The following is a 109,689-nucleotide window of genomic DNA, read 5'->3' as shown; positions in this document are numbered from 1 at the left end:
TTTGCACATACACATTTTCACAAGGGTATATACAAACACGTAGAAGATACACATCTGCTCCGTCTTTGTTCCCATATTACAGTCGTGAAAATGTCAGCATTGAGAAACTCTTTCCTCCAAACAGACATGCTCGGTGCCGCCGCTGCTCTGTAATCATCCACACAATGACTGTGTGAGCGTACGCAAAGTGTCATCCTGGTTAACGTTTGCTGTCTGGACAAACAGCCAGTTTGTTCCTGTGTCTCAGACATGCATCCCCCCCCCCCCCCCCCCCCCCCCCCCCGACAATGCTTCATGTTTGCCTTTCAGTTAGGGAAAAAACAGGGTTATTATCTGAATTAGAGGAGAATTGGGTAAATATCTGTTCCGATGTGTGAATTTGTTTGGAGACTGATTGCCTTGAAAACTGAGGAAAGCCAAACTTTCAATGCATCGCATTCCTGCCTCCCAGCATTCAAAGGAAAAGAGTTTTGCCAGATGCGTCAGATTGTTTCAGGGCTGTGAGGCGCCGCACATTTTTGCAAAAATTCTCTGTGAAATAGAACAGAAAACTATTCGGAACTGTTAGGAATTAATGACTTGTTTACAGCTTGTGTGTGAAACTTTTTCCAGCTGGCTGGCTTTGTGACATTCCTCCTACAGAGCGCATTCTCTCTATTTCATGTGATTTCATAGAGGTGATGAGTCTAATAAGGGACAAGCCTGCCACACTCCATCACGTATCAGACAAAGCACTCAGCCCTCAGCCCTGCAGGCAGTGTCAATTTGCACTGGTTGCTGTCAGCTCTTGTGCCTTGTTGGAGGTGAACATTTGTTACAGTACTTTTGCAGCATTTCCTTGGTGGAAATCGCTATATAGACAGACCCGAGATGAATCAGAAGAGAAGAGAAGAGATTTTTGCTTCTTAACACATTTTGAATACATCTCTTTATATTGTTTTCTATTTTTTATTAGAATCTTAAAGAGGTTAAGCACAGATAAGACCAGAAGGCTTAAATAAAACACTTTGAATTTCATTCAGCATATTCACACTTACTGTGCAATTTTGCTGTGTGAGTAACATATAAATATTCTGTGAATGTGTTACATATTTCAAGTTTTCTTTCACAGTTTGACTTAAAGATTTTCAATAGTGAGAAAAAAAAACGGAAACATTATGGCTCTCTGTAAAAAAAAAAAAAAAGAGAGAGAGAATTAAATAGATATATGATTAAACCCTTAATGGGGTTTTTTTTTCTGAACAACCAACTGTGGCGATTGAAGAGATATTTTTTTAATAGGATACTGCCCTCTGCTGGTGAAAAGTGGCACAGCACTGAAGGATGGCAAAGTGCTGATATGATCAAGCGTTGACATTCATTAGATCTCACTGACAAAAACATTGAGGAAGATCAATGTCTTTGGTGATTTCGGGACTATCCAGGTTTTGCCAGTGTCGTGTTGTTGTGATTTACTTCCATCGATTCCATCAGAGCTTTTGTGTGGCTTTGGGCTGAGACTTGCCCGACAGAATCAGACATACTAAATCATCTGAAGGGTATTAAGAAAGATATCCGGTTTAGAGACATCAAAGACCTCAGCTGATAAGCAAGAAAAAAAAAAAATCCATGATTCACTTGGGAGGTAGCCTCAGTGAGGGCGTCCTCGCTCACACGTCCGACGCTGGAATGCAGCCGTTCGCCTGATCACTGTGTTTTGTCCGGCCTGCGGAGACAAACTCTCCACAGAAAGTGTGAGAAAGCGACTCTGTTAAAGGCAGCTTTAACGACAACAAAAACACAGTCGCAGCACCTAATTACAAAGTTTCGGCAGCGCTGGCTGAAGCCGCAGTCGGCAGCTGGTTTTGAAGGTCAACAGGCCCTTGCGAGGCTCTCTCTCCCCTGACTCCACATCTCTTCTTCCCTTTGTTCCACTGAGCTGTTCCTTGCCCACGAACACTTGTTGTACACTCTCCACAGTCTCCCTGACATTTAATATCGGCGCCTCTTTGAGATCTCCGTTTCTGAGGGAAGACTGCCCAGGGCAGGAACTCCAATGCTTTTATCTCATCAGCAGTCACAGTGGATGTCACTGGCACCGGGTGACAAACACGCTGTGACGCGTGGAAGTTGAAGTACTTATGGGTGCAGTGTGGTCAAGAAATGAGACACAGAAATATCTTGGTGTGTTTTCATGAAACGTTGATGGCTAAAGTGTGTTTTCACCGTTGAATAGAAGCTAGCGGCCTGTTTGTGTTTCCTAAATGTCCGATTCTTTTAATCCTCCACTCACTCAGTGTGATGCAGGCTCTCTGTTCAAAATACACCTCTCAAGTCGGAGCTCTGATAACCCTTGTGGCTCCCTGCAGGGTTATTTTGTCCCATTTCAGAGATCTTACTCCATAACCAGGGATAATGTAGTTTTTTACAGACTGAATGATAGTGTTCACACTTACTGCTTACTTCAGTTAACAGACGCAGCCAGAAATGAGTTTTATAGATGTGAAAAGCTACATCATAATGATTTTTTTTTTAATGTATTTTTTTGGGTGGGTGTGCTGGAGGCAATCTTAAAATGTGAGCTGCAGTTTTGCTGTGCTGAACCAGTACTGAGTACTTGACGTTTGTGTCAAATTATTCATGAGGTTCCTTGTTCGTTTGCTAAATTGCACCAGTTGCACAGAGGAAACATTCTGAACTCACATGTCGCTGTCATTAGCAGCGGTGTTAATGGCTCATGCACCAAAACGACAGACCAATGAATAATTTCTCTCCTCTCAGGGTTCGACAGCAGCAGCGGAATGAGCCGACCGACACCTGTACAGTACATACCTGCATCCTCACAATTAAAGCACATGTTCATCAAGTGAATATGTCCAGTTTAACAACAAGTTCTTCAACACTTGTCGATACATTTCAAACGTAGCGCTCAGAGAAAAGCAATGGTAAGGCCGAGGGATTCATAATCCAGGCATCACCACTGCTGAATTTCCTGGAAAGTCGAAATGAGCCGCTGTTGGAGAAGCAGACTGATATGACTTTGCTTCCTCTGTGTTGACCAAGCAGCATGGATACGGCTCACACACAACACAGCCTGTGGCTGTTGTGTCCTCAAAACACACTCTCAAAGCGATTTATTAATACTCCCACAAGCCCTTAATACACATTGGTGCAGAAAGTTTGTGAGGAGAGAGAAGAGATACACAGAACGAGCGGATTATAAAAGATTAGCTGCAGGACTGCCTCAACAGATTTTACACACCATTTAACTCAAAGACTGTTTAGCAGAGCGACTTTCAAATGTTTTCACAACTTGTGCTGCTTCTGTTTGACATCTGAGAAACAATAAGAGGAAAATCTCACCACACGCAGATCGAAGTGCATCATGCTCATGGAGATTTTCAGGTTTCTTGTTGGTTAATTATTAATAAGTTTCAGGTTATTGGGTGACTTTTTGAATTCCAGATGAATAAGATGTAATCAAATGAAATCACTCACACAGATATAATAGAAAAGCTGCTCTTTGCCTCAGAAATTACACACTTTAACTATTGCATGAAGAAATTAGATGTATTTTATTATGGAAAACCCAAAACACAATCACACCATGTTCCAAAAAGAAAAAACACACATTATCCATCACACTGCAGCCTGAGGGATGGCAGCAGATGCTCAAATTAGAAAAAAAAAAAAAAAAAAGAAGAAGAAGGGGGTGTGTGTGGTGTGTGTGGTGCCTGTACACGCTGGGTGCTTAAATATCTGGACTCCGTGGAGAGTAATTGCTAAACGTTTGCCAGAGGAAGATAGCATTCTGGGATGTTTACGCTCCTCCATGGAGTTCTCCACCAGCTGCCATACTGAATTTATGACAGAAGGGGGCACAATCAGGGCGTTCAGATAATTAAATAATCTCTATGTGAGCTTCAAATAGCCCATTTATATATTTATTTTCAGCATCCAAAGTGTGGAACTGCTCGAATGCGTGTAGTGGATTGAGATCCGTCCTCATCCGGGGCCCTGCTTGTCCACACGGCGGGGCGTTACACACTCACAACGAGGCCGAGGCATGTTTGAGTGACTGGTGTGCGAGCGTGAAAATGAGTTGGAAAAGGCTGTCAGAGAAAGCCGTGTTCCCTTTCACCCGGCTCCCCCGTTTCTTTATCTGGCTCGCTGACCTGTGGCCGAAGTGACGGTCTTATCTACTCTGAGTCTGAGAGAGATCGCCAGATCTCATTTTAGATTGCCCGTCTTTAATGGGGAGGCCTGGGTGCAGCTCCACGTGTCATTTATGAAGCAGTGGGGGGACTAAAAGAAAAAAAAAAATACACAGGAGTTCATGATGAAAAGAAGCATTTAAAAAAAAAAATCACATCAACTTGCTCTTCCCAGTCATCCTCACTCACACACACACACACATCTGTCAATACCACCCTTTGATGCAGCCCGTCGGCGGCCTCTTCCCAGTGTGTCTCCGTGGCCGCCGTCTTCAATCCAAGACCCCGCTGGAGACCTCCAACTGTTCTCTATTTCCCTTCAAGATAAATCAATCAATTGATATGACAGGTTTGCTGTCTGTGGATAAGCAAAAAAAAAAAAAAAAAAAAAAAAAGGAACGCTCTCCATGTGCCGTCAATCAAAAACACACTTCTCCTTCATTTCAAAAAGTAGAGATTCAGCAACACACTTCTTTCCACATTGCCTTGGCCTGTTCTTTCTTTTCTTTTTTTAACGTTTACAAAATGTGTGGAATACTTTCTTTAATCATTCAGAGCCACAAATTCTCCTCTAATCAATACAGATGTGACGCATCTCATATTAAAAAGCAGTATGTTACACGGCGCTGATAACTCATGTTCCTGCTCTGTACTCAACACTTTTTCAGGTTCAAATTCAAATTTGAGTTTTTGTCGTGAACGTGTAAGCACTTCTAAAATAAAGCTACCATGTTTTAGTAAAACAAAGCAGTATATTCATTTTTATTTGATTCATTTGATTCAAGGACAGCGGAAAGGTGATATTTCCAATCTTCCTGCAGGCTGAACAATGTTCTGCTCCACTCCAGACACTGGCGGTGTTGCTGGTTGTTTTTCTTGTATTGCTTTCTATTTTTCTGTCTGTTCCTTATCTCTATTATTCTGCTCCACTACAGTGTTTTGCTATCTTTGTCTTTTCTGTCTTGTGTATGTGGCTATTGTCAACAGACCCCACACGGTGTTCCTTTTTTTTGTTTGTTTGTTTTGTTTAGTTGGTGGCCTTTACCGAAGTAAATATGTCTGATCATATTGAATAAATCAATGTAAGTTCGATAAAACACTGAGAACTCAGTGAAACATACAGCATATTGAGTAGTCAAGGCTCTGATGGGTCAATCCATTTAATGCCACTAAAAGCATTTGTTCAAAAAAAAAGGTTCTTCATCTACATACATCCACTCATTTTCATCTTTTAGCCTCATAAATTACAAATCAACACACACACTTTTCTCTGTTACATGATCTAATGTATTTAAATCATCTGTCGGCTTCAGAGGAAGCAGAACACTGTTTACCTTAAGCTTAAAAGATTGATTTTTGAACTGTTGCTTGTTGTTTTCAGTAATTCGAGGCTGGCTGTGGAGTCCCCACACCCAGCAGCAGGCAGCTCACAGCCGAGAAAGGAGATGAAAAAAAGTTATTTCTCATGAATATTACATTGTTGTTATCAATTTTGCATGATTTTTTAATTTCAGCCCTCAAGAGTGTGACAATTTCCAAATGTAAATACGTTTGTGTTGTCTTTTCTTCAGAGTTTCATCAGCCTCCATTTACCACACCGCTCCATCTGTTTTGAGCAGATCATTGCTGTGGATGGGTAAGAAACACACACAGCTATGCGAAGGTTTGAGATACTAATAAACTTTCACTCTTATCATCATGCAAACATAAACATTCACCTATTTGATGAGTCAAAATGAGAAAGCAGACATTGAGATTGTTTTCCGCCGGGTGCCTTTATCCGGCATGTAAACAAAGATTATCTTTCTAACACTCGCAGTAATTAAACAATTTGTGGCGGGCCAAACAACCGCTGCGACAGTGTGATGGATCACATCTGTGACATTTGGGGCATTCGGTCGTCTTTTTTTTTTTTTTTTTTTTTATATTTGGGAAATAAATTTCTGGTGAATGTGCCGAGCAGTGACTATGATTAAAATAAATGAGAAAACCCATTTGTGACAGTCTCCCTCTTCCTCCTCCCCATCTGCATCCTAATGACATAACCGTGAGCCTTCTCTCGCCTTACAGCACCAACAATCCATTATCCTCTGGAGCCGATTTCTCTTCAGCAGGCCGGCCTTTCCTGGGTGGAGAGAGGGAACCAATTTGGGAACAAATGAGTCAGACCTTCTCAGATGATAATGATTAATGTAGAGGAGAGAATAAACTGCTTCCTCACATTAATCAGAGAAACAATTGAGCATTCTCCAGAACAAACTGCCGGTCCATTCAACCCGTTTCACTTTCTCCAGATGAGTAGAGTTTATACAGAATAAACAACAGGAGAAACGACTGCAAACATTCAACATTTATTTCATGGATGAAAATCAACTCCTTCGTGTTTTACTTTTCGGTGTGTGTGCGTCAACACTCGCCTGTCAGTTCTAATTACTCCAGCAATGAGCGTACAGCATCCACAAAACTGGCCGATTTCATGCATTTACCATGTGGAAAAGCATAAATGCTTCTTATGGGACACAAACCAAAGCATGAGGCGCAGACTGATGTTGAAATGTGTCTTGACAGAGGGCAGCAAAGAGCCGTACGTCTTCGAATAGCATTACGCTTATATCTGAAGGTCATACTCAGAGGAGAATCTGGTCCACAAGCTGAAGTTAAAAGCAGAGTCAGTGATGTTGTGGTTGAGAAACACAACATGTGCCTGAACAATTAAAGAAAATGGGCAAAAGAGAGAAAAACACTTCATCAGCATTTCTTCTTCATCAGGTAACAATGGCTTCTGACAGCATGTTCAACATACATTTGTAAAAAAAAAAAAAAAGGAAAAAAATAACAGCATTGCTTTCCAGATGCATGCAAACTGCAGAGAATTCAAAATTAAACATTGCAGAAGAGGCATTAACTGTGAGTCATAGAGGAATTTTATTGTCATTTATAATGATACAAAAGATCTCATTAAGTTAGTTGTTTTGGTGGAAATCTTCACCAGGATGAGGCTGCTGCGTTTTTTTTTTTTTGTTTTTTTTTTTTTTACAGTAATTAATCAGCATAGTGTCTCTTGATGGTACTCCAAACTTTTGCAATTGACTGAAAATGAAGGGGGGGAACAAATGCAAATATGTGGTTGCCCTTCATCAATACTGTAAGTTTAAATAGATGTATTCTCATGTGAGTCACTGTCAGTTGTGGGCCAGAAAAGAAAAATATGACACACGCTGAGGAGTTCCCTGGATCTCAAGTGTTACATGATTCTCCTGCGTGAGTCATTATGCCGTCGACGAGGAAGAGCGGCATCAGTCTCCCTGTCCTCCCACTCTGTCTCTGGGAATGAGGCGAAGCTCTGATCCGTGCTTTAGAAACACATTGCCTGCAACACAGGACAGAGCGCCCAAGTTTAGATCCCACGCACTTTATTAAGAGCATTTATTGTCTCGAAAGCTGCCAGAAACACGTCAACTGCCCAACTTTTCAGCTTCAGTGCAGCTTAAAAAACTGCAGGTTTATTAGAACAAATCATGAAGTCAACCGGCACAAACGCCGAAACCGAACATGCAAAAAGTCCCTCTAACAGGTATTGTGATGCTACAGAAACATGTGAAGAAAACAAGACTGTAAAATTACATCAGATCAATTCCCATCATGTACTCAATTCTGAGAACAAGCGGCAGAGTGGCTGCGGTGGGCGAGAAAGGGAATCTGACAGAGGTGTCTGAACTGAGGCTATTCTTGGCGGCACCCAGCATGAGTGTAGCGCAGATAAAAAGGTGTTGTGAATGCCCACCACACCACTATCTCCTTTTCTTTGCAGAAAAAGACTCAATTTTGCCTGCGGTCAAAGCAGGCATTACCTTCCCTCTGCGTCCATGCAGAAAAGCCAGTCAGCCGTTGCCTCCTGTGAGGAGAGCCGCGGCTTACATAAGGCGGGCTGGGACGCACGTCGAGCATGAACCTCGGGGAAACGGGCCGACGCAGGGAGGAAGCGGCTCGCCGGGGCTCAGACAAAAACCGCAAGAACCTGAAGTCAAGTGAGGTCTGGCGTCGGCCTCGGCTCTTGTCAGAAGCAATTTCTTAAATTGACTTGAAGTGTAATTACCACTTCTTTTCCTTTCATATTCACAAATGAGTCGACTCCACAGAAATACAGACGTCGTCCTGTGGCTTTTGGAACATTTCAGCATGTCAGGCTCATTTGATTGGATTTTGAATCAGATTTAATTTTTTCTCGTCTGTGGGTTGAAATTGGCTCAAGACCAAACTCGACACACACCAATGTATATGTGGCGAGACAATGATGAAACCCTCTGTCAAAGGCTGGGATTAAGGCTCCTGTGGGTATAAGAGCGGATGGGTGTGGTGAGATTTCCTAAACTTTAATCCATCCAAAAAAAAATTGATAAAACTTTAGCAGTTAGCCGATTTTCATTAAAGCTCTGCTCAGACTTGAGTGTATTTTCTGCCAGGCTGAAAACGTTACTGATAACTGTTTGACCATGTTTCTTGGAGATAATACAGATTCTTCTTCTACACCCCTATCTTTTTTTCGTTTCACAAATCGAAACCTTTTCTCCAGATCAACACATTAACAAGTTTTTATTCACAACAAACATTACAAGAAAAAGTCCAAATTTCTTCTGGACTACATGTCAATTCCAATCACACAACGACAAATAATTAAAAGTTGAATTCAGCTCTGGATTACCTGGAACAGCTTGTAACCAATGTGGTTTATTCTATTTATTAAGTTTAATCGCTTGCCTGTCTTTGCAGAACCACCCACAGAGACGCTGCCTCCGGAGACATTATCAGACTAATATTTCACATTATTAAACCGAAGCCTGCGAGTGTTACCAAAGTGCATTACGAAAGCCGCGTCTTCAAGTTCTGCGGTAATGCGTGGGGTTATTAATGCTCTGATGGAAGCAAAGCGACGGACAGCAAAGAGCTCGGAGGAGAGACGGGGGTTGATTAGGCTTCTAATGAAAGTGAACGGAGGGAGAAACGTCGCCACACATCACTTAAAGAATGCCAAGGCATTTTTTTTTTCTTTGAAAAAGGTGCTTTTAAAGATTATTTAATAGCATTGGCAGCAAAACATAAAGGCTCACCTGCAGTCTGGGCAGGGTTGATTCCTATTCCATCTGCAAACACAAAGTCAATGAATGCACAGTCAGGAAAACGTGAAGCAAATGAGCAAAGAAAAAAAGAAAAGAAAGAGAAACTATCAAATGAACTGAATGTATTCAGAGCAGACCAGGAGGATTAGCGAGCGTAAGACAGCAGCAGTGACTAATTCCCCTCAGCTTCATAATGACGTCCTCCTTTTATAACATAATGAATACACAGGTAAAAAAAACCAGCGGGCGGCCTGTATGTTACTGTCTCCTCTCGCAGCAGAGGTAAACAAAACATCTGTTTTTCAGTTTCTTTCTGCTGTTTAATTGATTTGTAACAATGAATGTGCCAGCAATTTTCCGTCCAACACCCACAAAGACAATTTGCATGCACATGCTGGACAGGTAGCACAAATTCATTTGACTACGCTTATCTTACATCTTTGTTTGAATTTTGGCCAATCAGGCACTTTTCAGTTTTCTCATGAACATTCAAACTGGTGGATCACTTAGAGGTCAGTGAGTGTTCCGGTTCGCAGAGTCGACTAATAAGAGCGCCAAAAAAGTGTATCAGTTTTAGTTATCAAGCGTCACATTAATGGCAAAAAAAGCAGCAATTTAGTCCTTTCAAGCCTTGAAAGTTTGGCTCGGGTTTGCCATCCAATACACAGGTTTTACAGTCAATATCACAGTGTTGAAGATAAAACTTGCAGTTTCCTCTCTGGGATTGTACCAAAGGGACGTTACATGTGAGGTACAGGAAACGTGTTAATTAAAAACATGTAAATCATATCACATCCACACAGAGTACACACCAGGCTTATCTCTGCACTGTGGGCTTAAATAGAGAATACATTTTTTATTTTCTAAAAAGAAGCAGAACTATTCAGACTCTTCTTTTCAATTCTTCAGCGTGTTAAAATGTTCCGCTTCCATAGAAATACATTGCTATAAACTTCATTATTTCCATTTCTAATAAATCCTTTTTGGGTGGAAGCAGCTTTCTTGAGCAGCTGAACATTTTGTTTCTTATCAAACCCGTGAATAGCAGACGTTTTTAAACCGCTACAATGTTCCACCGAAATGCTTTTGGCTATAATTTTCAATTAGCGGGTAGAAGGCTGACTGATTGTATGGAAACTGTGCCACTTGAGTAACGTGGCTGCAGCGCTGTGAGCAGCTCGACGGCTGCCAACAAAAAGAAAAAACCTGCTGCAAGGTAGAAAGAAACAGTTTCAGCTGCGGTCACACAAAGATAAAGAGCCGCAGGGGCTCGACAACAGTTTGGTGTTTTGTTTCCGAACTGCTGAGTAAAGTACAGAGCATTAGCCCTGAAGCTAACACTGGCTTCAGACAAGCAGAGGAGGATAAAATCTTGAGCTGAAGCCGGATTCTGAAGGGACATTTATAGCTCATGAGGCTGACAGTCTCTTAAAGAACATTATTTTGACTTGGATGTTGAAGGGATCATGTATTTCTAAACTGTTGCCCGTCATTTTAATTTTAGCCGCGCGAAATAAAAGATTACAACAGTTTGAAGTGACAATTTAGGCCTGCTCTCTCTGATCATTGTATACCATTATGCGGCTTGACAGTATTTTGAAGCATCGGTTTATTTCAGGCATCAGACTGCAGTTCAAAGATTACAGTGAGCGCGTCCGGGTTTATTGAGGCGCTGTCAGATCGTGCCGCTTTGCTGTTTGAAAGTTTCAAAACGCTTCTGTCAAAACACTCACTCGGTGAGAGAATGAGATTCTCTTTGTGGAACAGTGAGACGGCTCCTAATCACTACCAAGCTGCTAAACACTTCACTTTCGCTCTTGAAGTAGTTTTGCGAAGAGCTCAAAGAAAAACAAAACAAAAGACAGAGAGAGAGAGAGAGAGAGAGAGAGAGAGAAAATCATGAGGTGAAAGTTTTCTGGCCAAACTCACCGTTTGTAATTATTGCGCTGGTTGCTGATGGTACTTTGAACTGAAACAGATTGAAGCAGAAATAGGAAATCACATTGGAATTCTTATAAAAGAGTCAAAAAAACAGATTAACATTTGGATACTGGAAATTTTAACAGCAACGAAAGAATTTTTGGCTAAATGCTCGAAGGAAATGTTGCTACAAAATTACACTTGGCTTGAAGACAGAAAGAGGAGGAGAAAAAAAAAATCATCATTACACACATTATCATCCAATAAGTGAATGTTTTGACTTCAGAATCAGAGCTGCAAACACATTTCCAGAAGCAAACTTGATGAAAGGAGAAGCTGTGCTGTGTGTTTTTCTGTTCAGCCTTTTGTCCGCCAACTTTCGCGGCTGTCAGACGCACCAGTTCTCACACATTTCACCCAAAGTCACATCTGCACACGTGCGCTCGCGCACAGAAACACTGCGCCCGAGGCGGAGGGGTCCACGGCTGAATTTCTGGAAGAAGATCACTCGGCACGGCCACAATACATGTCCCACTTCATTGCTGAGGATGTGGGCTAGTGCGATTTGTAGCAAAAGGATGGGGGGGGGGGGGGGGCAGTCTGTCGCCGGGCAGATAAGGTTAGCGAGAAGCTGCCTGGCGAAGCGCCATCAGGTAGCAGAAGCTCCACATGTGGAATATAAACTAAAACATTAATGAATGGAAGATTGTAGAAAATACTGCTATGTGTAGCCAAAAAAACATATGATGTGTGTGTGTGTGTGTGTGTGTGTGTGTGTGTGTGTGTGTGTGTGTGTGTGTGAGACATGTAGAAGCTTCACACAGTACATGGAATCAAAACTATTCCTTACGAAGTGCTCGGGTAAGAAAATATAACCTAATACTCTGTATGCTTCAAACACATATAGTACAGAGCATTATTTGAGTTTGGGAAGAGTAATATTGATACTAGACTGATCTAATCATAAAGCTTTGTGAAGCATAAGCCTTCACTTCTCTGTGTGAAGCACAAACGGCTGTAATATCTGCCCGATGTGATAGCTGCTGGCTGTTAAGAACATTACAGATATTTTACTAAATTAGTTTCTCTCATCTTTTTTTTTCCCCCATCATAGAGCAACGCCACATAAACAGAAAAGGCGTTTTCCGCTATTTGCATATACATGAGTTAAAATGAGTTGCTGTCAGGCAAAATACGGTACTGATGCAGTGCTATTCGAAGATAATAGAAAATGGGATTGGCCGATTGACCCGATACAACCTCAAGCTCATGTTCGATCTTGGCATCGATCGGGATCTGACAGTAAATGATAACGTCAACTTTTCTCAGCCTCAGACAGGTTAGTTGACATACAGAAGCAGCTTGTCGCTGTGCGGTGCAACCCATTTTAATAAAAAGCTTGAAAATCATGCACAAACTGAACAAGTATGTCTCCGTCTTGGTCTTAAAATCCTCCAGAGAGGCGTCTGATATCTACAAGTAGACAAATCCAAAGCAGGACGCCTGCTAACGTATCGGCTTTTCTTTGTCACATTTGTGACACTTTAAAGACCAAAACACCGACAGCTCAAAACGATTTCACACCCAACAGTGAAAAGATCAGCCAGATGACACGGTGCAATCTGCTTCACTATTTGAAGTCGGTCCTGCTTTCCTCTTATAATTTCACCTTTGTGAATCAAACAATGAATCTGTTACTGATGGTAACTGACTTTGTTGATACTGTCATGAATGCAATAAAATTTGTTTATTTTAACACAACAATATCATTTAGTTTGCAGCAGACAGATACTTTTTTTTCCCCTCAGTATTCAATAAGATTTTATTACTCATGTATGGATTTGTTGTGAGCTCACCTCCTCGGCGGCAAACTTCAAAACAGCTGTGAACGGCGTGCTCTCAGGAACACTTAGTCTGCAAAAAAATGAAACAAGATCCTTAAAACACCAAATACAAAAAAATAATGTATGCAAATTAGCTATAAATGTCACTCATAAAGCAAAAATACCACATAATTGAATATGATCTTCATTCATAGTGATCCATTGTTAATTGACAGACTGCTTTAGTGTTTCGGTCATGTTCCATTTTAACAGGATAGAAGCACATATCTGAGGCAAGAAATTTATTTTGACTTCCATGAAAAAGCAACAACAACAGCAACAAAAAAAAAAAAGCTGAAGGCGAGCTGAGTGTAACATTACTTTTGTCAGACCTATTTCTGTTGGAGGTCCTGAAACTATATAAGGCATAAGTAGTTAGACGCAATAGACTTCCAGTGTGATGTTCCTCCAATGATTTGAGCAGAGCAGTTTTCGGGAGCGCAGCGGAGACCTCCCAGGGCAAAACAAAACACAAACCAAAAGGAGTATTTCGCTGAGATGGGAGATAAAACATACAAAAGAAAAATCACAAGCCTTGAAATGCAATCGCCAAGTAAGGCAATGCAGAGGGAGCCGAGGTGGTGGAGGGCAATATCAATCAGCTCAGGCAGAAGCAGAGAGAGCAGCAGAGCGAGAGCGGAAGCTTCAGCATTGTGTGGAAGTGTAAACTTGTCAGACTATAAAGTCCAGAAAACTACAAATCTCAGAAAATTTTCTCCTTTAAAGAAAAAAAAAAAGAAAAGAAAGATTGATGACCCACTCAACAGCAGCTCTGTGACGGAGGTAAAGTGATACTTCATTATCATTATCATCCCTCTGTTCACTAACGGCCCCGCTGTGGTCTTGTCTGACCTCATTAGACGAACATCTCCGTCTACGGGTTAAGGTTAAGATAGTCTGCATAGATTCAGCTAATTGCCTGAAAGTGCTCAGTTGCTCTCGGGGACACTTTGATTGGGTATAATGTGGCAGAAATGGATGCAAAAACAAGACACACACACTCATTCAGGAGCAATAAAACACTTCAACCACAGCACATACTGTGGCTTTGTGCAACAATTTTACTGCCTCAATCACTATATTTACAAAGCAAATGATAAAAATTTCAAAATATGTGATGTATTTTGTCTACATGTTTAAACTGATGTTACGTTTACATTAATCCCTATCAAACGTTTCATACATTTGTTTTAATGTGTTTAAAACAAAGTAATAATATAAACCAGGGGTGTCAGACCCATTGAGGTCACATGCAGTCCAATTCAATCCAGAATGAGCCACAGTAATAAAATGGAGCATTATTAGACATCTTGCATGAACATTTTTACAAATCAATCCATTTTGGCTTTGATACTGATCTATCAACTCTGGAGTATTTTACTAGGTCTGCTGCAACCCTCTAATCATGAGTTTCTAAGGTGACAATTGCTTTTATAGAGAACATTACAGTCTTATGCTATTGTTCTTATGTTAACACCGTTCTATGTCACTCTGTAGCTAAATTGGATTGGGCTGGTATTGTCCCACAGAGGGCATGTTTTACACAGCTGATACAAACACTAACACACTTACACACTCCAGAGACAGCATTGATTCTTATACATTATTCATACTAAAGCACTCACAAGTCTTATGAAAAAAACAAGGAACTTTGATTTCATTGTGCAAACAGTAGCTTTTGTTCAATTTTAAAGATTTTTGTAATGTACTTAATTTAAAATGACTTTAAAAGGTTTGTAAAACTCTTCAACCCTGTTTTGTGCATGAAGTCCATCATAAGAACGCAGATATTATGCTACTATCACATCAATATAAAAATGATTACTCTGTTTAACACTGCCAGTCCAACATAATCCCCTATAAATTGCTGAAAACATGAATATTTTTAAATGCGCAGTACCATAGACAAATGTTTGCGCAAATAACGGATCCATTATTTGCACAACACAACCGGTACATCGTGCAAATTGCCTCATGCTTTACATAAATACTGACTTTCGAGTTACTGCAAATCCTTATTATTGTTTACATTTGCTAGTTAATTCCCAATATTGATTTTTATCCTTTATCAATATCTTATGTACAGAGTGGAGCTGCTGTGATAACTGGATGTAAATTCCTGTTAAATCTGTCTATTGAGATATCAGCTTGTAGCATAGATGTGACAATAATATATATCGAAGTGACAGTTTATAGGCTGTAATCCACTGGCAAAGGGACTTTTAACAAATATAAGGACAAACGTGCAGCTGATATGCCAACATGTGAATCACAGCTACATGAAAACAGATGTTGTCCTGCTGAACATGTGTAACGTGGTTTACAAAAACGTTCCAACAGGTCGACACGGCGATCCTCGAAAAAACAAGGCGATAGCGGTGAAATATCAGAATTATTTTCTTCACATATTGTAAATAAATGAGAAATGTCTGCTGAGCTGTCAGTACTCACACTTTGTATGGAAGCCGGGGGTCCGACGTCAGGGTGATTTTAAATGTCACTTTAGACCTAACGGGCAGGAAAAAGAGAGCGTCGTTAGGACAGCGATGTTTTCTGAAAAACGTGAGACATATTACAGACAAAATGCTCATATAAAACAGCAGAAACTTACATCTTTTGGGCGAGGCGGCTTCGTTTGCAAACAAGCTATCCACACCCGGAAGCTGGAAGGACCCAAACATACACGTCATCCATCCAGTGCCGATTTGATCTATATTTTGTTATTTTTACCCTTCAAAAAAAGAGATCACATGTTTTATGAAATAGAGTATTTTTAATTGAAAGGTGACAATGTGTTGAACAAAATTTAGGGCATTATTCGATGCAATAAACGTCAGGCATCCCTACCGACTACCTAACTTTTACCGTAACTATGAACAGAACAACGCAGAAGGATTTTCATTTTCAATGCGCGTTTAAAAAAAATCAGTGAACGTGAATCAGTGTTGTTCCTGCTCAGCACGCGCCAACTGAACACTTAAAGACACACCTGAATAAGGTAACTCATTTATTTTATATACATAACAATGCAATTCCCCAGTTTAAAAGCTTGGTTTGTTTGTTTGTGTGTAGACAGCTGTTGAAATTATTGCTTTAATGACTTAGAAATAATGAGAAGGATTTACTTCACTGAAATAATTTTTCACGAGTTTAATATAATCCCACAATTTTTTCGAACATAAATTTCGATCTAATTTTCAATGTTCACTGCATATCAGCCAGTTATTAGTTGTTGGACGCTGTATCTGTATGTAGCACAACAATGCATTCCAACTTTTAAACCAGACTGAACTCAAACTACCATTATCATGACTTTATCACTTTACAATCATATGCTATGATATGATATATCATATCACCATATGCTCGTTTTTAATAAGAGTGGTGGACATAAAATAACCTAAATGGTGGCTGTTTACCTCATGCATTTCCTTGGCATCAAAGCAACACTGTGAGGGGTGAATTTGTGTAAACACACGCTGAAAGCAGCAAAGGTTGTAAGTGACATGATTTTGACTAGAGGAAGAAAAACACTGTGACAAAGAGGTTTCCACTTTTTTTAAAAGTCATTAATTAAAACAGAAATCAGAAGCTACAAATACAGGACATAGTTTTTCATATTCTGTTGTGTTTTGCACAAGAAGACATTGTTTGGGAAAAGAAAAAAAAGTGGGCTTAAAAGATGTAAAAACAAGTAATTCAGGTATATATAGAGATATTTAATCAAATATTTTTTATGACATACTTGTCCCCCATTACACAAAAACTAAGGAAGACATCTGGAAATATAAGTATCTGGAATTTCATATATTTTATTATTTGATGATAGGGTCTATTAATGTTCAACCTGGGACCCTGAACTAAAATTACTTTGACAGCTACAGTATGTGTTGAATAAATCTAATTCCAGCCAATTTAGAGTCACAGATTAACCTCACTCATGTTTTGCACAGTGACTAAATTAATAAGCCAGGTTAATTCTGAATTAGCAGCAGTGAGTGTGTCAGCCTGCATAAAGCTCAGCTGTTTCTCCGCTGTGGCAGCATTTTAGCATTGTGCCATTGAGGCAGAGTCATTTTCAGAGGCATCTTTTTTTCATGAACGTGTGAAATTGTTGACTATCAAGGTCAGCCACGTCAAGCTGCTCACTGTTTCATCACTCCAAACAGAAAGCGTGAACCAGCACAAAAGATCAGTGGAGTTTCACAACCGTATCAACATGTGAACTGAAAAAAAGACAGTGATTCTCATCAGAGAGATGAAAAAAAGGTACAAGATGTAAAACAATAGGTTAACAGTCTGAAGATAAACAGACTCGGATGTTGTTTTTTTTAAAAAATGTATTTTATTTAGAAAGCAAAAGGAAGATATTGACTCAGAAATAAATTAGATTTTAGGATGGATCACAGACTTATTTAAAGCACAATGCCTTTGACAGGTGATTTTAATTAGGTGGTTCTTTTTGTGTGGCTTTTCATTATTAAAACATTTCTGCTTTTATCCTGCTGGGTTAAACATTGATCCTACCTATCCAAGCATAATTTCATGGTGTGTGATTTAAAAGCAGGAATATCAGTGGGACTCCCATATGTGATACGATCCAGTGGTCCAGTGAAAGGACTGGGAGGAGGTAAAAGGTCATCAAGCAGGGCTCAGTCGACCAGCAGAGAAGGATCAAAGCAGATATTATGACTGAAGTTCCACACATAGAGCACTGAGCCACTTCTATGTGCTGAAGAAGCCAACTGAGTGAAAACCTCAGATATATGATAACCGGGTCTTTTAGCTCAGATTTTACATATATGCAATGCTCTACTTTTCCATATAGCGAAACATATTTCAAGAAAAAACCACTATGGTGCATAATTCCGTTTTCATTTTGAATTACAGACTGTCATCATTAAATGATAATAACCTATCCATTCATTTGCACTTGGCCAATCACAGCCAGCTGCAGTCAATGCCTTTGCTATTTAGTAAATCTAATGTGTCTCAGGGGAGGAATCATGTGATTGTCTGTCTCTCGATATCTCCAGCGTAAACTCTACCTTTTGGACTGCTGTTAGCAGGGTTTGCCTCCATGCAGCGCCGGAGCTCCTGAGCTGGATCAAGAGGCCATAATGCATAAATCAATAGATTTTAATGGATCGACTTATGGAGGGTTTGAGGAGACTCATTTATAGGAGAGAACAGCAATGATAGAACAATATGAATAAGAATGGTTGTCTCTCTGGTTGTCAAACCAAAAGCCCAGTCACTCTTGTTCCATATCATTGAAAAAAAAAAGCCATTGACTTGTTTTTTTAAAATTACTGTATGTTTCAAAAGCCTCAGGAAGCAATTATCTGATAATTCTCCCAAAATGTGCCAGGTGGGACAATAACACTGAGACCAGACTGCTTGGTGAATCAAAATAATTGAAATCGAATGTCTTTTTTTTTTCTTTTATATTGTTCATCAAAGTGTTTTTCCTTTTGTACTTTTACCAGAAAAAGTTTAAAGAAGCTTCTGTACCGCATTATAGGGACTGGTAAATCTCACCAGATGAGACTGTGCCAGGTTTATTCATTTATTTATTTATTTATTTATTTAAAGCTGCACATTGCTGACGCTCACAGTTTGTGCAGTTTCACTTCCACGTCTCTGCTGGAGCACTTGTTATCAGCGAGGCCCCGATGTTTCTGCTGACCGTTTGGGATATCCATCACACCACTACAGGCCAAACCTGTGGCGCTGCCTGTGCTCCTCTTCTTCTTCCTTTTTTTGTAGCCCACTCACACCTGTTCATGCAGACTAAACTGTTTACTCCTGCGTTGTTCTGTTCCAGGATTTCTTGATAAATGGTTGTCAGTTGTTTCATAATAATCTGATAATCACTTGTTGCTCTGAGATGAAAAAAACAATTGACATATCTTTAAAAAGAATTATTCAAATTGTCAAACAAATAAGACGAATAAAAATATCACTTTGTAAAACAAAACATTTTGAAAACAGAGTGGGTGTAGATTCAAACTTATTAATCCTCACACTAATAATTCTGTTTTCAAATGTTTTACAACAGAGAAGATGATTTTCTATGCAGTATGTGCCGTCCTTGTGCAACATATTTGTACTTTCATTCAGGAAAATGTGTCAGAAATACAGAATAATAACCCATTCCATTATATAAATCATCCGATGCCACCTCATACCACAATGACTGCAAACAGTAAGTAACTGTGTTATGAATCATTAGTTTTTTTTTCTCTTTTAACAACAGCAACTGCAACCAAACCTTCATCCCAGAGCTCTACGCCCACATTTTACTTTCATATAAATCTTATCTCCTGGCTTCACTTAATATTGAGAGTTCTTGTTCTTTTACATTCCAGATGTATTTCTTTTTACTGAGTCTTTTTTAAACCGTAAGACTCCACGTTTCATTGCAGCGCTGTGGAAAGAAAGCGGGGGGGGGGATGAAGAGCAGCCGGTGCAGTGACAACTGGCAGAGATAATGGGAGCAGACTTTATGATGACTCAGATTTACAGTGCAGATAGTCAGACACACGGCTCTGGATCTTCAGACGTGAGACTTTCCTGGAAGAAAGAAAAAAATAAGGCGGAAGATATGGATAAAGAACAAAAGACATGAAAGAATAAAGAGTAACTGGTGAGTCAGTATAAACATGTATGTATAAAACAGCATTCATACTTATTGGAAGTTTTTTTTTTTTTTTTTTATTTGACATTACAGTAAAAGTATTGACTCAACTCAGCTTCTTCAGGACTGGGCTTTAATGAAGCCATCTCATGAGATTTCTTGCCAGAGCCCATGGCTTCTTCATCACGACGAAAACTGCAAAATCAGAATAAGTCCCGTAGAGAAGGAAATGTTTCAGGCTCTGTCTCGCATTATCACTTCGGTGGCGAGGAAACGTTTGCCTCCAGTGTGACGGCTGTCCACCATCTTCACGGATTTAGCCTGAGTGTTCCTTTAAAATGCAAACCGCAGCGACCGCATTGTGGAGCCTCCTCTGAACAAACTCATTAACATAGTAAAAGGAAGTCCCCCGGGCCGAGAGGGGAAGCTGCCGATGCCAATTACCTGCCATAATATAACAGTAATCAGTGGTAATGCTGCAGCTCATGCATGCGAGCATATGCAGACAAGCGCGAGCAAACAGACAAGCACAGAATGGTACAGGACATGCATAATGTATTGTTATTTCTGAATGCGTCACACAGTCTTCTCTTCAGTAAATCTGAAGGTCGCTGAAGTGTGTCGACCTTTTTTATCGGATCGGCAGATTCGCGTTAGGCGGTCACTCTCCGGAAAAAGTCATTCAAATGAAGAGCAAAGCAGGATGGGCAGCAGTATTGCGCAAGTAACTGGAAATGATTACACAGCATTATCATAACGTGATCACGTGTTTGGGTTTTTTTGAAGTAGTGGAGTTACTGAGGATTTTAATTAAGTAGTTAATTAAACAGTGATTACATTTTATTGAGCCTGTTTTGATAATGAGCTCGTAGATGTAAAATTGAACTGTTGAGTTGTCAGAACACTAATTCCCTCTTTAAGTTTAGTTGAAATTAGATCTAAAAGCTGAGCATACGAACCACCGAGCGCCTCCTACAGTACACTGGAGTTTATTGAAACAGTAACTGTTAAAGGGACATCTTCACTCATGCTGAACTAGCAGGTAAATTTGACAGGAAATGAAGAGGCGGCACCTGTACAGCTGTTTTCGTGTGTGAGCAAGATAATTGAGTTATACAGTCGTGCTCTAACTTGACTCAATAACAACTGAAAAGATGAACTTAGAATAAAATGGATTCATACCTAGAAAGTCAAACTGTTTTTTTAAACCTGATTTATTTTACTGGTTTAAATTCATAAAGAGTGCAGGATATGGTATACTTGAAATGTTATTCAAGAAAAAAAGCAGAAGTGAGTTCACAGACAGAGCAGTCTGCCTCATGAAAAGGAGCTAGTCCATAATTAATGCCCTAATAAAGATTCCCTACCCTCTTCGCACCGCGCTATTTTTAACTAAGTGCTCAAGTTAAGACCAGATTTAAAGACTGGGCTTTGCTTATCAAACATTACCTGTAACTTAAGAGCTAAATGTTGTCAGTTCAGTAGCCAGGAGCAGCCTATTTCACAGTTCATAACCCGGGGATGTCACACGTGAAATCAGAGTGTTTCATCAGGTTGAAGAAAGACTCGCCGTTTTCTTACCATAGGCAGTGAGCTGGTACGCAAACCTGCAGGATTATTATTCATAAAGAGTACAACCACATTAAAATATGGCATCACAAGTGTCTCTCTCTATATGTGTGTGCATTTCTCTCTGTCTTACTCTCTTTTTGCATTAATATAATGTGGAGTATATCATTAACCTAAGCCAAATATTATGTTTGGCCTCCAGGAAGCAACAGCTAGCTAAAGGTTACTCTCACAGAAGACACAGAAAAACGGACGACAGTAACATTTCATGTTTCAGTTCCTTGTTATCCTTGCTCCTGATGCTGGACTCTGTTCGCTGCAGCTTTTAACTGTTTCCAGAAACCGACATCATGGTAGAAAAGATGTTTTCAACAAGTGAAATTTTGCACTGATGATTTGTCTATTCTTCAAATATCGTCCACAATCATATCCCGAGTGAATCATCTTCTGAGAGTTGTTGTAACTCCCAATATGCTGCTAATCATACAGTTTGCGTTTGATCTCAGTTAAAGCATTAACCGTGTTTTAGTTTTTCCCCTGAAAAGCCTCAAAACAGTAAAAACAAGTAATTGTACTTTATGTGGAAAAAAAAAACCCAGAGGAGATAAACCCCATGTCACTCTTCTAATGTTTACTTGCTTTGCATAATCCCCAGCACTCTGAGCTGTAATTAAATTTGATTTTGGGAATAAGTTGCCAGGGTTGTGTTAACATTGGGAGGGCTTGATAAGCAAAGTACCAAATCAGCTTTTCTAGAACATGTTCAGATGCCTCTGATGAGAATATTTGACACTAACACAGTAATAACAAACATATTCCACAGTGTGCCACAGTCCCCAACATGTATTAATGTTATTGATGGATCCATTTAATCTTCATTTTTTTGAATGCATGCTGCAGGAGTCATGACATTATCTTGAAATGGAGAGCGTGAAAACTAAATGCATCACCAATATAAATGTATACATCATTTAAACATACTCTTGCAATGTTTCTTATACTCTCACTATCATAAATTTACAAACATTTAATGATCCTTGACATAATCATTTAGCTGAAGGCATGCACTGTGGGTTTAGTGAATAAAAGACAACGGGGAAAAATCAGGCTTCTATTGATTTATGATTTTTATTCAAACACTGGTTTATATTATACTGTATTTCCCTTGACAGTTGACAATTCTACCTCAGTAAAATATATATTTATGTAATTTCTCAGCCTTTCTTTGCTTGCGCGGTGCACATTTTCATTCCGCAGTCGGCAGCGTATCATTCCAGTGGACGGACCTCTGCTCAGGTAGCAGGCGAGTGAAGGAGTGTCAAAGTGATGTCAAGATAGAAATGCATTAAAGGGCAACAGCCAAGAGCAGACAAGCATCCATTTTAATTACACGCTTCATTCAGAGTGGATCAGATTTTTCCAGTGGTGGAAAGGCTGCCAGAATACCTGAAAGGGAGGTAAAAAAAAAACCAAAAAAAAAACCAGATAGAAGATGATTTGGATCTTTATGCAGTGCAAATGGGAAAAAGGTGTTGTGGCAGAAGCAGAAGCTTAAAAGAGAAAACAGTCATGAAACATCTAAAGAGTGGTGAAAAAGTAGGAAAGTTGTCATGTGTGGGTGTGGTGACAAATCTACACATCCTGGTGAGAAGTCAGCATGTCAGGCAAATCACTAGCAGCAGTCTCTATTTTTATTTCATGCGTTTTACAGAATGCATGAATGTTGGACGCCGCAGGGTGAACGGTTAATGAAGATAACGCTCTTCAATTGCTTGACTTCATGTATACAGAGATACGGCCACTAAACGTAATTATATTGTTCATTGTGTTTGAAACTAAGATTCGAAAAGGCTCTTTGGTATTATGAACTGATCTCCTAACTGACTTTCCAAACATGGTGATTGCGCTTCCTGCTCTCACACTGAGCATCTGATAGCTATGCTAATGCTTATAGGAGTTGTAGCACTTCCATTTTACAATTTCCGGGTTTGCAGCTAAGAATTAAATGCATTGATAATGCTCCACATCACAACAATGAAATAGAAACTGAGTTATGGTGCATTCCTGGTTAGAAAAATGTGGTCAAACTGAGAACTTACTGAGGAAACAGGAGACTATGGGTTGAACGTTCCTGAAAATGACAAAGGTTTCAATCAAAACCAACAAACGTTCAAGCGCCGTGCACAAATGAGTTTTTCATCTTATTTTCACTCCTTTCGCTCGTTGCAGTATTTGACCTTTGCAGCTACAAAGCGTCATGGCAATGGTCTTAATGATTTCTAGATATGTTGAAAATAAAATGATGGCTGTGTGTCGGATGTGCACGAACGTTGATCAAAAAAGAATCATCCCCAATGAGATTTATTTTGTCTCTCTCCTCTTTTAAACATGGCAACCTTATTTCACTTTAGTCGGTATCTGGATAGCAGGCAGACCAGCTCCCAGCTGCATGATCGCAACATTATGTTTGATTTTCTTTTTTAACTTTCAAAACCATTTTCAGTGCCTTGTATTGGCCTTGTCCTATCTTCGCTTCTGAGCCACTCAGCTCTTCTCTCAAATACAGAAAAATTTTTTTTTTGAGTGGCTTACTCCCAAAGGTCAAAGAGAAGAACAGACAATTGGTGAATCGATGCAAACAGGACCGTTACATAAAGCACATAGGTCTTCGGAGGAATACCGTCTACTCGCAAAAGTATCATTATCAGTGTCTGCCTTTTGAACTCCTGCGGTTATAGACTTTCGTGGAGTTTCTATCCCTTCATGATTATTCCACAGAAGCACGCACAGAGATAATATGTGTTTGTCAGCATGAGTGGTGCTGCTGTTTGTGCCACAGTCACAGAAAGTGAGACGTAGAGCTCTAATTAGTCTTTACTTACAGCTCCTTCATATTCATTAATAGATGTATCCTTACAGAAGGAAAATCAGCGTTTCTGTCGGAACAGATACGTCTTAAAATAAATGTGAGACGTGCATGAGTGACATCTCTAATGAGGTTTGCAGGTATTCCAGGTTTTCTTTGTGAGTGTTGCATTCTACACAGCATCCATGAGCACAAAGGTTGCAGGATCTGAGCCGTTCACAGCCATTTACCCAGTCAATTTATGTCAAAAGAAAGAAAAAGAAAAGAAAATCATTAGAATAGCTAAGTTTATACCACCAGGGATTTTGTGCTTGACTGTCTCTGTCTATTAGATGAATCTATCAGCGGATAGCCTTTGTAAAAATCAATACTAACCTGTTTAGTTGGTATCATCCGTTCTGCTGCAGCAGAGCTTTTTAAGCGTTCTGGTTCGCTGCCGCACTCATCAATATCACTAACCTCGCTAAATATGCTCAGCCATATTAATTTTTAATTACCCAAGTAACTTCAGATGTAAAGGAGAGGGGCAGCCTGCTCTGCAGGGTGTCACTGACATTTAGGTGAGAACACTGACAAATTAACTGCAGCCCTTTTCAATGAATCTGCCCGTTTAAACGTCGTGGGACATTTTACTCATCACGCCCTCATGAATAAATCCCTCAACTCTGAATCCTGTTGTGATGAAATAGAAAAAAAAACACATACTGCACCACCACTGTGGGTAGTTGGGAATAGAATTGGATTTGGACAGTGTTATATACATTGATTTTGTTTATTGCAGTACTACAGCTTGCGTACATCTTCTGCAGACTACTTTGCAAGCTCTGGTTGTCATTGTGACGGCAAGAACCCAGAGATCAATCCACACTGTATAAATGAAATGTCGTGGTGAGGGATTATATAAGAGTACTGCAGCTGCACAAAATAGGATAAAAATACAACACCCCTAGAAAATATTAATTTAAAAAAAGGAAACCAAGACACATTTTGTGTGACACATTTGTTATAAAAAATTATTACAAATGTTGGAAATATCTGAATGCAGAAAGAGCTCACTTGTACTCCGGCATTCCTTTAGAATGACCAAGTGGTCATTTACCATAATGCATTTTTTTCTTTTTCTTTTTATAATGATGTGGTCTCAACCCTGGGAAAGTCATGCGGAAATGTAAATATACAGCAAATGTTTGTGTCACAGTGATAAAATGTGGGGTAATATTTGCAAATGGGTTCTAAATCACGCGTCGCCACACAGCAGGAAAATGATGAACAAGTCATGAGCTTACCGTCAGATGAACATTTGTCTTATCTGGTGGTGATGAACTGGTCACACCGACTTACGGCTAAGTGTCTGCGTTTAGCGCTAATCCGTCTGGCACTGGCGTACCTGCGCCTTTGCCACGCTCGCACCAGCCAGTCGCTGCAGATGGTCAATATCTCGTCTCGCACTCCAGATCGCTCACTCAGACACACAGCTCTACACGCACACATGCTTTCCTGCCACTCATTAGCCCGTGAATTATTTCCACGCTGCTGTCACGCTCGTAATGAATTTTATGGATTGTCATTCCGTTCTGCTGACCGCCTGTCACACTCGGCTGCGGAACGACAACAGCCTCAACACGTGGTCTCCATGTTTTATCGCGCACACTTATTGAAAACTCAATTTCAGTATAATATGTTCAGCCACATGTCAATTTCTATGTTTTCAAAGCTGGATTTTCCTTTGTTTTCATTCTGCCATGTGGTTCACTGATATGCAGTGAAGACAGTTCACTGCACATTCAGTCTATCAGATGTGTAAGGTAATAAGATTCTTGTAGGATTTCCAAGCGCCAAATTAAGAGATGGGGGAAGGGCCTTCTCAGAACGGCCTGTCATCAAATCAGATACTTGACAATCCTCAGAGTCTGCTGGCAGGAAATTTCCCATTTGAAAAAAGCTCAAACTGAAACACTACTGGAGACCCTGAAGAGGTGTAGCTGTGGTTTCGTGTTCCTCCTCAACCTGCACATAATTACCTGTGGTGCAAGAGGGCCACTGGACGTGATGGTTGAAGTGTTTCCACGTTGAATTTTTAATTGAAGTGACATAATTAGACGCATATAACAGCTCTGCAACATGCTATAGTCGATATTAGGGACGAAACACAGCTGAAAGACTAAGCTGAGCATGCAGCACAGTAGTGTTCATCAAAACTCTGTTGTTCAAATTGTCACTAAATACGCCAAGAACAGAAAATGGGATAAATGCTGAACTGTTTCATGCCTGTGCTCTGTCATTGCTCTGCAGTGTCTTTTATTTGTCACCAAATACATTTAAACCTAGAGAATAGCCGACAAAAATAGCATGCGCTGAGTAATAATTACCATTATTAATTACCATAATTTAATACTTAATTTGAGAATTAAATTGGTTGCGCAGGAAAATTAAACATTTCCAGCGTTAGACTATTTTACACTGCCCATCTGTGCAGTAAACACAGTCTCTCTCCACGGCTTTAAAGGAATTTGGCTCTCAGAGATAACCTCTTTTCTTTTAAAATGCACACATATTTCACTCAGAGGCAAGCTGATTAAGTGTGATTAGTAACAACTAAAGATAGAAGGATGTTGATGCAGTTAGCTATAAATCACTTGGAGTTTCTTTTTTTGAAATATACCTTTAGTTTTGAAAGATGAGGGGTGAGGAGATGGGGACATCACTAAGTAGAAACAGCCAAATGGCGACCCTATAGTTCACATTTTATATCTCACATGTTTTGGCCTCATAGTGAGGCAGGTTCTAAGGTGCCTCAGAGGACCCATTAAGTTGTATGGAGTTTGCATCTGTGTATTTTCTCTGGATGCTGCGGGTCCCTGGCACAGTCCGTAAACATTCATTTGTCAAACTGTTGACTCTAAAAATTGTGTGTAAGTGTGACAGACTCGCTCTCTCAAGAAAAATACTTCAACTGTTTTTCTCTGCAAAACAGTATCCATGATCGTCACTGTTTCCTACTAATTAAACAGCCGTGCTTCCAGCTGTGCTCATGTGTGTACCTAACAGCTTTAGCATAAATCAGTTTTCATGCTTCGCACTGGCTTTGTGTGTCCCTCTGGGTGCGTATTAAGGCGTGACTCCGTGCTGTACGAGAATGTTTATTCCAAAATTCGTCCTCAGTAACGAGCTGCAGAGGAAGACTCTCTGCAAATTGAGACAACAGTCAAAACTGTGAAGTTGGTGGAGGCCAGGCTGCTGTTTCTGGCACCGCGGTGTCGGTACAGAGTGTACCCTGGGCCTATTTCAGCAATCAGAGTCTTAATGGATGACTGGCCTGAGAAACTGCAGGCGCTACACTGAGGTGATGGAGTACTGACGCAGGAAGTGGCGCTCTCTCTCTCTCTCTCCCCCTCTCTCTCTGTCTTTCTCTCTCTCTCTCTCTCTCTTTCTCTCATGCACACTTATTCTTGGGGGTAGCAGGATTTCACAGCTTTGGTCCTGAGAGGAAATTCTGATCTTTTACACACAATGGGGCTTAGGTTTTTTTTGCAGAGCACATGGTGCGTGGCCACATTTAGCACTAAAGAAGTGACATTTGGGTTGGATACACACACTGGCAGTCAATGATTTGTGCTCGCAACGCCCACCTGCTCTCTGAGATCTGCGCCTTCTCATTAGGCTTCAGACTCCAAGCACATCTCGCCAGATATTGTTTAAATTCTTACCAGTAATTTGTGCTCAAAGCAGCATTTGCACTGCCGGGGTTTGATGTCGCGGTACGGAGATGCGTTAACTGCAGAGCAAAAACGTCACGCGCCGTGTTTGGCCGCGGCTCAGACAGACGACGGCGAAGAGTGCCGCCGCTTTGTCGTTGTCAAAGACGACAGCAGAGGCGTTATTATTGAAACAAAGCTGCCACTGCAGTCCACCACAGCATCTGTTTGCTTCTAATATAAATGAACCGTTTCTTATTCCGGGCAACTGTTCTCCTAGGAGCGAAGTAAACAAATGGGTTAGCCTATCTCTCCCTCAACTAATTTAATTTCAGCCGCCGCATGTTAGCTGGTGGTGTTTCTGCTCATTTAGCGGAGGATATCAGTTATCTCCTGGGAGCGCGCTTTGGTGACAGGATCTTCCCCTTTTAAAGCCCTCCGCTGAAGGGAAATGGGTAATTTGCCGTCATGAGTAGAAGAACCCTTGACTCACCTAAAAATGTATTCTCTCCCATTTTCTTCCAATTGTTGCGAGAACACATTCTTTAATATTTGAAAGATTTTTTTCAATATTTGAAAGGCTTTATAAAGAATTTACTGAGAGTTTGCCTTGAACAATTTACCAATGATTTTACACAAGAAGTCTTGACAATTACATGATTTTTTTAGACTTTAGCCCTTCAGTGCACCGGATGTTTTGTAGGTAACTTAATTGTTTAAAGCTGCAGTAAATGATTACAATAAAGACACTTAAATGATTACCGATTCTTTGTGAGTAGTGGTAAATTTGTTAAACAAAATCTATAAAATGAATAAACTGAAGAGGCTGTGATGATCTTATTTTAGCTGCTGGGTCAAAGGCATGTAAAGACAGAGGAACATCTGTGTCTGTGCAGCATCTGTCGGAGTCACATCCTCTGTATTTGTGGATGTTAGGTTTGGTAACTGGCTGCGTTCCGACAAGCGTGTCTACTTGTTGGTCCGGAGTTCATCAGCACAGAAGTGGCGAGGAAGTTTGGAGACGCTGTGTTTGTTTTATAGCAGCTCTTGGCACTGCCGTTTATATCCAGCTATGCTAATTGTCGTCATCTTGTTGGCATCTGCTCTTTTTGTCCCTGTTTCAGCCTCCGTTTCAGGCTGTTACCTCGTTTATTTTGGAATCCATTATTCTGCGTGTTTGCGCGATGCCTTTCCTTCTTGTATGTTTAATAAATTTCTATCCCGACTTGTTTTGATTTGCGACGCCGTATGCAGCTCCCGCGTCAACGTACAGCAGCTTCAGACATCCCCTGTGCCCTGGGGCTTGTTTTCTTTTGACAGCTGCGTTTTGTTCGTATCATCGCAGTGGCTGAGCGCCGAGTTTGTCCCTTTTCTTAGACACAAAAAGCTCAGATGGCGCAACCATAAATGCGCTCTCTGATATAACATGTCTTATGCCTTCTGGGAAAACTAATATCCACTTGAGAGAAAGCAGAGATCAGCGAGTGTGTGCATTTGTATGCATTCTGGGAGAGAAGTGGAGGTTAGTGTATAGTGCGGTGGGTTGTGTTTATAGAGAAGCGGGAGGGGCGGTATAGATTGAGAACAAAGCTCATTTGCTGTCCTTAATCCTTTTAATGGACGTCTCCCTTCACGCAGCTCTGTCTCCACAATGTAATAAGTCATCATACGACCAATACGCATGACAGCAAATTACAGAGAGCTCAGATCTGGCACCCAAGCGCACTGCACCCTCTGCACCCACTGCACCCTGTGCAGGCCACGGGCAGATTGAACAGGAGGGATCATAGAGTTAGAGACAGCTTAAAGATTAGACGCCAGGAAGCTATTGGCATTATACGTAGCACACCTGGTATCCATGGAGACAGTTTTTTTTTTTTTTTTTTTTTTTTTGCGGGAAGACTAATAATGGTTCCTTATTTTCAGATGCCGCCCTGAAACAACAAAAATAGGATGAAAAAGGGACAAACTAGAAGAGTTTGGCAGATTCAATGACAGTCACTCAAAATAGTAAAAAAAAAAAAAAAGTTTTCAATAAAATTGGACTAAAAGAATATGACTGAATACAGCAGTAATGTTTATTCAGCAAACTAAAAAATAAAACATTTATTTAACAGCTTAAGGAGTCTGTTTTCAAGAACAATTTCATGTGACAAGAAAACATCAGTCATCATTCTTCGATTCAGGTTGACAGTGGAAAATATCACACTCACTGTGAATAATGTAAAAAGCTTGTCCCTGAGCAATGAAACTATCAAAGCTGTATCGCTGGCTGTATTGACCTTTTTACTCCCGACAAACAATTTGAGAGACATGACCTATATTTATATAAGATCCAGGTTCTACACTCCTATTTACAGATGATGTACAACATGAATAACAGGGAAAGCTCACAAATCTAAAGGTTTTTTGCTGCACCACGAATACATGTGTCATTTTTGAGCCACATCACTGCCTTTATTGCAGCAAATTCCTCCTTGCTTCTGATGGCTGGTATTGTGCTGCGAGCTGCTGTGAGGAAAATGGTGCTCTATGTTTTTCGATAAAGAGAAGGAGACGGAATGGAAGTCAAACTGTGTTGTTCTAAGTTAAACATTTGCACTTCAGTGGCTCTGTTTCGGAGGAATTAATGTTGCACAAAGCACTGCACAGTTGACGTGTGGGGAACAGGCTGTCTGAGGAACTTTGTGGAATGTTGAGGCAGGACATATGTGGAAGTGATGGACCAGTATAGTTGATCGATATGTATATTTGTCTGCAATTTCAAGCCTGATTTGACCTCAGCTGATGATTTACTTTGATATTCACCTAATCTAATCTGTAAACATAATTTGTCTAGAATACTTCTGCTCTGCTGCTTTTGCAAGAAGAGTGAAGGTTGAAAGCCATGCAAAGGTTTTGGAGTGTAAAATCACATCAGAGCACATCCGGGTTTGGCCATGTGTCCAGTGAGTCAGTCCCTTTATCAAAAAATGCTTTAGTTTTCTGGACTTATTGAAGCAGAGGCAGATATTAAAGCTTCATGCTTCCAGAGTGCAGGGTATTGTAACAAAATCTAACTAAAACAACTAAGTCTGAAGTTAAAAAAAAAAAAAAAAAGACAAAAAGCCACCAATAGCAGCAGTGGAGTTCCTGCTTTCTTCCACCAGGCCAGGCATCATTATAACCTTTGTCCGTCCTTGAGCCTGGTACTCGCACTGTGACCTTAAAACAACATAAAGCTTGATGACTTTGACATCTACATTTGTTCAAACTGTTCTTTCAGGTTTCGACAAATGTGCTTGAATGTATTCATTCCATGTTTTAAAACTCTCAGAACACTCATTCACCTGCGTGAGGTGAGGGCAAGGTCCCAGTCGTGATCACAGCCATATTCAATCTCATGAATATTAGAGAACAATTTGTTAAACGGACAGGACTGCTGTGTGAAATTTAGGGGTAGAAAAAAAAACAGTGTGACTTTTTGAGTGAGGTACATTTTTAATGGGGGTTGAAAGGTCCGACCAGGCAGACGGGAACATTGTAGAGTGCTTAATTTCATTCTTCACCTCAGGGACTTCACAGATAAATGTGATTAATTTAAGTCACACCGGCTCACTTATTCCCCTCAGAAGAAAACTCCTCCTTGTTCCTCCCGACGAAAGAACATGAAGATTTATTTCCGAAGCAGCAATCCACCCCGGTGTGATTTTCCCTCTGTGATATGCACCTGTTGAAGATGTTTGCAGAAATCTCCTTATCAAATCGTCCGCTTGCATTCACCTTTAGACTGATCAATAATTTGTTTGGCCGTACTGTTTTGAGGCCGGGGACGTAATATTGAAATATCACCGGTTGAATATTTATAATTATGAGACATATACAAAAAGTCAGAGCTCAGTTGACGTTAAAAACACACTTCATGAAATGTCATGTGACGGCAAAACGGAGCTTAAACTGCAGTCAGTAAAACATATTTTATGTGATTCCTGGGCTCTGGTGTGATTTTGACACAAGCCGAGTGTTTCCACTGAGAGAAAAACTTTTCAGATGCTTGATTTGACCCAGTTTTCCCTCATCAGCTTAGATGATAAGTTGGATGGCGGCTTTTCATCTGCTCTGCTTTTGTCAGGCGGGCTGCTTGAGACTCATTGCGAATGCAGCTACATGTTCCAGTGTTTCAACATAAAGCACTGAATAAGCACTTCTGATTTCCATGTTTATCGGTTCTTCACCCACTTAATAGATTTCCAATTGTTACATTACGGCCTGTCATTTGTCACACGTTAGTTCATTTGCATTGGAGTGATAAGCATGACATTTGCATGAGAACAGACTGACGACGCTGTGCGGTGTAGAAATACTGTACGCCTCTGAGATCAAGTGGTCATGATGGGTTGGCGGGATTGATGCATCTGAAATCCATTGAAATATATAAAAAAAACTGAATTTAGTTCACATAAATCATGACAAAATGTACGCACGTTTTAGAAATATTTTAAATATTTTAGATTTATTTTTAATGGTCGCCATTGCCATAAGCCCGTTGTTATCCATGTTGTGTAAAATTCGTAGATAATTGGCCGTCTTCGTAAAGACTGATGCCAATCAATGCTGTATAGACTATCGTCCCCCCCTGGAAAGTTTATTTAAGTTCCTTGTTATTCTGGAGTAAATCGAAGGTCTGCTTTCGTATGCATGTAGGGTAAACCAATTAAATCCACCTGCTACTTGACACTTGCCATGGCGCCGTGCGTTCTGTCGGATTGGCTTCACTTAGTATTTCTCTCAAAGGAATATGCATAAAAATTAGGGGACTTTTAGAAAGCAATTACGGCCATGCTGAACGATGTTAAAGGGTTGTGGTTGATAGGAAGGTAATAATTGACTGTAACACATCTTATGAATAAATAACTTCTGCACTGATGAGGTATTTCTTTCAGTGTGAAAGGTTTCTCCTCCCGAGTGTCTTCCTCATGAGTAATGGCAGCAGAAACACAAAATGTGATTAGTGCAACTGGAGAGATATTTTCACGGATATCTCCGAACTAATGTACTGTTAGACACAAAGACACACAGGAAGCTAATGATCTCTTGTAAAATTTAATGGCGACATTGATTTCCTGCTGTTCGGAACAATCGGCCCCAGCGGTGTTGAGTTTAAAGACGCTGCGGCCGGATGGGAAGTAAACCTAATTTAAGGCGTTACGTCCTTAGGAGGCTTTACTCCTCCTTGAGACCGAGAGGAGACGGTCGCTAAATGGCGTGGCTCGAGTTACACACAGCCAGTCATCTGCAAAAACTATAATGATGTTAGAAAACACAAGAGGGCAGATCAGGTGTGTCCGGCCAGAAGCGAATACGCTCATTTAGCATTTACACACACACACACACACACCAGCTCTAAAATCTTCCTACACCGCAGTTTTATCTCTTCATCTTTTTTCCCTATCTTATCAGTTACAGTTCAGCCATGCATGAAAGCCCCAGCTGGTGTTTAGTGCATGAAAAAGACCTTCGCTCAGAAGTTTCTCCTCACTTCACAGACCAAAACCTGACTAAAGAAACACTTTGTTCCCACATATCTACCATGACACACTGAATCATGGGACTCTCATCTCTCCTATACAGTCTGCGCACTGCCTCTGCTATGACATGCCTCATTATTTTAAAATGTTTAGCTGCAGTCTATTTTCTTGTATAAAAAAACCCAAATACTGCTCTATCTACATAAAAGAAGAGATTTTCCAGCCGTTTGTCAACACTTACTTGTCAATTTGACATATTGATGCTCTTTTTTTAATTTTTCTTTTTAATTCTGCATGTACAAGTCTAATTTAATGAGAAGTAAACTATGCATAAATGTACAGGGAAAAGTGAACAGCATAACTGTGTATTGACAAAGAGGTGTAAGGAAGTGACTATACATAATTACCCAACTCAAGAATCACTCACTAAGTTAAGCAAGTTCCCATCCCATTAAATCCCAATGCAAAATTTTAAATGGCCGGTCATTAATCACTGGATTTAGAAGTGTAACAGAAAACCCCCTCATGCCGAACACCATCAGTTTTGTTTGCATCTGCAGGAAAGTTGCTCGTAGTGCTTTAAAGATGACAAATGAGAAGCTTTCGGAATGTGACAGAATCGAAAATACATTCAGACATTAAGATGGATGAAAATTTGCTAAGATTGTCTGGATAAATGTCCATGATGGCATTTTGAGTAAGTTAAAGAGGAATAAACTAAGATGAACAATATTTACTCCACAGATGAGTTTTATCTGTTTCAGTCCTGCAGCTAATGCCAACTTATAATACCAGGATCTTTGCATTCACAGTTTATAGTGTATGAATGTGCCAAGTTCAGCAAGTTGATGATAAAAAAAACAAACCTTAATCAATGTTCAAAGAAGGCCTGTACATTACATGATGGCATGTGCCACTGAAGTGTGCAGCAGGCCTCAAAAAGTGAATGTTTTATACATATCCAGCCATGAAACAGACCATTTACACACCATGTTTGAGTGGTTCTACCTGATGAGTATACTGCAGAATACGAGTGTGTTTATCACCTTTACCAGGTTATTTTTATCATAACGGATGCTGCGCAGTCATTTTTCTCTGGTTGTTGCTGCTGCTGTGTACCTGTGTAGATTTGGGCATTATTCATTCCAAGAGTATGAAATAGCTGAATCAAGTTTTGCGCCGTCAAACTCAATTGTGCTTTAGGTTCATCTGCTCAGTGACTGGAAGCAAAAACAGATTCCAGGAAGCAATCAGAGGATGGGATCATTAAACATCTTTTCAGAAAGGGAAGTTACTGTTAAAACAGCACTGCTCGTGTTTGAACTGCTGCTCAAGCATCATGGAACAGTAAAGTACATTATAGACTTTTTTTTTTATTTGCTAAATGCTGTTTTTTCAAAGCATTCATCTTGGTCATTTCTTGTGTTTGGTACATTCTTTTCTTTTGTTATAATTTAGCCCCTTTATTGAAAGGCTTTCAGACGTAATAGATTTTTGCAAAGCTCTGAGTTTTCACCTTTTCTCCCCACATTCTGCATGCATCACATACATCTCTGCAAAAGAAGCTTCATTATGAGTCTCTTTCATTCTACGGGTCATTTTAATTAAATCACAAGATAAGTTACCTTCTCTTTTCTTTCACCCACTTATTGCTTCTCCCAGTATCTCCATAATACCTCTGAACTCTCTATCTATGATACATCTATGTGTTTAACTTCTTATGAACACAGGCTTATTATCCTGATAAGCTTATTATAGCAATAACTAATTTTCAATCTGCTAAAAATCCATTATGTTTGTCGTTTATTCTTACTAATTCCATTTAACTTGACCAGGCCTCATGTGGTTCAGCGAGCAAAGCGAAGCACTCCAACACCTCTGGTTCCCCGAAGTAGCAAGAACAGCAGCACATGCTAATGTGACAGACCAAGTGAAAGAATGCATGAAGTCGAAATCCATCCATCCGATGTTTTATCCGAGCCATGGTCTCTGGGATGCGATCCCAGATGACTGTATCTCTATTTTCTGGTTAGTAAATTTTTAAGGTCGCCTTGCACTCTCAGGATCAGACTGTACCGACAGAAGACAATTAATGTACATCGAGGAATACAGCATGTGAGTGGATGTGTAGTCAGACAGAGTGACATTCACTGGTGAAGTCCCCGGAGGCTTAAAAGCCCTCTTTACCTTTTAAAGCCGGAGAGAGAGAGAGAAAAAAAAACAGCCTTGTAGACATTTGGTCTGACCTCACTCAGCTGCCATCTTTTCACAGTTATTTTTTTTTTCCTTTGTCCCCCACAGTCAATCATTTCCCTCATTTCCTGCAGGCATGTCCATTAGCTCAAAGTTAATAGCAGTTTCGGAGCGACGCCGCCACTGGTTCCAGTTCGGCTTATGAGAACAGCCATCAGCCCTCTGCTGTATCTTAAGAGCATCTGATCTTTATGTCGCCATTATTTTTTATGCATCTTCCCATTAATGTGTTGATTTTAGGAGGCGACGCTAAGTGTCAGCCATAAAGGAAGAACAACATGTATGTTCTGAATCTGATTCTCACAATTAATTCTGGAAAGGCAAAAACAAAAAAAAAGAAGAATCAATTGCAAAACTGTGTTTCAGCTGATTAACAATCGAGATGTGGTGTGCCCCTCTAATCACCTTTGGTCAATTTACATCCACAGATAATCGTTGTCAGACTGACCTTTTCACTGGTGCAGAGGTGCAGACTGATTAGAGCGAAAGTCTGAGTGCCTTCCGTCGGTCAGTGTGTGGTTTGAAGCTGTTTTTGCAGAGTGAGACATGACACAGCTCACAAAGGTTTGGAGAGAATTTCAAAGTGATTAATGTATGGAATGTATTTTTTTGACCACCTACCTTTAAAACATCTGTGGGTGTTTCCATTGATGTGCAAGTGGCATCTTTACTTCTAAACCGTCGACTGAACATCCAGCACATAAGGAATTCCAGGCGTCTGTGGGTGAACGGCGCATCATCTTTGCAGTCGCTGGAGAACCGTTTGAAAGGAAGGTCAACGGCATCTGGTTTGTATTCGCGACTATCTCCGGGGACTCGGTGAGGAGGAGGAGGAAGGTGAAGGCGGAGACGTGTTTTGGTGGCACATGCTGTTAAAATTAACCTGGAGCAGGAGAAATGTGTGCAGCATGAAGTAGTGCAGCAGTGTTTCACACTCACACATCACAGTAAACACACTTTGGGATTTCCCATGTGGAGTTTGCGTTCTATATTCATGCATATGGGTTTCCTCTGTGAACTCTGACCTCCTCCCACAGTCCAAAGACGGGCTTAGGTAACTTTAAATTACATGTAGGAGTGAATTTATGTCTGTGTGATTATCTGTCTTTCTGTGTTCAACCTGTGATGGGCAGGGTGTGAATTTAATAAGTGGGATGAGACTAAAATAGGAAATTGATGGGTGCATGGATGCTCTTTAGAACGTAGCTTGCAACAATAAGTCCGGGAGATATAAGTCGCGCGTTTTTCTGCTTGTAATTTCCCATATATTTATGATTGCGTATCTGTGAATATTCCTGCTATTATCAGACAAAAATGTGGGTGTTGAGGAATAATTAATATATGACTAACAGTTCATGAGAGAATCAAATGATCGGTAATTTTGTCCTTTGTGTGTTCATGCTGTTTATTATCTGAAGGGCTTTGTGATCCCTCCTTTAACAATAGCTCCATAACCCACTCGGATGTTACTGTCTGTGCTTTGTCACACATGCGTGCAAAACCCCCGAAACAAAAAGTCAGATTATATAGCGCATGTCTCCACACTCATAATTACAGTGCACTGATCACTTCTGTTATTTTCAGAGACTGCTCATTTCCATGGTGATCGTCTCCTCTGAGGGGCTTTAGTGAGCGCAGCTCCTCCCAAGGTGCGAGATTACAATTTTGAACAATTTGATATTATTTTGAAACCTTCCCTTGTAAAAACCAAGAACTCAAGAGGGAAGAAGAGAAGGAAAACTAATGCAGTGTATGGTTGATACAACAAGGTGGACTCTGGTTCCATTTAAAACCATTACAACCTTTATTTACTAAGTTCTTTGCAAAGTTTTATATCTGTGAACCATTTGTTTTTCTTGCACACTCTTTTATATAAACAGCTACCCTGTGTGTTTGTTAAAACTTAAGTAGTTTCTCTTAACTCTCGCACCAAATATTTCTGAAGTGCTGTCAAACAACACACTTAAAAGTCAACGAAATACCATTAATATTTGGACGTGATTAATTTAAAGGTCAAGTTACTAATGAAATGAGATCAGATGATCACATTTCAAAACAAGTCATGAATTCCCGCAAAGTTTTCAGGATTATTTTACTGTTAAAAAAAAGAAAAAAAAAAAGTGTTTTAGGGCAGTGTGGCACTCTCGTCAAGTCTATCGCAAAGAGAAAAAGTTGTGAAGTGCGTATGAGGACATTTTATTCTTCTGATGAAACCTGAAGAGACCAGTTAAGTGCTGGAAGTCGTTTTCAGGACAGGTCTGGGAAGCAGACTTGTTTCCCTAAAAGCAGCTAAATAAATTTATACAGAGCATTCAGTCCAATCTCACAGTGACGGACAGATGATGATTGACATGCTGCTCTTATTAGTACCAGTACTTACATTTCTCTTTGCGCTCAGTTGGTGCAGCGCTACAGTTTTTGTTGCATAATTCATGATGTTAAGAGGAAAGCTTGAAACTCTGAATGTTATTGTAGCTGCAGTTCACCACCGTCATAACATATTGTCAACTCCTCGCCCTCCTTTAGCCCCGGTGGAGAGATCCATCTTTTAGATTTGCCTTGTAGTGTGAAAGAAGTGGCCGGTCTGCAGCGCCACACCAGAACTTAGCAGTTTAAACCTGGTCCTGATGAAGAATGTGACTGAAACTGTATATAACATACATCACAGAGCACACCGACGGACACATTTTAGAGCATTTTACGATACTATTTGCATTCCATTCCGCTCCATGCCCATATTCAGGGATGCTTAGCATGCAGTGGTGACGGCCTGCTTAAAATTCATCATGTATACCTGCCATTTCTCAAGCACATTTGATTTCAACACGGACTGCGTGCTCAGTGTGGGTGGTCAGTGTACAGTATAGTGGCTCACCGTGTTCATATACTGTCCCTGCAAGACTAAAAACTCCATTAAAAAAAATCTGCATCCTATTGGCTACTTCTGAGGACTGGGCAGAGGGTGTTGGATGTATCGAGCATGCATGGTGTGTGTGATTTATCACTTGCGACAGCTATAATTGCTCAGCCAGTTCACATGTTCGGCAATAATCAAGCATGTGGGTTCAGCGGAGCCACCGAGAACAGACTGGAGAAAAAAGCCTGTTGGATTATATGACTAAAACCTTTGCAGTTGCAATTTGTTGGTTAACAGGCTATTATTTTGGGGGGGTACAGAGTGCTTTTGTTTTCCCGGTGGCTTTTAAAGGGACGAGAGACAATCAATGCGGTTTGCACTAATAATTGGATCAGTCCGTTTTTTGTTTTTTTTTCTTTTTCTCTGCACTAAAGGCTAGAGAGGGGAGAGTGAAACATGAGACATGACTCCCATCAGCAAGCTCAACTTACCTTTATTTGCATTGTGATTGGATTCTCAGCCTGATAACCCATGACTCTAATACCTCTGTAGAGGTCGATAAGGGTAATTACCACGAGGCATCCGTACAAGCATGACTGGAGGCGGTGCACGGATGTGCCTGTGATGGACTGTTCACATCACAACCGCAATCTAACGGCAGCAGGGAACACATTTATAGTAATATATTTCCATTAGACCACCAGAGGACAGATGTGGTGTACAGTATTATTCCATCCATATTTAAAACCATGATGTGTAAAAGTAATGATTTTACTTTATTGATTGCAACAAGAGAAATTCAGTCAGAAATGAGCCCCTACTGAAGTCTTCTGTCTGACGGATATATAGAGGCAGAGAGAACCGCTTTAATGAGCTTCTGTCTGACAGTTTGGAGTTGGTTATGAAGCATCAGTGAATAGCTTGCATCCACCGCAACGGAGAACAAGCCCACCCCCACATCGCTGAAGCAACAGATCATTACTGGCCTCTATAACTTAATTTAATGATTTAACCCCTTACACTACATGCTCCAAAGGAGTGATTACATTTCACTTAGTGGACCGTAACTAACGAACACAGCAAAAGTACATAGAAAAGAAAACAGAGCAGAAACAAAAATAGGAAATGCAGAGGACAAAACAGCTGTTTTTTACAGAGACTCTGACTGAAGATTGTTTTTTTTTTTCTTTTTTGATGTGATGATGTGACTTTCTTTCCTCAATCTGTGTGAAGTTACATCACTGTATAGGATGAAAGCCTTTGTGCATTATATCGTTGTTAATACAGTCAATCTCCGTATCGCTCTGACAGAAGGTATTGATGAGTGGTCACAAAGCAAAGGTGGTGGACAAAAAGGAATAATTAGTGTCTTTGTGTGAGAAAAGAGAGACAGCTGTGGAAATTTACATTTTCTCACAACGGCAAGAAGAGTAAATGGACACACAATGAAGGGCAAATGATTAAAGTTGAATGGTGGTGAGTATGTGAAGTGCTTTAACCTTGTGGTTCTTCTAATATCACATCTCACAGAACAATTGTAGTGCTATTTCTCCTGCTTATTAATATGAGGACAGAAGCTTTGGTGCCTTAAAAAACAGCAGCAGTGTATGCATGTTAGGAAAAAGTAAAAAACAATACACCTCAACTCAAAATGTCCTATTATGATGTCCAATAACACAAACAGACAAAACACCCCTCCCAGGATGATTTTATTTTTATCTTAAATCCCACTGGGGAAAAAAAAAAAAGCACAACATGTGGCCTTTTTCCAGCCAGTTAAACAGATTCAGATTTTCAATGGTGAGAACATCCTCAAAAAGCCACCTCTGCCACGCCAGCACCGATGTGCCTGCTGTGCTCAGAATTTCAAGGTCTTCATTGTGCCAAATTATGTAACGCTGACAGGAAGAGAATCGTGAGGACGAGGGGTCCTGAGACATGTGAAATACGACTCGACGGCTCTTTGTTTTAAAATGTACTTTAGGTTTCAAGGGTAACAACAGACCTCATAAGCAGGGGAAGTACAGGAAACAAAATGAAACACATTGAGCTGTCCCCTGTTAGTGATGTGCTTTGTTTCACGGTGCATTTGCATTAGAGACAATAATGCTGTTTTGTAGGACAGAGCTGAATGAAAAGCTTTTGTGTGTTAGGTTGAGTCAAATAAACACACACACACACACACACAACCACACACACGCACCAGCCACAGATACATATTTTACTCGCACCCAATTATTTCTCTGCCTGACAAGTTTGGAAACTTGAGAATCTAAAATCTGAAGGACCAGATTTCAAAGCAGAGTCTCGGAGCGTCTGTAACTGGGGCGCCGCGTTTGTTCTTGAGCAGAGCTGTTGTAAATTCCCATCTTAACCAGTGCACCAGCTCTCTGTCACATCAGGTGCATTTAGCCAAAAACAGAAGAAAGTGGATCTCACAGCATAAACAAAGTCATCATGTAGGATTTGCTGGGTTTACCGAGGGTGATTATAATTCTTTGCAGACTTTGTGTCAGGATTTGGGGCAATCAGTGGAAACACTTCAAGAGTAATGCAGCCACAGTTTTTTTGTATAAACACCATTAATCGAATTTGAAGAGTTGCAGAATGTAATCAGTCAAATAACCAAAAAAACAAAAACCCTGACTCTTATTCTTGTTTATTTCCAGTATGTTTTTCCTGGTTTTGACCGTGGTGCAGAATGCAAACACTGATTAATTTTTTTTTGAAGTATCTTCTACAAAATCTTGTCTTGTCAAACAGACTTTATCCTCGTTTAGAAAAATCACGGTCTTGGTTTGCCTCATTTTATTAAACTCTGTTCCCATCAGGGGCGGGCAGAGTCAGTCCATCAGGCTACAGTCTATACTGTGCAGCAGACAATCACGAAAAAAAAAGTCCTTGCTCGTGCCTTAAAATCTGGGATTATGTCGTACATTGGGATAGGCGTTGAAATGGCTGTTTTCTTAGTCCTGCCAATGAAAACCGGCAGAGAAAATCTTCCGACAGCGACATAAATCCCTTGATTACTGTCTCACTATACTGTCTGTGTAGCTGCTGCTTCAAGCTACAGAAACTAATAGCTAATAGAAATACAGCAGGAAATGATGTGACTGTCAAAGTGACACCAGAGCTGCAAGAGGAAAAAGAGTTCTCTTTTTGCAGATAATTGCTGGACCACACACTCATTTTCTGCTTAGTTCCACACTAAACTTTATCCCTCTGAAAACAGTTTGATTCTTTCTTCGTTTCATATATTTATACTGTGTGCATATGTACAAAACCCAAAACTAGTGAAGTTGGCACGTTGTGTAAATTGTAAATAAAAACAGAATACAATGATTTGCAAATCCCTGTCAACCTATATTCAGTTGAATACACAGACAAAACAAGATACTTAACGTTCAAACTGGTAAACTGTGTAATTTTTTTGCTAATATTAGCTCATTTTGAATTTGATGCCTGCAACATGTTTCAAAAAAGCTGGCGCAAGTGGCAAAAAAAGGCTGACAAAGTTGAGGAATGCTCATCAAACACTTATTTGGAACGTCCCAGGCTAATTGAGAACAGGTGTGTGCCATGATTGGGTATAAAAGCAGCTTCCCTGAAATGGTCAGTCATTCACAAGCATGGGGCGGGGGTCACCACATTGTCAACAAATGCACTTTAAGAACAACATTTCTCAATGAGCCATTGCAAGGAATTTAGGGATTTCATCATCTATGGTCCATAATATTGTCAAAATGTTCAGAGAAGCTAAAATAGTGTAAAGATATCCCAAGTAGTGATTTAAATCACTCTCATAATTGCCGACTATTGGCCATTTTGCAGAGATTGAGAGACGATGCAAAAATTAATTTCCAAACTCACTTCTTTTGAATGTAACCTTTTTTTTTTTTTTTTTTTTTTTTTTGTACTCAGCATTTTGCCACATAACCTTTCATTAACTCTCAAACTATTTTCCAGAGTGGATTGAGACACATTGGCCTTTGTCTTTTTGTTTTAATGCACAAGTACATTTACTTTAATTAAAGAGAAGAGAAGATCAAAATACCAACCATATATAGAAGAAAAAACATTTTGCATGACGATGATTACTCAGAATTACCCATTATCAGTGACGTGCTGAACTGATGTGACACAGCCACACTTCACCCTGCTCTCAAACACTCAATTTCCCACCTATTCCAACTAACCCTGTGATTGACATGCTGGCAGGAGCACTTAGACCACACTGAAATGACCTGCTTTGTGATGTGAGCATCGATTCTTTGTTTGATTTTCAGGGCGTGGAGTCGGAGTAAATCAGCATCCACTGACGAGAAAATGTAGGATGTTAACAAATAGGATCCATCATGCTGAGGCGACAGCTTGAAAGGATGGTGGGAAGGGGGCGATCACGAAAATCAATAGCGGAAATGTTGGTAGGCGATGGGAAAACAAATTGCACAAAGCAGGTATTTCTGACGTTGAAATACAAGAACTATTATTGAACAGACATTTAAAAGGTGTGGAGCTTAGAACAAGATCGTCATCTCTGTTTCGGGTGTGCGAGAAGCTCCGGGACGCCGGCGCGCTGCACTCGTTCCCAAAATTGGCCTTCAGACCGGTCACGTGGGCGCGTGGTCGCACGTTTTGATGGAAGAGGTGAGACAAGAGGCAGCACCTGGCTCCACACCAGCTCCCTCGGGGCACAGAGCCTCGCACATTAATTCTCTGAAGTGAGACGATCTGTCACTGAATCAAACACACACACACACACACACACACACAGTGATGCTCAAGGCATACATATGGGCGCAACGTCATGGCTGTGCACGCACACACACAAACGAACGGACAAACAGACACATAAGCTGTGTCTCGGGGGACAACAGTAGCCCTAGCAACAGGAGCGGTGCCAGTTATTTCTCCCCTCGCTTTTACAGTCTCTTTTTGTCTCTCCATAATGAACACACACTCACAAAATCTCAAAACAATCAGCCTAACAAGAGTCACTCTGAGATGTTTCCACGCCATTTAATTACACCTAAAACTTTTTTTTTTCTCATAGAGTTCATAATAAAACCCCTATTTTAATCTTATATGCTGCATTTGTTTTTTCAAATCAAAATAAACCCTTTTACTGGCCTTTTGTCCCGGCTGTCTGTCACCCAATACCAAAACAATAATTTATAGATTGGTGCTTTCCAAGCCTACAGCCATGCCAATTTGCATGTCTTTGAAATGAGGGAGTAAATCAACTGAATGATAAAATGGAAAGCACACCTGTAGTGGTGCTGCTATTTTTAAAAAACAAAACATCAAAAAAAACAACATGAAAGAATATCCACGAGTTCAACTCGGGCAGATTATTTCATGCATATCACTTCTGTGTAGCGAGCACGTTGCCACAAAAGGTTGTGATTAACTCAAAAGGGGGAATCAAACAATCCCATTTTCTTTGGACTTTGAGTCACATGTGTCGACTTGAAAGGGAAAATCAAGTCTGGGCGAGTCGGAGCCGAGGAAGCACGGATGGATTTCTCGCCTAATTAGCCAACCCTCTGCAATTTGTCGGTGGGCGGTTCAGCGGTTGCTATCTTGTGTGGGTGACACATTAAACACCCGCCATAGCATGTTGATGGTAACATGGTACGTCAACTCCAATGGGGCGTCTTTACAGTGCATGAACTTACAGGAGACAGATCAAAATCAATCGATGTCAGAAAAAAACCAACATATTTTTCAGAATTCTGAAAGAAAAACATCAATAAAGGCTGAGCTATTGCGGCTTCATTTGGCTGGAAAATCACTTAAAATCTAAAAAAAGTGGTTTGACAAGTAGGAAGTTTGACTGATGCTCATCGCACAGTCGGGATGATTACAATGCCCCCGTGGCCACAGAGTCTGCCGTGCTGAATCGGTTGAACGCTGATGCTGCAGCAGTGATATAAAAGCTGCCCACACAAAAGCAGAGAGTGGTGCCATCAGAGAAATAAATTCGGTGTCAAGTCCTTTCTTTCGAACAATTGCCCGCACACAGGCGCAGCCCCAAACCATTTCCAGCCGCGTGTCCTGCCAAATAAATGCTGACAGTCTGAGGAACGCACGCTGCACCTGAGAGTGAATTAGTCATGACAAGTCTGGCAAAATAACTTTCTGAAAATGCTAAATAGAAATGGCTTATAGCAAAAATTAAGGGCAGGGAGTCATTTCTGAAGAGTCCATCAACTTCCAACCTTCTAACATCAAAAAAAGCAACTCTAAATTTCTGGAATAAGCCTCCCTGTCAATTTCTTGTATTCAGAAGCAATAGTCAGTAATATGTGGAGACAGAAGAGACTCCAGAAGAGATTAAGGAAGGTGTTGTGCAATGCCACCTCTGAGATTAATGGTACTGAAGGACACCTAATCCTCTGCAGCACACTCCAAGTGCTTTACACAGAATATATGAGGAATTATGGTGTGGTGCAGAATTAAAGAGCACAAGGATTTCTCAGAATACACAGGATTTAGATTTAAGAGTATGAAATGAAATCTATGACAATAAATTCAACAATAAAGCTAACTACTCAGGAAACTCTGGATCATGAAGAAAACTCTAATTAACTGATTTCAGTGAACATTTCTAAAGTGTATTGAAGATAAAAACATGGGACTGGTGATTTAAATTCGCTACTTTATTAATTCATGCATGTGGCATTGAGCCAGCATGAGAATACTGTTTTAATTATGTGAGCATCGGCTTGACTTCTGGCTGCAGGGTCTCCATTTCTCCATTTTCACTTGTTGTCCTTCCCGAGGTGCAGCAGATACAGAAGACAGGAAAACCGGCCGGACGAATGATGTTGGTAAAAAGTTTGCAGGCATCGCAGGCTCTGAAACTTCACAACTGCTGAGAGAAGAGAGAACAAAGAAATCTATTGATTAAAATCACAACCAGGAACTTAAATTACCGTGTATAGTAATCTAATAATGTCCGTGAACATTACTTGAACCATGACATAATCTCAAACGAGTCACAGAAGAGCATTAAAAAAATACATGGAACATTCCTTTTGAGAAAAAAAATGTCATAAAACAAATAAATTTAATGTACAACTATTGAATAATTATTTTAAGCTCAGAAAAAAAGGAAAGTTAATAGAAAATTTGACAGCAAAACAGGAACAACAGCAGCAGTGAGAGCAGGCTTCAGGGTGTACTGCAGCTTGAATTCAGCCACAGTGGAATCTCATAAACCTCTTTAAAGTTCAGAAAGTTTGGCAATCAACCAATAATGACTTGAGACAAAGCATGTGCTCCGAGAGATCTGCAGAGGGTCGATTTATAGTCGGTGCAACCCTAAACTGGATTAACTGCTGTGGACTATAGATGGGTCGCTGTTTTAATTTTAAAGGAAGAAGAAAGAAAATATGCATTCCAACTGATAATTTGATATAAAAAAAGCATATTTAGTTATACACTGCAACCTTTTCAGAATGAAATAGATATTCCAGGTTTTTCTAGGATATAGAAAATAAATTGTGGCTGTGTTAGTATTACTTCCTCGCCGAGCAAAGCACTCGATACGCTCCAGCCTGTGAAGGTATGTCGAAACATTTACTCCAAATATAGGCTGCTCTTTTATTATTTATCGCCTTGGAGTTATTTTGTCAGCAGCTGGGAAAATAAGGTTTGGAGACGATTCAGCCTTTTTGCAAAATGCAAGTTTAAGTGTAGTTTAACTCCAACGAACTTTCCTTTGCGAATAAGTAGCTTTTAAAGCAGACAGCAGGCGGGACGTTCAGCTGGAGGTCACTCCACTCGAAGTACAGCTGAAGGAGGTCATCCAGTCTGAAGGTATTGTGCTTTTCTCTAAAAACACCTGAAATTTCCAAGGCAACCACTCATCTATGTCTGGATGATAATGGGACAAAACTAAAAGAGCAGCCGAGTGAGACGTTATTGTTTCGCTTTTTTAGAGAAATCAGACAAAAGACATTTTCACTGAGTAGGTGATAATAATCATCACAATGTCTGAATGCTCCTCGACGATCACGGTTTAATCACCCAAATGATTTTTAGATTTTAGAGTGGATGTTTTCGAAAAACATTTCCACAATGGGAAAATTAAAACGTAAGGTTGCGTTACATTTCTCAGTCAGGCCAGAGATAACTGTCATGTCCCTGAATAATCCTGGACAGTAGCGCAGGATCTGTTGTCGGAGGACACGTGTGCACTCTGAGACGATCTGTTTATTCTCTCTGGGGTCTGGGGAGCGATGCCAGGACTGCCCAGCCATTTCTGCAGCTGTGAGTCGTCCTTTCTCAGGGAACAGATATTTACTTGACTCAGTTAAACTCCTGAGAAATGACTGCAGCGTTTTACCTTGCACGGGAAATGGATTTCACGAGGAATTAGATCCGTTCTTGTTGCATTCGTCCATCCATCTTCGGTAACGGAGCAGTTGATCCCAGCTCATGATAGGCAAAATCAGGGACCGATCACCAGTTTATCACAGAGCAAACACCGGATTTACTCCTCTGTTGAATATCATATCAAACTCTTTGCCGTGGCTATGGAACTCTGTCCTCAGCCATGCTGATATTAATCAATAATTTGCGAGGAAACTTCATGATCTAGAAATCTCTTGTCATATAAATTTAAATACCACCAGTAGCTTTATGCCCTCAGCCGTTCTCAAATCAATGCATACATTATTTCTAAATTATGCTGAAATATACAGATCAGCAAATGACCTGTTTCCTTTCAGACAGCTGGGCCCTGCTGGTGATGTATCATAGAAGCTCTTTAGACAGTCAAAATAAACATTGTTTAGTGATTACTTTCAAAAGGTTGAAGTGAATTCACTTTTGAAATGAAGTGACAGTTCATGAAAAAACTGTAGATTTATTTTTAAGCTGCGACACACTTCATATGCCGAGCTATTCATCCTGACTTCCCTCATGCTGCATAAGGCTCTCACAAACACACAGACACACAAACACAGTCCACGCAGATTCTGCTTCAAAGGGAATCCAGAAAAGCAGGTTAGTTTTATATAAGTGAGTCTTTTCAGAAAGTCGGGTTTTTGAAGTCTTTCACAAAGAGGAAAGAGTGGAAAATAAAATGCGGTGACATTCCAGGATGAAGAATTACAAAGACACATCATCACCTGTCACTGCAGATTGCTGAGTTAATGTCCTGCCTTTTTCTCAATTTACTTCACTCACTGTTACAAATGTAGACAAATGCCTCAAGAGCGTCTCTTATTAAGGACGACAAAGACTGATCACTTGACCGAGGAGCTTCTCGGAGAGCGTGAGGGTAACGGGGATGTAAGCAGCCGAGATCGCCACACTTACCACGGGGAACCCCCCGAGCCGCTCACACAGAATATAGCACATCTCCCACGGATGCACCCAGAAGGAAAAGCTGTGAGTTACATAATCACAATGCTGACAAAAATGGATTCTACACAAGGCGGGGTGAGACTTGATCAAAGGGTGACCTTTTTTTTTCTTTTCAGGATGAGGCGAGGGCAGCGCAGCTTTTCCTCAGAGATGAAAGAAAAAGATTCTCAGTTAGAGGACAACTTTATGATTTAAAGGGATGTCCATCCACCCGTGACCTTCCAGCCAAGGTGGGTTTAACCTGTGGCCGTGTGGAGGAAGGCAAAGAGAGACAGGACTGAGAAGGAGGAAAGACGGAGAATGCAGAACGACAGAGGGGATGCAGCAAAAGAGAGACATCACTGTCAAACAGATGCTTCGACTGGAAAGTGGGCGAGTTGCATACATGTCGCGGACAGGGGAGGCGCATGTTTGTGTTTGTGTTACAGAAACATCCCACCATAAAGTCTGTCAGGTCTCATCTTGTCTTCATGATCCATCTGTTAAAAACTTGTACATTTATGGTTGCTCACCAGCTATAATATTCTTCTTGATGGGATACAAGTAACTGAAACAGAGTTTCTCCACTAGGAGGAGGACTTCACTCTTTGTGACAGAGTGAGGAGCTCAGGAATTCACCTTCACCCTGAGAAGAGACGATGAGTTTGGGCATCTGATTGGGACGCCTCTCCGGTCACCTCCCATTAGAGGTGGACAAGGCGCGCAAGGGGTCATGAACCGCTGGAGAGATTATTGATCTGTTTTGTCCACGAATGGCTTGAGGATCTTCATCTATCGAGCAACAGATTACTGGTGAAGGAAAAGTGGAACCACAGTCAGGATGGATGGATGGATGGATGGATGGATGGATGGATGGATGGATGGATGGGTTACATGCTTCATATACCAATTAAAAGATGTTTTACAAAAAATGAACTGATTATCCTAACAGGTGCTGCAGCAGCAGAATAGTTATGGCTCTGCCAACAGCAGCACTAAAACTGTGCTTATGTTCACTCCAGGTTCAGATATTTTTATTAACAAGTGAAACAACACTGATAAGGAAAATCCCCCATCCACAGGGGACTCGTGAATAAAAAAAAACAACCAAAAAAATATTAGGCCTCTGCTTCTAAATCCCTCTGCTGGAGAAGTCATACTGTGTCTCCCTTCAGGGCAATATTTAATCAAGCAGTGCAAGAGATGCTACCTTCATTACAATGAAATGCCTGCACTGTCATGAGGCGGCTTTAGAAATGTGAATAAATCAGTGTAAGTGAGGTAAGAAGAACGCTCCGCTGTTACTCCTGCTGTCTTCCACATGGCACAAGATGCTGTTTAAACGTCCGTTCCAATCAATCCCCTTTAAAGGCCCTTTTAAGGCAGAAGAATTGGCTAACGGACTATTTTTAGAAACTGTAACTTTTTCTTTTTTTAAATTTTCTGACCTGTCTGCTGTACAAATGTGCTGCATCTGAGGCTTTTTTTTGTTTGCTGCACATTCAACTCAATTTTGCCTTTCTTAAAAGCCATTGTAGACAGACAATACCTCTTAACTTAATCAGTGATCAATACTGGCTAGAAATATCTGCAAAGTAGCATATTTTTTAGTTCCATGCGTCATTACATGGTGGAGTATATCACAACCTTAGTTGGATTTAATTATCTGATAAGGTAACAACAATCATGCGTATCACTGTGTGTTTAAGGGAAGTGCTGTTTGCTATCAAGCATGAGAGAAGAGTCCTCTGACTCTGTAGCTTACATCAAAGAAGTTTGCTGCACCAGAAACACAACCTCTTAAATCATTTTTAATCAGGAAAATCCTCAGGAGGTTGTTAAAGGTGCAAATGTGGGTGAAAAATATGCTGTAATTTTATTTACTTGATCTTAAAATTGGCATCTTTTTAAGCTCTCCTTTAAGTGTACATCAAACAAAACATTCATGTTAAACCAAACAATTTAAATGGAACAAATAGACAGATTTTACACTCCAGTCCCAGAACATCTTTTCCATTCACGCAAAGCAATACCCTCTGTGTGTCTCCATCTTGACAGTGTCAAGTACAGAATAAACAGAGAGTCTCCATATCTAAACGCCCTCTGTGACATTTCAGCGTTTCTGGACATACAATTCAAATGCAGGTTCGACCTGCACACATAGGAACAAACGCACATGGAATGAGTCAGGCCGTGAGAGACTCTGTAAACATGTCAGAGGACATTAAACAGCGTAACAGACCATTAGGAAGAATTTACAGCATCAACAGGCCTATACATCAGGCCAGCACGGACGGAAAAAAGGAGGGGAGCGCGAAATGTTTGTATTTACGTTTGAAATGTGATCAGTGAGCCGATAAGCTGGAGATTATGGTGCAGCCTTTGATATACCACTTGACTCCAACTCCCAGCTGGGTAGTGTGTGCAACTGATGCATAAGTCAAAGGAGATGGGAGGTGGCTCTCTCCTCCTCCAGGTATCTTCAATACCAGATTGTCCATACTTAGACTGAATTTACACCTACTGACTGATGGAGAGGGGAAAATGCAGTCAGCGCAGTCTCATCTGTAGTTTCTAGTTTGGCTCTTAAATATTCTTATAGGTAGGACTGAGTCCTATGTATGTGTGTGTGTGTGTGTGTTTGTTGTTATTGTTGTGGTTGTGTTGTTTTGAATGACCATGAAATGAAGGGAAGAAACTAAAAAATGAAAAAAAAAAATAAAAATAATAACAGCTTCTTTCAGGGAAGCACTCAGATGGAAAACGCGCTCTTGCAGTTGTGTGACTTTTTTTCTTTCTTTTTTTTTTGAAGCGTCTGAGTGTCTGGCTCCGCAGCTTGTTTAGATGATGTTTCCCCCCCTTCTTGCAGTGCCACAGTGTTCAATGCGTCTCCAAGTGCGCACGACCAGTCTGCAGCAGCAGCGGCGGCGCTCCGCAGACCGCCTGCCAGGCATCTGGCCGCTCCGCGTTTATTCCTGGAGGCGCCGCTTTTCGCTCAATCGCCCCCCAACAGGTGGATAAGTCGAGTGGGCAAGAACATCGCTGAAAATACAACCCCGGAGGGAAAACTGGAGAGGCTGCAGAACCAGGTGCGATCCGGCGGGGAAAGTATAAAGTTGAAGCTTATTTTCGTCTCCAGGATTTGTTGCGCGGTGCGCCGCGAATGCGGTGCGCGCGGGGCTGCGCTTTTTTTTTTTTTTTTTTTTTTTTTTACCCCCTCCATAAAAGATGGGAATCGTGATCGAAACTGACCGAATGTGGATGTACAGTGGGAGTACTATCAGGTCTCCAAAAAAATGAGAGGGGAGAATGCAGACTCGACTCAGAAGCAAGAAAAAGACGAACTGGCACAAGAAGACAACAGATTAACAGGCAGGTCCTTCGTGCAGATCCACGCAGCTGCTTTCACCTTTGGGGGATCCAAAATTCATGAAGTTGAGACGAATGATTTGTGTGCTGTTTTCCAAAGGAGGAACACAGATCTCCCTGAGCCAAGCTCCAATGCCCAACATCCCAGAGGTTTGGTATGTGTTTCAGTGTACTTTAAATCTCTAGTTTTTTTGATCATTAAAAAAAAGATTTTCCAGTATAAGCTGCAAAAATAAAATATGATTTCACTCTACACTGGACTGGATTGTAAAAATATAAGTAATTGTGTGCAAATACTGTTCCCCAGCGTGTAAATGGAAACGGAGCCCGGTGTGATGTTGAGTCCTCTCTTATTTACAATCATTTTTTATGTGATCATGTGAACCTCCGGAAGCTCTCCCATGCAAACACAGAAATAAAACTGTCAAACTGTTACTTGTGAGTATGTGCAAGCACCCGGTGCCATTTTCCACTGACCTGTTGTCGTTAACACCGACAATTTTATGGTTGCATTATCCGCACTGTCAGCTGAGGGCACGCAGGCTCCTCTGCGCGTTGGAGAGCCCCTCTTATTCATGTCTGCGCGCCACAACTTAAGGAATAAAATATCTTTTTACTCAGCATATTCCTCCCCATAGTGCTGCTGCTGCTGCTGCTCTGTATCACAGACAGCTGACATTGTCTGTTTGTAAATTGTGTATCGATTTCAACGATTCCAAGGAACTGTGGAGGAAAAGCCTCTGCCACGGTGGCGTGCGTGCGCGCGCGTCAGTATCTGCACACAGTGGAGCATCCTCACACAAGTGACTCTGCTCCTCATATTTGGATTATAAATTTTGGGAATGTCTTGGATGCATTACGTAACATCAGTGCTGAATATGGAGTGGACTGACAGCCCAAAGGCCATCTGCATGCTACAGACTAATGTATGGACATTTCTGATCCTGGTGGAACAAGAGGCCAACAAAATGTCAAACAAGGGGAAATGAACCCACACGGACAATCACTTATTCTCTTGGAGGAATTGTGTTGAGAAAAACTGAATTAGGCTTCCTTTCATTTAGATTACAAATGATACTCCCAGAGCGGATGAAGCTGCATGTAAATGATGTCCTCATAACCCAAAAAGTAGTTTGCACAAGTGTAATCGTATCAAACTGATGATTTTGTTATTTACTGCCAGAATATATCTGCTGCTGAATGGCACTGATTTGGATTTTGAGTTCTTATTTCTATTATTTCTTCAGCAGTGACGAAAAATCTTACAGAAAAAAGGTTTGGGAAGGCATCAGCTACCAACGAAATGTTCTTTTTTTCATTAATTAGCCTACTTTTTGGGTATTATTAGCCTTTATTGTGGACTTCTTATGTCCCTGCTGCAGGCTGTGGTAGCACTGGGGTTGCTGAGCAGTCACATTATTGATCACCAGCTGAATTAGAAAATAAGTACTCACATTTACAGTTGAAATAGATTTAAAACACAAGCTTTTCGCTGGATTAAAGAGTTGTTTTCTGTCTTTTTTTACGTGCTTAGTGTGAGTTATCTGTCTTTGCTGGCAGTGGATTGGTTCAGCTCAGCACAATATTGAGATGAACAGTCAACAGTCTACTGATGAGACTTGCAACCATCCAAAAAAACATTTGGCAGAAAATGTTAAAGTGCTTCTCGAAGGTATATTTTCAGGATGGAGTGCGCCAGTACCATCATGCATATTTTCCACACGCCCTTATTAAATAAGTTCTTGCTTTGCTCCTTGTTCTTATTAACTAATTGGGCTGCAGTTGGTTCTGGGATAAAGCCCGTAATGAGCTGTCCTGAGACAGAGGGGAGCATTTACTGCTAAGTCCTTTCTTTTTTATATTAGCTGACATGTCGCTCTTTTGGCTGCTTCTTTACTCACCATTTATTTATCATTTACCCTTTTTCATGAACAGGACAGTACAGAAAGAATTGTTGGAATGTGTGATAGTTTTATGGTGCAATAATGGTCACTCCTGCTTTTCCTGTTTCACTGAGCAAGACAAGGAAATGCAGCTGGATTTAAAGTGTCACTTTTAGTCAGTCTGTTTGAATTCTTTCCATTTGAGGGATCGGATTGTCTCGTTTAAGGAAACACTGAATAAAGTGATCTGATTTATAGGAAAATAGATTATCATATATTCAGTCATGGTTTAATGTCATCATGTTTTGTGCTGTGAAGTTGGCTGTTATCCACATGATCTCACATGCAGGACTGGATTGATTTGCTCTGTTGTCTCCTGCACTAACCAGATGTGCTTTGTTAAAAAAAACAAACACGAAGCTACGCTGTGTGCTGTTTGCACAATGTGCTATTTCCATGGACTCTGATTGCAACATAAACACTTTCAATCTGAATGTAATTTCAGTCATATGGGGACAGCGTAAGAGTTTACATGACTCAAAGGTATTTATGGTCCAGGTAATCCAGCCACTGATGGCTCTATAAAGGGATCCAGCATTTGCATGTTCTAAAACATACATTTCCAAACCTTAAGAATCCAAAATCAGAGCCCCTCACTGAGCAAAGTCCCTCAAAGTTTATTTTCCTCACCCCAAAATATTACATAAGAGTTACGTAACACTGTGCTGGTTTCAAAACAAGTAACTTGTTGACAGTTTCACTTCATTTGAATTTGGTGTCACGTTTTATAGACTGATCAGTCGGATTCACATCCGGTGTAGTTTGGATCTTCAGGTCATGTTCTCAGTGGTGAGGGATTAATTCTCTACGTGTCTGTTAATCCTCCGCCCTCATCTCTTGTTTCCATACGTTCTGACCCGTTGAGGTCAGTGCCGTCAGCGTCCCTCTCCTCCTCTCAACACCTCCGTCTGTGTCCCCCTCCAGCGTGACGTCGGCCGGCCTGGCAGCAGCTGCGGCAGTGTTAGCGGGGTGCTGGTGAGCTGAAGCCCGGGGAGATGTCACAGCTGTACTACCGGCGGACTGACAGCTCCTCATACCGGGACCGCATCCCGCTGAGAATAGTGCGGGCCGAGTCGGAGCTGTCACCTCTGGAGAAGGCTTACCTCGGAGCCGTGGAGAAGGGGGACTACGCCAGTGTGAAACAAGCCCTGGAGGTGCGTGTGTCTGAATACATGAGACAGTACATCACCTCAATGGATGAAGGAGCGCGTTCACATAAAACTTCAAATTATGAATGGCTTTGATCTAATTTGATTAATGAAAAAAAAGATGGATGACTTATGGTCGCTATATGCAGCCATGATAATCGTGACTCATTCCCAGTAACACATTGGGTCTGCATTCATCTTTTACAGTGACTGAATGAAAATGTAAAATTCATCAGAACAAAATAAAGAGAGAAGAAAAGGAAAAGCCAAATTTAATCAGCGCAGCGTAATAGGTTCCCATAAAAAGTGACTTTGTTTTTCTATACAGAGGGGAAAAAATGTCTCTACAAGCACAGTGATCTTCTTTCTTTCTTCTGTTTTCTTCCATGGAAAGCCTGAAAAGATATTGGTTAGGGTTAGGGTTAGGTCCTGGCATTGTGATCATCTATGAATGTTTATAACTATAGCTACACGTGTTATAATGGCATTATAATGCTTTATAGGGGGGGCTTCAAATAAAGTGTTACCCAAACCTGTTTTTGATATATGGTGTACGGTCGGTTTAATTTGTTTTTGAAATAAGAGTTTTACATAATCTGGTGAATACAGGTTTTTTTTTTCTAATTTACTTTTTAAGCTTTAATAATAATGATCCGCACTGAGTCGTCTGTTTTATTCATGCTATCATGCTCAAAGTGATTTCTAACTTCAAGGTCGGACTTCTCATGATGTTCATTATGAAGAAGTTGGATATTGTTGATATTTTTATAGCCTGAGGCTTAAGTGCATGATTGATTGTGTTGGTTTTGGACTGGGAGTCATAGGAACGCCACTGGACTGTAGAAGCCTGACGGTAGAGATGAGCTGTGATTTACGGAGCAGGTGAATATCGACTGACCGATTGGCCGGAGGTTGTCGGGCCCCATCGGATCGGTTACTGTAGGATCCACGATGGTTAGTTTAGTGTTTAACTGCTAACCTTGAAAAGGTGATTGATTCGCTCCACTGCTCGTTGCTCTGTCAGCTCCCAAAGATATCTCTTTGATAGCAGTGCATTTTTTATTTTTTTTTTACTTCAGTCTCACCATAGATTGATTACACTTCCCCCAGTCACAGAAGAAGGTCTTTCAGTTCTTGAAACTCACCCTGGTTTTTCGATTACGCCCTTGTTTTGTCAGGAGGCTGAGATCTACTTCAAGATCAACATCAACTGCATCGACCCCCTCGGACGCACGGCCCTGCTGATTGCCATCGAGAACGAGAACCTCGAGATCATCGAGCTCCTGCTGAGCTTCAACGTTTACGTGGGCGATGCTCTGCTGCACGCCATCCGCAAGGAGGTGGTGGGAGCCGTGGAGCTGCTGCTCAATCACAAGAAGCCGAGCGGCGGCATGCAGGTGAGGGGGGTTGGCGGGGGGATTAAGAGGGCTTTATTCATGAGGTGGAAGAGTGTCGGGGCGCGGAGCGTGAGATGCTGTCAAGGTTGAGGTGATATCAGGAGAGAAAGTGGGATGGCGTCTCCATATTGAGATACTTAAAGCATTATTTTTAGGTTTTGTAGTGTACAAAACGTAATGTGTAATCCTATTTCCGTGCTTCTTCTGGGAGCCGAGCCAATAATAACCATCTTTTATCACTCGCATCCGGATGTCGCTGAGAAATAGAAATGCACAACTACCGTGGCTGAATATTCACTGATTATCATGCTGCACGTCGGCAGTCGTTTAAATTTCCCGAGGAACAAATTTATCACTTTTATTTTTTTCAAACTGAAAAACAAGAAGAGCTCACTGAGCTACACGTGTTTTCTAAATCTGAGCGGAATTCGCAGTAGCCATAGGCGCACACACACACACACACACACACACACACACACACACACACACACACACACACACACACACACACACACACCTGCCATATGACAGGAGGGATTTTGGGTTTAAGTGAATGACCGACTGCACTGTCAGCTAGAGAAATACTGGTAGTCATTGTGTAGCTTATAAACAGCGTGCGGTTGCCTTGGAGCTTTTTATGCCATCCAAAATAATCGACCCAGTATTGTTGGCAACAACAAAAGCTGACACTTCAAAAAGCTTTCTTCATAAGGCTTTTTTTGTCTCCCATAAAAAAAAAAGAAATCAGGTCCCACAGACATAAATTTAATGAGTATATTCACAGAGAAAAGAGGAGGATGTGTAATTTGGGCAAAGTCAGACTGTTGTTTTTCCTTTTTTTTTTTTTTTTAATCTTGCAGCACTTCTGATTAGCGGGAGAAAGATGGAGGAAAGCAAGCCTCTTTTCAGAGTAGATGAGAGCTGCTTCTTTCGAGCTTTAATTTACTGTAATCAGGGTAGAAAAAAAACAAAAAACACTGTACAATCATCGTTTCCTTTCACTCGCGCATGCTACACGCAAACAACACATACGTGTTTCATATTCTCCTCGCCTCCCAAACAGCGGTGATGCGCCATAAACCACAGAGGAGTTCATATTTCTGGCTCCATCAATCAGCTAATTAGAAGACGTCACTGATGCTGCTCTTGTGCCCTATTAAAAGCTAAGCATCGGCTTTGAAAAATTGATGTAAAGCAGTGCTAAGAATGCTGGAATTAAGGTACGTTAGAGGGAGAGATTGGGCGCAATCAGAGTGAGGCACAGAGGCCAAACTCCTCCCGATCGCAAACCCTCGGTTTTGACATCAATCAGCGGACACGTTTCCTCTTCTTCACCTAAAATACCTCCGTAAGATAGAGCTCCGTTTTCTGATTGCATGAAAAAGCCGTGAGAATACATCACGCCAGCGCTATCAAATCACCCCGAGAGGAGCTCATTGCTTTTATTAAAAGGCTTCCTGGGAAAAAGCTCGTCCTATCTGATGCCACGTCATCTGTGAAATGTATTAATAACGAGATTTGCTCCATGCTTTGCTGGAATTGTGTATATTTGTCATTCTGTGTTGCAGCCAGGCTGTCCAAATGATGCGATTGTGGTAATCTCACAAGTGTTGTGGCTTATTTGTTTTCCCGCCGAGGAGCGGCGTGGATATCAGCGTTTCGAACAGCTCCATGTATTATCCTTTATATACAGATATGCATCTGTTGGAGGCAAAGGCACTGGCGCTCGCAGTGTTTCTAAATTAAAAAAGCCTCCGGCTGGCTTTGTGGCTTTTTTTTCTTTTTTCTTTTTTTTTTTTATTTTGTAGTTAAGCATTTCATCTGAAGATAGTTATGTAAGGAAATCCCTCTCCTTCTGACAAGATCCAGAGCATAATGTAAAGTAAACATATTCTTCTGTACTTGAATCCAAGACCGCAGCTTATTTCCACAGAGCGATTCAAAAACAAAAGGCTCAAAACAGTGTCCTCTTTTATGCAAGCTTCATGTAAATATTTGGGATACTGTTAGATGACAGGTGAGCAGCAGTGGGGAGGCTCAAAATATACCAGACTGACAACAGAGTAGGAGCACATTTTGATATTTGCAGATGCTGGGGATGAATTTTTAATCTGCTTCCTGATGCTGGATGGCTCATTCCGATATGAGAAGCAAATATTCATTTTATGGAAGACTTGGCAACAGTTTAGTCTCTTTTCTGCACAATAATAAGTTCACTTCCAGCAGCTCCCACTCCTCGTGGTGTGGGCTCGGGCTCAGGCGGAGGCTGTTTGATGTCGACCATTTGATGTCCCTCCTCCCACGTGGAGGACCCAGTATATACTGTAGCCTATTAAATCGCCCTCCATGACAACTTTCTGACATGGCTCTGTGCCACTCTTTGGTGTTGCCGCTGCATTGTAACTACTCCGCGTCCGCGTGATTTAGTGGCTTACGGGTGTAATCTGGATGACGAAACATTCTCTGGAAAAAGAATCAATCCCCCAGATAACAACTCCTCACTGTAGTTGGGTTGAAACTATTTCTCTTTCCACTGATAAAGGACCATATTATTGTCAAAGTTTCTTTTTTAAAACACCCAAATTAGAACATCCCAGATGTTGTCTTTACTGTGCTATGTGAATCTATATTGAGGGAAATACAAATTTAGCCATTAAAAAGACGCAAAAACAGAGCTAATTGGTGACTGTGTGAACGTGAGTGTGTGAGGGTCTGTCTTTGTTTGCCCTGCGACGGGCTGATGGCCTGTCCAGGATGTAACCCCGCCTTCGCCCGTCCTCAGCCGAGATTGGCTCCAGCCTGTCGAAACCCGAAATTGGATAAGGATGGATGACTGGATGGGTCTTCGTGCTCTTTTTCTCTTCCTCGTTCGTTCCTCTTGTCGAGCTGAAAACAAAATGTCACCACGAGCTGAACAGTGAGCAGACTTCTCTCTGGTGACAACGAGCCACTTTTCATCCTGCCTGCCTCTCTCAGTGCTGCAGCGCAGCGCAGCCTTCACTAAAACATCTGAAATAAAGGCTTGTCAATCCTGGCTTTTGGTCACATTAGTTGAGAAAGTTTAAACGAACTTTCTTCCGCATGTGAGTCATTCTAAATATTCACGAGAGGGGCTGTTTTTTCTGTTTTTCATTGCTTCCTCAGTTGAAATACAGTATTTTTAGGTGCTGTTTGTGAAACTCTGGTAAATTAGAACTATATGCATTTTTGTGAATTCCATTTATTTATTTATTATTTTTTTTTGCGTTTTCCTTATCTACGTAGCAACAGTCTATCAGTGGAACCAGTGGAACCACAATATAGGTATTGCTAGAATATATTCTGTGGCATGGATATGTTCACAATAACAATGGATGGATGGATGGATGGACTGATGGAAGGAACAGAAAAGATGGAAACCATTTGCATAGTGGGTATATAATGAATGACCACGGTGAAGGTCATTAAAATACTAGACACTTCCTGGGCTCTTTTACCATTTCACATACACACATGCAGACCATCAATATATAAAATCTTGACTGACACATCCAAAAAGCTTAAATACCTGAGCCCCATTTAGTTAGACTAGCCTGACTTGGCATCTTAACAGCATAAACTGAAGCAGCCACTTTTACAGAGGTGAAGTGTCTCCAAGACACATGACCAGGTCCAGTTCACATAATTACCGAATCACCTCAGTCTACTTTGGTAAATAGGAAAACAAGATAATAAGAAAGAATAGTTCTGCCGAATCCCACTGTGATGCCTTATTATAACATACTGTGATCTACTAGTTGGCTTGATGCTCTGCGTGTTAATCACATTCAGAATTAAATATTGATTTATCATTATGGTTCCAATGGTCAAAATCGATAAGACGCTCCTTTCTCCTTTACGCCTGTTTCTCAGCTGTTTAATATTTTCTGGTGATAATATGACTGAAGTTCTGTGACCATGACCCCATGTTCTCTTCTTTTTAGCACCCGTAGTGTTGAAGCTCTTGATTTCGAAGCTTTTACTCCCATCTGTCAACGGTTTGCATCACATGTTGAAGGTCCTTACCTATTGCATGTCTTCCAACTATTCTCTGACTACCCCCACCTCTCTCTCCGCCATCAGATAATAAGCCTTCAATTAAAAAAAAAAAAAAAAAAGCGTGAAAGGAGGCCAGCTTACTCCTCTTCCGCCTCAATTCCCGCTGAATGACATGGGAATAGCGAAAGGACTAAGCTGGAGTGGGTGATAAGAGGGATAGGTGGAATGAGATTCCTGCCCAGCATAATGATTCCTTGTGAAATGTGCAAAACACTGATGTATTTTGCTGCACTGTGGCCTGTGCTCCTCACAGCCGTCTTGATACGAAGGTCATGTTGTCTGGGTCCTTAGTAAAGGGCAAAATTTCTTGGTGATATTTGAACAGTCTTCCCTGCAGCTGCTGAAAGCCTTTTGTATTTTCCTGGTCTTGTTTATTCTGTTTATCTTCATTGTAGCGACCTTTGAGCTTCTTCCCGAGGTGAGCAGACCTGTGCTCGAGCTTTCCTTCCACTCTGCACCGAGGAATCTGTCTTAAAGAAAAAAAAAAAACGCATGCAATAGATTGAAAAAAGAGCTTATGCCAAGGTCAAATGATTTGAAAAGCTTTTCTCTCCTCCCCTCTGCCTCTAAAGGTTCCTCCTATCTTACTGGACAAGCAGTTCTCTGACTTCACCCCCGACATCACCCCGATCATCCTCGCTGCGCACACCAACAACTATGAAATTATCAAGCTTCTGGTGCAGAAAGGCGTGTCTATGCCACAGCCGCATGAGGTGGGTAAACCGAACACGAGCAGTAATTTGTGGATTTGTATTTCCTCTGCGTGATCTTGAGCCTCGCCAGATGAGTGATTTATGACGTTTTCATGGCAGAAGCATATGCACATAAATTATCTGGTCAATTACTCGCCGGTCAAACTAGGCTTGGAGTTATTTTAACCGACTGCAATTATGTTTGGCATAATGACTTAGAGATGTCTCCTTTTGTTCTTTAAATGAACATTTAAATGAAAGTAAGAAAATGTGACATTTTCATCATGTTCTTTTGTTCACAGTCTGAGCTTGACTCCCGTAATGACATAATAACACTGTTTCCCTTCTTCTGTGTTTTAATGATATATGAGTGTAAGTATTAGTGCCACCAGATAGAATGTTACCTCAGTCTTAATAACTTCTGATGTTTTACTGACGGCATTTCGGTGAACATCTGTTGCCAATAGCATCATGTTTGAGATGCAAAGTGAGACACAGCAGCACCTCTCTGAGAAACAACAACAAGAGGGAGGGATATGTTGGCAGGATCAATTCATCAATGACATAAAGTAATCTGAGGCAAAGAAAACAAGACAATTTAATTAACCACAATTATTTTCACGCCAAATATTTGTGAGCCTGCACCACATGCATGACAGCGCTTTGCTGGCATAATGGTTGCATCTGTGTCAGAGCGAGAGACCGGCTCGCCCTGGAGGAGCCTCATTAAAATGACCGCACGCTTTGTTTGATGTCGCAGGTGCGCTGCAACTGTGTGGAGTGCGTGTCCAGTTCCGACGTGGACAGTCTGAGGCACTCGCGCTCGCGCCTCAACATCTACAGAGCGCTGTCGAGCCCCTCGCTGATCGCGCTCTCCAGCGAAGATCCTTTTCTCACCGCCTTCAGGCTCAGCTGGGAGCTGCAGGAGCTCAGCAAGGTGAGGGCGGTAAAGGAGAACACTGTAGTGGAGCTGGAGCATCAGGCGGTACGATCGGACTTTTACGTTTGAGCAATAGACGTTTTTACTCTTATCAAACAAACAGCTGGAGATTTTCTTTTTTTTGGTAAGAACTAACAAAAAGTACTCTCACTGAAATCATCTGATATTTTATCTGAATGTTAAACTGCAACCTTCCCAAAAGCTGAACTGCATTTCATAAAATAATATCATGCCTACATATTGCTGATGAACTTACTATTAATCTTGGCGTGAGAAATATAAGATGTGAAATATACTATCATGATAATTTGAGGCACAATTTTTACTCAAAATTTCAAAAGACCTACACCGATCCTGTTTTACTTGCACGAGGCTCGTCTCCCCTCCCAGGAAACAGGGTGGGAATTATTTAAAAGCACGCCGATAGAGGTGGAGCCATAAAAAAATCTGTGAACAAAACTGAAACAGCTTCATGACACAAAACACCCAGAGGCAAAGTCTGATTCAGAAACACCCCTTTCCAAACACGCCCTGAGGCTACACTGAGATTTTCCTTAATATATTGACTGGCGTGTCGGCTTCCAGGCGCTCTTGATGTGGCGTAATTCAGTACTTGGATTCAGTGTGCGCTCCGCCTGTCTCTTTCAGGTGGAAAATGAGTTCAAGTCTGAGTATGAGGAGCTCTCTCAGCAGTGTAAACAGTTTGCTAAGGACCTCTTGGATCAGACGAGGAGCTCCAGAGAGCTGGAGATGATCCTCAACTACAGAGACGACATCAACCTGCTGGAGGAGGAGGGCAACAACGACCTGGCCAGACTCAAACTGGCGATCAAGTACCACCAGAAAGAGGTGAGCCAAGCAGTCATGATAGTCATCGTGAGAGTTGAGGACACGTTTAGTGGATTTATTGAATAAGATCTGTGGATGCAGTGCAGGCTGTATGAATTAAAATCATCCAACTTGAAGAAGAGCACTTCTGCATTCATTCATATCACCATCTCAACATATCCACGTCGTCTCTGGAGGTCAAAGCAAAAAGGGAGGCATAAATGGTCGGTTGTTTGTTCTTGATTGCGAGGGCTGCAGAGACGGGAACGGAGGGAAAATCATCCAGGTTCCCATCAGCGTCGTGATCGCGCACACTCATTACATCTCGGTCAATTGCACCTGCCTCCTCTTGCACCGAACGAGCTGCGAGAGCCAGTTATGACTGTAATTTATCGAGATGGCCTTTCGAATCAAGAAAAATCGATAAGAAGTTGCACAAAATTTAATTTATTTTTCCCTTCTGCCCAGTGTCGTTTCCTATAACATCCCAGACTACCAGGTCTGAAGTTTTCTCTGCACCGCGCCACTTTCCACTCAGACATGTCTTTCCCAGCTGATGCAAAGAAGTGTGATGACGCTGGAATTAAAATCAGGTTTAATGATATCAGACTATGCGCTCACAAAGATCGATATCAGTTTTAGCTTTGACAACTCAAACAGATGACAGATAAGCAGAGGACTTTGAATTTGATTATCTAAGTATTGCAGCAGCAAGATAAATACTTAATTCCACATGAAGATGGTAGATTGTGGATTTGGGGTTCCTACCGTCTTGAAATAACATGTAGACACAGCAGCGTGTGTCCAGTCACTCATCATGACATTGAAAGGGCAATAAGCTGCTGCTGGGATCAGCGCATCCCCTTGAACACACACGCCCTGTAATGGTCTGTCATTTTTAGTCCCGAACAGGCGCTACCCATCTGCCGTGGCGAGAACACGTGGTAATTAACCACGGACTGATTTCACAGTCCAATTTGAGCTTCGTTTTCTGTTCAGTATCCAGTTTTGAGAACCCAAAGTAAATATAAATAACAGCAGGAAATGGTCCAAATGCGATAGCTTAAAAACATTATTTGGTTTTACAGTCCGCTGATTTCATGCTCCCGTTTTTCTGGGGTGATAATAGCTTCGCCAGAGGGTAGAACCATGAACAATTAGTATGCAAATAAGGTAATTTATTTCCTCCAGTATATCACTGAATTTGCGGTGCACTTGTGCTCATGAAGTGACAGTACACAGAATGGAAAATAATTTTGTGAATAAAATGAGAATGGATTGTCAAACCTGTTGGTTAGTTGAACTCCTTATGACCATAATTATGTTTAGTTCACCTAGATTTATTTCAATATTACGACTTCAGAATAGTAAAAAAAATATCTAAAAGTGAATGCCTCTGCACCAGAGTATCTTCAGCTTAACATAGTTTGTTTTTGCCTGTGACAAACATACTGTGAAAGTATTAAGGGACAGTTTAAGGACAATTTTCTACGATATACGTATCAGGAAAAAGCTCTATTTTTGTGTGGTTGGGTAGTTTTTGCTTTTCTCGCCAAGTTCAGACCACAGTCATCATTGGTGATCATTCAGTTTCTGAAAGATATTCCACAAATTTTGAGAAACTATGACACCATTATTAAGAATTGACGCATAAAGACATGAAAACATGGAGGCATTGGAGTTTTGGCTCCCATTCTATAATCACTAAAACGTTTCTCCTCACAGGCTGAAACATTTATCAAGCCACACTAAAATAGAAATAAAACACTGTTCCAATTTGTAGTGGTTGACAAAAAAATACAAGTTGGACAGCATTTTTTGTGGATTGTGGGGCAGACTGGTCGTCTCCGAGTAGTAAATTTTAGTTCAATGGCAGACATGTGGTGCATTCAGAAAGAATATCCTAATGCCTGACCAACAAGGAATAAAATATTTGATGGTGGATGACAGCTCCTGGTTTTCACTTTAAAGGCAGAAGCTATTTTAAGTCGCTACACTCATCTGTAAGTATCCATCATCATCCAGTTACATTTCCGGCATTATTTTTGTTGCTAAAATAGAAAACTTTGTACTTAAATGAAAAGATTTTATTTTTAACCCTCTTTGTTGTTTGATCCTTCATTTTTATGCAACCCAAGCCCAGTCTTTCAGTCTGTCTGTCCGTCAAAAACAACTTTCCCTGCTGTCGGTGAAAAGAAAAATGTTTACAATAATCCTTACAAGTAATGCGTGAGCTGTGTTTACAGCTAAAGGCAATCGGGAGGGGTTAAATAGATTTTCTACCGCCGAATTGGTCCGATGATGCCTCCAGAAGCGACCTATAATTCATTCATGTGTCTCTTGCTGGGAGCTCTGCCTGGCTGTCAGCGCAGATGCACCTTTGGGGGGAGCCACGATTTACGGCACGGTCATTTCCTCCTTCTTCCATCCAGTTGTTGCGCATTAGCACACAGTCTGGGAGACGACGCTGAATCACGAAGCAACAGCTGGGGATCTGTGGACATGCGGACATGATGATGGACAGACTCGTGTCCTTTCACCCCCGGCGCTGGTAGTAAATCATTCACCGCTCACACTGTAAACAAACCGCCCTCCCGCTGCCTCTGACACTCTGCCTCCCAGCATCTCCCCGCCACAGCTGCACTTCAATTAACAAGTAAATGTCCCAATATGCCCTTTGTGTGAATCCTATCTGTAACGCCCTTCGATCGCACCTGGACTTTGATGGAGAGCAAGGCGTCATGATGCGGTAAGCGGCCCGCCACGCTTGCCCTTTTCAAAATGTCCCCCGCTCACGAGTTGTTCAGGGTTATGATGAGACAGTCACTGCCAAAACACAATGGTTTTGTTTGTCTGGCAGAACATGATTTATCGCCATTAAATCTGTTGATGAACTCCTGAAATCAAGCTTTTTGTACCTAAATTCAATTGTAAACTAACTTTAAATCGTAAATCATTTAATAACAATATTTTTAATTATGTTACCACTCATTCATTTGGAGAAAGAAAACTCGAAGTGTGTAGTTCGTCTTATAAAGAAATGATTATTATCAAGTAACTGCTGGAGATCAATTAAAAATCGGCCTCCAGGAATACTGTATAATCTGCTCCTGTCTCCTCAGAATGAGCATCTTCACAGTTTACGGTTTTGCGTATGTGAAGAAAGTGTTTTGGTTCTGCTGGACGACTCTTGCACCAGACGGGGTTTGCCACCCTGAGAGACACTCAGGGCGAAGTGGCTCTTACTTGGACTCGAATGGCTGGTTTGTTTTTTGCAGAGATCAGTTATTATGTGCAAAGCAATTCGGTCTGGCGTGTCGGTCATCTCTCTTTTTAGCGATCTTGCAGACAAGCAGTTAAGCTCTCATAATCGGCTTTGACACTCACCCAGCATGTGTGATTTTGCTTGGTTTTTTTTTTTCCGTTTTATAGTCCATGCTGTTTATAAGTGTCAAAACTCACAATTAGATGGAAGAAGCCCCGTCTTTGACCCGATAAGGCGAAGGACAATTTTCCCTTTGCGCCGTTGTGTATGTAGTGTTGTTGACATTTCTATATCCATCCTTGCATCTCTGTGTGTTTTGCAGCTTTGGTGCTGTTGTGCTTCCCTGGTTCAGAAAGGCAATTTATAATGGTTTGAAGAGAACTCTCCACAGGCTTCCTGTCTAAAGAGCCCAGCTCAGAGAGTGGTCCCTGCTTTGATGCCACAGAAGGCCAAACCAGATAAATACGGTCAGTAACATAAGAACGTTAAGGTGCAGTTTAGCTTCTGCATTGCCTCGAGGGTTTTAACATTCACCTTACTATGAAAGGTATACTTGTAGACATATAGGCAAGAAAAGCTATCTTTACTGCTTGAAATTGTCTGAGGGCCCCAAGGGAAAGCTTTCCATTGTACATGCTGTAGTTTGACAATGCCCCCTTGTGATACCGCATAAAAACTGCAGTTCAGTGTTCGATGTTGTAATACCTCCATTAAAGGAAAATTAATTTGCACTCACAGGATTAAGTATGATGTGGTGGAGAACCATTAATAATCACTTGTTGCAGCAATTTGCTGCAGCACTCACCTGTCTTCTCTCTCCTCCTCTTCTTTCTCTTCTTCTTGTCATTGAAGCTGCTCACATCCTCAACATTTCTCAATATATATGGCTTAATATACATCCATACATGACTGAACCCTCTGAATTCCACTCATGAGAATCTTTCCTTATTAAGCCTAAACACTTTCATTTGCAAATAAATAAATAAATTTGGTTCTCATTCCCATTTTAGTCTAACTTTTAAGAAAATGACTGCTGTAAACTTTCTGAAACCTGTGTTTTCGTGTGGTGTGCCTGTCAAAATGAGAGCAAGAGTTTCTGAGGAGCTTTCATGTTGGTTAAAAGCTGCAGGGGGGAACTCGTCTTCACTCAGCCAGCCTCCATTCTTGGCACTCACACAGTGATAAACACTTTTCTTGGCACATGTGGACAGTTGACGGTGGAGACAGTGGAGAGGCGGCTCTCTCCCGACCGGACCTGGGACCGGGAGGGATTCAGCTTGAGACGTGTGAACAAGCATCCTGAGGCTGATATGACACTCCGCCGCTGAAGTGATTGTGACAGGCGAAAGTGGAGTGTCGCGGCTCTGATGGTCGGCGTATGCCGACTCTTCCCTCCCTGGAAAAAGATTGAAACAGAAATGGGTCGAGGTCTGTGTCGATCCTTGTGAGTTGTGTCCTCTCTGAAGTGTGTAATCTCATTAGGTTGTTGTAGCATTATTAGCTAAATATTCCAGGGAATGTCTTAAGTTCATTAGCCTAATTTCTGACCCCATTAGCATCACTGTCAGTTTGTAATTCACCATGCAGATTGAAACAAGACTTCAAGCGGCCGGTGAACCGCTTGTTTACCGTCAATTGTGTCAACATGAAGTGAAAGATGGTCTCTTTTATGAAGATGCGGACAGCTAACTTATGACTTGAAAACTTTAACTACATGAAGGAAAACATTCATACGTTTTTTTTGGAAAGGTTTAATAGATAATTGTGGCAGAAATGAAACAATGATTCATTTTTCTCTGTTAAAATATTGAATTCCAAGGCTCGTGCTACACCTGCAGCTCCACTACAGAAATTTAGTTTGACTTGATGAGCCATTTTATCTATAATTATGGTCATTCTCAGAGGACTCATAAAAAGAGTAATTCAGTTGTAGCTTTTTTCCCCTGTCTTCTTCCATCTTTAGAGTAAAAAATATGTTCCCATTGAAGATTTACATTTGCAAGGCGCTCCCTGTGTCTCTGTCCGTCTCTTATTAAAGACCAAAAAAGTCTACCTGCACCTCTCCTCTCATCCATGAAATCCATCCTCTCTTCAGCTCCTTTTTTGCATTCCCCCACTCAAGTTTAGTGGCGATACTGTAGGGGGGAGTATGGAAATGTGAGCCATTTCTCCTTCAGACCCTGACACTGATAGGGATCTCTGGTTTCCATGGAAACGGGGCTGCAGAGTTGGTGTACTGGCACCCGCTGGTGTCCGTCAACATTTTGACTTAAAGACTTTGAGTCCTGTAACGTTTCACAGTATGGGAGCCTGGGTAAGTGTGTTAGTGAACACATGCATGCACGGGTCCTGTAGTTTTCTCTTCCTCGTGCTTCGATCCTCCGCGGAGATGACGATACAGCTTCCGTTCATTTCAAAGAGACAGCGTCAATGCATCAACATGCTGGTCTCACTGGTAAGTTAAAACTCACAGCGACGCAAAAACAAGAAGCAGCGACACAGAACGGTAACGCCTGCTGGTTTATGTATGTTGTTTCAGAATAATGTATCAGGAAAAATCAACAGCAAATACAAGCCCAGTCATTTCAAGTGCCGTTTGTTGAGTATATTTCCGCTCTCCATCCTGTCTGTGTAAAAACCACAGAAGACAGACTGTTTCCTTTAAAAATATCCTTTGGAGGAAGATGATAACCCTTCAGTTTTTTGACACCGCCAACACATCCTACTCCTCAGTTTGAATGCCTTTCACTAGAGCGCTCTGCAGGTGCTAATTCTGGCATGTGTTCACAAGGGTTTCGCGGTCTGTATTGAAGAACTAAATAGCCTGGAACTACAAATGCAGAGTCTCAGCATGACGATACACTGAATGCATACATTGGAACAACGGATGAAAAGATCTCTTGAGACGATTCTAACATTTAATCCTCCGCTCTCTCACTCTCTTTTGTCTCCTCAAGTTTGTGGCTCAGCCGAACTGCCAGCAGCTCTTGGCGTCCCGGTGGTATGACGAGTTTCCCGGCTGGAGACGGCGCCACTGGGCCGGGAAGTTTATTACCTGTGTCTTCATCGGCCTGCTCTACCCCGTGTTCGCCATCTGCTACCTCATCGCTCCCAAGAGTCGCTACGGCCTCTTCATCCGCAAGCCCTTCATCAAGTTCATCTGCCACACGGCGTCGTACCTGACCTTCTTGTTCCTGCTGCTGCTCGCCTCCCAGCATATAGTGACCACCGAGCAGGACAGGCAGGACAGGCAGGGGCCTGCCCCCACCACCGTGGAGTGGATGATCCTGCCCTGGGTGCTCGGTGAGTAAAGCAGGGGATAAATGGAGGCATTTTGGAAGTGGACGTCCACATTTGGGAAACAACGCACATTTGTAACACAAATTAGTCCACCTTCTTGTGGTAAATTGTTTTAATTATGCTGATAATCAAGAACAAAATAGGAAACCCAAAACACGGGCTTTGGCATGGTGGGGGAAGTCTTTCAACCATCCGCAGTCGATCTTGTTAGAAGTGCCGACTAAAGAGTTTTATCAGGTTTCAACAAGGTGTAATCTTTTCATTCTGCCCAGAGGGAATCATGCAGCAGATATCAGAGCCCGCTGATGGGATGCTGCTTGTGGATGTGCTATTTGGGAGTTAGAGTTCAGTTCTGCTTGTGAAGATTTCCTTTTGTACCGGCTTGTGGTTCAGGGTTTTTCAGCCATGCTGGGTAGTTGGCTTTAGGGAGAGTATCTCTCCTTCTGTTAGACAGCTAGTCCATTGTTTTGGTCAAAAGTGACATATCTCATCAACAAGCAGGCGGTGTGTCTCCGTAGCCTTTTGGACCACTCTGACTGCTCCACCAGCATTTTAATACCATCATAGTGACCAGATTTTGACTTAAATTCAACTGTCCACTGCAGATGCTGAAATGATATTCAAGGTTTCCTCAAAGTTGCCTTATAATTTTGATATGCAATTTTAAAATATTCAAAGTGTTCCTCTTCTGTTTGAATAGAAAACTCAGTTATATAACAAACTAAAGTCTCTAAAAACTAAGACGTTGATTCAGATGGGCTTCTCAGAGGTTACTCAACCTGTTTTAATATGCGGAAAATAATCTCTCTCTCCGAAAATTAATGATTACAAATTACTGCTCCCTCTGTTTATCAGCATTGGAGAGCTGCTCCTGGGTATTGCTCATATGCAATAAAGTACCTGGCAGTTTAAATACATACTGACTGATCTCTTTCAAAAACAATAAAAACGGACAGACGGACCGTCATCCCACGAGAATCTGATTTAGTAGTTTTGAGTGAAATGTGTGACTTGACTTTACATTGTTCAACCTAACTTCTTTATGAGGCCAACACTTTGTTTTATTTATATATTTGAGATCGAAGTGACATTTACATCAGTCTGGGGAGTGGAGGATACAAATACATGCGCAGTGCCAACGGAAAGTTTATTACAATCAAAAAGCAATGAAAACTGACTGATCAACAAACGCCCAGGGGCAGACTGAGGGCTTAAATATACCGGGAGACAGAGCTGACAAGGCACACCAGGGAATGATCGAGTGATCGAGTAATCAGGGAAGAGAGGGAGAGCAGAGACGGCATCAGGGCGGAGTGAAAGGACGGTGAACAGAGCAGAAAACCAGACATCTGGAGGCATGAGGGAAAACTAACACGTGGACAGGGCAAGGCGCACAAGCACAAACAGAATGTTAGCACTACGGCAAACGTCTTAAACATAACTACAAAACATCACACCTGCCAGTGCCAACGTATGTTTGAATGCTGCTTTTGAAACAAATCTCCCGAATGCGGTTTATCTTGTCTTTCACTCAGCCAAATATCTTCAGTGCAACTGCTGAAGCTTTGAACTCAGAACTGAGGGAAGTAAATAGCTTCCATCCCAAAACAAACAAACTACTGAAAATGACTTGCCAGAGAACTCTTGAAAAAAGAAAGAAAAAAAAAAACTCACCTGTCAGTCACTGAAAAAAACATATTTTCTGTTTTTATATCTGTATTTGTAGGGTTCATCTGGGCAGAGATCAAGCAGATGTGGGATGGTGGTTTCCAAGATTACGTCCATGACTGGTGGAACCTGATGGACTTTGTCATGAACTCTCTGTATCTCGCAACAATTTCCCTCAAAATTGTAGCCTACACTAAGGTAACCCGAGCTCCAGCATGGAATCGTCTCGCCTCCTTCCCCAAAGCCTATTCACATCGGCTGCCCCGCTGTTTTTCCCCGAATGCAGTACAGTGGCAGTAAACCCAGGAACCAGTGGGAAATGTGGCACCCGACTCTGGTGGCGGAGGCAGTCTTCGCCATCGCCAACATTTTCAGCTCGCTGCGCCTCATCTCGCTGTTCACAGCCAACTCTCACTTGGGGCCACTGCAGATCTCTCTGGGGAGGATGCTGCTGGACATCCTGAAGTTCCTCTTCATCTACTGTCTGGTAAACATGCTGACGGCTGCTCGCAAGCATGCAGGGGAAATGTGAGGGAGGTGAATGGATTATAAAGGATTGCATCCGCTTTGGAAACGCTCTCGTTCTGCAGGTTTTGCTGGCCTTCGCTAACGGGCTGAATCAGCTGTACTTTTACTACGAGACCAAGGCCTCGGACGAGAAGGGAAAATGCAAGGGCATCCGATGCGTGGAGCAGAATAACGCCTTCTCGACGTGAGTTTTACACAGATCTTCGCTTGCTCGCTCGCGGAGCAAAAATGTGTGACTGTGTGAAGTTGAGTGACAAAGAAAAAAAAAGTGCGTCTGTGACTGTTTTTCAAATTGCGTGAAAAATCTCATTGTTTCTGTTGCTACGAGAAACTGATGTTTAGTCGAATTTCACAAACACATGGGGGAGTCTTTTTTGACAAAAGCCTTCGTAATAAATCTTTCACACACGGACAGGTTATCTGTAAAATTATTTTTCATTTGACTTCTTTTGCAATATGTATGTTTCTCTTGCAGGTTATTTGAGACTCTGCAATCGCTCTTCTGGTCTATCTTCGGACTGATAAGTCTGTATGTGACCAACGTGGATGCAGACCATCAGTTTACTGAATTTGTCGGCGCCACCATGTTTGGCACGTACAACATAATCTCACTGGTGGTGCTCCTCAACATGCTCATAGCCATGATGAACAACTCCTACCAGCACATCGCTGTGAGCACAGGAAAAAAAAAAAAAAAAAGAACTGCAAATACAGATAAGAATTTCTATAAAAGCTTCACCTCCGCACCTGACATGATTTCCACTGCGCTCTTGTCTGACTTCAGGATCACGCAGATATTGAGTGGAAGTTTGCCAGGACGAAGCTGTGGATGAGCTACTTCGAGGAAGGGGCCACCCTGCCGGCTCCTTTCAACATCATCCCGAGCCCCAAGTCCTTCTGGTACCTCATGTGTTGGATCAAGAAGCAGGTGTGCAAGAGGACGAGCACAAAGCGCACCGAAACCTTCGGGACTCTGGGAGTAAGTCATTCGTCGAACGCTTAAAGATGTGAAAATTCTCTGGCGCTTTATCGCTCAGATCTTTATTGTTTCGTAACACTCAAGAGTAATATGTAGTAAGATTCAGTTAGAGCAGAGGTTTTACAAATATGCGTTCCTGTGAGAAATACTAAATATGTTTTGCTTCTCTTTTTTTTTCAACTCGCCTCCCACTCTGCCTTTACCTCTGGTTTTCTGATGTCTGTGCAGAGGCGAGCAGCAGAAAACCTGCGGATAAACCATCAGTATCAGGTAAATTTACTCTCCTTTTACAGCAGACTGAAAATGATTACAGTTCTTTCCTTGCGTGCGTTTGTTTGTGTGATAATGGGACATTTATTCTAAAAAAAAAAGCCTTGGCAATGTGTTTTAAATGAGCCTTCAGCAATTACCCTGAATAATGACAAGTGCAGGGGTTGATTAGTATTCTTATCAGACCTGTTGCTTGAAGTGGGTGTTCTTTTGTGTATATTCATCTGCCTGTTTTGCATGTGATCAGCTGTCAAGTTTTCAATTGTAAGCAACACAGCTGTTGCACACAGCAAGTTGTTGAGCTGAACATTTGTTCTATTTATTTCTTTAATCAACACAGGAAGTTTTGAGGAACTTGGTCAAACGTTATGTGGCGGCCATGATCAGAGATGCCAAGACAGAAGAGGGTCTGACTGAAGAGAACTTTAAGGTAATGGACAAGAATATGTTATGGGAAGAAATGTCTTAGTTTGTTCAAACTAAAAGTCATTTGAGTCTACTCAAACATACAAATTATGATTCGTAATTTCCAAGCTCAGTCTCTTCTTTCATTATATTGTTTCCAGCTGTGATTTCAGCTTCTCAACATTTGTCACTGTTTTGAAAACATCCCTCATATTGAAAAGATCTTTTTTTGTTTTGATCTTGCAGGAGCTGAAACAGGATATCTCCAGTTTCCGCTATGAGGTGATGGGGATGATGAAGACGGGGAAACCTGCTGTACAGGCGCCGAAGGCCAGCGGGAGTTCGGTGGATTCCGGTGCTGCTTTCCCGAATTCCTTGCTCAAGGTCTCTTCCTGCCCACCGAGCAGCCAGGTGAAAAACAAACTCAATCGATTCAAGATCACCACGTCGATCCTGAAGAAGTGCAGCTCTGCAGAGTCGCCCAGGCCTCCAGAGGCCTCCAACGGTCTGCCCAACGGGCTGCTGTCTGTGGCGTCTGGCGAGAGCCTGGGCGAGAAGTCGGGCCAGCGGAGGACCTGTCCCAAAGACATCTCTGAGTTTGGCTTGTTCCAGAAACGACACTGGCCGAACAAAGAAAGCACGTCATCTGTGGGGGAAATGCACTCTTTGTCAGAGGAAGCAGAGGAGGCGTGTGGAGAGGGGCAGAGTGACGCACAAGTGGCTCTGGACGACGGGAAGAAAGAGCCATTAGAGATGAAAAACCAGGAGGAAGCTGCACAGAGTCAGGAGGAACTGAACACCAGCGGCAGCTTGGGTGAGACTGGAGACAAAGAAGCTGAGAAAAAGGACAAAGGCTTCGCCTGTGCCGGCTCGGTGGCTGATGGAGGTTCGTCAGGGTCGCCCGGAGACGATGCTTGAAATAAAACGACACAAAAACCGAAGTACAGGCCAAGTAATTTTTGGATTAAAGACAGAGAGACTGACAATCAACACGAGTTCGACAGATGCTATCTGTTTTCAAAGAGTCTTAACTTTTCCAGTTGTTCCTAAACTAACGATCAGCTTTGATCTTTGGAGACTCAGGGAGGCCTTCGGTTTGGGCGTGTTAATGCCATTATAGCAGTGGAAATGCAGCACAGGTATATAGAACTGTGTGTGTGTGAGGATTGCAAAGATTTAGATTTTAAGATAAGGTCACTTCATCTTATCGCTCCCCTAAAGATGATTGAAAAGTAATTAGTTCCTTTGCTTAACCTCCTCTCTCCTCCTCCATCCCTTATCTGATGTGTGCTTCTGTTCGAAACACCCCGTTCGCCACAGCCTCTCCTTGGTCAACCTCTCTCTACCTCTTTTTACTTTCCTGGTAATCTCTCCGCCACTTATATTTCCCCCATTCCTTATCTCACTCGAGCAATAGATGTGTTCTGTTTTAGACTTTCTGCCTTACTCTGTCTGTTTCTGCACTTTGCACACTTTACAAACGGTTTCTCGAAGACGCGTCAAGTTCCGACCATGCAACAGCTCTGTCAACGTTTTTCTATGCAAAAACCAACAGATTTTGAGTCTCCTCGCTCTGAGGAGTGTACATTTAACGCTGAGGGTCTCTGGCAGTTATTCTCTGATGTAAAGTAGAGCGCGACCGGACTGTTCACAACAGGAACACAGCTTATCAATCATCGGAAGCAACATATTATTCATGTTTTATCACTCTTACAGAAACTAAACTTGTTATTTTGAACCGATTTGCTGTTTTTCAGTGGGGATTTTAGATGTCATGCTAGTTTGAATGAATGATGTTATAGACATTAAACTATAAATCCAAAATAAATTGAAAATGCTCTCTTTATTTGCCCTTTTCTTTAATTCTTTTCGTAGCTGAGAGAGATTTTAGCACAACCCTTGTACACCTCAACAGTGTCACAATCAATTTTCTGCTGTGTTCATGCTTATCTGTTGCATGTTGCTTTAAAAAGGGATTCAAACTCATACAACTTTTAATACAAGTTTATAGTTTCTTTATTCAAGTTTCATTAACAGCTCTGCACATTACATGCAAACTGTGTTAATGGATTATTAATGGATTATTGGTTGACAATAAGAATATTACAGTCGTTCAGAGGCTGCCTTTTGAAATAAGTCATTTGCTTCTCTTAATCACTTTATATCATAAAGCTTAAAGTACAGACAGCTTCCAGAGATTTAAATTAAGAAAAAACCAAATGCATTGATTTTAGATTCTTCTCCAGTGAAGAATAATGCGCTCCACACTAAAGGGAATCCCATTCAGCCATTAATATTTTATTCCAGTAAATTTTCAAACAACAAACCCACACAGAGACATTCTCTGCAGCTTAGTGAAGCAACTTCATAAAAGGGTTTATGTGTTCATTTTTCAGCTGATAATGTTTTATCCACTCCTCAAGATGTGTGAGCGTTTTACCCCAAGAAAGCAATTATTCAGTAATAACATTTTGTGCCGAGCTCTCGATGTTCTCCTGAAAGGTTTTGTTTCTTTTTATTTATTTATTTATTTTCATTTTTACTCCAGCAGTTATTCCATTACATTTGTGTCTATGACAGCAGGACTGGGGCCACTGAAACCATTTGATTGATGACAAACCTGCTCTGTTTTACTCTTGCTACTGTGTCCTCTGCGTGCCTGCGTTTTCTTCTTGCTTCATCTTGCTCTCAAGTCTCCTCTCTCTTATAGTAACTTCACAGAAGAGAACGTCCAACTCATTTATGGCATTGTCATGTTGTTTAAAAATTCCCATGCAAGCAGAAGAAGAACATGCGAACAAATCACAGACAGCCTGGATTAAAACCATATCAATCAACAGAAAAGAACGAGGGCAATATCAGGAGGCAGTACTTTAATGGGATATTAAATGGTACAATTTTAAATTCTTTATTCAAGCCTTTATTCCCAGTGATTTACACTGTAATCATACAATAGCCAGAGACAAGCTGAAAGCATTCCTGTGTGAGGTTTGATAAGTCTGAAGGTTTTAGTCATCCAGCTTTGTTCTGTTGTTAAGTTAAATGGTTTTGCTTGAGGTTTTTTTTTTTTTCTTTTTAACTCTCAGTTCATTGTAATGAGACCTTTCGAATGGGAAGCAAATTCAAATAGGACCAGTTGCCTCAATGATGCAACTAGATGTGTGTGTTTTCTCGAGTCCAAGGCAGACCAATCAAATTTGGTTAAAAAAAAACAAAACAAAAGTTTAAACAACATGCCCTGTTTTATAGTTAAGCTACACGATATGTCTGGAAAAATGATGTATACATAAAAAAATGCAGAAACTTTCTCTTGCTGTCCTCCTCACAGACTTTTCCCCCTCTAAATTTATTGTATTTATCTGCTCTCTGCCACCTCCTCGCTGTTCTGCTCAGTGCCCGGTTATTTCTATCAGTGAGCAGCTTACCAAGCAAATGAAAAAAATAGATGAAATATTCAAGAGATGATGAAACTGCTCCATGTGTGATGAAAAGGCTGTGCAGAAATGCTCCGGGGGTTGTAATGTAAGCAGACTGTCACAGACGAACAGGAAAAACTCAGGCCGAGTGCACGGACTCTCACACGCAGAGACATGCGTCTTATGGAAAGCCTGATACAGCACTGAGCCCCGACATGACTCTCACACAGCTGAATTAGAATTCAGTTCAAAATGCGAGTGGACATTTTGTCATGACAAAAGTTACAAAAATATTTATGAATGAATAAATGGATGCATCTAAAGAAAAAAGATATTTTCATTAAAATGATTAAGAATAAAAGATCATGTTCATTAGAATGTTTGGATTAAGTATTCAGCAGCAGCACAAATTCATGAATGTTCATTACAAAATACATCCATCCTTCCATCATCGAGCACGCTTGTTCTATTCCTGGGTCACGGGTGGCTGGAGCCAATCCCAGCTTCATATGGGCGAGGGCGGGATACACTCTGGACAGTTCACCAGGCCAGGACCAACAGCCAGTCACACTCACGTTCACACCGAGGGGCAATTTAGAGTCACCAGTTAACCTCACTTGGATGTGTTTGGACCGTGGGAGGAAGTCGGAGAACCCAGAGGGAACACTCACACACTCACTCACACACTCACTCACACACTCACTCACACACACATGAGGAGAACATGCAAACCCCACACAGAAAAGACCAATTCATTAGACATTAAAACACACACACACACACTGAATCTCAGTAATTGTTCTTTAAAGATCGAGTTCCATTATGAGGTAAACGATTTTGTCTATTTTCGCAGAAACAACATCTGTTGTTTAACCTGAGGAAGAACTGAACATATTCAACAGTCTCTGATAGCAGTTAGAGTAAATGGCTGTACTTGCAGTTGCTCCCCACCAGAGGGAGACATCAGCTCTACGATAACATTTCTGCTCTCTTCTGTCAACATGTTGAACCCCAGAACCACTAACACCAGAGGAGTGTGGTGTGTGTGCTGCAGGCTTTGTTCCAACATGAAGACATTTATTTATGACTCTTAGTGCATAAGGAAATCCTGGAGACGTGTGTGCGTGGTTTAATTCAGCGGCTTATCTGAATTTAGAGATACCGTTGAAATACTCCCAACACCTCTGAGATAGTGCAGCCTCCTGGCTCCTGCTGCTTCTGGGATCTCAGAGGTCAAGTGAGTTCACAACACTCCACGAGTGTGTGATGTGCTGCTGTTACATAAGCTCAACATTCAGACAAACAGCATCCTGGAGTCATGTTAGGATCACAGCCTTGGAAATAAGACATGTTCCTATTAGCGGGGCCCCTTCTGTGAGGTAATGCCGCCTGTCAGCTGGGGAGCCTTGACCTGCTGGGTCTGCAGTTTGAAGCGTACCTGCTTCATGTTCAGAGCAACAGGCCATGGTGTGAGGAACCTGCTTCCTGATGATTTAGGCCTTGAGGAAGGATCAAATCTGGCTGGGGGGGGGATGAAGACAGCTGTGGGAAAAACTGCGACCAAGTAAGAGTCGAGCTGATGAACGGCGAACATGACAGCAGGGAGGATGAAGGGAAACAAGGAGCGTGAAAGGGAGTGGAAGGGAGGAAAGGCTGTTGGAAATAATGAATCCACCACATGAAAGTAAAACCGAGGAGATCGGTCTCCCATTGGTGCTGTGAGGAAAACTACAGCCAGGCTCTGTCGAGAGAAAGTGTAAAACTGTGATTTGCAGAGATTTATCATCTTGTTTCTCAAAGTTTGTTTCAAACTTTATCGTAAGCCTATTAGAGACTTTTAAATCTTTGTTTATTTCTCACACGGTGTCGCTAAGTAACTCAAGATCAACATCAGATTACAGTGGTTTGCTTTGTGAGTGTGTGTGTGTGTGTGTGTGTGTGTGTGTGTGTGTGTATTTTCTAATTTATGCATGTTTTTTTTAAACAGTATTACTCCTTCCATAATGATTAATCAGCTGGAAGAGAAGCTGTTATTATTAGATCAATGCAAACTCTGGTGTGGTCGGCGTTCTGGGATGTGACGGTGGTCAAGACATTCGCACAAAATTCATGTGAAAAAGCAAGTGGGAGGAGGAGGAGGAGGAAGCAATGAGCTTATGCACAAGTCAGGGTTGGAGGGGGGATTTGTGCAGAAGTGAAGGGTGTGTTCGGGTGAGAGCAGGACGCAGCCGTATGGTAAAGACAGTGAGGGAGTCAGTGGGTGTGTTAGAGAGAGGGAGGCTTATTGCTATAAAAGCTCCCTCTCTCACGTGTGCTCCCATATCTCCTGTGTATGTTTTGGGGTGTGTGTGTGTGCTTGTGAGTGTGCGTGTGTGTAGATATTTCACAGGACAAGAGGGCTGCGAGTGTGTGTTTGTACCTTTTTTGCAGCACAAAGGACCGATTATTCCCCAGGATGCACCAGTTTCTAGTGGTGACCTTAGCGCTGGTGGCGCTCTGCTCCCCGGGGAGCGTGGACTCTTCAGCCTATGACAAGATAGTCAGCCACAGCCGCATACGGGCCAGGAAGGAAGGGTAAGGAGGGGGGCACGGATAAAAGACGTCAGAAAGCTTGCAAAAGTTTTTTTTTTTTGTTTGCTTTTTTTTAATTTTCACATAACTGACAAAATCCACTCCTGTGTTTTGTATCGGCATAAAAATAAAAGTGCATAAATTCTACGATAAAGAACAAGCTGGTAGGAAGGAACCAAACATGTTGGATTTGTATTGTTTTAATCATTCTTCAGCTTATTTTTCACTCCACTAAAGTGCTTGTTTATCACTATTTAATTAACAGGGCAGCCAAATTGATTAAATAAAACATTGATTGAAACCATAGTGGAAAAGTCAATGCTGTCTCTGACATTCATCCACTAATTTGGAGTTCAAAGTTTGTACCGCTTTAAAAACACCTCGTTTTATTTGAATAATATGACAATACAAATACAAACTTTAAATAGATCTTCACTCTATGCACGAGTGGAGGTGGAAGTGACTTTATTTTTTGTTTCATATAATTACTCAACTCCTCCCGTCATCCTCTCTTCTTACCATCCTTCTTTCCTTTGCCTACCTGTCCACTCCTCCTCCTCCTCCCTCTCCCACCCTCTCGTTCATCTTCCACATGTTTGCATTCCTCCTCACCCCGTTTACCCTCGTCTTTGTCTCTCCCTCATCACACTCCTCTCGTCGCCCCCCTCCCTTTTCTCCGAACAGACCCAACGTGTGCGCGCTGCAGCGCGTCACCGGGACCAGCAAGAAGTACTTCAGCACGTGTAGGAACTGGTACAAAGGCTCCATCTGCGGGAGGAAGACGTGAGTCCTCACCGAGAGCCTGAACGGACGGTCTCAAATACATATTTCAACACTAACAGCTGTCGGACGTCCCTCACACAGGCGGCATGCGTTTTATGCTTAACACTGTGGCTGGTTTCTGCAAAGCAGAAGCATTTCACCACCCTCCTAACCTCTTATTATGACTCAATCAGCAGAGGTCGGCTCTGTTTGGCTGATGTTTGCTGGTTCTCCAACCTGCTCGCCCTTGATCGCTCTGCCCACCGTTGGGGAGAAAAATCATATTTTTCATGTTTTCTTTCACCAGATTCGAGTGTTTGCCATGTGTGCCCCTGCTTTGCATTGTGTGCAATTGGTATAATGAAGTTCAGGTATTTTTTTTGTTTTTGTTTTGGGAGCTGTTCTTGGAGAGAGCTGTAAGAAATTACTTGGAGCACATTTGGATGTTGCTGATTTAAGTGGAGGCTTTGAGGCAAAGCTGGTTCCATTACCAACTTCAGTGATCCTCATGTGGAAAAAGCCAAATCTGAACTCTTTAACAATCTAAAATTTGTGGGAAACGCGTTGATGGTTTCATTGGATCCATTTATTCTTCTGACTAAATGTCAAATTATTTGATGTTTCGATGAAAAAACATGGTAGAGCTGATGGAGTGTAAGGCTCGGATGGAGCTCCGCTGGCTTACTGGTGACTGAAGCACAGGAGGTGAACTCCTTTAACACATATGAACATACAAGAACACACATGCTGATGTGGGAACAGCTGCTGCAACTGGAGTACCTCTTTGTTTTGTGAAAGATGCCATTCTTTGATTACATTACATAACACATCAAACAACAAAATATTTCCAATATTCACATTGAAAAGTCTGTTTTTTTTTTTGTTTAAACAACCTATCAAATGGCTGTGGTTGTATTTTAAGACCTTTTTGTCTTTTTATGTTTAAAAAGGGCTTATCATAACTTATAAGAAATCATGAACCAGACAACAAAAAGTGATCAAACACTGTAGAGAGGACTATACATGTTCTCTTCAATCAGAAGAATAATGACTTTGACTTGATAAAGCTGCGATACACAAATGAAAGCTGAAATTGAATTGATATGTGGTAAAGTCATGGGAACTGAGCTCTCCCCGTCTGGCTGCGGTCACACTGAGGACATTGTTCTGCCGCAGTGGAGGAAATCAACACAGCTGCGGTTCATGTCTGAGCTGGACGTGGTGCTGATGACAGATTAGGAGAAGTTGTTGGAGTCGACAGTAAAGCTGGTCGGCACCATAACGGCAGTAGTGTTGGTGTCAGAGTAAAACCTGAAGAAACCCATACTGTTGACCACGCATTGTGCTCATGTGAATTGAAGCAGCTATTTGCTTTTTAAATAATCTGCTATTAATATAATGATTCCTTAGGGGGGTTTTTTTGTATTTAATTATCTTAAAAAACAAACAGAACCAAGTCGCTCGAGGCTCAGGTGGAAGCAATTTTCTTCAAACCGATGCGTGTTGGGCTACAGGCACAACATGAGGACTTGAAACGAAACTTGCGGTCAATCCAACATAATGTCAGATGAGCAGTAGAGGTATGTAGAATCAACCAAAAATCCACATTTCATGTAATAACGGAAACACTGCTGCAGTAATCAAGACGCCACAGAGGCACTGGGTATTGATTACATAACAGTTGTAAAGACGAAGCTGTAATGTTTTTGTCCGGTGCCACACGCTCTATGCAGTGTCTGTGACCACAGAGTGTGTATTCTGCCCCATGTGCACACATTATCTCATCTGGAAGCCACATTGAGCCGTTTCATACAGAAACACTGCCAGGGGCCTAGTTACCGAGCACTGGATATTTTCTCTTTGGTCTCCACCGCAGCTATTATCCTGTCAGAGCGCAGCCAGGGAGCAATGACTTCATAACTTCCTGACAGCCAGTCATGTGTGGAAAGTTATGGATTTTTTTATTGTAAAATTGGTGTCAAAGTAAAGACGGATTGTTAAAAGTCGCTAAAAAGATAAAAGTCACTAAATTATATATTAAAAATCCTCCTTCCATCCAAATGATCAAACATATTTCCATGAAAAGTTGCATAATGACTGGAGTATAGGGAACGTGGCTGCCAGCAGTCATTTCAGGAAGTTAAAGGGCGTTTAAAGTGAGGAAGCTGAGAAGTACTTTTCTTTTGCATATAATATCACTGCTGTTCATTTCTGAGAGGAAAGAGCTGTTATTTGTTTTGAATGTAAAGAGAACCAGCCGCACTCTGGAAGTCTTTCATTTTGAGGCCAAACATGCTCCCAGGAAACCTCTGTAAACAAATGTTCCAATATCTGACTGGAACCTGTGTCGTGGTTGAATTAAACTTATTCAACAGCTTAAAGGGCCTTTTTCTAACTCCCATAGAGGATCCTTGTTGAGCATCCAGTTTTGACTCACTACTTAATGTGTTTATTTTCTGGAAGGTGTGTGTCAAGCTTGGGAGAAGCCCCAAGCAAATCCTTCTTCTGGCTACAATTGACGTTTCACGTTCAGTAAAACTCAACCTGAAAAAAAAATTAATTATGCTTCCATTAAATCTACATTACTGACTCACAGTACCGGCCCGCTCACAAATCATTCCGTCGTTCATAACACTGCAGTAAAAGGCAACCTGAGTTCTTGTAAACTGCACAGTAGATGAAGGAGTACGGGTCGACTCCTTTGGCACGCTTCGTGTCAGCAGATCCCCTCTCCTTCCTGTCAGGATGTTTCTACTTGTTTGAGCTGTGTTTTCACAAGTTTTTATGAGCTGTTTCTACACACACACACACACACACACACACACACACACACACACACACACACAAATCTAAATCTGTCTAGTGTCTGTATGTCAAGATTTTGTTTTTCTTGGAGATTTTCATTGGATTTCTGGAAAAGTAACAGCAGATGCTCCTGTGTCAGGAATATTAACTTACATATATACACAGAATGCAGTGCAAGGTGTAAATTATTGATTTGGTCAAGAAAGTGGTAAGAGTGAGTCTTCATTAAAGTGACCTCTGGGTTTTATTTAGCAGATGGGACTCACTTGCAGTTCTCTAAAGCTGTCTGTTAGTCAGACTCTGCTTTTCCAACTTGGGTTTTATTTCTTTAACTGGGCTTATTTGATGTCTGAGTTTATTGCTATTGAATGAAAGATTAGCCATGTTGGCTAAATCTGCAAAGTATCTTGGGCGAGTCTTCACATTCAGTCCAGCTTTTCTTTTTTTCTTTGGTTGGCTTGCTGGGAACTGCGTGAACTCTTCCAGTGTGTTAATGGAAGAATTTACCAAAGCAATCTCATGCTAATGGTTTGGGGTTTTTTTGTGCTTATTATTCTACTCTCCTTACTAGCGCTTCACTTTATTTTTGCAACTTTGTATTATGCTTTGTCTGCTGCTGGATTGTTATTTCCTCACTTGATTCCTACTTTGCCATTGTGCCATAACTTCATAAGCAGCTTTTTCTTTGTCAGGATCCTTTTACTTGCATTCTGTTTGCACTGCATGTTGCTCTGTGGCAATTTCACTTGAATTATTGCAACTATGATAAAAAACTGAAGTATCCATTTGATATTGTGAAATTTATTTTGTCTTATTTATGATCATTTAATTGCCGGATTAAAACTCTGTGCTTCTTTTTGCAGCGAGGTTGTTTATGAATGTTGCCCTGGGTACATGAACCTGGAGGGTATGAGAGGATGCCCTGCAGGTATGTGCCTGATCTGATAACGTTAATATCTGTAGTAATTTCCTCATTATGAGGGTAATTCAAGGCTTTCAACACGTCACTTTGTTTTAATAAAAATGCCTCTGCTTCTTCCCACAGTGGCTCCCATTGACCATGTGTATGGCACACTGGGGCTCGTAAAGGCCACGACCACGCAGCAGTACTCCGACATATCCAAGCTGAGGCCAGAAATCGAGGGCAAAGGCTCCTTCACCATGTTTGCGCCAAGCAATGAGGCCTGGGATCAGCTAGACCCTGTGAGCTTTCAATGTTTTTGAGAGGAGCACAATCATATTTACTGACTTTTAACTGATGGCGTGACTCCCACAGGAAGTGCGGGCGGCGCTGGTGAGCAATGTAAACGTTGAGTTGTACAACGCTCTTCACTTCCACATGGTGAACCGGCGTCTTCTGACCAAAGACATGAAGGACGGCATGACTTTCACGTCTATGTACAATGACTTGGGACTTCACATCAACCACTACTCAAACGGGGTCAGTTTACTACAAAATGTAGAAAAAGAAGCACTTGAAGTAAAAAATGTGTTTGTGATTCAAACAATGTTGTTGATTTGGCGTTTCTGCTCTGTTAAGATTGTGACTGTGAACTGCGCCAGGATTATTCACGGTAACCAGGTGTCTACAAACGGCGTGGTGCACGTTATCGACCGGGTAATCAGCGCCGTGGGTAACACCATCAAGGATCACTTGGAAGTCAGCGATGAGCTCACCTCTTTCAGCGTACGTAAAATGCACAATTTAATGCTGATCTTCCAAAACGGGCAGTGAATTGTGAGCGACTGTAACATATGGTTTTCCACAGACTGCAGCTTTAGCCTCTGATCTAATGGAAAAGCTGGGCCAGCCTGGCCACTTCACTTTGTTTGCGCCAACTAATGAGGCGTTCGAGAAACTGGGCCCAGGTTACCTGGAACGTATTCTGGAAGACAAAGAAATTATTTCAGGTACATTGTGCTTGATGTGCACTGATCATGCTATAACTAGTAGCCTGAAGCCTTTACTGATTTTATTGATGCCTCTGACTTTTCCTTTAACTTCTACTGTTGGTCAGACCTAATGTTTCATAGTGGATGTTTATAATGAGGTGACAGATCTCCTTTGTGAGTTTAAGATATGTGTTTTGGATACGCTGCCAAGAAATGAGCTCCAGATATTCATGCCCCCTTCAAGATTACCATGGTGCTCTCTTTATCAAAAATCATGTCAACACTTTGATGTCTTTTCCACCTAATTAATTTAACACACACAAAAAAAAACCTGTTCACAAGACGGTAAATAAATAGCTGATCTCTTTATTTGCTGAATCACATGAATGGGTGAGCAGACAGTCTCCTCTGCAAGTGGTTTCCTCTAGGACCACAGTAAATTCCAAAGATAAATTCTCAGACACTTAGGAAATACAATTTGCTAAGCAAGTCATGCTCAAGCAGCCTCAACAAATGCAAGATGATCTTTTTGTCGTAGTGGGCCCACAGAGATATTTGGCTCTGCTGCGCTCTGCTGATTGCATTTCAGTCTTTTTTGTATTTGGAAAGTTGTTGGCAGTGCATTGCTTTAGTAGGCCTGTTAAACTTGCATATTTTGACAGTCGGATTTGGCCAGAGGTGTAATCTCATATCATAATGTTGATAGAAGTGTCAAAGTGTTTGTAACGGAGCTGGTAGAGTAGTTTCCCATGTTTCTCCTACTGTAAAACTTTGGTAGCCTGTACAGACAGAAAACTTGGGCTTAAAAAAAAAAACATGCCTTAAAGTCTACTTTTTCATTTGTCCTGTCTCTCAGCCCTGGTGAAGTATCACATGTTGAACAGCGTCCAGTGTGCAGAAGCAATCATGGCGGGATCAGTGTATGAGACCGAAGAGGGAAGCACCATCGAGATTGGCTGTGATGGCAGCAGCCTGACCGTCAACGGCATCAAGATGGTCCTGAAGAAGGACATTGTGGCTTCCAATGGCGTCATCCACCTCATAGACCAGGTTCTGGTGCCAAACTCAGGTAAGACATACAGCAGATTCACGCCAGACCTCTATGTGCCTGGTTTCCTCTGATCAATTCGATTCGTCTCAGCCAAGGAAGTGATGGAGCTGGTGGGAGAGTCGCAGACCACTTTCAGCGACATGATGTCTGAGCTGGGCTTAGCCGCCGCCTTGGGTCCAAAGACTGAGTATACGCTCCTCGCTCCTGTCAACAACGTCTTCACTGGTACGCTAAGCCTCTAATGTATTCTTTCACACAACAAATTGGCTCAGTGAATTATTATGAAAGCAACCATTTGTCTTTTTCGAACAGATGAGGTGATGTCAACAGACCAGAGCCTGCTGAGGTACATTCTGGAAAATCACATCTTGAAGCTGAAAGTTACTTTGAGTGAGCTCTACAACGGACAGCTGCTGGAAACACTCGCTGGCAAACTGCTCAGAGTATTCATTTACCGCACGGTGAGTCCTATGAGTGTGTGTGTGTGTGTGTGTGTGTGTGTGTGTTTCTTATTGCAACAGCGTCACAGATTCAGTGAGAGATATAAAGAAATGAAACAAGAGACAATGGAATCAACTCTGAAATCCATTTCCCAACAGTTACTAATTGTGAGCAGAGTTTGTTTTCATTCAGCTTTAAATAATTGCCATAGAGCAGTGATTCATCCACTGGTGGCTCTTGGTTCAGAGACGCAGATCATTTGGTTTTAATGTCTTCACTGTACAGCAGTGTTTTGCCACTGGATTGATGGTAAACAAGAGGACTGCGTGGAACTGCTTTACATTCAAAGAAATAGTTGTGTCGTGACCTGAAAACGTGTAACTTCAGTGGTTAAATGTTCCTCCCTTGCAGGCTGTGTGCATAGAGAATTCATGTATGCTGCGTGGCAGTAAGGAGGGAAGCAATGGGGCCCTGCATGTCATGAACACACTCATCAAGCCAGCCGAGAAAACAATGTATGAGCTCCTGGTCGCTGATGGACGGTTCAAGTAAGAGCTTTTTGCTTACTTTATACATAAAATGTTGATACATCAATTTTTCCATTGTTTATAACCACTTTATCCGAGTCAGAGTCGCTGTTAGCAGCATGTGTTGGGGAAACATGTTTTCGGAGTATTCTAGCTGTGAGGCAAGACTGCTTACCACGACATAACTGTGTGGCTCTTTAATTACTTTTTTATGACTTTTAATTATCCTTTGAACATAAGTATAGTGAAACACCAACTATGTTTTGAAAAATGTGTTTAGACACATTAAAGCACATCATCAGTCAGTTTTCCATCGACTGCATTACTCGGTCTCGGCCTCAGTTAACAAATATTTGCTGCTTTGCAATTTCTACCACTTTATTGCTCATCATCATCAACAACATAATCTTTTGAAGCAGCGGATGGGCTCGTCGTGTCCTTCTTGTGGTCTCTCTCCACTCACTCCTGTGTATTTAAAGTGGGGACATTTTATTGCGCCGCGACGATGCGCAGGCACCAGCGGAGGATAATTGAGGAAACAGATGTGTGACACAGTGGGACCACACAAGCCCGGCACTCTCACACAAATCCCAGCCCGACCTTCGCTGCCAAAGCTAGAATCCCAACTGACAAAAATAACAGGTACCACACAAGCAATTCTCGGTCCAAATGTGGTAACAATCTGGTCTGCTGGACGTACCTCAGCGCGCCATCACAGTTGGAGCTGTGTCCCCGAGAGGGGAAAAATATTGACCTAATATCTTGACAGTCTCCGCGGCATCGAAAAACAGACTTGCAGGCTTACTGAAAAATTAAATCTGGGCTGTCTGCTGTGGGGCTCAGTCACTACATAGCATCTTGTAAGGGAGGCAGGTTTTGGATTATACAACATGTTTTTAATTCATTTCTAAAAGTCAAATATTTCAATTAATTGATGAACGTCTTCCTTGTTTCCCCTAATTTACTTGATTAAATGTAGGATTTTCTTGTCACTGATGGAGACGGCAGGCCTGGATGAGACGCTAAAGCAGGAAGGCTCCTACACCATCTTTGCTCCAACCGACGATGCCTTTGATGGCCTCAACTCAGATGACTTTGACCTGCTTAAAAGTGAGTCTACCGACTCATCTCCATCGCTTTTATGCACCTCTGAAGCCTCATGGTGGGACTCATGTTTGCCATGTGTGTTTTCTTTTGCAGGTGACATAAATGCTCTGAGAACCATTCTCCTGTACCATTTGAGCAACGGTATCTTCATCAACGGAGGATTACAGGGAGGAGTCACCAATCTGCTGAAAACTCTTCAAGGCAACAACCTGCAAGTCCTTTCTGTACGTCAGCATGTGTTCTTCAGTCCCTTCAGTTTAATTGAAAGAGACAATGATCATCTATCAGCTGACAAAAAAACAAAACAAAAACAAAAACAAACAAACAAAAAAACATGGAGGAGCTTGAATTAAGCATTTTTTCAGTAATATAGAAAACTGTAAGGATCTGCAGGCCAGTTGATCATGGCTGTAGGCTATTTGCTGACTGCTTTAAAGTTTAAAAAAAATGTGTTGAGGAAGATAAATAAGTTACAGTTAAGTGAAATAAAATAGAAAATACTTTAAGAGTACCTTTTTATTATGTAACTATGCTTAGGTGACCGCACTGACCCTATATTGACAGACTTAAACTGGATCTGTCCCCATGTTCTCATTCAAACAATGGCTTCAAAGAGTCGTTGCTTATCGTCTTCAAAGCTGCACAATCAGCTTCAGTCCCTGGAGAGATCCCAGACGTAATGAAACCTGGCATCCTGTCACTTCCATCAACACCCACTCCCTGGATTCACCCTGGAGTCCCGCTTCCCAGCCGGATGCCCTCCCGCTCCACCTGCTTTTTCTCTGTCAGCTTTGCTTTCTGCGTTCCAGGCTCATCGTCAGCTCACCCTTTACTTCAATTTTGGCTTCCTGCATCTCCCATTGTTCTCTCAAGTTATCAGTCAAGATCTCACATCAGGCTTAAAGGAGTTTCTTTATAAACAGAGGAAAGGTTGTTTGAGGGTTTTCTTTCCAACCGCAGGGTGGGCGAGTCAGTCATCCGTCAGTCAGACAAAAGACGGAGGCACTGATTGATGGAAATTTGAAGTTCAGTTATTTAAAAAAGTAAACTGAAGCTGAAATGTTTGATTTAATCTGGTGGGTGGGAAGAGGAGAGAGAAAACAAAAGAGAACGATCACTTACTTACCCAGCATGCCTCATAATTGCTCCACTGCATGCATTTACATGGTTAGAAATCTATTCTTTTTGGTTGAGTTTTATTGATGCTTTTTTAAAAAAATATATACATTCAACACCAACAATAGATTTTAGGACATATAAATCTTGTGCAAAGTCTAGCAATTGTTCCTGTTTTAATACATCATCATAAAGCAAGTTTGTTTTTTTTTTCAAGATATTTTATAAAGAAGGTGTTTTGAAATTAATATCCAAAAATGATTGCAGCAATATTGTTATTTTATTCAAGAATTGTTCCTTCTACAGGTCCAGAAAATATTTAAATGATGGATCTGTGGAAGTACAGCTGCTGATAGTGCTCTCTACAGTATTTTTGTTTTGTAGTGACCGTTTCTGTTTGCAGGTAAACAACTCCATCCATGTGAACTCTGTGGACGTTCCCGACAGTGACTTAATGGCAACCAATGGCGTGATCCACGTGGTGAAGAACGTTCTCTATCCTGGGGGTGAGTGCAGCAGCATACAGTACCTGATGTTCAGGTAACAAGGATACATTCTGTCATTTCAATCCATATTTCTGTGTTTTCACCTGCAGATCTGCCGGTGGGCCGTCAGGACCTCCTGGTCCTCTTGAGGAAGCTGATTAGATACATCCAGATAAAGGTGAAAAAAATGAAAATGTGTAAAAAATATATAGAAACATATGGAATTTTAAACCATGAATAATTTGTGTTTTTTTGTAGTTTGTGTCTGGATTTACGTTTACTGAGATCCCACTCACCTTCATCAGTAAGTTCCTCTATATTACTCTGTAATGTTTAAGCCCTTTTGAATGCACGATGCATTAAAATCCAATGTTATGCCTTCACAGAAAAGACCATCACAACTACTCATTATATTGAAGGTAAGCCTATAATCAGCCTCATGATTGAATGATTTAAATCAACTTGGTCTTTAAATTACTTTAAACGCTGGCTGAATAGCTCGAAAGCCTCTGAAACTGGTGGATTGTCTTTCAATGAGTGTTTGAAATGAAATCCATCCTGAAAATGCAAACATTTTACATCTGCACCATTATTCCATTGAGACCTTTTTCCCAGTCCCATCTTCTTCTGTTTTTCTTCACCCTCTGTACTCCTAAAGCCCACTTGGCCCTCCTGGCTCGTTTAATCAGTTCCTGTTGGGATGAGGTAATTACGCTGTCAGAGGATAACAGGGTTAGCGACCGTAGCGTGCTCTTGGACGTTGCTCATTCAGCTGGGCTGAGTCCAGCGCACCACCACGCAAAAAATGAGCCTGCACCGAGGTATTAGGTAACATAGGAAAATTAAACCATCAAAGGTGATTAGATACGTTGCGTGGACCATGCAGCAGCAGCAGGTCAAGAACTGCAGGGCTTTTTCATTTTCAAAGATTAGCTTTCTGCTATGAATCAGCAAGAGTGAAAATCTATCTCTACCCAACTTATATACTGCTTTAGTCAATTCATGGCTGTGAGTGGGGGTGGAATCTATTCCCACCTGATTGTGGGTGAAGGCAGGAAAAACCCTGGAAAGGTCGCCAGTCCGTAAAGGGGCAGACATGCGGACTGACGGGTATTGAGTTCACCCCCACAGGCAGTATAGAGTCACCACTTAACCTCAAAAGGATGTTTAGAACACACATGCCAAGGGATATCCTCACTACCGGACAGGATGCTAACCAAAACAGCACAGTGTTCACTCTCTGGAGGTGGATTACTGTTCTCTGGAACCTTTGTGCTGACATGTTGGCCTCACTTTGTTTTATGAATCTTCATGTATTTTTCGCTGAGATATGCTTGAGGACATGCCTGGATTTGTAATGCACCACCATTCAATCATGACATTTGAGATGCTAAAGCGGAAAGTGATGAGAACACATTCTGAACATCTGATGCACAGAATCAAACAGCAGAATGGCTTTTGGGATGATGTTGATTTGTGAGTCCTTCCGAACTGGACGAGAGCCTCATAAAGCAAGATGGCCATCCTTCATATTGATCTACGCACCAGGTTTATACACTCATAAATACGAGTGGCATCAGTTTATTGCCTTCATTATTTAGGCATTAGGGGAAACGATTCCTCATCCAGATGATGCAGTATGTGAGTCAGACTTGAAAGCAACTTCACTTTTGATCATAATTTAGAAAAACCTCCCAAAGACCTTGTTTGAAGCGTGGACATCAGTCTGGCTCTGATTATCTGACTAGGCCACGTATCGGGGGACCCAAGTCCAAAGATTAGACACCGTTTCATACAAGCACACATCTGTCTGCTTTCATCTGCTGTGGAGTCAAACAGAAAGACCATCACTCAGAAGCTGTAACTATAAAAGAAGTGGAAGAATGTTCCTGGCTGAAGCTTCTGTTGACCCTGATTCAAAGTGAGATCTGTAATATTCATGCCCCGGGTGAGGGGTTTTGACCAATGTCTTATATTCATTAACTTTCAACCAAACATCTTTTTCTTAATATTGTTTGATGACTAAAGGACAAAGTCCAAACAACAGAGAGAAATAAAGGAATTAAGAAAAAAAAAGGATTTGTATCTTTACCTAATCAATTTGGCGTTTGCTTTCAATGGCATAAACATGGATTTCCATTTCCATGCATATTGGGTTCCAATGTTTGTCCAACAAACAAATGTTGAGGCTCTACTGTGACTTTCTCATTCCTACAAACGATCAATTTCATATCCATTCACATACTGAGTACTTCTGCTCATCAGGGAACAGTTATTCCATTCTCAGACTCTAAGCATGAACATGTGGAGGTATTTTGAAGATCTCGATGTCCAATGTGATTTTCCACAAATTGTCACGTTATCTCCCTCTCTGTAGTTCCTCAGTCGGAAAAGGTGATCCGAGTCATTGAAGGCGATCCGTCCGTCACCAAGGTTACTAGAGTTATTAGCGGGGGCGAGCCGACCATCACCAAGGTAACCAGAGTCATCGAGACGGAGCCGGTTGTCACGAAAGTGGTTGTTGAGGGCGAGCCTGTGATCACGAAGGTCACGAGGGTCGTCGAGGGACAGCCCTCCGTCACCAAGGTGACCAGGGTCGTTGAGGCCGACTCTTCAATCACCAAAGTGACCAGGGTGGTTCAAGGACAGCCCACCGTAACTAAAGTCACACGGGTTATTGATGGTAAGTTGAAGGTTGAAATCATTCATATTTTCAGTACAAGTTAAGTTAAATGTGTGCAACTGGTGACCTGCTTGCTAAATGAAACCCCAATTCCCAACATTCCCAAGTGCTGGGAAGAGTGGGAACTCAGCTGAGTCATACTTGAACTAGATGTCAATTGTATTTATTGTATTGCCAATTGTGTTTTGAGCCCAACATATCCAATAGAGACTTAAACAGATGCCTTAATTGCAGGTGCAGAGGTTGATGCAGATGGAAAGGGTGAGTAAAAAAAAAAAAAAAAAAAAATCAGGTAAACTTCTTGAAGTCCTGAGCTACAAAGTTTTACGCATCTTCTAACAGCTCTTTTAACAAAAGTGGTTCTGTTGCGCCGTCATCTCTTATAAATTTCATTACACATCGCATTTCACTTTTCCTTTGTGATCATCATTAATCAATTCATCAGACATTCATGGTTTGCATTAAATTCACTTTAAGGGAAAATGTATTGTGACATTATTTCAGTAACTATATGCAATTTAAGGTATTTTTAAAAAACATAATGAATGCCAATTGGCACGAAAGACTAAGTAGTTTCTGCACAAGCATTGACTTGATTGTTTTGGCTGGAATTTTCAGCTCCTCGCCATTATTTTATCTTTAAGGCTGCAGAAACATACCAGACACACACATGGTTTACATCCTGCACCGCTGCGGTTGGCTGCTGTCCAGCCACAGCTTGTGCTGCTGCAGGAGTGTGTGTGTGTGTGTGTGTGTGTGTGTGTGTGTGTGTGTGTGTGTGTGTGTGTATACAGACCTACTAGAGATTGCAAAAGCAACACAAGCATCATTCTATACACTTAGAACTCTTTATAGCTGTATTACAAACTCACTGACACACATCCAGCAGCTCACGTCTAACCAATACAAGCAGATTTACTCAGGCTGAAATTCTTTAGCCTGTCTTTGTGTCTATTTTCAGATCTCGAGTGAGAACAGTTCCATAGCATGAGAAATGAGCCCATTTTTCCACCATTCTGACAGTTTTACATGTCTGATTTATCATTCTATCTCAAGTTCTTATTCTAAGTCCGTGACAGTGTCTAAGAATATTCAACTGCTAAGACAGTTTCTTCATCTTTAATGCTCACAGCTCAGAATATTTTCACAAGCATTGTAGTCATTGCAAACTCATTTTGGTTTATTATGCTCATATAGGCTCATTAAGGAAACTTCGTAAAGAAATCGGTGAGTTCATGCAGTCCATGCCATGGTTAGGCACATAAAACTAAAGAAAACGTGGTGGTTTGTAAACTCTTCTCGGACTATCTGTGGTGCATCATGAGCTGGATGTCTGTTCATCTCACCATGTAACCATCTGATTTAATCTCATCATCCATGTTCTTGTCTCTCTGGCAAGAAGGCCGTCACTACTTATTTCTTATTTGAAATAATGATCATGTGTCAGCAGTGTGCAAATTATGATGCGCCACTTTGGGGAGGCCGGCTCGGGCCTTCGGGCCTTTGGGTGCAGGGGCAGGCAAGCTTTGATCTGTTTTCAGCTACCGCTGCTTCTCTGGTGTCTTGCAGCTTACCTTTTTTGGGCTAAGATAAAGAACTCGCTCTGAGCTGACAGCCCCACTACACACCTGCACCTCGCACTCTGCGCATTTTACTGCAAGTGTGTGTGTGTGTGTATGTGAGTGTGCTTGGCTCTGTGCTGGCGGTGGCGGAGGAGGTGTTTTTTTTTTTTGTTTTTTTTATGGGGTGTATGGTCCTGTCAGTGTGTTCATCTGTCAGTCAGCACAGTTGCTAAGTCGTTAAGTGACTTTCAACACCGTTCTCCGCTGCCCGTCTGAAGGTGGAGCCAGAAACACCAAGGTTGACCAGCCTCATATCATTGAGGGTAGGGTTTCCAACAACTCTTGACACCAAACAGGTTTCTGTGAAATTTTTTTTTGCTGTGTTTGAATTATTAATATCTGCAACTGATCTATAATTGATTCCTCAAAGGTAGGAAATCAATAATGAACATTCAGTACCTGTATAAAAGTGTATCCTATGTTGGATGAGAGGGGAAACGTGTTCAGTCAGAGGTAATGGTTTTCTCCTCCGGACCTTCAGGCCCAGACTTCTCCAAGATCACCACCATCCACGGAAACCCAAATCTGCTTGAAGAGGAATCGGAGAGGATTACCAAAATAATTAGAGGTAAATAAAGCAGATCGTCTTGGAGTCTGTAAGTCCGAATGCGCTGATTGAACGACTGTCTCTGAACTGTCTCTTCACAGAGGGAGGTAAATTCGCTGCTGCCAGGAAAGCTCCAGGTAAGAAGACGATTAGCCGATGATGCATTTATCAGCACAGAATGTTGGATGAGAAAGAGAAACCTTTGCCAAACATCCTGATAATTATGGCTGGAAAATACGCAAAGCCAAAAAAACACTGAACACATTTATCACTGCTTCTTTACACTTTTTGGCAACCACTTTCTTTCCCGTATCTGCCATCGCTCTGTTTCATATCTCACTTCTTTTCTTCTACACATATTTTTGTCTTTCATTAACGGTCTTCCTCGTCTTTTAAAGCTGGAATGAGACGGAGAGCGAGGCCGGTCAGGCATCAGCGAAAGCCAAGGGAGTGAATCCAAAGGGAAAAAAAAACAACAAAACACCTTCTGGCTCACCGCAGAAACTGAATGCATCCCCATCGCTCCTGGTCGAGTGCTGGAGGAGTGAAAAAAAACCAAAAAAAAAACCAAACAAACTGTGGAACAATCGGGAGAGACTGAATCAATCTAGCAATTTCTTTGTCTAAACCACCTTTATGACAGATTGTTTCTTTGCTCCATCTGGACCATACTGTATGTGAAAAGGCATGTTGTGTAATAGCTATACACTAGAATACCCTCCGTGTAAGTAATGTAAGTGGGAAAAGCCAGTGGGGGTGAAAGGTAAGACTTATTCTACCGCTGACAGACTGTTTGCTTTTCGTGTGTTTAAACAGACTGCCTGGCAAAGACTTTTGTGGTGCTTGCATTCAATAAAGTGAATGCATTTCAATGAACTCGACAAATGGAACATGTTTCAAACAGCGTCTTGAACGCTGTATCTTACCTCTGTATGTGATCATAAGACAATTAAAGAATACAGGTTTGTTTTTTTTTCACAGTTTTGATTCCACTTTTACTCCTCGAAACTAAAATCTTTCATGTTTTTAAATGTGAGCTTGACTTTTGTATTTTGAGATATGACCAGGATTCACAACCACAATGGCTGTACCCTTCAAATCAAGTGATCAATAAATTTGTAAATAAGATGTGCATATTAACCTGTGAAGTGGGGGCTTTTCTTCATTTTCCAAGTATATATTGCAAGAATGACATTTCCTCCTTATTTGCCTGCCTCAATAATTTAGTTATATGAAAAAAAATGCTTTATTTCATACATTAATTTGTCAGATAAATTGGTAATTCTGAATGACACTGCTTCAAATGTGCTTAAGATGGCTGTTATCCTGCCATTATCAATATGAAGTGATTAAGTATGAAAATTGGTTTAGACTGAGAGTGAAATTTACTGTGCTTGCATTCCTACCATTCATATTCTGTGAGGCTTAATCCAACTCGATCAATACAGAACGTTAAACAGGTACATCCAGGATGCTTCCATCTTCCCTGAACAGCTGATTTTTTTATGTCTTAGTCTAAGTAAATTGAAAAATAAAATACATTGTATATATTTTCCTTATAATTAACTCATAAATTCTATTAAAATAGAGGAGACAAAACCTCTCTCATGATGTGTTGACACGATACTGCATCACTTAAGTAATGCTCAGTATTTTATCAGTAGATTGAACTCTGCTTCAGGTTGTTCTGGGGCCCGTTGTATCCACACCAACACCCAGACGCACAGTAAATGATGCAAATCTCCAAATAAATCATTCCTTGCGCCTCAAGGACAATCTACATGTCTGACAAAAGTGTGAAGGTAAATAAATAAACAATTTACATTTGTTAGTCCTCTCTCCAAAGCCAGTGAAGTCAAACATTAGGATTGTCAATACCCATTTGCAGCATTTAGGTGATTTTTATGGTAACTTCATCCATTTTTTTTGGTCTACTTTTGGCTGCCAGCCCTTCACACTGTCCAGCTCAGAGTCAGCAGGTGTCTGAATGTTGTTAACGTCATGCGATTTATAAGTTGCACATTGTGCAGCTGCTTGGCCCCAGTATGGTCCTACCGCAGGGGTTTGGGTATCTCCAGACATGATGTAAAGTACTTAAATACTGAACAGAAATGCATGTCTGATTTGAAGGGTTACGTAACACAATGCAACGTCTTGTCTTTGCTGCAGCACGTGTGCATGCACGTGCAGCATTACCTTGCGTATTTGACCCTTGTTTTCTTACCTCATTTTTAGTTCTAAGACATATAGTCAGCTAACATGGGACAGTGAGTTTATTCACTGCATTTCTCATTAAAATGTTCGACTGCAGCATTCCGCAAAAACAAGATAATGATTGTACAAGGATCGCGTGCTTAACGGCCTGGCAGTCTGATAACACGGTGATGAAAAGAAGTCGTATAGTTCTAGTATATAGGTTGTAAAATCAGAACAAACCAGGTGTGTACATATGTGGACTCAACATGTTCAGTTGCACGAGAGAAATCTAAACACAACAGATTGGGCAACCTTTCAAGAACTCATCCTACTTTTGAAAAGCTACAACTACTCAACAATGATTTCAGTCAAGGAAGGTCAGGGACATGCAAAATATGTAGTTTACCACATAGACCATACCATGGTAGTTGTATCACTGTGTCATTATCAGTGTGAGTGATACTGTCTATGTGCAGTGCCAAGTAAAAGTATGTGAGAACAAATTTCCTTGTTTCCTGCATTAACTTCCGAGTTATTATTAAGAAATTTTACGGTCAATATTGCAAAAAACAAGGAAATTCTAGAAGTTTCACTTACCTTTTCTTGATAATATATATGTATGAGTGTGCAAAGACGAGTCTGTATGTAAACTGATATGTTTATATGTATGCGTATAGATGAATTGACTTCACAAACTGAGTCCAGTGAGCCTTTTCAATACCTTTTAATCTGAAACTGATTGAGATATATAAGTAACTTGCATAGACGTCTACAAGTGTTGGGATTTTCCACACCTGCATTTGCCCTGAGGAACATCTTCGTATAGAGTCTATCAGCTGTCTGTTTACAGCAAAGAGGTTCGACATTCCTTGCTATCGTCTTTCCATGTCAGCATGGTCGTACACGGTTAAGCGTGTCTGTTTGCACAAGCTGAGGCGGTAACGATCCTGCCTGTGGGCAGTTATCTCCAACAACCTATGTCAAAACTGTATCATGCTGAAATGGATGACTTTTCAAAGAAGGGTGATTTGCAGGTAAGTGCATTTGAAGCGGTCATCATCGGTCAGTGATTTTATGTATTGACGACTGTACAGGAGCATTCCATGGCTGTTTTCCAGAGAACACACCTGGTTGGTCGGCCCCTTGAGACCCTGACCAGGCGCCAGACTTGGCAGGTTTCAGCGTCTCAACAGCAGCTGCCGTGAAGTGACACATTTAGACTGGAATGAACACTATTTTACTTTTACTCCAAATTCCCTTATACAGTATGTAGAAGTAGAGTATCAATTTAGGATCACCCAAAAGATTTCTGATTGTGCTTAAAGACAACATTTGTATAGAGAGATGCCAATCACATGAACTCTCTTTTGCATTTTATTACAGTCAGAATGATTTTTTCTTTGTAATTTTGTACAGTGGAATAAAAAAAAAAAAAAAAATTTAAAGATAATCAGATTTTAAAGTGAATAGGAAAATCGGAGAAAAGTGTCACCACGTTGAATAATTCTGGTTATTTCTCTGTTACAAATGAGTCACTACTCAATATGCTGCTAAATTTATATAGAATTTATTTATAACTAATAATCCTATGACATATAAAAACAAGCAGTACCGGTAATCCCACCACTTCCCATAGGAAGACATATTTTAGGCTGTTTTTCTGTCTGCGGTCTGCTCTATATTGTCTCTGTCTGTGGTTTGCCCCATACATTTTGTACGCTCTTCCCGGAGCAGCCAGCTGAGTTGTAGGTCCTCCAACTCAAAACAAGAACCAGCTGCCCGCAACTATAGATCTGAAATTTATGGAGCCTGACGGGATTCTGCGGCGCCATGAGTGAAGTGGCATCAAACTCACCACAGATGTACTGTGACAGAAACACATTCACAGACCTCTCCAGATCTGACACTTGTGCTAATTTCACCATCATTTAGTGTTCTGTGGTGTATACGGTAAAAAAAGACAAGCCCAGAATGTCAGACATGAAAAAAGCATCTGGCCTGATTCAGTTTAATATGATTTCCATTTATTGATTGATTTCCATTGTTGTCTGAAAACCTAATATATTCAGTTTCCATTGACTTCACTTTGAATGACTTAACCAGAAAGTATTTATCAGCTGAAATGGGCTGCCAAAACCAAAATCCTAAATGTAATCAGGTGTTACTACGTTTTCAGCCTGGAGACCGAGAAATGCAGTCTGTCCGGGAGGATACCGCATTGTTTTAGTGTGACTGATTTCCAGGAGTCAACAGGCGGCAACACGTGCGAACGCCCAACGCTCCAGAGGAACACGATTCGCTGCACAGATCAGTGGATCCAGTGGTGCTCCTGGCCAGTAGGTCCTCCTCAGAGAGTGAAAATAATGTGTGTGTCTGTGTGTGCTGAATATGATATCATGCCTTGGGAGCAGCTGAAGCTCAAGAAGCTGCATATGTTTGTGCACATGTTGAATGACACGTAAAGAGAGAGGCATGAAACCTGCGCCTACAGGTTTCCTGAAGAACAGAAGAAGAAAAAGCATGCAACAATGAATTGCCCAGTTTTGTATCTCTTTCATGGGGGAAATCATATAATACTTGGTTTTGTAATATTTGGTATTTGTGCTGCATGTGTGTTTTTATGATTTCTGCTTTATTTACTTAGTAACAAAGACTGCGTTTTTTATCACTTACAACACAGAGGTCATTTAACAAATATGCTCTTTTAACTTGTGATTAGTTTCACTTGAAAAGTATTTTATGGAATCCAGAAGCACTAAAATCTTGTTCATTTCTCTCTGCTGCTTTTTTTTTTGTTAAGTCTTTTGTCAATGGCTATTTTACTTTCCCATCCCAACGCAATCAGTAATGCTAGACTCCTGCTAAAGGCTCGGGATTGAAATACAGCCACGTCCTGCTCGGCCTTGATCCCTTTCTAACAAAGAACATGCACAGTGAGATCATCTTGTACCGATCATTATCCCAAGAAGAATTTTCCAAGAAATTCAAAGGGGAGTTAGTAAGGCAAAAAGATAGTTACAAGATGACGGAGCAAAAGGTAACGTGACAAAAAGAGGAGAGGTTATGGCACAATTTCTGGTACCAGTGACGATGGAGAGAAGACTGCAGAATCTTTTAGAAATTCCAGCATGCTCCAGAAAGAGCTCACTTGTGTATGAGCAAAGATTAATGAGGTAATTTTAGAGAATTTAATGATCACATTTCACCTTAAAACAATGTTTGGACACAAAGTAAATTTGGAGTTGTGAAACTAAAACAGATCATTTGACCAGTCATCAGGTTTTGTAGCAATCACTGTTTTAACAGCTTTACCTCGAGGGTGTACAGAGTTTTAATTGACTGTGATACAGAAAATAAATAACCAGCGGGGATAATAAGCCCCCCTTAGTCTGAACCGGTGTCCTCTATGCTTAAATGGTCAAAAGTTGGCAGTAAACGATCAGAACAGTGATCTGCTGTTGATAACAAAGATCCTTTATCACTGACTCGCATGTGTGTGAATTTAATGACTCCGCAGTGATATGGGGCCCTTTACCCATGTCTCGTGTTCTTGGTTGGAGCAGAAGGTCCTGTTGTTCTGTGGCATAAGGATTATATGGTTTACATGCGGTGGGCTGGCTTCAAATGCAACGAGTTGCTGTTAATTATATGTTGCTGTGTAATTTCATGTTACACAGATGTTTGAAGAGTCTTACAGTAATTTGAGACATGACTTACATTATACTACATATGAAAATACTGCATCCAAAAGCAATGCATTACTTTCATAATACTTTAATCCACAGCTGTGGAGTCTTTCCTGTTCACTGTTGACTTAAATGGTATTAACAGCTAAAAGCAGCACAAAACATACCCGATCGTAGTAACACGGTCAATAACTTGACTCCACTGTACCAGAGATATTTTTGACTCCAAACAAATATTAGCTCACCTTTAAAACAGCTGTTACTTGCTGTCTGCATGTTACTTTATCACAGCTGTTTTGTTTCACATTCGTCACATAGAAAGCCATTCTGAATTTTTTACAGTCAAAAGTACAGAATGGCACATTAACTAAAAATAAGGCGTGCACCACTATTTGACCTTTGACCCATTCAAATATAACCCAGACAGTCCCAGATCTAAGGAAGCTTTCTTAAATGTAAATTAAAGAAATGTTTTCTACCTTCTCAGTCTAAAAGAATGACGTAGGCACGTTTCTTTCTCTGTTTTCTATCTAAACAAAAAAACTCAGTTTTGATGCAGTCCAGAAAGCTCCCAGTTTTAAACTTGTTTTGACTTTGCTTCGTGGCAGAGCGAAGCAGCTGTGGCCTGCTCGGGCTTCAGGGAATGACGTCTCTCAGAGGAAAAGAGATCTGCAGAAAACCTCCACATCACTCTGCATGGACTGCTGGGTAAATCAGTGAGGTTTTAATCCAACCAGCACTGTGTCAGAAAAGAACTTACACACATGCTCGCCATTTGGTGACGGATAAGGTTAAATTGGTGAAAACTTCTTTTGAACGATGTTCTGTTGAGAGACCTGCAGGCCTTCTGCCTTTCTGCTCAGACTTCACAGTATCCCGAATGTTTTAGGAAATCCACTTTTCTCATCAATAGACTCAATAATCTCAAGCAATGCACCACTGGATGATAAGCAAAATGACATTAAGACTGTATTTGCATTTTAACCAAGGCAATCTCAGTCATGTTCAAATCAAACCCATGTGAGCTTTATCATTTTTTTTTTTATCAAAGAGAGCTTTCTTTTTTATCTTTTGATTGTTTGTAGACATCTGTTTTTGAACTGTTAGAGAAGGGAAATTGTTTTAATGCGACTCCATTTTCCAACGCTTGTCTTCAGGCTGGACTGATTGTAGTTTAGAGGATGATGTAACTCATCCAGATAAAAACAAAGGCAAACAAGTAGCGCATAATTTATCTGTGAAATTTCCATAAAATCTGCCTTTAGTGTTCTGGTAGCAATAGATGCATATGCTCTTGATTTGTAAATACCTCTGTCGTTACTGACAAAGTAAAGCCAGAGGGATTCAGGAAGACAGGGGAAAAAATGCCTCTTGTGATAAACAACACATTAAAAAAGTTTTGTAACTTCAGAGCAGCCGTATACATTTGTGATATTTGTCAAATTAAAGAGAAAGGGTCAGAACATGTTTTTACCCCTGGTTGAGTGGAAATTTGATATTATCTTCAGAAAATATAAAAAAAATTCTTCCTCTGTATGTGAAGAAATCAATTGTTTCTTTAGAAATTGAGACAATCTGATTTTGTTCAATGAGGGATGTGGAGTCAATGCCATGTTGTCAAACTTATTTTACTTCAGGGGCTAAACACAGCCCAAATAGATTCCGACTAAGCCAGACCAGTAAAATGACAGTGTAATGATAAGTAAACACAACACATTTCCAAATGTTTCATTTGTTCTAGTGAAATAAAGTTGAAGAGAATTTTGGAAAAGTCAACCATTTTACAAAACATTTGGAAGATACTCCCTGATTAAAAGCAGTGACATGTCCTAAAATTGGGACATTTTGCTGCCTTCAGCGTGCTTGTTTTTTTCACTTTCACTTTTAATACTAAAGTTATTTCATGAGCAATAAGAGAGCTGGTTTCCACTGATCTCTTGATTCGGGTATCAAACTCCATCCATCCATCCATTTTCCACCGCTTATCTAGCGGCTCTACTCCGAGCTCCTCTCGGGTGACTGAGCTCCTCACCCTATCTCTAAGTGTGGCAGGATGGGTGTGTTTATTGTTGTTCTCAGCCTATTGGCTGGGGGCGCTATAAAAACCCCTTGTACGTCTGTGTCGCCCTCTGGTTCTTGCACTTCCGGGTTGGTGCTGGCTGGTAGTGATGGTTCGTGAGAGCAGGTAAAGGCTAAATTCCCCTCATGAAATGCATCGTATTGGTTTTGATGAAAGTTACGCTTTGCAGTGTCGCGATGGCTCCGGGGGGAGCGCGTCAAGCGCATGCCGCAGCAGCTGTAGATCGGGTGCGTGGGTCCCGATGGTCCGGTGCTGATCTGAGCATTTGCCCCGCTACCGGAAGTAGGAAGCGGTATGTTGTGTGGTAACTTTACATCAATCAACAGGTGTACAGGCTGTAACAAACCCTTTTCATTTATTAGGTTCTGCCCTGTTCGAGCCCCGTTTCCAGCGCAGACACACCACGGCTGTCTTTGTCCTTGTGTTTGTCCGTCCTGGAGCTGCTGCCATGTTAAATGTTATTCTGTGTCGTGTCCTCCACACGGTGGCGTGTTGGTGTGGGCCAGCCCAAGCACGCACGGGACTTTGGACCGAAATGATGCGTGCTCCTGTCAATTAAGTGTTTTTGTTTGAAACAATAATTTGAACGAATGTAACTGAACTTAACTAAGAATAGAATAAATTATTTTCACTTGGAACCTCTGTACTCCTTTTGTCATCCGGTGAACCTGTGTGTCCTTTTGTCACTGGGAAAGCTGAGAGGAGTATACATCACCCAAATTGACCTCACACACACCACTCTGTTAGATAAGGGAGCGCCCAGCCACCCTACGGATGAAGCTCATTTCAGCCGCTTGTATCCGGGATCTTGTCCTTTCAGTCATGAGTTCATGACCATAGGTGAGAGTGGGAACGTAGATTGACCGGTAAATTGAGAGATTCGCCTTTCGGCTCAGCTCCCGCTTCACCACAACGGACCGATACAATGTCCGCGTCGCTGCAGCTGCTGCACCGTTCCGCCTGTCAATCTCATGCTCCATCTTTACCACACTCGTGAACAAGACCCCAAGATACTTAAACTTCTGGACTTGGGCCTGAGTCTCTCCACCTACCTGGAGAGGGCAATCCACCTTCCGGTCGAGGACCATGGCCTCAGATTTGGAGGTGCTGATTCTCATCCCTGTCACTTCACACTCGGCTGTGAACCGCCCCAGTGCATGCTGCAGGTCTGGGTTCGATGAAGACAACAGGACAACATCATCTGCAAAAAGCAGAGACGAAATCCTACGAATACCAAACCTGACCCTCTCCAGCCCCTGGCTGCACCGAGAAATTCTGTTCATAAAAATGATGAACACAACCGATGACAAAGGGCAGCCCTGCTGGAGTCCAACATGCACTGGGAACAGGTCCGACTTACTGCCGACAATGCGGACCAGACTCCTGCTTCAGTCATACAGAGACCGGACAGCCTTTAACAAGGGGCCCCGGACTCCGTATTCCCGGAGCACCCCCCACAAGACACCATGAGGGACGAGGTCTAATGCCTTTTCCAAATCCACAAAACACATGTGGACTGGCTGGGCGAACTCCCACGAGCCCTCGAGCACCCTATGGAGGGTATAGAGCTGGTCCAGTGTTCCACGACCAGAATGAAAACCGCATTGTGGGTTTCGTCTTGGCCTGGCTCAAGGGCGGGGCCCCGGCTGCACCATACCGGGAGCCATAACAACCTTTGTTGTCTTCCTTCTCATAATAACTTTTGAACTGCTCTCAGTCTGGCCTGTCACCCATCACCTGTTTGCCATGGGAGACCCTACCAGGGCGCATAAAGCCCCCCGACAACATAGCTCCTGGGATCATGCGGGCCCTCAAACTCCCCCACCACGTTAAGGTGGCAGTTCTGGAGGGAGGTATCGAACTCATGTTTGCTACTATTTCAAAACTGTGTATTTCATGGTACAAGAACATATGTTTGAGATAAACAGCAGATACTATGTTTGAGAAAATGTTTTTTCTTTTGTTTTTGCACTTTGCTTCAACCTGTGGGAGGAAAAGACCCTCTGCCAGTCAAGATCTGGCCTGCAGGCCATATTTTTTTCACCCAGGGGCCAAGGGGTCCATAAAATGTCTTTTGCATGTTACAGTTGTGTCAACTATTTTGATAGTCTGGACATAACTCAGTCAAACATGAATTGATTTTGTACAAAACATGAACAGAATGCAAGTTTCCAAGTTAATAACATCAGTGATATTACAGTGATGATAATCAATGTCTCACAGTGATCTCACTTATTGATCTGGATTCATAAAATCATGCCACTTCAAAAACATCACTATCAAGGAGTGAACTCAATTCATCAAGAAATATTACACCCAACATTTGGAAACCTAAAAAAAAAAAAAAGGAACAGAGACAAGAAAGACACAGAAATGACATTTCCTAGTAAATGTGTCCTCAAGTAAATACAGCTGCTTTTTATCTTTCTGAACTATTTTACCCTCATCAGTTTTGTTTGGATTTTGACTTTTTTCTTCTTCTGCAGCACAAAAATCTAAACACACCCAGAGTAGAAACAATCAGCGCAGTCAGCACAGTCAGCATGAGGAGCAGCACGTCTAAAGAGTAATATGAGTACCAGGGCATCCTGTAGGCCTCGGTACGCAAATGAGGAGCCCCTTTGTGACGCATGACGTATTCTACCCAGAAGACGGCCTGGTCCATGGGGGCCAAAGGCTGGTCCCTGTGCAGACGAGACATGCGCTGAATGTTCATGCGGTAGCTGTCTGTGTGGAGCACTTCCTGGATGCCTTGCTCAAAAGTGTCCGCGTTGAGGTCCGACAGCTCAAGAATCTTGGCGGCTCCCCTGTCCTGCAGGCGCAGGAGGTTGTCGTACTGGTCGAAGAACAAGGGTATGCCGAGCACCGGGACGCCATGGTAGATGGCCTCCTGGACGCCATTGGTTCCTCCATGAGCAACAAAGAGCTTGATCTGCGGGTGGCCCAGGAGGTCTTTCTGGGGCATCCAGTCCACGATAAGGGTGTTATTTCCCAGTGTAGAGGGAGTCGCTCCTTTGTGTCTCCATATCACCTGTTTACGGAGAAAAAAAAAGTTTTCATTTGACAGAGAAAGAGCCACAAGAAAAATCAATGGAATTTCATGCCACAGCAGATTTCAGTATTCTTCAAATTAAGCTCATAAAGAAAATGTATCTGTCAATATCCAGAACAGATGTGCAAAAAGAGAAAGTCACTATAACTTAACTGGAAAAGATCATTTCAAAAAACTAAGATTTAATACCAAATAAATAAAAAGCAGGATTTCTGTAAACAGGGCCAATTTATGGAACATTCTGGGCACGGAATCTAAAGATTGAAATCTGCATGCTGGATTTTAAAAAGTAATCAAAACCAGCATATTGCTGAAATACAAAGAGATGAAGAAACAGAGTTGTCATGCTAGAAAAACTCTGATATGTGAGAGAGGCTGTGAAGGTTTCTCTGTGTTTATCGTCATTTTGTTTGTTGTATGTTTATAATTTTACAGTAAGTTGATTGTGGGATATAAAAGAACAGATTGCATAAGATTTTCTTTATTCTGCAGCTTTAATTCATAACTTTGGAAACTTTTACTGTATTTTGTATTGTACTGAATTTTTTTGTTTTTCTTTTTTATCAATGAATGAAATAAAAATGAACTAAACTTAAAGCTAAAGATTTGATTGTGATGTTTCCATCAATTTTTATATAATCACTTATGGTATTTATGTAGCTATGTCATTTTAGGACTGGTTGGAAAAAAATATAACTAACTATCAAACACTGAATTGGAATTGGAAAGAAAACTTCCCTAAAGGGATCAATAAAGTATGGCTGGTTAGTTAATATACATGGGTCATTGTGGTATCAGTCAATTCCTTTTAAAATCAATACTCTGTGTACTCCCATAACATAAGTGATTATGGGCTCCAGGTGGGATAACAGTTCACCACAGGCTTACTTTTTCTTTTAGTAATTTAACTTGTATAACTTATTTTTAACTTGTTTTCCAATTTTCCTTCAATCTGTAGGCTGTTGATGTTCTCATTCTTTGCTTTTGTTTCAATGTCTCACTATGGGATACGTCCCCAGCATATACCTCAGAACCATTTATCTCATTACGCCAATCCTGATTGGCTGGCGATCACGACGCCCACAGAGGGTAAAGCCACCTACCCTTAAGTAGCCTGTGCTATCTACACAGCATCACTCACGTGCCTCTCCTTGCTTTGAATAGCATATCAGTGACAGCTAGCTTAATTGTTCACAGACGGAGCTATCTCTGCTCTATCACCTGTTGCTAGCTGCCACACCTTGCTACCCCCCAGCCTTCACCATAGCCCGGACAGCCAGACCTCAGGTCAAGGGCGCAGTTACAATTAAACAAGAACATGAACAGTTTGGTGCCGGTCCCGACTCCGGAGAGGGTGACATCCCAACTCTCGACATTCATGCACTTTCAGCGCACTCCTCGTGCACTCAGTTTGCTTCTGGGAAAGCCAGGGTGTCACTGAAGCCCCACCCTGCCTTAGTGCCCAAGAGGGTGGGTTCATGCTCCCATATTGTTCTTCCAGGATTTTCTCCACTGCCATTTTCTTCTCCTGAAGAACAGCAGTTGCACACGCTGCATCCAGTACGTGCCTTGCTGATTTATATGGACAGGACCAGTGGCGTAGCTGGGATGTATTCCACATGGGTTTTCGTTTTCATGGTGGTGGTGAATGGTGCCGAATGGTGCGGTGCTCACACAGAGCGTCGGAGCGGCGCAGAGCGCTGCTCACTCGGAACACGGAGCGTCGGGGCGCCAGGGGGGCCCGTGGGTTTTCATAACCCACCAACCCTACGTAAATTACGCCTGTGGACAGGACAAAGGGGTTTGGAACAGTGACCAGCTCTGTGTGTCCTGGGTTCACCCCCTGCAGGGGGAGGCCCATCACAAAGCAGTGGCTCTCCCACTGGATTGTGGGAGCGATCGCTCTCGCCTACATGTCTCAGGGTCTTCAGATCCCTGTGGGCCTGTGCGCTCATTGTACAAGAGGCCTGGCTGCATCCTGAGCCCTGTGTAAATGGGTGTCAGTTCAGGAGATTCATCTCTCAGAGCCTGGCTCATGCAGTCCTAACTGCAGGGGTCTTTTAGTTTAGGGCAGAGGGCCCTTGGTGGTTGGTGCTGGTGGTTGATGGAGATAAGCGTGACTGGCAATACGGGAGTTTCCATATCTCATAATGAGACATCGAAACAAATGCTAAGACATGAGAACTTTAGGTTACCTAATGTAACCACGTTTCTCAGAGTGACATGAGTGAGATGTCTCACTAGACCCTTCTTGCTGGGCGAAGCGAGAAGAGGTGCTTATTTTGAGAGAGACTGCGTTGGTAGAGCAGGCTACTTAAGGGTAGGTAACTCAACCCTCTGCGGGCGTCGGGATCACCAGCCAATCAGGATTGGTGTAATGAGATAAATGGTTCTGAGGCATACGCTGGGGGCGTATCCCATAGTGAGATACCTCACTCATGCCACTCTGAGAACCGGGATTGCGTTAAGCAACCTAAAGATTTTATGTGTCTGGTGATCAATTTCCAGCTGCAGGGTAATCTAAAGAAAAAATATACACTGTCATGTATTTGCTTAGATGCTTCTCTGAACGATGATAACTTGTGTTTACTCCATTGGCCAACAACAACAACAACAACAACAACAACAACAACAACAACAACAACAACAACAACAACCCAGTTAATCCAAACAACAGCAGGAAAAGGGTTTACCTTCTGAGGTAACTTGGCAAACACCCTGGCGACTTCATCTGCAAGATCTGCGGGCAAAGCGTTGACCAGAGTTCCCAGAGTCATGATGATCACTCCTTTCTCCCCGGCGCTCTGAACAAACTCCTCCAGATCTGCTGGAAGTGGCTGGGCCGGTTTGCACTGGAATCCTCCAATGTAAACGACGTTCGGCATTGTGGGTCGAGGGTACTCAAACACAAAATCTGACCTGAACAGCCAAATGTCTGCTTCCTGAAGGAGCGAGATAGTGTCAAATCTGCCCTCAAAATACTTCTCTTGGACAGCAAAATAGTTCGGCTCCACTATGAATTTCTGCTGGAACAGGCCGATGCTGGAGAAAAGAAAGTTCTTGACTCTCTGGATGAAATTCATTTTGTCCGTTAAGCCCGATCCTGGCACTGGGATGTAGGAGAGTGGAGACGGGGCTAAAGCAAAGTGGCCCTCTCCGCTTGTAATCCATCGCACATTGAGCACGACAGGCAGTTTGAGGAATTTAGCAAGGTACAAACCCGGTGCCAAAGCTGGATCAGTGAGCATTAATTCATATTTTGAATCTAAAATGCTTTGGAGCACTTTCTGATCTTCAACAATTTTAATGAATGCCTCAGCCCACATTTCATGAGCCGTAGAAATCATGGACAAGAAAAGCTTGGTGAATTTGAGAAAAGTCCAGAATGAAGCTCCTTCTCTCTTTGCCTAAACAAGGTCAGAGAAAAGAGGTCAAATAATCAAGAAAGTGGTTTTCTCCACATATCAGTGACTGCACTTTGTTCCCATTGCACATGGAAACATTTACCTACCCTCAGCTGTTCGTCGAGATACACGTCAAAGAAGTCCTCCATGCTGTCGTCCATTTCAACTGTAATGGAGGTGTAGAGAGGAGACTGTTCTGGGATGTACCAGCTGTTGGAGGCCCTGATCACGGTGAGGTTGTGTCCCCTTGAATGAAGCTCTTCCAAAATAACTTTCATATTCACCCAATGGCTGCCGTCCAAGGGGAAAACCAGAATGTTTCCTCCATCACAGGAAACCAAGCATAAACTAAAGGCCACAAACAATCCACACATACGATGCAAATGCACACTTCCTGCAATGAGAAACAAACACTATATGACTTCATGAGTTAACATTTCAATGTGAATTTTGTGTACATGAATGCAGATAACACTCACATATTGATTAGAAAATGAGTGATAAACATAAAAATGTTTCACTCACCCATGGTCAAATGAGACAGCAGCAGTCTGGTCCTCGTGCAGTGAGACAGTCCATCAAAGTAGTGACTCTGGGTTTATCTGAGTTCAAACTCCAGGCTCACAGGAATCCCGCCCTTTAAGGTAAATAAGTTACCTATGACACGTGTCTGATGTAGATATGATATTTAAAGGTGTAAATGGCTCTACATACTTTGTTATTAGCAAATCAAATGATTATTTCCTCTCAGTCCTTTGCTTGTGGTCTCATTCCATTCCTTTGATAAGTGAGGTTAAGCAGCTGGCATTTCAGTGCACTGTCATTTTGTAAATGAGTTTTTGGGATTGAAGACCAATGCACTTGCGCCATACAAACCTGTGACCTCTTTCACAATATTATTAGAGTAGCTTACGTAATGTTCAGCCTTTCAAACTGGGTAAGGAGTGAAAAATAGTGACGTGTATTTTCTGCAGGGTTTTATTTAACCTGAAAGTTTGTTTATCACCACTTTGGAACATCTTTGCAAAAGGAATTTGACTGGAATGAACTCAATTGAGGCGAGTGGTTTTGTATCTCTCTTGCATCAAGTAAAGAAACTGTTTATTTATTTATTTATTTATTTATTTATTTATTTATTTATTTATTTATTTATTTATTATTTCTGGACTGAAGTCTACTTAGAAAAAAGTAATTAATAATATCAATCTGCATTAGGAAAATCAGCATTTTCAGCTTAATATTTAATTCATCAATGTAATACAACATATTTTCAATCCTTTTTTATTTGTGTATATTTCACGTAATAATTCTGGCAGTCAATTCTTTCTGCTTTCTTCAGAATCACATCAAATCAGAGATGGAACGTTGACTACAAATTTGACTATTATGCTTAATTCTTCCAAAGAAAAAAAATATTTTGATGGAAGCTCAGTTTTATAACTGTCAGTCATAAATAAGCTTGAACAACTTTCACATGACCTCTGAAGTTTGCACTTATTGTGAACTGACACATCTAATGATCATGTTTTTATGAGAATAGTAACTGTTAAAGTCACTGGATACAGCAGCACATTAGTTT

The 109,689-nt window shown here is 41.5% G+C and overlaps 4 protein-coding genes across 7 annotated transcripts; 2 read left to right on the top strand and 2 right to left on the bottom strand.

Moving 5' to 3' along the window:
• Nucleotides 1-7,177: 7,177 nt before the first annotated feature.
• On the bottom strand, nt 7,178-15,954 carry ufm1 (ubiquitin-fold modifier 1). Its single transcript, XM_030101753.1, has 6 exons — nt 15,725-15,954; nt 15,565-15,621; nt 13,087-13,144; nt 11,240-11,279; nt 9,302-9,334; nt 7,178-7,563 (listed from the first exon to the last, which is right to left on the bottom strand). Coding segments are annotated over exons 1-6 (264 nt in total). The 5' UTR covers nt 15,727-15,954; the 3' UTR covers nt 7,178-7,489.
• Nucleotides 15,955-51,077: 35,123 nt separating this feature from the next.
• trpc4a (transient receptor potential cation channel, subfamily C, member 4a) lies at nt 51,078-73,602 on the top strand. The gene is made up of 15 exons (XM_030101070.1): nt 51,078-51,381; nt 54,094-54,323; nt 55,496-55,714; nt 60,364-60,504; nt 61,244-61,420; nt 62,072-62,272; nt 68,474-68,819; nt 70,543-70,682; nt 70,771-70,971; nt 71,075-71,196; nt 71,488-71,683; nt 71,797-71,991; nt 72,220-72,261; nt 72,602-72,691; nt 72,913-73,602. Exons 2-15 carry the CDS (start codon nt 54,165-54,167, stop codon nt 73,582-73,584), a joined length of 2,901 nt encoding a protein of 966 aa, XP_029956930.1. The 5' UTR covers nt 51,078-51,381; nt 54,094-54,164; the 3' UTR covers nt 73,585-73,602.
• A 4,715-nt stretch (nt 73,603-78,317) lies between these two features.
• On the top strand, nt 78,318-94,289 carry postna (periostin, osteoblast specific factor a). 4 transcript variants are annotated; one of them, XM_030101515.1, is made up of 25 exons: nt 78,318-78,656; nt 79,338-79,436; nt 83,084-83,148; nt 83,266-83,423; nt 83,497-83,661; nt 83,761-83,907; nt 83,990-84,131; nt 84,970-85,182; nt 85,255-85,389; nt 85,477-85,625; nt 86,017-86,153; nt 87,112-87,242; nt 87,333-87,463; nt 88,759-88,861; nt 88,951-89,018; nt 89,099-89,144; nt 89,227-89,259; nt 91,218-91,315; nt 91,388-91,523; nt 91,758-91,784; nt 92,721-92,750; nt 93,364-93,408; nt 93,627-93,713; nt 93,794-93,829; nt 94,091-94,289. In XM_030101515.1, exons 1-25 carry the CDS (start codon nt 78,538-78,540, stop codon nt 94,144-94,146), a joined length of 2,556 nt encoding a protein of 851 aa, XP_029957375.1. In that variant the 5' UTR covers nt 78,318-78,537; the 3' UTR covers nt 94,147-94,289. The 4 variants fall into 4 exon arrangements, with proteins under 4 accessions (XP_029957375.1, XP_029957372.1, XP_029957373.1 ...); XM_030101512.1 differs by having other exon boundaries at nt 91,218-91,523; XM_030101513.1 differs by lacking the exon at nt 92,721-92,750 and having other exon boundaries at nt 91,218-91,523.
• A 9,811-nt stretch (nt 94,290-104,100) lies between these two features.
• Nucleotides 104,101-108,639, bottom strand: ugt5d1 (UDP glucuronosyltransferase 5 family, polypeptide D1). Its single transcript, XM_030101372.1, has 4 exons — nt 108,636-108,639; nt 108,218-108,504; nt 107,400-108,113; nt 104,101-104,685 (listed from the first exon to the last, which is right to left on the bottom strand). Exons 1-4 carry the CDS (start codon nt 108,637-108,639, stop codon nt 104,101-104,103), a joined length of 1,590 nt encoding a protein of 529 aa, XP_029957232.1.
• Between the last annotated feature and the right edge of the window lie 1,050 nt (nt 108,640-109,689).

Source organism: Salarias fasciatus, chromosome 10 (genome assembly GCF_902148845.1).
Source record: "Salarias fasciatus chromosome 10, fSalaFa1.1, whole genome shotgun sequence".
NCBI lineage: Eukaryota > Metazoa > Chordata > Actinopteri > Blenniiformes > Blenniidae > Salarias > Salarias fasciatus.
The sequence above is the reverse complement of the archived record's forward strand: the minus strand, read 5'-3'. Positions and strand labels throughout refer to the sequence as shown.

Excerpts from the sequence above, each read along its gene's own strand:
- postna (XM_030101512.1), top strand. The coding sequence starts at position 78,538 with ATGCACCAGTTTCTAGTGGTGACCTTAGCGCTGGTGGCGCTCTGCTCC. Across the intron at positions 87,464-88,758 it reads ACAACCTGCAAGTCCTTTCT|GTAAACAACTCCATCCATGT; the intron begins GTACGTCAGCAT and ends TTCTGTTTGCAG. Across the intron at positions 93,830-94,090 it reads TGCTGCCAGGAAAGCTCCAG|CTGGAATGAGACGGAGAGCG; the intron begins GTAAGAAGACGA and ends CGTCTTTTAAAG.
- ufm1 (XM_030101753.1), bottom strand. Across the intron at positions 11,280-13,086 it reads TGAAGTTTGCCGCCGAGGAG|TTCAAAGTACCATCAGCAAC; the intron begins GTGAGCTCACAA and ends AATCTGTTTCAG. Across the intron at positions 7,564-9,301 it reads CAACCCTGCCCAGACTGCAG|GCAATGTGTTTCTAAAGCAC; the intron begins GTGAGCCTTTAT and ends CCTGTGTTGCAG.
- trpc4a (XM_030101070.1), top strand. The coding sequence starts at position 54,165 with ATGTCACAGCTGTACTACCGGCGGACTGACAGCTCCTCATACCGGGAC. Across the intron at positions 70,972-71,074 it reads TCCTCTTCATCTACTGTCTG|GTTTTGCTGGCCTTCGCTAA; the intron begins GTAAACATGCTG and ends CTCGTTCTGCAG. Across the intron at positions 71,684-71,796 it reads ACTCCTACCAGCACATCGCT|GATCACGCAGATATTGAGTG; the intron begins GTGAGCACAGGA and ends GTCTGACTTCAG.
- ugt5d1 (XM_030101372.1), bottom strand. Across the intron at positions 108,114-108,217 it reads ATCTCGACGAACAGCTGAGG|GCAAAGAGAGAAGGAGCTTC; the intron begins GTAGGTAAATGT and ends GACCTTGTTTAG. Across the intron at positions 104,686-107,399 it reads TTGCCAAGTTACCTCAGAAG|GTGATATGGAGACACAAAGG; the intron begins GTAAACCCTTTT and ends CTCCGTAAACAG.